Genomic DNA, 144,179 nt, shown 5'->3' with positions numbered 1-144,179 from the left:
CAGGAGATGCTTGTGGCTGGTGGGCAGGGCTGGCAACCTTATAGAAGCAAATTACATATTCTAGAGTTCCATGAGGTATTTGGGGGAGGATTTTGTTTCATTTCCTTTTTGTTTATTTTGTTGGCTGCTAGTACTCATGAGTGGAAATGAATAGTAGATGTCCAAATAGAAAACTTTACTGAATAACTTAAAATTAAGTAAAATTTTATCTGCTGCATTTGAAGGCATGGATTAGGAACCATTTCTCTCTCGTGTTTGGGTCAGCATGATGTGTACATGCCATATTGAGTTTAAGGACAAAAGCAGAAGCATCATCTTTGTAAGCCCCAGGACACAAAGAGAGCAAGGACAAAGCTGAGACTCTGGCCCCCTGCTCTTCACTGGTGTCTGCCCCTTTCATCTCTGAGGAGTCCACAAACAGAGTCTGGCTCTCTTTAGCTGCCCTTGGGGGTGCCATCTGTGGTACTTGACTCAGTGGGCTGTGCAGAAGTTTCCAATATGAAGACGGCTTGTGGGTAGTGCAAGACAAGCTTGGCTGCAGGAGGTGTGGGAATGTGGGAATGGAGCCTCTCTAGTTTGCCCATCTCTCAAGAGTGCCATGCAGGCTGGGCACCAGTAGTGGCTGAGACATGGACCATCAGTTTGCCCTCATAGGAATGCTCATAAGGGCATGGGAGTGTGGCCTGAGCACATTGAGAGACTTGTGACCTGCTACTCTAGTTGGAGCAGTGATTTGGTCAAGGATAGGAGTCTCCCTTCTGTGGCTCAGATACCTGAGTTAGAAACAAGTATGAGGGAGAAGGGCCTTAGATCACTCATATCTGAGGACATCTTCTCTCACAGTACTTAAACTATGTTACAGAACCTAAGGATGTCTGGGTAGATGAGAACACAAGGAAAGTTGGAACACTTAGAGCACAATACAACTGCCAATGTACTCCAATATTTAAATGTTGATAATCTAGAGACAGATATTCTAAACTTTTAAATTACGCGCACACACGTGCGTGTGTGCATGTGTGCGTGCGTGCGTGCGTGTGTGTGTGTGTGTGTGTGTGTGTGTAAGATATATGTGTATATGAACATTATAAACATATTCCCACATGCATGGTACATGTCTGGAGGCTAGAGGATGACTTAGGGAAATCTATTCTCTTCTTTGTCCCAGGTTTTGAACTCAGGACATCAGGATTGTTGGCAAGAGTCTCTATCTGCTGTGCTCTCATGGCTGCCCTAGAAGGGATTCTAACAGTGATTTCTATGACTGGAAATGTTTGATGTCTCCTGACCTCCCCTAGACGTCTGTATTAGTTACTTTTCTTGTTGCCAGGACAAAACATCTGGTAAGGAATTAAAGGAAGAAACAATTTATTACAGCTGACAGTTTAAGAAGATTCATCCCGTCATTGCAGGGAGGCATTTCAGGGAGGCAGGGTGGGAGAAGCCAGAGTCTAATAGGTCCCCTGTGTCCTCAGTGGGAGGCAGAGGGCAAATGGGAAGTAGAGAAGGGATATAAACTCTTCCCCCCTTTTTTAAAATTATATTTGTGTTTTAATTTTACACATCAGCCATGGGTTCCCCTGTCCTCCCCCCTCCCTCCCCCAACCCCACCTTTCCCCCCATCACCTCTCCTCCATTCCCATCTCCTTCAGGGCCAAGACTCCCCAGGGGAGTCATTTAAACTTGGTGGATTCAGTACAGGCAGGTCCAGTCCCCTCCTTCCAGGCTGAGCAAAGTGTCCCTGTGTAAGCCCAAGGTTCCAAACAGCCAGCTCATGCGCTAAGGATAGGTCCGGGTCCACTGCCTGGATGCCTCCCAAACAGTTCAAGCCACTCAACTGTCTCACTTATCCAGAGGGCCTGATCCAGAAGGGCTATAAACTCTTAAAGCCTGCTCCCAGTGACTCACTTCCTCCAACAAGGTTCCACTTATTAAAGGGTCCACAGCCTTTCAAACAAGTGCTAACAGCTGAGTGCTGAATCGGCAGTGTGAACCTGTGGGGGATATTTCACATTCAAACCACAACAATGTCCTGATGACTAATGTCAATCAGTGTCATTATTTTTAACTTTGTTAAATGTGATCGCACAGCCTTCTTAAGGAATCTGTGGTTAGAGAATATGCCTTATGTAATACTGGAATTCCTTGGGGGGGGGGGTGGGGGGAGGCGATTGCACTGTATGCTGGAAATCTCCAAAATCTGAAGTAGAACAAGGGAGTAGCTGATGCTAAGGCCAGCCCCGAGTGAAGACAGTGTGTCTTCTATGTCACCAACTGCCTTGCCATCCACTCCTGCTCTCCAGCCTCTGCTCCTCTTCCTGAGCCCTGCCTGGACACGGATTATGAGGCTGAGGCCCCTTTCTCTCACTACTGCAGTGTAATGCTGGGAGACAACATTCTTCATTTCTAATAAGCTGTAAGTCCATTATATTACTCAGGCTACCACCCCACACCTCCCTTTCCCATGTCCATTGCTGGGACCGTTGAAGTGTTTTCCTTCCGGCTGGACCATTGTTGGGAATATTCACTTCTCCCTTTCCACCCTGGGAAGAGGGCTGGATTTGTGGTCCCTTCTGTCCAAGAAGGATGCTTTTGCTAGTTGCTTCTTTTCCTCTTCGGGCTGCCTTTTCCTAGGACTCCTTGAATAAAGTGGGGTGATGAAGGCAGCTTTGGCAAGACCTAGAGAGAAACATCTCCTGGAGGAGCCTCTCTCAACTGATTATTATTATTAATTTTTTTGTAACTGCAGAAGTCTACCCCAAGGTGATTTGCTGCATTAACTTTCTATCATTGTGATGAAATACTTGAGGAAATCAGTTTATAGGAAAGAAGACTTAATTCAGAGGTTTCAGTCCATGGTCACATGGCTCCATTGTTCTGAGAAAGAGCATCATGGTGGGGAGGGTGTGGTAGAGCAAAGCTATTCACCCCTTCATGGTGGCCAGGAAAGGAGGGCAGCCTTCAAGGACATGTGCCAGTAACTTACTCCCTCCAACTGACCTGACCTCCTACAGTTTCGAGGACCTCTCAATTGCTCATCAATCTCTGGACCCTTCAGTGGATTAACCCATTAATGAGATTAGAGCCCTCACGATCAAATTACTTTCCAAAGATCCCCCTCCAAATGTGATTCTTCTGGGGCCCAAGCTTTCAATGCACCAACATTGGGATCATTTCAGATCCAAATCACAGCACTTGCTGTCTCCGAACTTCTAGGCATAATGGAGGCTGGCATGGTACAACTCGGCTCCATTAGCCACTCTCTTACAAAACAGATTCAAACAGGCCTTACCAGCCAGCAGTGACTCACTGGGGACACTCATGTAATTCTGTCATTCATTCTGCTCAGAACTTCCATGTTTTCAGGCCTGGTCTCCACCTCCTTCAACCTTTCTCTTCCAGAATGCTTTCTCCTGGATCTCCGGTTTTCCTAACCCTCAGAGGTGGCTCAGAAAGCCTCTCTTCCATGCTGCCCTTCCCATGTTCTTAACCTGAAGGCCACGAAGCAATGTGTTCTTCCTCACCATCCAGCCCTGTTCTTTGTCTCTGCTGGGTGCACCCCACTCCACTAGCTGACCTGGCTTGTCAGCTGCCTAGTGGAGCACAGTGGCTGATGGCACTGTCTTTGGACTGCTTCTGCCCCCTGGCTCATCAGTTTTGGGCTTTGTGGGACTTAACCTTAACCTCTCTGGTGCTCCACAGTAGAACGAGGATGATGTGATGTCTTGTCTTCTGTTTATTGTGATATTTACACGGGCTAACTCTTTCTGGAGATATAAAAGGTCAGCTATTCATTCTATAAATATTTATTGTGTGTCAGACCCTGAAGATCCTATGCTAAACATCCGAGTCATTGCTTTTCTATTTTAATGATGAAGAAACACAATAAACAACAAGTAAATCCTAAAACCATTATGCACTAACAGTGTCTGCCAATCACTGATCTAAGCATTTTAATGGGCTGCTAGACCTTTCCTTCACAAGACTCCTCTGAGTTATACATAGTCGTTATCTGCTTACAGTTATGAAATGAAGCAATCAGTATTTTACACCAAATCAAAAAGCTAGGAAGTGGTGTGGCAAGGACTGCTTTCTCTCTCTCTCTCTCTCTCTCTCTCTCTCTCTCTCTCTCTCTCTCTGTGTGTGTGTGTGTGTGTAGGGCACATAGCCTGGAGAGAGGAAAGGAAGCCAGGGCTGTTAGCACAGGGCCAAAGGGGATGAAGGGCTTTGAGAAGGTCACCTGCTGTTGAGGGAGGTCATGGGAAGCAGAAGGAGGAGCAAATGCAGACTGTGAATCGGGAATGAAATAGATTATACAAAACAGTGTGACTGACAGTCGACCATTAGAGGCTGCAAGATGAATCTGAAGAGCTTTGAATGTTGACTATTACAAATGCTGTTTGTTCTGGCCATTATAAACACACGTCTTGCTCTTCCTGTTAGCCTGTGAGGATTGTGTAGCTTGTTCAGTCTTGTGTGTGCCTACAGGACTTGGTAGAACACAGGCCTGCCTCTTTAAGAAACTGGTCATTCTCAAGAGACCAGATCTTGCAGCCTGAGGAGATAGAGCCATGCCCCCCATGCAATTCTTTCTGGGACAGAGTTAACACACGCTTTTACTATGGCTTAGCAGCTCATAACTTATGATGCTTAGCTCTTTGACATGCATGCTATGTTATAAAAAAAGAAATCTAGTGATGGGAAATTCCCTGCTAGTTCAGCCCCCAACTTCTAAAGATCTGATAGTTCCTTTGTTCTTGAGATTGCTCAGGGGCTTGCTCCCTGGGATTTTCTCTACAGTCTCCTCTTCCTGTGTCCTCCTCTCTCTTTGACAACTGTGTAGACCAAGTGGGACTTGAACTCACAGAGATCGACTTGCCTCTGCCTCTGGAGTGTTGGAATTAAAGGTGTGGCAATGAAGTTCTTCTCCAGGTTTTGAGAGGACACCACTCCTTTCTTTTAAAGGCCTCATTGTGTTTGCCTCCCATGTATGTTCTATAGCTTTCTGTCTGGGCTCTCCCCCTACCTGGCCTGATAATGGCCTGGGGGCCTCCTCTTCTGATCACCTCCCCTTCCTGAGGGGATGGTGTGGCAGCCTTTCCTCCCTCGGGCCGACCACTGCTGCTCTTTTCTAACACTATTATATTTAATATAACTCTGTTCTATGGCTTTGTTAGTAGAAATTTAGTCTTTCTGTTGCTTTGGAGTTAGAATTTCAGTTTAATTGGGCAAACCTTACGCTGTGGAGAACCAGCTTTTCAGCCAACTCTGCCACTTAATAGCACCTGTGGGGAGCATGCTTTTGTTTTTTGAAGCTGTTCCAACATTTGTCAACTGCAGAGAGGAACATTCCCTTCAAAGAATGTTGTCAGGGTTATGGGAGTAATGCATATAAATTAAAACACATAGCAGACATATATCATATATAGCAGACATATGTATATATTATATATAAATTAGTTGTACATATAGTATTTCTAATATGCTGTGGGATGTCTTTCTATGTGCTGTGAATATGTATGATTCCCACTAGATAATAAATAAAGCTGCTTTGGCCTATGGCAAGGTAGCTTAGAGGCAGGTAGGAAATCCAAGCAGATATACAGAGAGAAGAAGGGCACAGTTGGGGAGATGCCAACCTGTTGTCTAAGAAACAGCATGTAATGGGACACAGATAAAGCCATGGAACACGTGGCAATACATGATTAATAATAATGGGTTGAATTAAGTTATACGAGCTAGCTAGCAAGAAGCAGGAAACCATAGGCCATACCGTTTGTAATTAATATTAAGCCTCTGAATGATTATTTTAGAAGCGGTTGTAGGACTTCAGGGCCAAGTGGGACTGGAGAAACTTCTGGCTACACTAGTACTCTGGTTTCTTGCCCTTAGACTGTATAAATTGACATGACTGCTCCATAGTATGATTAAAGCGAAGGTTTTTTATTAAAGATACGAGAGAAAGAACAGCCAGAGGCATCTGGAAGAGTTCAGAGCAGAGAAAGAAAGTAGGAGACTGAACACGGCCAGCAGATTGGGCCATGACAGAAGCAGGAGCAGAAAGAAGAGGTGGGTTTGAGGGGTGGACATAGGGAGAGGGAGAGTGTGAAGAAGACAGAGAGAAAGCCTATTGAGAATAGCAGGGCTATAAGGAGGATGAGTAGCTGGTGGGGAGGGAAGTCCATGAGCTGGAGGGAGTTTAGGGCGGGGAGGAGGTGAGAAGGGCTAGGATGCTAACATAGACTCTGAAATGTGTAACAGGTACTTGTGATGCTGAGGGAGCCTGGAGTCCAGCATGAGCTTTGGTGTGCTAACAGGCACCATATAGCCATTTGTCCCATCTGTCTTTTTGGAATTTGTGGAAATGGAGTTTTCTTTGGACCTGACATAGACCTATCCACCAATAACTCCCCAGAAAATTTTATTTCCTTTTCTCAAATTCCATAGGTGATATCCACAGACAAAATGTTCTCCAGCTATGTCCAGGCCCCATGGAAGCTTACGATTAACATGCCCTTGGCCTGCAGCCACTTTAAGTGTCCTTTACAGGGGATAGCCTTGTCAATGAGCCACGATCTCAGAGCTGTACACTGTGCCACTCAGGCAAGGCCTTACCTCAGACCACAGATACCAGCTACCCTTTCAGATTTTCTTGTGTCCCCACCCCCCCTCCCACCCTCCCTCACCTTGGTTTTACTGTCAACTTGACGACACTTAGAGTCCCATGGGAAGAAAGAACTTCATTTGAAGAATTGCCTTCCTCAGCTTAGCCCATGGCCATATCTATGAGAGACTGTCTTGACTGATCACTGATATGGAAGGGCCTAGTCTACTGTGGGAGGCACCGTCCCTAGGCAGGTAGTCCTGAGCTGTATAAGAAAGCCAAGAGCAAGCCAGTAAGCAGCATTACTTCATGGTTTCTGCTCAAATTTAGTTCCTGCCCTGACTTCCCTCAGTGATGGAATGTGACCTGGAAGGTAAGACAAATAAACCCTAAACCCCTTTCTCTTCAAGTTGCTTTTGGTTAGAATGCTTCCTTTCTTTCTTTCCTCCTCTAGGGGGCACCTAGGGGCAAAACCAATAGCCTGTGATGTTTTGGAGAGTCTCTTGGACAACCTGGTCAGACTGTTCTATCATAGTAGCTGAAACCAAACTAGAACACCAGCCAACTTGGAATCACAGGGAAATTGGTAGAACCCATCAATCAAAGAAGAGCTAGGCTATGGTTTTTCCTATGCTCTGATGGAGCCCATGGGCATGCAGTGTGATTTGACATGCCCCTTCCGAGAGATTTTGGGATCCCCCTAATAGATGAATGATTATTTTAATTCTTGGTTAGTTCTTCAATGTAGCAATTCCCAGAACCTTCTCTAATAGGAGGCTCCCCAATTCTTTCACATTCGTCAGTGGTATTGTTTGAATCAGCAATGTTCGCTAACATCCCACATGTTAGAGGTTTGTTTGGTCTGTATGGTGACGTTATTGGGACCTAGAGAAATGCTTATGACCGGGCTTAGTGGAAGGTCTTTTGGTCATTGGGGTGTGTCCTTGAAAGGGAGAACAGGACCTGGCCCTCTCTTCCCTAGCCACAAGGAGAGTGGTTTTGCTTCATGATGTGCTCTTGCCATGATGGACTACTTTGTCACATACCCCAAAGCAAATGGCCATGGGTTGAAACCTCCGAAATCTTGAGTTCAGATAAGTCTTTTCTCTCCATAATCTGGTTGTCTCTGGTGTTTGTTATGGTGGTGCTAAACTGACCAACAGTCCTACTTCTAACCTCCAAAGGTACTTGGACATTTCCCTTTTTTAGATGGTGACCTAACTCCTAAAACACATCCCCTGTTCTTTCTTTCTTAACCTTGGTGATGAGTCACCTGGAGCATATGACACCCTTACTCCTCCATGCCTCAGCTAGACTTTGCTGCCCTGTGAGGAATTTCAGGGTGCATGTGATATGCAGAAGGGCAGTTTGCAGGCATAATCCAGATCTCAGAACCCAGGTTGGCCAGGCTATATGCACTCCATTCATTACCCAGCCTGGCCAGTAGGTTTGCCTTATACTAGCACTGGGGAGAAACTGAGGCAGCTCCTCTGCTGCCACTAAGTTACACTGATTCCTTCTGGATACACACTTGGAAACCTGTAATCTTTCCTCCAGCTAGACTGTTTGGGACAAGACCAGGGACAAATTTCACTGGTGTCCTGGCTTTTCCTCATTGGACTTAAAAGTCATACCTTTCCCTTGCAACGTTCTTGTGACTTCCCTCTCACTCAAAGTAAATTTACATTTAAAAACAATCATGCTCAAAAAAAACCCAAAAAACAAAAACAAAAACAAAAACAAAACATGGTCCAGTCTTTATAAAAATAGGAAACACCTACAGTATTAATGGGTCCTGAGTATTTATCTGGCTATAGAGCAGTTGCCCTGTAAACGTCTGTGGGACACAACGTTTTGTTGAACTTGTTGGGCTCTTTATTTCTCAGAGATGCAGCCCAGTCTGTCTTATGTATATCTCACAGAAGACACATGCAGACTTGCAAGTACTTCTGTGGAAAGGTAGGAGACTATTTTCAACATCCTTCAAATGGAGGTAAAGGCTGGACTCTGATTTGACCAAAGCTCAACCAGATCTGTCACCTGCCAGGTTAACTGTAATAGGATGTATGGGATTTGACGGTGCCTGCTACCAACATCTAGTATTATAATTGTGGGCTCAGGATACTGACAATTGTTCCTCTACCCAAACAGACAATTATAGCATGTTCTGGTTTGGAGGCTGCAAGGGGCAGAGGCTATGACTCGCTTAACTTTGCATCCCTGAACCTGGTCCTGATGGATAGGGGATGTTCAGTAAATATTTTCTCAATCAATGAATCTGTTAATCCAGAAATTAACCAGAAAAACCAGTTCCATCATTTCGGCTGAGTTTAAGCAAGCTTTTATTAATTTTTTCTTTTTCTTTTTTTTTCTTGAGACAGGATTTCTCTGAAGCTTTGGAGGCTGTCCTGGAACTTGCTTGGTAGACCAGGCTGGCCTCGAACTCACAGAGATCCACCTGCCTCTGCCTCCCGAGTGCTGGGATTACAGGTGTGCTCCACCACCGCTCGGCATAAAATTTTAAATAATGACCAAGATGAAATATGGTCAGGACCATCACCTGGAAACTTCCCAGGTAAGTGGCCTGGAGACACTGTACTTTCCCATGAGGCTTTGTTGTTATTTTCCAAGATCTGTAACTCCTAGAATCCCAGGAAGTTGTCTGGTCCTTGGACAGGTGTTATCTTTCAAGAACTACAATTCCCAGAATTCCAGGAAATTACCTGGTCTTTAGGCAAGTAGGGATTAAAGGTTAATTTTGGATCTAACAGAATCAAAATTATATAAGCCATATAGAAATTTCAGAGAGAAACATTATTTTTTTTCACTGTGAAGGATGGACACAAGATAGCTACATAGTGTGTTTTGAAAACCTAAAAACGTTACAGCTTGAGGAGTTATCCTTCACCATGCTTCTGAGAAGATAGTCATCTTGGGGCATCGTAAGCAAATGTAAGTCTGGGAGACAACAATAATGGAGACTTCTTTTATTTCACAACTTAGTAGGCGCTGCTTCTCCCCTTGATGTGCAGCACCTCAAAGTGTTGCGGTCCTTACTGGGTCAGGATTAGCCTTGTATCCTGTGATACAAAGTTAACGAGCAGCACTTTTTAAATGCCAGGGTAGTCATTCAGAACTTATGTACAGACGCACTCTGCAGTTCTCCAAGAGAAGGATGGACCTTATAACACCTCACTGACATGTGTGACCATGGAGCCACTGGGAAGGAGACACTGTGGGGTTGCTTTTCCACAGAAATGTCACCACAGCAATGGCAGACCAGGAGACCTTAGAACCAATAGATGATAGCAACACGTGCTCAGGAAAACCCAACCCTTCCTCTGCTACCACACTAAGAATGAGTTATGTCTTCATGATCATAAAACTTAAGGCGATTCAGAAAAAGGCCCCTTGGAAAAGGTTGCAAGCTATAATTTATAAATTTCTTGGTTTCCTTTCAGTCTTCAAGTTCTATGATGCTTGCATAATTTGGTAAATTCATCTCTAGGCATTGAACACAATTTCCCTTTGTCCCCCCTTTTCTTCAGGCACTTCCTAACACACACACACACACACACACACACACACACACACACACACACACACGCACACACACACACACCCCGTCTTTTCTGGAGTGAATTATTTAAAATAACTGACCGACTGAATCTCTGCCCACTGGATCTCCAGAATTTAAGTCTCACTTAGGCTCTGACTATACTTTTTATTTCAGTTAAAAACAAACATTTCCAACAGAGAAATGGCTTGAGGCTGCAAAGGGCAGTTTTAAACATTTTTCTTCCTCTGCAGTTAGTAACAGGGCAGACAAATGGCACAAAACAGAAGCATATACCCACTCCAGATTGGGGAGGAAAAAAGCTGCTGTTGATTGTCTTGACTTATGCTAAATTTATCATGGTTTCCACACCAAAACCACCTCAGCCTCAAAAAAGAAAAGAAAAAAAAAAGTGACAGATCTCCAGTAAGTGAGGAAGCTGATAATTATCTCCCAGGATGGTGTGACAGTTACGTGAGTCTAAAGGCTTAGCAGACAGTGGCTTTCTTATGTGAGGAAATGGATACACCTCAGCAGGTTTTTGCCCTCATGTTGCAGGGTGGTAAAACCATCCCCCGAAGAGAGCCTTGGCTCCATGGTGTGAGGGTGTCTGTGGTTAGCAGTGGCTTATTCCAAACTGGAGGTGGTGGGAGGAAATGCTTGCTCTTTGTTAGAGGGCACCCCACCCCCATGTCTGCTCCATAGCCAAGTCTCTCTGCACTGTCTCTCTACACTGGGTATTCCTTTTTTTTTTTTTCTCAAGAGTGTCATGCTGCTCAGTGTACTTGCTCAACTCAGAAACTTCCCAATTCTCTAAGATGGTTGCAGCTGAACCAAGATGGGTGCTATGTTGAAAAGCCCATCCAGGGCTAGGAAGGCCAGATCAGTGGACTTTTGATGTAGGGCAAGGACTATGTGGGTGTCTTGTTAAAGAACAGAGAGGAAGCCTGATCAATCCTAGAAAAATTAAAAATTAACGTGCTTTTGTTTGCTCGGTTATAGTCTATGAGTAAGTCAATACCCAGGGGCTGTGCCAGTAACCTGGTTTGAGGCTGGACCCAGAGTCTGCTTGAAGACCAGCATGGGCAAACAGGGCTGAGGGCAGCTGGGCAGGCCTGGGGCTAAATGCATCTAGGATATGGACACTCACAAAGTGCTTACACGATCCTTTCCGGGGCTGGCATTTGTGCTGTTGGCATGAAGGGTGTGAGAGGACCCAGGGCCTGGACAGTGTGTACTGCAGTGGTTCAAGACGACCTAGGACACCAAGGACATCTTCCTCTTACCTTTTCTCTTTTCTGTGCTTTTTTTTTCTCTCCAGGGCAATATGGCAGGTGGAGGAATAAGGAGCTGGCTAGAGATGAGAGTGATGTGTTTATAGGAGACACATGTAACTAGACAAAAATCTAAGGGTGGCTTGTTCCCACTTACACCTTTCATTTGCGCGTGTGTGTGTGTGTGTGTGTGTGTGTGTGTGTGTGTGTGTGTGAATGTACCTGGGAAGTAGACTTAAGATGTGTCTATGACCATTGTCATAGTTAGGGTTTCTATTTGCTGTGATGAAACACCATGAAAAGAATAACTTGGTGAGGGAAGGGTTTATTTCAGCCTATAGCATCCATTTATCATCCAGGAAGTACCAGTGCGAACCTACAGGCAGGAACTGAATCAGAAGCTGCGGAAGAGTGCTGCTTACTGGCTTGCTCAGTCTGTTTTCTTATGTCATCCAGGACCAGAGGTGGCACCGCCCACAGTGATCTGGGCCTTCCCACATCAATCATCAACCAAAAGAACGCCCCATAGGCTTGACCACAGGCCCATTTGGTGGGGGCTATTTTCTCAGTTGAGGTTCCCTCTTCCCGACGATTCTAGATGGAGTCAAGCTGGCATAAAACTCGCCAGTAGAGCTGTAAGCTGAAGTTCCCAGAAAAGTCACTCCGTGTTAAAAATTCTGCAAGGCCAAGTGACTGAACTTCATGATTGTGGAGAGTCAAACGTTGTAGATCAGAGGCAATTTATCTTGGTCTATTTTTAGTCTCCTTGAAAGCAGTTTATCACTTAGCCCATGTCTGACCCAACACCCTTGTAACTATCAAGGCTTTAAATGCATATTTAGCAGATCCACCGCTAGCTTTCACCAATCGAAAAGCTGAGAAGTCATCAGAGAAGACCTGAGACCTATAGCAGCTTTTTCTCCCCTTTTCTCTTCCCCATCAACCTGTGTCTCCACCAATGTATTTAGTAAATGACTTGATCTGTGGCTTTCTTTGTCAGGTAACTGAAAGACTCTCATGTAAGCACTTCTACAGGTGAACGAGTTTTTCGCAGCAACCTGAACCCATGTTCCAGGACCATGATCACCCACATTTGACTCTAGTATCAATTATTATTCCCTTTGAGGTGAAAGTTGGAGAGTTTTGTTTGTTTGTTTTTCATTGATGGCACAGTTACTAGTCTATGGTTATTCAATAAACACTTGATGACCGAAATAAAAAAATGAAATGAGTGGACAAAGCTCAGGTAAGACTAGGAACAAAAGAACTTAATTTTAATTTATAGTCAATCAATTGCATGTAGTTGTTGATGCCTGTCTCTACCATTTTCTCCTCTCTTACTTTTATTCTCTCTCTCTCTCTCTCTCTCTCTCTCTCTCTCTCTCTCTCTCTGTGTGTGTGTGTGTGTGCATGTGTGTGTTACAGTAGTTCTAAGCAAGAGTGGGTGATGTGGGTATTAAGGAGATTAAGGAGTGTGTGTGTGTGTGTGTGTGTGTGTGTGTGTGTGAGAGAGAGAGAGAGAGAGAGAGAGAGAGAGAGAGAGAGAGAGAGAGAAGGAGAGAAATTTGTCCCCTGGAGATACTTAGCAATGTTTCAAGATGTTTTGGCTCTCATGTCTTGGGGAGTGCTACTGGCATTTAGTGAATAGAGACCAGATATGTAGCTAATCATCCTACAACATTAAAATATCTTAATCAAAATGTCCATAGTGAAAGACTAAGAAATATTTGTATAAAATGCTAGTTTAAGAGAATGCTGCCAAATTGTTCATAGTGACAACTTATGCAGAGGAGGTGAAATAGAGTTTCGGAAAATCATTTACTTACTGAATTTAATCATTTATTTATTGTTGGAATTCCTTTTTGGTCAGAGTCTGTATGTGGCCTGAAACTTAAAATCTGTCTGCCTCAGCTTCTAGGGGGTTGGAATGACAAGAATGAATCATCACGCCCAGCTTCTGGAATTTATTCATTTTTATTTTATGTGCATGTGGTGGTTTAAATAGGAATGGCCCCCACAGGCTCATATATTTGAGTGTTTAGTCACCAGGGACTGGAGCTCTTTGAAAGGATTAGAAGGATCTGAAGGTGTGGCCTTGTTGGAGGAAGTGTGTCACTGGGGGGTGGGTTTTAAGGTTTCAGAACCCTGCATCAGGCTCAGTCTCTGCCTGCTGCTTACAGATCAGGATGTCGCTCTCAGTCAGTGTTCCTGCCTGAGTGGTGCCGAGCCTGCCCCCCGCCATGATGATAGTGGGCTGACGCTCTGAAACGGTAAGCAAGCCATCAATTAAATGCTTTCTTTTTAAGAACTGCCTTGGTCATGGTGTCTCTGCACAGCAACAGAACAATGACTAACGTACTATATGAGTGTTTGCCTACATGTATGTATCTGCACCACAAGTATGTAGTGTCTGCAGAGGCCAGAGAGGGTGTCAGATCTCATGGAACTGCAGGTACAGATGGTTATAAGCCATGTGGGTCCTTCAGAAGTACAGCAAGTGCTTTTAAACACTTAGTCACCTCTCTAGCTCCCAGATTTAGAGTTACAAATAAACGAACAACAAAACCCACCAGTGAATTAGAAAGATTTCAAAACACTTAAGCTGGATACTTAGTTAACAGGCATCATTAGGATCCTAGCATAGAGTAATGAAGAACCAGTGGGTGCTGCTCACAGCAGCAGAGTTGAGCAGACAAGCTCTCATTCAGCAGGGTGGAAAGCCCTCAATGTTTGCTGAAATATTACTTTTCTTTTTTAATTAAAAAGAAAAAGCACTTGGGGTAATGTAATTACTGTGTAGGTTGGTTCCGAAGCACAGTTGGCAGCACCTTGTCTTAAAAGGAGGAAGCCAGCTCTAGACAGAAGAATCTACAGTCTGTGTCTGGCCTTGAGGGCAGCCTCCCCTTCTGCCTCACCTATTTTGGCCCAGCCTCTGCCCTCAGGGAGCAGAGTCCCAGAGGAGAATGTGGTACAAGGAACAAGATACTGGTGGAACCCTGTGCTTGTGCTGAAATTGCTCTAGAAACATCCATGTTCACACCTTCACTTTATGGAAGAGGAAATGAGGCCCAGGAAGGTTAAATTCTCCTGAGACTATCCAAACAGCTAATGTCAGAGTGGAGCTGAAGCCCAGGTTTCTGCCCCGAGGTTCTGGGGTGTGCTGTTGCTCCAAGACACCCATTGTTCCTCCTCTGCCACCAGGGCAGCTATTAGATCATTTGCCAGGCAGGCCCTGGACTTGGTCCACACTCCTAGACTATAGTTTCCACCCCTGGACATTCAAATGGGGGCTGAGGAATCTCCAGCAGCAGCCCACACAGCAGCACAGCTGGGCCAAGCAGGACAAGTTTGGCCACTGTGGGGAGCAAGCCAGGGAGGTCTGGAAGCTGGTTGTGAGGGGAAACCACACAGACGTAAACTCATGTTTGGCAGGCTGCATCCATAGATGGGCACAATGCCAGAATGGATAGCCTTGGGAATAAAATGATGTGTGAGATGGTGTGAAGTATATACATACATGTCTGTATTAGTGAACATACAGGAAGGTTGCGTGTTTGTGTGTGTGACATTTCCTAGGGAGATGTGGAGCGTCATCTCTTCACTTCTGATAGGTCACCTACAGGCCAAAGGAATGATTCCATTCAAAGCCAGCTTGGTGAGCTTATTGGGTTTATTTATAGGGGCTTGGATAAGGAGTTACTAACAGGGAGTATTGGTGGCCCATGTGAACGGAAGTTCTCAGAAGTAAACTTCGCCTCTTTTGGAGAATCTACAAGGCTGCATGACTGAGTAGGACCTTGTGGTTGTGGAACCTTAGAATGTCGCTGACCCAGCAAATTATCTCAGTTTTAGTACCTTTGAAAGCCATTCATCGTCCACCTTTAAAGTGTATTCTGAAGCCTGGCAGTAGTGGTGCACACCTTCAATCCTAGCACTAGGGAGGCAGAGGCAGGCAGATCGCTGTGAGTTCAAGGCCAGCCTGGGCTACAGAGTGAGTTCCAGAACAGGCTCCAAAGTTACACAGAGAAACACTGTCTCAAAAAAAAAAAAAGAAAAAAAAAAGTGTATTCTGAGCAGACCAAAAGGCACCTGAAGCCCACAGTAGGGCTTCCTCCTCTGCTGTGACTTACCTACTTGTGGTCCCCACTAGTGTATTTGGCAAATGTCTTGATTTATGACTCTCTTTGCTCTACAATTGATAGACTCTCATGTATCCACTTCCACAGAAGAACATGTCTCTCAGAGCAACTTGAGCCCGTGTCCTCAGACCACAGTCACTCATATTTGACCCTGTTTTCTCATTCCCTTGAGATGAGAGCTGTATTTTTGTGTTGACAGTGTTGGCACCTAAATGTGGGGCCCAAGGATCCACTTGGAGCAGTCACTAGGATCAGCGTTGGATAGGCTCGTGGGCCTTTTGTGGCCAGCTGTCTCTTCCCACCTTGAGTGGAGGACGGAGAGTTCTCTGTAGAGCTCAGGTCACCCTTGGCTTGGTGGAAAGTCCACTGACAGGCTGCTTGGGTAGCCTCTTTGTTTCCAGACGTTGGTCACTTTTGCTCACTTCAGAGTGTTCATGTGTTTGCTCCCATTCCCCTTCCCCTGTCCTTCTTCAACGACTTAATTCTGTGCTTTTCTGTGACCTCTCCTGATCGTTGCAAATTTGCTTTTTTTGTTTATTGCAGACTTACCCTCCCTGCAGGGGGGAGACGTCAGGGAGAATGTCACACACAACATCATGAGAAAGTCCTGGAAAATACACTTTATTCCTGGGTTGAAGGGATTTTGTTGGGTGAACGCTGGTGCTCAGCTCACACCCCAGCCCAGGGATGGTGCCGCTCATATCAACGGTGCACTGTCTCTTGTCGATGGAAGTTTCTATCCCACGAAGTCCCACAGCTGTTCAGTCCCAAATAAACACACAGAGGCTTATATTAATTATAAAACTGTTTGGCCTATTGCTCAGGCTTATAACCAACTAGTTCTTATGCTTAAACTAACCCATAATTCTTGTCTATGTTTAGCCATGTGGCTTGGTGCCTTCTCTCAGTCCGGCATTCTCATCTCACTTCCTGTGCATCTGGCTGGTGACCTCATCTCTCCTTTCCTCTTCCCAGAAGTCTCCTAATCTGGTTGCCATGTCTATACTTCCTGCCTGGCTACTGGCCAATCAGCGTTTTATTAAACCAATAGGAGTGACAAACCTTTACAGTGTACAAGAGCATCATCCCACAGCAGACTCTCCTCAGTTAAACATTTCTCAAAGACATACCAAGCTATGTGTTTCCATGTCAAATTGACAATGAAGATGAATCATCACGGGCTACTGTCTGTCTGTCTATGCCCCCCTGCTCTCTTCCCCTTCCCTACCATTGCCTCTCTTTAAAAGCCAGGTATTCTACAGCCTTAGCCAAGCCTAGCCAAAGTCAACGCATTGAAGACTTAATTGTAAAATTTGAGACCAGAAAAACTCATTGTGTAAGGAATGGATCTCAGCCCTGTCAAAAATGCAGATATTAAAATTAAAATATTAGTTTGCTCATTTTGTAAAAATTTGATTGTGTGTGTGTGTGTGTGTGTGTGTGTGTGTGTGTGTGTGTGATTGTGTGTATGATTACTTCCACATTTGTGTGGGTCCCAGGAGAGGGCATTCAATATCCTGGAGCTGGAGTTACAGGCAGTTGTGAACTACTTGATGTGTGTCCTGGGAACCTCACTAGGGTTCTCGGAAAGAACAGTAAGAAGAAGGGAAGATTCAGTCAGGGTGCTTGCTGCTCTCACACAGGACCTGGTTCGCTTCCCAGCACCCACATGGTGGCTCACAACCATCTGTAACTCCAGTTCCAGGGAATCTGATGCCCTCTGGTCTCCATAGGTACCCATATACATACAGTACACACATATACATGCACCAAACAGCTTTACAATAAGATAATAATAATTTTAAAAAAGAGTTGTGTCTTCAGCCTTAAAATGTCAATTTTGAGCATTCTAGTGTAATGTGAGTCGTATTGGCAAATTGTCCTGTGCTGTTTGTACTAACTGAGAGCTGACTCTGTGAAGAAGAGATGAGCTTTCTTGTCTCAGACTCAAGCATGTTTGTCTCAGCATCTTGTGTTTCCTGAGGCAGGCTTGCCCCTGCCTCTGTGTCAGGGAGGAAGGAGAATAGCAGAGAGAAGGGTTGCATACACATTGCATCCCTGAGCGAGGCTAGACATTAGCTTTTTCCCTCTTTCTGGCAGAGGTTGCTGAGTATCCCAGGGAGTAAACGCCCCTGAGGGGCAGTGGGAGGGCAGAAGCTCACCCATGAGGATACTCTGCTTTGCCTGGAGCCTTCAGCCAGGAGCCCCAGCTTTCAGGACTTCCCCGGCTGGGGGTTGTGATGATGTCACTCCAGGTGTTTTTGCCAGATGTTGTAGGGGCTTGATTTGATTACATTTGCTGCCTGTCTGCACCTTCGATCAGCTGTTTGTACTCTTCTACTTCTCGCTTACATTCAATAATGTCACTCAAATGAGTGAGTGTGCCTGTTGTGGATCATTTTTCATATTTAACAATGGTTTATATTTCGCGTTTTCTAATGTTAATTCTGAAAACTAAGGCAAAAAAGCAAAGCCAAATCAAACCCCCACTTCAGGTTTATAAGACATATTGCTAACTTTTTACACTTAAAAGGTGATTAAGTTGTCCAGACATGATTTTATTAAATTCTCATCAAATGTCTAAACTGATTTTTGCTGGGAAGAATTAAAATGTAATTTTAGAAGATTAAAAAAAAATCAAAGGAGGACTGATGGGATGGTATTGTCACCAAGCCTGATGACCTGAGCATGATCCAAAGAGCCCACATTGTGGAAAGGGAGGACCAACTCCCACAAGTTGCCCTATGATCTCAATATGTGTGCCGTGGCATATGTACACACTCATGCACACACACACACACACACACACACACACACACACACACACACACACTTTTAAATTTTAATTTGAAAACCATGAAGGACTAGCCTACCTGCAGAGACAGTTCCACATGGTTTCTGGGCTTTGCCTTACAAAATATACATGCATTTTTGTCAGTGTTAAGGTTGTTATTCATGCTGTGGAAAAATAAAGTTGCAAGATTTCAGCATTAGTTCATTGTTAACAGATAGTGCATTGTTATAAATAACGCTATGAGATCAGAAATTTTAAGATCTAATTTAGCACAGAGGCACATTCTGAAGCTATTAAGGCAAACCCAGACTTGTAGATGAGACTTACAGAGTTATTGTCACCTATGCTTGTTATCTCTATAATTATGTTAGTTAGGTTATCCAGATTTATAAACACATAGGCCAGATGGACAGGTAATCTTCAAACACTTCATGGACATAGAGAATATGGCATTTAAATAATTTAGAATTCTGTTGACGTGAGACACAATTGCTCCTGGCAGCACCAATTTGATCCCGAGAGAATGTTGGGCTTCTAAGACATTTCCATTTGGAAGTTTGTCTTCTTGGCACAAAATGGCCTACTGGGCAAAGAACTGCCCTTGCCTCAACTGCTGACAGTACAAATGCTGTCCTTTCTGGACAAGTGGGACACAAGGAAAATGACCACCATACTTTGCCAAGACAGGGTAAGATGGTCTTTCAGAATTCCTGCTTCTGAAAATGGTCTGTCAGATACTCTAGGCCTGTAGCCAATTTGAATGCACCAACGATGCTGAGAAACATTAGATGACTGTCCAGGCTGCTAGCTGTCTCTGTCTACTCTTGCAAGACTTCCGAAAGTTGCTTGCATCCTTCTCCCATTTCTCAGGTATTATTATATTCCTTCTCAGGTCTTTGATGAGGTTGGAGATTAACAGTTATAGTTACAACTTAGTATATATACATATATAATATCTTAGATAGAATATATTAAGTATTAGACTCAGGTTCTTTAGGATAGTACACCTTTTGGAATGATCCTTGTAACATGCCACCTACCCATGCCCTAGACTTCCCTGGATTTTAATATGTGTTTTTTGCTTGATATTGTTTGCACTTATTGTAATTCCAACTTATCTAAGTCATTATCCCTCATTACTCCTGGACAATATTTGATAACCATCTCTTTGTATATAGTCTTGTATTAGGTTAGAACTTTCTTAATTAGACAAAAGGGGGAGATGTAGTGGATAGCCATCCCAGCATTGGCCTGGAAGTTCCAACCCCCATTGAGGCTTCAGTAATGATCACGCCCACAAGGCAGGGCAGAGGAGGGAGCAGAAGACGGAGGATCAAGAGGAGGTCGCTCTCTTGGTTCGGGGACGCTGGACGCAGGAGGTAGACGGAGCAGAGTTCTCCAGAGAACACCGCCGGACTGTGCTATACCTTTGCCAGACCCTGCAACCTACCCCTTCATTTGTAAGTTACCCTACAAAATAAACCTCCCTTTTAACTACGTGGAGTGGCCTTAATAATTTCACCAATAGACAAGATTGGATGTAGGATCTCTGTGTTCAATATTTATGCTCGTAACAGAAGGTGATCTTAAGATACATGAGTATTATTAGCTGTATAAACAAGTCTCTGGCAGACACTCAAAATTTTGTTGTCCTTTTCAGACAGGCTATCCTTTTTTTTTTTTTTTTTTTTTTTTTTTATTTTTCGAGACAGGGTTTCTCTGTGTAGCTTTGCGCCTTTGGGCTCACTTGGTAGCCCACGCTGATCTTGAACTCACAGAGATCCACCTGGCTTTGCCTCCCAAGTGCTGGGATTAAAGGCGTGCGCCACCACTGCCTGGCATAGGCTATACTTTTGTTAACAGTGAATATCTGAATGCTGTGGGTCAACCCTGTTGTCATTGGTTCTATCCAACCAGAAACACTGGATTCTCATTCTATTTCTTCATTTTTATAATTTTTATCGCACTATGTATTTACATGTGTGCATATGTGTATATGTGTGTACACAAGTGGAGGTCAGAAGACAGCATGGAGAAGTCTGTGCTCTTCTTCCACTGTGTGAGTCCTGCTCAGGTGGCCAGGCTTGACATCGAGAGTCTCCCCAGCGGAGCTGGCTCTCCAGCTCTTCTCTCGCTTCCTGGGGTTCTCAGAAAGGAGCTGCCAGCTCCTCTCATTCTTCAGAGGAGCAGTATATTTTATACTCAACACTAAATTACAGGGCTAACAGGAAGAGTTTGGGCTCTCTGTGTGTTTCTCTGGCTTCTTCTGCCTTCTTGCTTACACAAGACAGGGTGCTGCCCATGGTCACTGGAAGACCTTCTTGGATGTCATGTCATGTTCTCAGACTCTTATTAGATCAAGACCAAAAAGATCCCCTGTAGCTGTAAGTTTCTCTGGTCCCACCTGGCCCCATGGTCCAGCAGCTGCTTATAAAATAATCACTCAGAGGCTTAATATTAATTGTAAATTATATGGCCTATGGCTCAGGCTTCTTACTAGCTCTTCTAACTTAACTAATTTCTATTAATCTATAAGTTGTCATGTAACTGTGACATTACCCGTATGCTGGCATCTTGCTACTCCTTTGGTGGCAACTTGTGTTTCCTCTGCCTTTGCCTTTCTTCTTCCTCTCTCACTCTTGTGGATTTCCTGCCTGGCTATAACCTGACTTGCCATAGGCCAGAGCGCTTCTTTATTAACCAATCATAGCAACACATATTCACAACATACAGAAAGACATCCCACAGCAATCCCCTTTAACTGATCAATTTGGTTTGACAATTTAAAAATACATGTATATAATGTGTCCCAATTACATTTCCCTCCCACCCTCTCTCACCTCCTTCCCGCCCTCCCTCACCTCCTTCCCGCCCTCCCTCACCTCCCTCCCGCCCTCCCTCACCTCCCTCCCGCCCTCCCTCACTTCCCTCCCGCCCTCCCTCACTTCCCTCCCACCCTCCCTCACCTCCCTCCCACCCTCCCTCACCTCCTTCCCACCCTCCCTCACCTCCCCCACCCTCCTCACCTCCCTCCCACTCTCCCTCACCTCCTTCCCACCCTCCCTCACCTCCTTCCCCTCCCTCACCTCCTTCCCACCCTCCCTCACCTCCCTCCCACCCCCCACTTCCCTCCCGCCCTCCCTCACCTCCCTCCCGCTCTCCCTCACCTCCTTCCCACCCTTCCTCACCTCCCTCCCACCCTCCCTCACCTCCCTCCCACCCTCCCTCACCTCCCTCCCACCCTCCCTCACCTCCTTCCCACCCTCCCTCACCTCCCTCCCACCCTCCCTCACCTCCCTCCCACCCTCCCTCACCTCCTTCCCACCCTCCCTCACCTCCCTCCCACCCTCCCTCACCTCCCTCCCACTCTCATCTTCCTCTCACCTCCATCAACCTCACCTCATCCCTCAGTCCCTTTCCCAGGTTCATGATTCTTGGTTTTGTTTTATGAACCACTAGTTTAAATGCAAGTAATAATGAAGTCAAGGACCTACAAAAGGTGATAACTTTACAGATTAGCAAGATGTGGGCAGATTGCTTGCTATATCATAAATATAATTTAGATCCCATTCTCTTTCAATAAGTTGGTAAGTTTGTTTATTATGTTATTTTGTTTCATGATATTAAAGAAGGATTTTTTATGGTAAATATTTTTTCCTAAAGGATTTTTTCCAGAATGTAAAGAAAAAAAAAAAAAAGAATAAAATCAAATAACATTCCAGTATTTCTAATAATAGGTAGAAACAAGAGGTCAGGCCTGATAAAAATTAAGAGTTATAGGTTTTGTGGCCATAACCAAATATTTTGATTTTTTTTGATACAAGATCTAGCTACATAGCCCTGGCTTTCCTAGAATTCCCTATGTAGACTAGGCTAGCCTTGAACTCAGAGATCCGCCTGCCTTTGTCTTTCAAGTGCTGGGATTAAATACGTGCGCCACTACTCCCAGACATAACCAAATCTTTTTTTTCTTTTTTGGTAATCAGGAAGAGAACTCATTTTGCAATATTGTCGATTTACTTTTGATTGGCAAAATATGAATATTAAAAAAAATTTTTAAATCCCAGCTAACTTCACTGTTGAATACTTAAAATACTCATTTGATCAGGAAACATGAGATCTTCAGTTATAAAACACCACACATGTTGTTTTAACTGGAGAATGACATCTTTTGTATAATTTGAATAAGGAGAGTCTACCCAAGGAACATTCTTTTGGTTTCTTTCCAGGTTCTTGCTGTGGAAAAATTGCAAAGAATTCTGAATTTTTGTTGTAATTAAAAATTAAGTATACAACTCCTCTTAATAGAGGTGGCTCATCTAGGTTTTTACATAATTTTTATAGGCTGCTCACTACTTCTTTGTTTTGTTTTGTTTTTTGAGACAGGTTTCTCTGTGTAGCTTTGGTCTGTCCTGGATCTTGCCCTGTAGCCCAGGCTGGCCTTGAACTCACAGAGATCCCTGGCTCTGCCTCCGGAGTGCTGGGATTAAAGGTGTGCGCTGCCGCCACCGCCACCACCTGGCCTGGCTCGCTTCTTCTTTTAGAAGGAGATAATAGATGAGGAGATAATAGATGTTTCTATTATCTCTAGTAGAGACCTAGAGGAACTGTAGGGAGCATCTCAGGCTAAGGAAGCCAAAAGCTTTAGTTAGTTTTGAGAAGAGTTAGTGCCATTTGCTTAACCATTGATCCAGAGGTGAAGATCACAGGCATGACAAAAGATTTGAATCATAAGTCAAACAAATTGAAATATTTGTTCATTGACATGCTTTGTACAATTGTTTTGTAAATTAGCGGGAATGTGGCAAGTAGGAATAATTCCTTGCAATAGATTTTTAGTTTAGTTTTTTTTTTTTTTTTTTAATTTTTTTTATTCTGCTGCTCAGGTGTGGTTATCCAGCCAGTGAAGGCTTCATCCAATGGGAAAAAACAGATGCAGAATTTGGATACAATCTAATTACAGGTTTTAGACAACTCATTTAGTGAAAGAATAAAACAAAATCCTTGTTTTCTAAGCCAGTCTTTTGAAAACATTACCAAGAACAGGTCAATATTTAAGAAAACCTTATTTGTTTTAAGCTAAGCGTCAAGCGTGTGTTGTATTCAAGGGCATTGGATTTTGGCCTTAGGAATTTTAACAACCTTCAATTTCAGACAGTTTAGGTATACCCGTGTTATCTTTTAATGTTTCGCAACCTTTTTACAACATACTTAGCCTCCAAGTTTTGACCTCATTGTTCTATTTCCATTTTTGGAATAAACCTTTACTTTAGAACAAAATCTTTGTACAAAACACTTTCTCATAAAAAAACTGTTTCCTTTTTTCTTTAGCCTTCCTTATCAAAAATACATTTTATGCCTATAACCTTTCTATCTTCTTTTCTTACCTGATTTTTTTTCTAAGTTTCTTTATTAAGTTTTTAAACTGTGTTTTTTCCTCATAAAATAACTATATTCTAATGAGAACCCGGAAAACCATATCTGAAACATCAAAAATATGTACATTTCATCTTAAATATCTAACACAGATACAAGCAAAACATGTTATTGTTTTTAAAAACATTTGTCTCTCTTCTTACCAACAAATTCAAATGACCGATTCGTAAACCACGCACGTCTCATTGTAACAGGCGCCGAGACATTGCTCATGATAAAAAGGGTATTTTCTTTTCTTTCTTCTAAAATTTCTTTATTTTGGAGACAGGGTTTCTCTGTGCAGCCCTGGCTGTCCTGGGATCTCTGGATCAGGCTGGCCTCAAACTCAGAGATCCACCTGCCTCTGCCTCCTGAGCTCTGGGATTAAAGGCGTGCGCCACCACTGCCCAGACAAAAGTGACATTTTCATTTGGGTTATCAAGGGTACTAAAAGCAGGATTAAGGTGTACCATTTCCATTTTCTTTGCTTTGGAGTCGCCCATTTACCTTTGTAGTAAGGACTTCAATCATTTAACAAGTATTTTACCAAAATGACCTTAACCTTCTTTAGACCAGAGGACTCAGAGATAAGTTGCTGTCTCCTGTTGTGGGATATTTGATTGCACTGTGACACTCCGAGATTGCTAACAAAGTTAACTTTCAATCAAGGGGCAGAATCAGTGGTTAGCTACCTCAATTTAGCCATAGAGGTTTTGGAGGACCCATAATATGATAGAGAGGCACTGGAAGGCGTAGGGAGGGGCTTAGAAAGATTCAGGGGCCTTTTTCAAGCTGGGGGCTGTGGGGAGAGGGTCAACTCATAGTTTCTCCACTGCTTTCTTGATCTATCATGTTTCGAACCCAATATATGACTCTCAAGATCTTATTGATAATAGAACAATTTATATAAAAGCTTCAGACCCTAATGGGCTGTAAAATAGAAATTATGTGTGTAATATAGTGAAGCACAATGAGGATGATCTGAAATGACTTTGTCTGCTTTTAAGTTGGTTAAAAAGTTTTAAAATGACCATCTGTATTAATTTAAAATTTTTAGAATTATATCTTGGACATGGCTAAGATAATAACCTCAAAAAACCTGTTTTTCAAAAGAGGAAATAACAATAAAAATACTCCTAAAGTGTTTATATTCTCTCTCTCTCTCTCTCTCTCTCTCTCTCTCTCTCTCTCTCTCTCATGCATGTAACCATGACTTAAAGTTAAGGATATGCCAAGGATAATGTGCACTAAGGCTTTTTAAAAAAATATACATACCTAGTTGTTCTTAGGAATTTTAGGGGCAGATTGAGTTTTGCCCTTGAAAACAATTGCAGTGATAATGAACACACCAAGTATAAACACAAAGTGTTCTTAGTAAAACAAAATAGAAACCTTATATGTTTATATTTCTAAGGCCAGAAAGGCTCAGTGGAAGTATCCAAGGTTAAGTTTGCTACACCATCATTCCTGCTGAAGACTTACCCAGCAGAGACTCAAGTTATAACAGGAATTTTGATATAGTTCTGGGACTCTCTTCCATCTGGGTTTTATCCTGAAGCAGCCCAGGCAGTCTTTTCCTTTGATACAGTGTTGTTCTGCCTAAAGGAAGAGGCAGGATGGAAAAAGAGTGGATGAGAGTAGAGGGGTTGAGAACAGTCAGACTTCTCAGACTGTATCTCTAGCTCATACATAACTGCTAACATTTTAAAATTTAGTTTCCTATCCAGTATTTCCTGCTAACTTAGATCTACTTCCTAGAACTTTTATTAATACATTTTTAAAAGATAGATTTATTTATTTATTATGCACACAGTGTTCTGCCTGCATGTATGCCTGAGGATCAGAAGAGAGCACCAGATTTCATTACAGATGGTTGTGAGTCACCATGTGGGTGCTGGGAATTGAACTCAGGACCTCTGGAAGAGCAGTCAGGGCTCTTAACTGCTGAGCCGTCTCTCCCACCCCTTATTAATACATTTTAATGCATTTATTTTCTTTACTCATCTCTCTCTCTCTCTCTCTCTCTCTCTCTCTCTCTCTCTCTCCCCCCTTCTCTCTCTCTCTCTCTCTCTCTCTGAAACAGGGTCTCTGTGTGTAGCCCTGGCTGTCCTGGAACTCGGTCTGTAGACTAGACTGGCCTTGAATTCAGAGATCCACCAGCCTCTGCCTTCCAAGTGCTGGTATTAAAGGTGTGTGCCACCACACCTGGCATATTTTCTAAATTCTGTATCATAGTCAGATGTGGTGGTGCATAATCTCAAGTACTGAGAGGCAGGGGCAGGAGGATCAGGAGTTCAGCACCATCTTTAGCTACATAATGCTCATCCTGTCACTGGTATTAATTTTTCCAGATTCCTTTCTATTGTAGTCTTTCTCTTCATAGCCTTAGGGGAGGGATTTGGATAACATTCTCAGTAAGGTCCCCGTGTGACTTAGATTTCTGTTTTAATTGTGATAAAAATGTATTATCCTTGGAATGAGTCAGAAATCTATGGTTGCAAGAAACCAAAGCCCTACAGGCGCCTTGTTCTTCTGGTGAATGTAGGTGTCTGGCAGCTGCTGTTATCTTGACCCACAACAGCCTTTCTAATCCGCTTCTCCATCCGCTTCTCCATGTGACTCTGGGCAGGCAATCCTCTGACTTACGCATCCTGCATTGTGGGTGGCTTGTCCCTTTGATCTCTGGCTGGGGTTTCCACTGACCCAGAGTGGTCAGAAGGAACGAAGACGATATCACTTCATTCCGTCTCAGGCAAATTTGATAACTGAACTGTTGCCAAGCAGTAAAGCAGGGTCAGCGGCCATTGCTGGAACGTAGTCAGTGAGGTCTTGGCAAGCACAGCTCTGCATCCAGCCTGCTGGAGACAAGGTGGGATTTAGGAAGCCCACCCACTGAGGATGAAACTAGGAAGCGTTCACTATTCATCGACCATAGATTATGGAGGGCTTGCATAATGCTTTAGGTAGGCCTCTGTGAACATTCTTGAGGCTGCTCTGTGTGAACAGCACCCAAGATGCTAACTGAAAGGACCGTATATGGTGCCGTAGGAGTGGCATCTCTTAAATTCCACTTTGTCCCTAGTACTTCCGATTGTGTGACCTTGGCAATGAATCTTCATGTCTCTGTGACTCAGGAATCAAATGAAAGTGCTCACCTTGGAAGTTTGCTGTGAGCACTCTGGGGCACTTAGTAAGTCTAACATTTGTTCTATTAAATGAAAGGATTGGTGGGACACTCCTGGGAAGCTATTGGGTCTAAGGTGTGTGCTGTGGGTGTTCATATTTGTGTGTGTGCGTACTTGTGTATGTGTGTTTGTGTGTGTTTTCTTGAGCATTTTAAAGTCAAATTCCAGACAGCATGTTTTTTTTGCACCCATAAATGCTTCAGCTTATACCTGTAGTAGAAACATTAAAATGAGAATTAAAAACCCACCTCTAGGTGTACATAATTAATAATTCCTAAATGTCACTATATCCTATTCACATTCAAATTTCTCCTTTTTGATTATTTTATTGTGATTCTGGATGCTTTGGTACTGAGCATCCTTCTGGAAGCCTTGCTTTCCTCCTGCAGGCTGGCAGAGTAGGGTGGTACCACCACAGAGCTGTGATTTGCGAATGCCTGGAAGGGCTTAGTGATTCCACAGCATCCTGACATTCCCACCAGCGAGGCGGGAACCCGGGCTCTGCTGCACTGCTGCTGTGTCCCTGTCTTCTGCAGAGAGCGGAAGGAGCCTTTGGCACACATACTCTTGCTAGGCAACCATCACCACCCGGAAACTCGATTGCCCTTTCCAGCTGGTTTTCAAATCAGAATCCAAAGTTCACAAAATGTTTATTTTTATGTTTTACGTACTTTGCTTCTAATCTATGTTTGTTTCCTTGATCTCTGATCTGTTCCAAGAATCATTTATCCTAGGCATTTTCCTGACCCCTCGGTTGTCATGATTGCTCTCCATAGGGTCGACTTTTCCTCTATCCTCTACATTTTCTGGAAAATGGTCCACTAGATCCAGAATCTTGATACTTTTTAAAATATTTTAAAGTAGTGCTGAGTTATGTCAGGAGGCACATAGCGTCTGTATGCTTTGTTTTTGGTGCTGAATCAGTGGGTTCAGACATTGCCAACTTGATCACACCATTTCTCAAGTTTCTCAAAAACATTCAACCACAGAAGATCATTCCTAGATCAATCACTACTAGTTAAATGGGAATTGTGTGTGTTCCCTGCATTTATAGTTGTTTATATTTTACATGCTATTTACCTTTATTATTGTAACTTAGTTTAGTGTGCTTAATCTGATGCTGAGTGGGTAAGACGTGAGGTAACTGAAGAAAACTGCAGATTTATCTCTAGTTTGTTGGGCTGCCCTTTTGAGGCTAAGCAGCCTTGGGGTGCTGTTGGGCTGTTCCTGCTGTATCAGAAACTCTAACACCAGGGCATTCTCCCACATGTGTGCACTAAGGAAGGGCCTACATCTCATAGACAATCTGACATTATTATAATAGCACTTGCATTTTGAGTTGACATCACCTCCCCTTTGTGTGGGGATCATGGGAAGAAGTATTTTTAAAGGGAGATCTAACCCACCATGATTTGGGAATTTGAGAGAGGAAAAAGATCACCTTATCCCATAATATGTCACCTGCATCACAAATACTCATAAAAACTTCAAAATCCACAGTGCAGAATCTAGCAGGGCACCTGTCTGGGGGCAGCCCACTCTGATTTCTCTTTGGAGTGTTTGCTTAGCTTAGCTTAGTTTCATAAACGTCTGCTTAAACTGTTTTGCCACTTGACTAAATTCTTTGAGAAGGGACCTGTAACAGACCTGCATGTGTTTATAGAGTATCTTTTAATTTCCTTACAAGGGTGATGGTAAACCAATGTCTTCTTCCCCTTTTATAAGCTTCCCACTTTCTTCCCCTGGGTAATCTTAGCCAATATTATTTGCCCTGCTTTTTTTATTAGCACAGTTTCTTTATTGAATCTGGGAATTTCACATCTGTCACCCCAATTCTGCTTACCTCTTAGTCTCTCCATATCCTTCCCTCCTCCTGCAGTGCAGCCCCCCATGAAAATTAAAGAAAAATAAAACCAAACCAAAACAAGCAAACAAACAAACAAAAAAAAGAAAAACAAAAAAACTCAAAAGAACAACAACAAAAAACCAGAACAAAACAGCAAAACCAAAACCAAACAAACAAGAAAATCCCTTGCTCCTGGTCTTTCCTGCCTCTCTAACTTCTCTTCATTCATCCTGGTGGCACTGGGAACCATGGTGTGTCACATAGTGTACCCTTTTGTCCGATCAGCTTTACTAGCAAATGTTCACTGGTCCAATTCAAGGCCTTTGGTTTCTGGTACACGATCATCACTGGATCCTCATGGGAACTCCTCTCAGATATCCATGGCCTCCCCGAGTCATGGAGATCCAGTCCCTTCACAAGCTCCAGCAGGTCCTAGGTGGGGGTAGATGTTAGGGTGGGAGTTAAGCTGGTCAGTCTAGGCCACCAGGGCTGCCCTGCTAAGGCGAGGGGGCTGAGACCGCTCCTCTATGCCCATGCCATCAGAGTCAGCTCTCCCTCACCCATGGTAAGGGGTGGCACCATCTCTCTCGAGTGGGGGGTACAGCTCTCCCATGAGGGTCAGGGCCAGCTCTCTTGCATCAGCGCCCAGCAAGGTTCAGGGTCAGCTATCCCAGGGCCAGTGAGGGGCAGGGCCAGCTTAGCATGGCCCTCTGATTCTGTCACACATGGTTCCCTTGGCCCCCTGAGGCAACATAGACCTCAGCTGTCAACACAGGCCACAGCTGCAGCAGGACCATGGATCCAGACATGGCCCTCAGCAGTAGCGTGGGCCTGTATTTGCCCTACTTTTTAGTCTTGGTGTTAAGTGTATGTACTGTATTGTCACCTGACATTTAAATTACTTTGACTTGGGAGGCGGGGGCAGGCAGATTACTATGAGTTTGAGGCCAGCCTGGTCTCCAAAGCAAGTTCCAGAAAAGGTGCAAAGCTACACAGAGAAACCCTGTCTCGAAAAACAAAAACAAAAAACAAAAACAAAAACAAAAAATACTTTGTTTGAGTCTAGTTTAGTAATTTTTTTTTAAGTTACTTGATCTTCTAGCTTCCCAAAGTAACTCAATTCTAGTTGTCTGGGCCAGGTTTTCCTGCGTTACTGTGTGCCCTACATTTAGTTTTATATTGCATGGTTTCGGGAGGAAAATGACAGCTAACCATAGTCCCTTCTCACCCTGCTACATTATTCTCTAACACTTTTCTTTTTCTTCTGCCCTGAGACCAACTGCAAATCTGGCTTTCCTATGTGCTGGGTAATTTAGTTATACTATGCTATGTCTCAACAATACATTCATTTCTTTTTGTTTAATTGTAGCGTTTCTCTGTTTGCTTCTTTGCATTCCCAAGGATCTTCTCTTGTTACTTTTGTTACCCTAGACCCATCTTTTCACTTCTGTTCCTCATCTTCCTTGACAATTTTGGATGTTCCACTCAGAGACAAAGAGGGGTTCACACAGACTGTGATCTAAATCATTCAGATCTACTCACTCAGCTCTGTCCCAAGTTCTCTAGGGGTGGTGGCCTGTTCCCCGTGGCCTCTGTAGCTTGAGAGGTGTGTTTCCCCTGAGGGTTGACACACAGGTCATCATTTTCTTCAAGAAACATATAGTGCAACAGGACAAACTATGTAACCTATGTATCAGTTGCATGGATGTCCCATGTCTGTCTGCTTTCAGATACTGTCTTGACTTGTATCTATCCACAGAGTCCTCAAACTCTTTCCCATATACTGTGGGAAGTCCTGGTGACCTGAGCCTTTTTCTGAGCATTCTTACCTCTTAAGTCAGCTCCCATCTTTTAAAAGTCTCAACGGAAGCAGATCGCCTTTCCCCTTTTCACCTGGTATAGACCATGTTTAAGTTTGCACACAGCTCTCTGGACAGGCAAGCCCATGTACCCCAGGCGTGGGGTGGGGTGTGGAGGATGGGTGGAGGTGGGGGTGGTGGATGTGGGATGGGGTGGGGTGGGGGTGTGGAAGAACAGGGGTGGCACGGGAGGAGAACTCAGTCACCTGTCGAGCATGCAGCACAAAGGAACATCTAAGTTCTTAAGCACCCTTTCCCCCTGCCTAGCGTCTGAAAGCCTTTGCTTTCCCGGGAGTTCCAGCCCCTCCATGACTTGCTAGATACCACCTCCAATCTTGTGGGCCATCTCCATCTCTCAGGGTTCTCTCCTTGTTCCCTTGCAACAATGTCCCCCATGCTTCTGCTTTCTCTTTGCTCTCTTCTGGGATGGCCCATGGGAACTCCAGTGTCTCTTCACAGTGTGGGCCAGGGATCTAGTTCCTTTGTCTAACGTGTCTGCTTCTGTGCCCTGCCCTGGGACTCTCTGTGGCTGTGAAGTCTTGCTGGAATGTTTTGCTAAACAAAAGCCGAGAGTTCTTCATTTCCTGCCAACTCCCGTTCCTACCCACTCGTTCTTACCTCTGCCACTGCACCAGACTGCACCAGCGTGACGGTTGCTGGACTCTGGTGCCTCCAATAGGACGCTCTTGATCTTTCCCGGTTCTTGCTTATCCTCTACCCAGAGTGGTCTTCACAAACAATAATGTGACTACATGGTGTCTCTTCTTAAAATGCCCCGGTGGCGCCCCACTGCCCTTCAGAGAGCACCCCAGGTCTTCAGTGCTAACTGCCCCCTGGTGCCCCACTGTCCTTCAGAGAGCACCCCAGATCTTCACTGTGCTAACTGACCCCCTGGTGCCCCACTGCCCTTCAGAGAGCACCCCAGATCTTCACTGTGCTAACTGACCCCCTGGCGCCCCACTGCCCTTCAGAGAGCACCGCAGACCCCCTCTATGTTTTGGTGATTGCACAGGTCCAGCCTGGCTGCCCCTCCTCATCTCATGCTGTCCCCCCTCTCCCCGTTGGCAGTCCCCCTGGTTTCCCTCCAGTTCCTCAGAAACCCAGTTCTCCCTAGTGACCGCATGTGGTCACTTCCTTCCCCATCATTTCCTGCCATGCCTGCTTAGGGAGAACATCAGGGCCTCTTTCCTGCCCCCTTGTCATACCGTTCTTAAATGCCTTTCTCAAGTGTCCATTTCTGTGTGACTCCTAGCTGGAGTGTGCGCTAAGTGGAGGAGGAACATCACTGTATTGTTCGCTGTTCTCTCCAGCAGTGTCTGGCACAAATCCTCAATAAATAATTAGAAGCCGAACTCAACAGCCACGAGAATACTATGACCGCTTGCTGGGGGCATGGGATGGGTGCTAATTAAAAACCTCAGTAACTAAAAAATGGGATACTGACTCTTTTGAGGAAATCAGGCATGCTGTATTGAATTTATATGCAGGTGTTAGGACTCTAAAAGCAGGGGAGGAGTGTTATATTCAGAGGTACCCAGCTTTGTTTCCAGAATTATTCAGTTGCATATGAAATCCCTCAGCTCCTGCTGATGAAGTGATTTCTTCGGAAAACTGGCTGAGAGGTGAGGAAGGAAGGCCGGCCCCCTGAGATGCTTCGCAAAGAGATGAAAGGATTTCCGAAATAGCAGCTTAATGTTGTACCACATATGGGATTTTCAAATTCACAGCTGGTTGGAAAACCATTTCTGGCTTCAACTCATTGGAGTTACTGTCTTCCTGGCTTCAAGTACCCCAAATGTTAACTCCTAGTTGTCAGGGATTTTTTCCCCTCCCCCATCTGCTTCTTCCTGGTCAATACAGTATTCTGGTGTGTGAATCTAGTGTTACACTAACTATCCATGTAGGATGTAGGCTCCATGGGTTGAGGGATGTAGCTCAGTCAGCAGAGTGCTCACCTAGCATGCATAAAGTCTCTAAGTTTGGTCTCCAGGTGTGGTAATGCACACTCATAACCCAGTCAATGATATAAAGGGCTCAAGGTCATTTTCTCTACACAAAGAGAGTTCAAAGAGAGCTTAGCTTGGGTCCATGGAGGTGGGTGCTACATCTGTCCTTCGATTATTTTTCTACATAGTGTTGAATAAATGAGTCACCTATCAATCATCAATCAATATAAAGGAGAACACTGACAGCAACTCAAGCCCTCAGCTTAACTGTGCTCATCCCCGCTCATGTCACCCTCTCCTGTTGTGGGATATTTGATCACACTCCGACACTTTCGAGACTGCTGGTAAAGTTCACTTTGGATCAGAGGGCGGAGCTAGCTACTTAGCCATAGAGGTTGTGGAGGACCAAGGACATATAGAGAGACACAGGAAGTAGCAGGGTGGGGCTTAGAAAGATTTTTGGCCCTTTTGGATGGAAGAAGGGGGGAGAGAGAGGAGATCACTGGTCACTTCTCCGCTGCTTCTTTAATCATGTAGGTTCTTACCCTGGTACCTGCCTCTTGAGTTTTTATTGATAAAGAATAATTAGATAAACATTTCACACTCCCTCCCTATGTGGACACCATTGCTGCATAATGACCATCCACGATATACTTTAGAACAACATTTCCTATATGCTCAAAGACACATTTAAACAGGGAACATGGGTTGTGGCTCATCTATTCATATGACACCTGGGGCTTTTGTTGTGTGGACTCCAAGGTGAGGAGGGGTTTTGCAGGTGGGTGTAATCACGCTGCAGCTTGAGGGTTGTAATGCTTTGATTTGACCTGGGTGTGGTCACTCCATGGTTTGGGCTTCTGCACAGCATGGCAGCATCAGGGTAATTAGATTTCCTACGTGGCTGGAAGATTAATGTATCATGTATGGCAAAGTGTATTATGTGGTAGAACACTAAGGTCCACTCTAAGGGCTAGGTAGAAGCTTCCTGAAGTTACAAAAGCCAGAGTCATTTTCTGCTGTTCTTCCTGAGTAAAAGAAATGACAAGAATTCTGAGATTTGAGGGGAGAAGTCACCTTCACGATCTGATGGGACCATGAAAAAATTGCAGTTAGAGGAGAATATGGGCTGGGAGAGATTTCTGCAGCCCTCTCAATCTGGTGCACTGTCTCCATCCTCGCCTACTGAGAAGCAGGTAATGGACTTTCATTAGTGGACTCCAGAAGATGACTTTAAGTCCAAGTGATCCTGTGATCACCATGGGCCCTTTCCAGGTTTTACTGTTTCAATAATCTACCTGTCTGTCTGTCCATCTGTTCATCTATCTAACTATATATCTATCCATCCATTTCTCTTCTTTTTTTTTTTAGAACTCTCTAGAGTTTTATTCGGTGGATCTTCGGGTCTAGAAGAAGGTGTTAGGCCTCTTGGTGGCAAAGCGAGGCTTGTGCTGGCCCCGAAACACACAACGTGGCAAGGCGAACTTGATCTTGGAGTCGTGGAACTGCTTGACAGCCGGGCCGCGGCACTTGTCCACTGCAATCTCTTCCGCCTCCATGATCTGGATGGAGTGTGCGCGGGCACGGGGCCGGGCACCCGCGTCTCGGTAGCAATGTGTGACAGCACCAGCGGTAGTCAGGTCCCCGTTCTCCCGGAACAGGTTGTGTGTGCCACTGTGGGAGCACATAGCACAGCCAGATGCCGAAGTTCTTCACACGTAGTGCTGATTTCTCAAACACCTGCCCGCAGTACATCATCTCCTCCATGACTTCTTCATCTTCTACAGCTGCGACACGAAATACCGGAAGTGGGACTTGGCCACCACATGCTTGGGAGTGAAGATGTGCATTCGGTACAGTGGTGGCATGTGGCACTTCTGGGTGGGCAAGCAGCGCCCCACCACCTTGTACTCCCAAAGAGTGCCTGAGGCCTTCGTGGCAGTCAGTCAGTCACAAAAGTCCCATTTCATTTTTAAAAATTACATTTATTTACTTTTTGCATGTGTGCGCGCACACACACATATGGAGGCCAGAGACAACTTAACAGGAACTGGTTAACCTTCTACCATATGGGGACTTGGAATTAAATGAATTCAAGTCACCAGGTTTGGCAGCAAATGCCTTACCTACTGAGCCATCTGACAAGCCCTTGGTTTTGTTATGTTTTAATCATGATAGATTTTGGCTTAGGAAATTACATAGGCAAGATGAAAGTAACATTTTTTGTCTTGTTTAAAAAAAATCAAGACATTAATAAATATGCCTTGGGGGTAATAAGGACTTGGAAAAACTTGTAGGAATAATTTTCTTCTTAGAAATTAATGTGCATTATTAGCATAAAGCCCGAAGAAGTCTTGCATCAAAGAAATCTTCCACAGGGCCCATGAGAGGGGGAAAGGGAAGCTTTGCCACATGGCAGAGGAAGATAATAGAGCACATGTCATCTGAAAGTGAAGGAGAGAATATGGGTGGGGAGTGTCTAGAAAGGTTTAAGCAGGGATGTGGGGCAGGGTGATAAAGAAGAGGAAGAGTGAGGGGCAGCCCCAAACTAAATTTGTATAAAAAAATCACAAGGGAACCTGCTACTTTGTAAGCTAATTAAAAATAAAGTATAATGCAAACCTCAATTACATATATATGAGTTTTATGAGAGTAACAGACTCACTGATTCACTGATACAGGATAAGGTAAATCCAGTTGCAGTGTCCTTGGAAAGCTGGGGATAGATCCCATGCTGCTTCGTGCCACCTGATCCAATCTTCACCACCCAACAGAGCGATCACTGGAGCCTCCTCAGATATAAGCAGTTATGTAACCAGCCAAGAAGCCATGCCCAAAAGGCTGGTACTCCAAAGCTATTGGCAGAGCAAATACCCTCTACATTTTCCCTTTTTTGTCTAAATAAGAAGGTTCTAAACCTAATAAAAACTATATACAATAAGGATGGCTATCAAGTACTGTCCAGGAGAAAGAAAGGGTAATAACAAACAAAAATGGAACTACAACCAACAAGAACAACATCAAATGAGAAACACATACTAAATGTCCAGACCATGGGTAAATGGCAAAATACATAGATGACTCCAATAGCTGTCCTGTCCTGAAGAATTTAAATCTAGTACCTGATATGCTCTTAACTAAGATACCAGAGGATTGTAACTGTAACCATCTAGTCTTCAACCCCATCAATAACCTGAGAAAGAAAATAATATTGCCTGAGTGAGCAGGAAGTACAAGCAAGCAACTTCTGATAATATGCAAGAAATGACAGAGACAGCTGGCTGTCTGGATAGTCACCCAAAGTTTCCCTGTGGTGTTGGGGCATCCACTTTTGACTACAGGCCTCAAATATCTGACAGACCATTTTCAGAAGCAGGAAAATTTGAAAGCCTGTCTACCCTGTCTTGGCAAGGTTCAGCAGTCACTTTTTCTTGTGTTCTGCATGTCCAAATTGGACAGTGTGTTTACGGTCAGCAGTTGTGGCAAGGGTAGTTCTTTGCTCAACAGGCCATTTTTGCCAAGAAGAAGACAAATTTCATATGGAGTGTCTTTGATGCCTAGCATCCTTTTGGGAGTAGGTCAGTGCTGCCAGGAGCAATTGTGTTTTACATCAACAGAATTCTAAGTTATTAAAACATTTAAATGCCATATTCTCTAGGTCTATGAAGTGTTTGAAGATTACCTATCCATTTGACATATATTTCTGTATATATAGGAAACCTAACTAACATGATGATAAGTATGACAAGCATGGGTGACTATTAACCTATAATTTTTATAGTGATATTTTATTTGTATTGAAATGTGATTTTATTTGTATGTTAATAAAGTTGCCTTGAGGTCAGAGCAAGCCAGAGCAGAAGCTGGGTGGTGGTGGTGCACGCCTTTAATCCCAGCACTTGGGAGGCAGAGCTAGGTAGATCTCTGTGTGTTCAAGGACACAGCCAGCATGGCAGACACACACCTTTAAGACCTGGAGGTCTGTACAGACAGGCAGTGACGAGGAGGTCATGTGGCTGGGTTTACAACCAATGAGCAAACAGAACAGAAAGTCTACAAAAAAGACAGGACACACAGAAGTAGCTCTGGTGGAGAGAAAAGACAGCAGAAGCAGTAAAGGGTAAGGCTCTCAGCTATTGTTCTGACCTCTTAGTTTTTAACTCTGCAACTGGCTCTGTGTTTCTTATTTAATAAGATGGTTACATCTACAAATTTTTATCAACCTAAATAGCTTAAAGACTAAGGCTTCACATTATAAAATAAATAATCTGGAAACAGATGTACAGTATAAGAACAATGACCTCGAATTTGTGACAATATACAAAAATATATTAATCAGAGGTAGAAATGTATAGTGCAATATGACAACAATATCCTTAATATCTTAATATGCATCAATATATAATATATATATCCTAAACAGAGATACAACAAACATATAGCATGACAAATTAATTTTATATTTGTATCATTATACAAAAATACTTTAAACAGGAGTAGGAACATATGTACAATATGACAAATATAGTTTTGAATTTGTATCAATGTACAAGTTATCTTAAACAGGAATAGAAATATAATTTTACATTTGTATCAATATACAAGAATCCATACCAATGCAAGTTATCTAAAGCTGATAGTTACTAAATTAGTTTACAAGTAGATACAATAATCTACCTTATTATTCTATCCTATCTATTCCCCTTTTTTCTTTTCCAGAAGAGATTCCTGAGTCTAAACTTTATTGATCCACCCCCAACCCTATTACAACTTATAACCAACTCTCCAGCCCCTACATGGAAACTCATAATTGTTTTTAACTCAAGTTCTGATAAAGTTTAGATAGAGAAGCTTTAGTCAATGAAGTCTACTGCACAAAAACACAAGGACCTGAGTTTGAATCCCTGGCACTCACATAAACAGCTGAGTGTGCACATCTGTAACTCTTGTGTGGGGAGGTTGGGGAAGCAGAGACAGGAGGGTGCCTAGAACTCATTGGCTGGCCAGCCTTGTCAAATTGATGAGTTTTAGGTTCTGTGAGAATGGAGGTATTCTGAATGTGTGTGGGTAGATAAAGCTGCTCCTAGAAGCCATATGGTAATTAAATAAAAAAAAATCCCAGTGCCAGGGATGATGGCTACCTCTCTATGAGTTTTTGGCTAGGCTCCCGAGACCCCTAAAATAATACAGGCTATCGTGCCACGTAGGCCAGTGCGGGCAGAATGGTCATTTAGAAATCTTACTCGGTTGTGGACCTTATGTTCTGTACTACCAGTCTACCAGGCAAGCTGTACCCACTGGTATAGGAGTAACAAGACTACTTTGGAGGGTTATGAATTTGAAGTCCATTCCCCAGAAAGGAATTCACATCTGGTGCTGCAAACCTGCTCAGAAGCCTATGGTTGGGGTAGACATAGGAAGCCACTATGCTAAACAGACATGATAAGCCTGTCAAATAAGCCTAGACATCTGTGTTGATGCCCAAAAGATGAGTGCCACTGTCAGGTTTGATTAGTGAAGTTTCTCTTTGCAACTGGAGAATGTTAATGCAGACTCACAACTAACCTAAGTACTGAGAATGTGTGACTGGCCAGTGCTCGGCCCTAACAGGGGCCATCTATGTCATCCCTCCGAGGCTCAGGGAACATCGAAGAAGAAGGCACAGAAGGAATATGAAGTCCAGAGAAAGAGCTGGAGTGCTGTGAAAGTCTGACACAGGGTTGCACTCAAACGCCCAGCAGCCGTGACTAACTGCACAGGATTGAACCTGTCTGTGTGGGCGTGGTGGCCCATGCCTTTAGTCCTAGCACTCTAAAGCATAGGCAGGCAGACCTCTATTAGTTTGAGGCTAGCCTGGTCTAGATAGTGAGTTCTAGGTCAGCCATGATTGCATAGTGAGACCCTGTCTCAACTCAATAAACTAAATCCATGACTAAGCCTGTCAACATTCTGTCTCAGAAGAGGGAAGGGCTCACAGACCCTACTCCTCTCTGAGGATCTGAAGGTATTTAATAATTGCTGGTATAGGGGAGGATGGGGGCTACTTTCTTTATTTCTTTTTTTGTTTGTTTGTTTTTGCTTTTTGAGATACAGTTTCTCTGTGTAGTCCTGGTTATCCTAGAACTCACTCTGTAGACTAGGCTGGCCTCAAACTGAGAGATCCTCCTGGCTCTGCCTCCTGAGTGCTGGGATTAAAGGCGTACGCCACTACCACCCAGCTTGGGGGCCATTTTCTTCAGTGGTGTAGCTACTGGTAAGTTGTTTCATGCTCCTGCCAATAATTCCTCACCTATGTTTCTATAAATAACTTTGATTAAACTTACTGGAACACCAGAAAACAAAACAAAACAAAACAAGACACCAAAGTAGAAGGGGATTAGTTGGGATGAGGAGGGGATCAGGAGGATAATGGAGAGTGAATTTGATCAAAATACATTATATAAATGGATGAACATGCCATAATGAAACCCATGCTTAACAGTAAAAGAATAAAAACTTCAAATATAAAAGAAAAAAGTCTTTATGTTCTAGGGGTAGGGTTAGGAAGAAACCAACAAAAAGAAAGAACTCTCACTTTGTAAATGTGGGCACCTGTTGGACTGTTAATGACCATTATTTCTACTCCTGTTGCAATCTCTTAAAATTACATTTGTTTATTCATTTTATGTGTATGTATATGGGTGCATGTGTGTCATGGGATGTATGTATGTGGAAGTCAGAGGGCAATTTATCAGAGTCTGTGGATTTTGAGTAGTGAACTCAGGTGGTCAGGTTTGGCGGCATATCTCTCTCCTTGTTGAACCATCTTTTCATCCCCTGCTGTGATCGTTAATGAACTGGAACTTATTGGGCCTTGATGTCTTCATCTATGAGGCAGTGGTTTAAATGTGTCCTTCATAATAATATCAGCCTGTAAATGGTACCTGGCAGATGACAACTGCTATTAGCATTATTAAGCTATTCCATCTGGTTCTCACTCTTCCCTAGAGCTCTACCATGAATGGAACACTACAGTTTCCATCAGAGTGTTCTTTCCCACCATGCTTACTTCAGGGACCACACCGAGGGAGCAAGAAGCCCAGCCCCTAACTTCTGGGTGCCTGCACTAAGGGAAGGGCGTCGGAATGCTACTCCTTGAGAAAATCACTTGCTTTGGGGAATTCTCAAGTAGTTGGATCTGTTTTCACAAAGACAGGCACCTTGATGAAAGGAAATTAGAGCAGAAAGCTATAAATTCTCTCTGCTTACCCTCTCCTCTCCAGTCCTGGGTGTCTCAGAAGCTGCAGAGGGCACTGTATTATATCAACTCATTTCCTCAGCATTCACAAATCAATATGCATGTCCTTATGTCAACCACATGGGCTTAAGACCTGTGCAGAATATTGTCACAGAATCCAGTGGGATGGCACAAGTAAAGCCGAGCTTGAGGCTCGGTCTGGGACACAAGCTCTATCTTTAGGCAGGAACAGAGCTGGAGAGCATAAAAATCTGGCCTCAAAGAACCAAGGTACCTGTCCAGCTTTGTCCCACCAGGTTGCAAGGCCTGGGCAAGCCACTTGCCTTCACAGCCTTGATTTTCCTCACCTAAAATAGAGCTGAGATAGAACTCTAAATGCAGATGGGGTGAATTTGGCATTAGCTCCTAATTGTCAAAATCTGCATGCTTTATGACAGACAAGGACACAGACAAGTTCATAGATTGTTATTTCTTATAATAGCCCAGCCTGGGAATTACTTGAATGTCTACTCACAGTCAAATGGATAAACATATTATCTGAGATTCTCAGTGAAATCAATGAGGAAGGCAAGAGGTATAGTAGTACATGCAAAGACGCGGATTAATCTGCCAGACACAAGAAATATGAAAGAACAGTGGCTATCCCTAGTGTTTACGGTCTACAAAGGGCTCAAGGGCACTCTAGGGTCATGTTCTGCTTCTAGATCTGGGTGTTGGTGTCTTAAACCTTATGAAAAATGTTCCAGACAACAGGACTAGAGAGACAGCTCAGCAGTTAATAGTATGGCTGCTTTTCCAGAGGACTTGGATTCAGCTTCTAGTACCCACAACCATATGTAACTCTAGTTCTAGGGGCCTCTTCTGGCCTCTATGGGCACCAGGTACACAGGTACATACATAGACATACACACAAGTAAAACACTCATAGACAAAATTTTTAAAAATTAAAATAATAAACATTAAATAAAGCATTCTGAAAAGTTGGTGGAGGTGAGAGAATCCAATGGGACCTAGGGGAGCAGAGTCCCACTCCCAACTTTTTATTGACTATCTGTGGTAGTTTGAATGATAATGGTCCCCATAGGCTCATATGTTTGAATACTTGGTTCCCAGTTAGTAAAACTGTTTGGGAAGGATCAGAAGGGGTGGCCTTGTTGGAGGAGGTGTGCCACCAGGGATAGGCTTTGAGGTTTTAAAAGCCCATGCCAGGCCCAGTCTATGCTCTCTCTGCCTGCTCCCTGCAGATCAGGATGTAAAGCTGTCAGCTTCTGCCCCAACACCATGCCTGTCTGCTTCCTGCCATGACAATCATGGACTCACTCTCTGAAACTGTAAGCTAGCCCTAATTAAATGTTTTCCTTTATAAGCATTGCCTGGTCATGGTGTCTCTTCACACCATCCCATGCCCTTGAGCAAGTCAGTTCCCTTTTGTGATTCACATCTTCTAATACTCATAAGGCAAGTCCTTGAATGAGTTGAGAGGAAGCATGGCAGACTCTGGCACAGCTATTACCCCCCAGCCTCTGTAAAGCCTTGCCATGCACAGCACACAGCAAGACAGCCCCCTTCTTCATCACCGACCCTAAGCAACACCAGGTCAGAAGACCCCAGGTGGACACCACAAGTCTGTCTTTGTTTACCATGCTGGGACAATCTCTGAATTCAGCCTCGCAGGGCAGCTGTGAGGATCAAGACACTGTGCAGATCCAATAGAGATTACTCATGCTATTATAACACTCGAAGGCGAGACTGCAGTCCAACTGGCAGAGGGACTGAATTGAAGTGTGGACTATTGATGATAGCAGCGATTACTCAGAGCTGAGTAAGCTGTCCATCGGAGGCAAGCCTCAGACAAACAGGTTGCAATTTGCAGGGCCAACAGGTTGAGTGTTGAAATTGGTTACGTAAATGAATATCCACAGAGTTTTGGCAAAATTGGGCAGAGGAGCCTCACGAAGAAAGACCTCCCAGGAGCTTCTGGTGCTGTTTTCTTTGCAGTTCCTATGAGAGCCTTACCCTGGGCCCCAACATAGACCATCTAGGTTGGGACCAGAGAAGCCCAGGCTTCTGTGAGTGTCCTGTTAATCACACTGTAAGCTTGTTCTGTTCAGTTCTCCCAATGACCTTGTTGGTTGAGTCTAGTTAACACCCCGATGGTCTAAGTGAGGAGAGGTGACAGTGTTTGGCCAGGTGTTGTGACAATGTCTGTGCTCTTCCTGTAGTCACTGACCTCAGAGTTCTCACTGGTGCTTTTCCCGTGGGAATGAAAACAGTGTTTACTGGGCATCTGCAAGAAGGCAATCACCAAACTCACAGTCCTCAGGTGTCCCGCTGCCCTGAGCTGGGCGCCATTCTCCTTACTTTATAGGTGAGTTGATGTCTGTAGCGTTAACTTGAATCTGTCATACAGCAGGAAGAAGTTTTAAACTTGGTTGAACCAAGTTGAGCTAATCCAAGAGCTTTTATTCTACCTGTCCGCCCTCTGCTCCCCTTGAACCTCTGCTCACAGAAATGACTGCTCTCAATTCTCCTCATGGGCCATGCACATGGCCTTGAACTTTAGGTGAAGTAGTACATACAAATCCTGGTTCTCTATCCAATGGAGAGCTCTGAAAGGCCAGGACTCTGGTCGTATCTCATCTCTGTTTTCTGTGTCACCAAGCCAAGGGACCAGAGAAGGCAGAAAGAGCTAAATTAGGGGAGCTGAGTTTACCAGGGAAAGATCCTGGGAGCTTGTTGGCTGAGGGTGTGAACTGGAGCAAATATCTTAGTTGGAGAAGGATGGTAGACATTCTAATGCTTTGTACACTGTGTAGACAAGGGCTCAGGAAAGAATAGGGGAAGTCGATGAGGAAGGAAGAAACATAAGAGGCTCTGACCACTTGCTGCAAGCCAGCAGGCATGGTTTCAGATGTTTTATAGACAATCTTACATACACACACACACACACACACACACACACACACACACACACACACACTTTGCCCATTACATTGCTCTTTCATAGATGTCATGAAGATCATGGGCTCATGCCACTCCCACCTGTCTATCCCTAGGGAGGCTTGGACAGAGGCATCAAGCCAGTAAGCAGAAGCAGAAAGAGAACCATGGGGAAGGGAAGGGCAATTTCCATCCTGGTCACCCGAGGCAGTGCCAGGCTACCCTGACTGGAGTGCCAGGATGCCCAACCCTCTCACAAACTGTCTGAGACCCATAATGTCGCAACTGCATGCCTTGCTGGGAGTTGACATGGCTCCAGAAAATCTTGACAAGAGGAAGGAAGAGCAGTCTGGTAAAGGCCAACCTACCTGGGGAGCCAGTGTGGCGTCATTGTCGGCCTGGTCAGCAGTGTGATGGGCAGGCCAATGCCCTCCCCCTCCCGTACCAGGAATCCTGGAAAGCTGCATGCTGACCAGACCAATTTGATCATGAAAAAAAGCTATTTCATAGAGATTTGGAAGCTCCCCAGGTCTATAAAGAGACCAGAAGTGGGACTGCAAGCCAGAGGCAGGTGACTCTGAGCCCCTCACCCCTATTCCTAAGGAAGCATTCTGTGCCCATTGAGTTACTGTGCTGTGTGTACCACTGAAGAATGGGATGAGTGCTCTGCCTTTCTGTTCTGTCCTTCTCAGGATGGGAACCATCCTCTTTTCCAGAGTATCCACCCTGTATACACTATCTCCTCGTTATCACACAGTGGCCTCTTTGCTTACACCCATTGCTGCAGCACGAGGTGCTAGCATTCAAGTAAGCATGAGCCTGAGTTGCAAACACAGTGATGCTGACAACTTGCTCTGCCAAAGAGAAGCTCTACTGTGTTTTCTCTAAGCAGACGGGTGAAAGTTCTTGACTTTATGAAGAAAAAGCATGGTATAAAGTTGGGTACTCTATCTGAAGTTTCAGATATCCATGAGAACAGGGCTTCTTAATGTTTCCACTCATAACCCTTTTTGCCTAAGAAAGTTTTATATACCCTCAAGCATGTGAGTACATAGAATAGGTACGCAGATTAAACATTTACTGACAACAAATCATGTGCATTCGTGTGATTATTTTTTACGTAAGAATTAAGCCCTGACTGAATATTTGGTACTGTGGGATATAGAACATCTTCAGTAGTTTTCAGCAGTATTTTTTATTTGTAATAGTCAATGCTGAGAATTCTACCTCATATAATATAGTAATAAAACAGTGGGAGAAGTATGTTTAGGGCCATTTCAGAAAGTGTTGAAAATGTTATCCTTAGCCGGGCGGTGGTGGCACACGCCTTTAATCCCAGCACTCGGGAAGCAGAGCCAGGCAGATCTCTGTGAGTTCAAGGCCAGCCTGGGCTACCAAGTGAGTTCCAGGAAAGGCGCAAAGCTACACAGAGAAACCCTGTCTCGAAAAACCAAAAAAGAAAATGCTATCCTAATCTGAAGGTAAAATTCATTAATAATTTTTAAATGAAAATTAAGTCAGCAACTCAAACAGCAACTCAAAATCAAACATCATCTATTCATTGTTTTTAAGCAGAAAGGGGGCTCTAGAGGGAGCAGGGGACCAGCAAGAAAAGCAGGGTTGGGAAAGAGGGCGAACAAGAACCAAGTATGTGTGAAAATGCCCCAATAAAGTCCTGTACTTCATAAGCTAACTTAACAAAAAAAAAAAAGTAAAAATATTACAGGGTGCTATCTGAGAAAACACTGCTAAAAGTGTGTGTGTGTGTGTGTGTGTGTGTGTGTGTGTGTGTGTGTGTGTAAATAAGCATTTAGTGTGTGTCTGTGTGAATGTATGTGTCTCTGTGTATATGGGTCCACACACAACAGGTGTGGAAATCAGTTCTCTCCTTCCACCAGATGGGTTCTGGGAGTCAAATGAAGGTCCCCAGGTTTGGTGGCAAGCACCTTCACCCAGTGAGCTGGTCCAGTAAAAAGCTGTAGCGCTAGGCAATCCAAAGAGATGCTAACCTGACACCTGTAGGGGAATGATGGTTGAAAATACTAAAAGCCTTTGTTTTCTGTAATTAAACTACTATGTTTCTGTAAGAGCAGAAAACCTGCCACATGCAGTAAAAACACCGCAGTTCATGACATGCAGTAATCTCACATCTGAGCCCAGGTGTCACACACTCTGTGGTGTGACAGTATGTCCCACCTTGTTTGCTCAGAAGCCAGCCTGCAGTGAAGTCATGGGATGCAACATGTGTGAGGGCTTCCGGAAACATTTAAGACTCAGCGCACATTTGATTTTGAATGTTTGGCCACTGTGTTCTCAGAAAGCTTTTAATAATGCTTATTTTCAGCCTGCCCCCGCCCAGTCAGTGACATGGCCCCATATGGGATGGTGACCTACAGTTTAAGAAGCTGGGCACTCGATACCTTGCATATTTCCCACGGATAAGTTCAGACTGCAGGCATTAAAAACCCAGACTTCAAAAAGGAACCTTCTTAGTGTTGGCCTCCAGCCCTCCATCCAGATGCCCTGTTTGAGAGCAGCTCTATTGACCAGCTCTGCCCAGCACTCTGGGTTGCCCCCGGTGAACTAACCATGCAGGCTTTTCTGGCTCCTTCTCCCCCATCACATACATACCCCTTTGTACTCCTACCTAGAGTCTGGGTCTAGTTTAGCTCTCCTATGCTCCACTCCCTCTATGGGTAGTCCTAAAGCAGGTAAGAGCAGGACAGCATAGGCGTGTAGTGTGATGACTGGAGTTTGAATGCCTGACCCCCAACTCGAGTGTTGGAGGCTTGATGCCCAATACAATGCTTCAAAATCGGGATTCAAAGGAAGTGATTGAATCATGAAGGCTCAGACTCGTGGATTTGTTTGTTGATGGATTCATACCTTGATTGTACAATGGAGAGATGGTACGAACTTGGAGGTGTACCCTGACGTACTTTGTTTCTGGTGCCTCCCTGTCTCTCTACTTCCTGGATGCAGTGAGGAGAGCAGCTTTCTTCTCCCATGCTCTTCTGCCATGATGTTTCTGCCTTGACCCAGGCTTAAAAGCAATGGAACCAGCTGGCCATGGTCTGAAACTCTAAAACCTCAAGTCCAAATCAGCCCTTTCTCCCTGTAGTTGGTTTGTTCAGGTAGTTTGAAACAACAATGAGAAGTGACTGGCCTGACACCCTGTGGCTGGCGACCTGAAAATAATCTAGTAAATTCAGTCATTCTCCCAAGAAGCCAACCAGAGAGTTTTGGATCTTGGTGGCCACGAGATCACCTTTCTCCTTTGTGATCTTCTAGGAAGTCCTTGATGCTCATAGGAACTGATTAGCGACAAAACTCAATGACTTCTGGCCTCAGGCTTCGCTTATAAGTCTGTGCTTGTCAAATGGGCTCAAGGTGCAACCAAGCAGCACATTGCATTGCTCACCAGCGCTATGCTCCTCATTCTCCTCAGCTGGATGCCTTGTCCTGGCTGGATGAGGGTATGATGGCCACAGCAACTCCAATGGGGTCCAGATAGAAAAGGCCAGTTAGTGCCTACAGTCTCCAGCCGGGCTGAGCTGCCTTTCTGGGCATACTTCTGGTCTCTGGTAAGCACTGGGGCAAAAACTGAATCTTCCTGTCCTGAGCTGTGTGGACCTCAGGCTTCTCTGCATGTGTGTTTCTGCATGGTGGGTGAGGGGACCACTCCTGGTGATTTTGGGAGATGTGCTGACATTCTCTCTGGGGTTCACGAGTCATATCACCTTTTGCTGAAAAAATAATTTGGTTGTATAAGGCTGCACTGAAGGCTATCTAACAAATTTCCGAGGAGACTGGTAACACAGATGGTATGGCTTCGTAGTAGGCAAGCCCAATGGTCACCAATGTCCCAGGCCAAAATGAAGTGAGGCATCCGTGTGGCTATTATTGTTTATCTGGGCCCTGGTGCTCTCTCAGGAGCCTAAGTCAGGATCTCAGGGATAACAACCACAATTCTGTCCTTGGCCATGGGCAGTTGAGTAGAAGGTACAGCTTTGGGAATCCCACCCTGGTTTCAATGGCAATCCTGTTTAGTTTGGTGACCCAGTTCTGGGCCTGAGGAAATCAGAGTGGGGAGGGGCTTATTTGCTTTTCTCTTTTGAAACGTCTAGATTCAGCCTTGAGAAGTGGGAACTGTCCTATTTTTTTTTTTAATGTACCGAGGCTTTCCCAAAGTAAACAAATGCTGGTTACTGATTACCTGACCTATATTTCTCAGGACTGCAGTGGCAGGTGTCACCTCTGCAGAGGAGGGGCTGGGAAACAGTGGAGGGGAGAATCCTGATCCCTCAGTGGAAGCCAGAGTTCAGGATACCCACCCCATCCTGTCTTTAACACAAACAACAGCCAGCCTAAGTACATAGAGATTGTCTTCTCTTCTCAGCATTATTTCTGCTCTACCTGGGAACAGCAGAACATCTGAAACTAATTTTCAGGTACATCAGATACACTTAATAAAAAAGCTACCACAGGTATAATAGCTGGACTACTGTAGGAAAGCTGAGGACAGATTGAAAAGATCCAGTATGGCACTAAGAGCATCCTCATTACCACGCCCACTGGAACTTCAAGTGGGCCTGTGTGGGATAAAAATGCTTCTGGGGGAGGGCACAACAGTGACTCCCAAATATGTCCAAAGGCCTATGGATTCTGTGACTGCTACATGGCAACTGAGACTTTCTGCATGTAACTGAGTTTAGGGTGATTGAGAAACTCTCTTGAATCATCGGGGTGCTGCTTCACAGTGTTAGCCTCTCTTACAAACAAGACAGGAAGCAGAAGAGTCCATTCTATACTTTGAGTTTGAAGGTGAAGGAAGGGGCCATGAGCCAAGGAATGTGGGCAACTTTTGGGACCTAAGAAAGGAAAGGAATTAGAGTCTCTGTGGAACTTCCAAAAGGAAGGCAGCCCTTTTAAGACCTTGATTTTTGCTCCATAAGACACATTTTGCCTAGCTCTCCAGAGCTCTAGGCCAAGAAATGGGTGTTGTTTTAAGCCCCCATAGTGATTTGTTAGAGTGGCAATGGGAAAATGATACACCTTCATTCATTGATTTTGCATGTGGAGCTATCCTTTGATTTGCCCTTCCCCAAGCCCAGATCTGAATTCATGTAGTTTTACAGATAAAGGAATGAGGATTGCCCACATAGCATATTTTGAACTTCGTAATAAGTGATTATTCTTGTCTACTACCCTCTACCCTCTGAAATTCACTTGGAATCCTTTAGGTCAGCCCCTTTGAAATTTATTTGGATAAACAATGATGACAAAAAACAATTGTCTTGCCTCATAGTCGATAAAAATGACACGTAGAGCTTAGAGCCATGGCACGTTGTGGTTCTTGAAGACAAGGAACTAGACTAGCACTCTTGGTAATGCCTTCTCCATGAACCAATCACCCTGTGGAAATCTTGGTAGGTTCTCAGAATTGGGAAGAAAAGTGACAGGCACACACCCCCTCCTGACCTCAGAAGTGTGCGCAAAGACCAGGGGCACATAGACTCCAGGCTTTTCCAAGATGCCAGGGAGGTTGGTGGAGGTGATGTTCTTGTCTCCATGGTTGACTCTTGAAGGCTCTGGAAGTAACTGCCTAAGCCCATGGAGTAGGCTAGGACCTGAGCAAGGATGAGATGGCCTTTCTTCCTTGTTGCAGCTTAGTGGCTGCACCTGAATCTACCTCCTTCTGGATAGTCTATGAGACACAGGCATTTCAGCTTGTCAGAGGACACGTCTGAAAGGCGACATTGGCTTTGTCAGGACTAGCCATGTTGATTGCTGCCTCAGTCTATTGTCACCTTCTTTTCACAAGCCTTGGTTCCTAATAACGTTGTGTCTCCCTAGACCAATGGCAGCCTCTTTGCCTGAGCGTTCAGCCTGGGATCCTGAGGGACAGTTGGCTCCAGTCAGTGTAAATGCAAGTGGTACACACTGTTGTGGGTTTGGCCTCTGAAATCTCCTGGGCAGGTGCGTTATACCTCCTTTAGCTGCCTAGATATGGTCTTCAGTGATACCCCATAGCAGTGGTTCTCAACCTTCCTAATGCTGAGACTCTTTAATACAGTTCCTGCCGTTGTGCTGACCCCCAACCATAAACTTATTTCATTGCTACTTCATAACTCTAATTTTGCTACTTTTATGAATTGTAATGTAAATATCCAATACATAGAATGGTCTTAGGCTACCCCTGTGAAAGGGTTGTTTGACCCCAAAAGGGTTACAACCCACAGGTTGAGAAACACTGCCCTACAGCATGGTAGGCCCACAGGACAGAAGTACCTAGGGATCAGGAAGAGGAGATGCCTTGTAACCTGAGCATCCTTGCAGAACTCTAATATGAGTTACAAATGAGCTGGTTTGTACACGGCTGTGTGTTTGCTAGGTCAGCTGATCTACCCTGACTTATCCTCTCATCTCATCTGCCTCTTTAGATACAAATGGAGGAGTTAGAGAAAGAAGTGTCCCTAAATATGAACGATTATTGCCAGGGATGAGTGGACACCTGAGTGCTTACTATGGCTAGACTTAGGCTTAAGTCAGAGGTCCTCAGACCAGGTGATTACACAGAAGGACAAGCCTAGGACAGCTTATTGTATCGAGAGCTAAACTCAGTTAAAATGTAGTCCAATGCTACCAAGTTTTTATCAATTAAAAAAAGCAGCAGCCCCCTCCCTGGGGGTGGGCAACAATCAAAGAACAGGGAAAGAAAGTTCTCATTCTAACAAAGAGGAGAATAAAAACATCCCTCCCCTTCTTAGTAGGTCAAGTTTGGAACATACATAGTTAATTCTCTTGACTATGGAATCATCCATTCCCTTCAACAATTCACAATGGTAGATGGAAGACACATGGTATATAGTTGTATACATCGTAGGTAGTGGAGATCAAAGATAGGCAAGGGATGGTAGACATGTAGATAGAGAATACATTACTGTCTTGGATGTCTAGTGTGTAGTTATAGAAGACATGGAAGCTAGAGACATTGGGGTCTGTTCTCAGGTATGTAACTAGTACCTTGGGGTGGAGATGGGTATTCAGCTATAGTTAGATATGGGACTCAAAACCCACCTGCACATTCTAGCCCAATAGAGGACAGCTATCAGGCAAAGGATGTTCTATTTGTCCCAGAAAGTTCCCTTTGTCTTGCCACAGTTTTGTTTTTCTTTAACTTTATTATGTTTAGAGTTTATCTTCTCAAAATTGTCATCTAGTGGGGTAGAGGGAGGGGGACACATGTAACGGCGTCATTCCCTGAGTTCTAGCATGCTCAGACATGGTTCTTCTACCCTTTGTTGTAACACAAGTTGGATTAGGGCACAGCTGTAAATAAGCCTTCCTTTTGGGATTCTTCATATTTTTTAATTTGTGTTTATTCCACATATTGGGTGTCCATGGAGACCAGAAGGCATCTGATCCCTTGGAATTTACAGGGGGTTGTGAGCCACCTGACATGGGTGCTGGGTTACTGGCAACAGAACCGTTGAAGGGTTCTGAGCAATGCAGTGGTAGGTTCCATGAACAGACAAGATGGTTGTCACAGAGATCAGCCAAATGTGTCAGCCAGTGATTGAAGGCATTCCACTGTTCAGTCCAACTTGTCCAACCATGGCTCCTATGAACCTCCTTAAGATAGGCTACAATCCTCTTATATAACACCAAAACTTATCATAAAGCCACACTAAGAGCTTCAAGATGAGCTGGAGAGATGACTTGGTGGTTAAGAAAGTCTGTTGTCCTACAGAGGACCCAAGCTCCATTCCCAGTACCCACATCAGCCTGGGGTTATGTTGTCAAGGCCTGGACTGAGGCAGTGGCAGTGTAAACACGTACACAGTGGATGCAGAATTGCTGGGCTCTGGTAAGGTTACCAATGGGACAGGCCAATGGAGAAGGAACTATTAAGTAGAATGCTTCGGATTAAGATAAGCTATTGGGGAGACTTCCATTTATTTAGCCAAATGGGGAAGGAAGTAGGGGGAGGAAGAGACAATGAGAAACAAGAAGTAAACACAGAATTGTCTAAGTTAGACAGCCAGTGTCAGATGAACGGCTAGAACTCAGGTTGACTGATACCTGGTTTTACCTGTGAAGTTATGCTGTGGCTACATCTAATGGAATCATTCAAAGTTGCATGATGTTGAAAAAGCCTATGAAATGGACATTTTGGAGTTAGATGGACATTAATTCAGGTTCTGTCTTGGCTCCTTGATAGCTGTGTGAGATGGAGCAAATTTCTAGGCCATTCTGAGTTTTAGAAAATAACACCAATTTTGTGGTAATTTTAAAAAGATGTACTGAAACAGAAAATTGCATATATAAATGTCTCATATACTATAAGTGCATGTAAAGATTTTTTTTATTGAAAATAAATATTTTTCATACAACATATTATGATCATGGTTCCCCTCCCCTAGTGATTCATAAGAAATTATCTCTGTTCCTTTTTGTTAGTGTCTTGTAAACTCAAGGTACTAGATTTTGCGTTCATGCATGCGTGTGTGTGTGTGTGTGTGTGTGTGTGTGTGTGTGTGTGTGTAAGACATCAAGTGTCCTGCTCTATTCTTGTCTGTCATATTCCCTTGAGACAGGGTCTCTCACTGAACCTGGAGTTCACCATTTGGGCTAAACTAGCTAGCTGCAATCCCGTCGCTGCCTTCTATGGCGGGTAGGGCCATGAGTGGGTGGCCTGGCTTTTTGTGTCGTGGTGCTCATGTCCTCATGCTTGCACAGCAAGCTCTCTTCTTCTGCCATCCCACCAGCCCCAGGATACACGACTTAAACAACTAAAAGATTATGCCAGGGTCAAAGCTAATCACACCTTTGGCTTAGTGTGTTTCCTAGATCATCCCATTTGAAATTCAATTGAGAAGAAACTTACAGCTTCTGAGTATCCATGAGTTGAAACAGATCCCTAAAGACATAAGCAAGATGGCAGAGACTGAATTGCCAGAGTTGAACCTTCCTGAGAGCTTTTGCTTGAGAGTGATTTTAGACTTCAGATGCTCCTTTCACCGTGACCCGCCACCAGATGCTATTGAACTAGAAAGTCTGGAGTTTCTGCAGCCCAGACAGGCAGAGACTTCCGAGTTCTCTAGAACTCAGCTGGACTTCCTTGTAAGGCAGAGACTCTGAAGTGTTCCCCTCCTGGTGGCAGCTGGGAAGTCAGAGCAAAGATGACACCGTTTCTCAAATGGTCCTGGGGAAGTTAATTAGTGGACACAGCAGAGACGAGTCCACTTTGAAAGAGAAGTGTGGATCAGGTGCAGAAACTTGAGGAATTAATGAACGATCTGATCAACAATTGCACAAAGTCTGTGCTGGTTAGTTTCATCAACTTGACACAAGCCAGTCACTTGGCAAGAGGGAACCACAACTGAGAAAATTCCACTACCAGATTGACCTGTAGGCAAGTCTGCAGGGCATTTTCTTCTTGATGATTGATTTGGGAGGGTCCAGCTCACTGTAGGCAGTGCCAGGCCTGGGCAGGAGGCCCTGGATAATATAAGAATGCAGGCTTATCAAGCCATGGAGAAAAAGCCAGTAAACAGTACTCCTTCATGGCTCTTCCCCCAGGCTCCTGCCCTGACTTCCCTGGATGATGGACTGTGTGATATGGAAGTGTAAGTGAAATAAACCCTTTCCTCTTCAGGTTGCTTTGGTCATGGTGTTTCACCTCAGCAACCGAAACTCAAGCTAAAACAGAACAGGTACCAGGCTGTGGGATATTGCTGTGACAGACCTGACCAGGTGCCTTGGGGAGCATTGTGGAAGGACTTTGGAGCTTTGGGTTAGAAAAGCCATTGAGTGTTGAGTCTAATGAACTGTTGTGGGAACTGAGAAGCATGCGAAGAAGAGTGCAGACAATGGCAGCCTGGCATGTCAAGATTCAGAAAGAAGTTCTGATAGTTTCTTAGAGACTCTATCAGGGCTGTTGACATTTTGGATTAAGAACCACTAAGTGAAACCTTGGTTCTACTGGGACAATGGGACTGGCTGGCTGGAGCTGAGAAAGTAGTGGTGGTTAAGAAAAGATCAGCCTCACAAGGACTACCTGGCCCACAGCTCCTTGGACTTTTGAGCCATCTTTCTTCCCTCTTCTCCCTAAGCGGCAGCATCAGTCACAAGACTCTAGCCAATGCATATACCAGCCCTCAAGACGAGAAGCCAGCCCCCAAGGAATGCTCAATCATACCACAAAGATACATGCTCAACTATGTTCATAGCAGCATTATTCGTAATAGCCAGAACCTGGAAAAACTTAGACGCCCATCAACTGAAGAATGGATTAAGAAAACGTGGTGCATATACACAGTGGAGTACTACTCAGCAGAGAAAAACAATGACATCATAAAATTTTCAGGCAAATGGATGAAACTAGAAAATATCATCCTGAGTGAAATAACCCAGACTCAGAAGGACAAACATGGTAAGTACTCACTCATAAGTGGATAATAGACATAAAGCAAAGGACAATCAGACTGCAACCCACAGATCCAGGGAGGCTACTTAACAGAGGGGACCCTAGGATGACTGTGTCTTATAAGTTTTGGTTTTGCCCAATCACTGGGCAAGCTTTAGTGAATCATTTCACTATTAGGATAAGAATTTGTACCATATCAAGCTGATGAAAGAATATGCTAGCTGTACTTTCAGGAGGGGAGGCTAAAATCTTTTCAGATTATGGATTAGCCTATAGAAAAATGTCTGCTGTAAATCAAACGGTTAATGGGGAGATGAATAGGAACCTTACTTACACAACTTAAGTAAAACATAGCTCTCTGAACAGATGAAGATAGGTTTCTGTATCCCAGAATCTAATCAAGATTTATATATATAATTCAGCTATTATTTGGCTTAAAGGGGCTTATTAGAAAATGTTATCTTTTTTTTTTTTTGAGCTGGGGATCGAACCTAGGGTCTTGCGCTTGCTAGGCAAGCGCTCTACCACTGAGCTAAATCCCCAACCCAGAAATGTTATCATTTTTACTATTTTCTACAGAGAAAATATTTTCCTGCTTCAAATAACCCTGGACTTTTGAATGATAACCTGTTTTTATGTTCAAACTATCTATGTATTATTCTCCTGCATTTGTACATAAAATGTTTTTACATTAAAAAACAAATACTATATAATTATATTACATGAAATATATAGAATATACAAATTCATAGAGACAGAAAGATTAGATGTTATCTCAATATGGAGAAGAAAGAAATATAGAGCAATGATCTCCTAAGTACAGAGTTTCTGTTTTGTGTGATGGAAAAACCCACAAACAGACAGTAGTATCAGGACATAATATCATGAATGTAATAAATCAATACAATTAATGTAATTATTGAATATCATAAATATAGTTATTGAATGAATACTGTGAATGTAATCAATGAATACCACAAATGTAATTAATATCATGAGTGTAATTAATGAATATCATGAGTGTAATTTAAAAATTTTTTTTTTAAGCATTGGAAAATTTCAATCATTTAATATAACAACATATAAAAACATGTTAATTGGGAGTTATTCATTACATGGCCATGGTGTTTTATCACAGCAACAGAACCCCTAAGATAAAGCCTTATTCTGTAGTCCATACCTGTGTGTAGGGGACAAGAAGGCATCTTTTCTGTGAACATGTCCTTAAGAAAATTTATTATTTCATCTTACAGTTGTTAGCAGAAACTCTGTTGTTTAAATCTTAGATGACCTTTTAATAAAAACCCAGAGCCAGATATTGGGGTAAAAGCTGAAAGATCAGAGAAGCAGAGCAAGCCACAACTACCCTCACCTCACCAACTCCACAAATCCTCTAACTGAAATCCTGAGACTTCACTCAAAAAGGTCTCAGCTGAACTGCCTTAGTTCCTGTTTCCTTATGCCTTATATACCTTTCTCCGCCCTCTGCCATCGCTTCCTGGGATTAAAGATGTGTGCCACTGCTGCCTGGCTCTGTTTCCAGTGTGGCCTTGAACTCACAGAGATCCAAACGGATCTCTGCCTCCCAAGTGATGGATTAAGGGTGTGTGCTACCATGGCTTGACCTCTATGTCTAATCTAGTGGCTGGCTCTGTCCTCTGATCCTCAGGCAAGTTTATTAGGGTACACAACATATCACCATAAAACCCAAAGAGAGGAGTCTAACACCCTTCTGGATACCCCTGAATACTCTCTTGGGAATGGATGAAGGTACAGAGGTGGCTACAACAGCTGGAGCACTGCTGAAGAAATAGCAGTGTGGTCATCATGGAAATCAGACAGCTTCTCTTTTCATCCAACAGGAAAAGGATGAAGATAGGCCCAGAGATGGGGGCATCCTATGAAGACCCACACAACTCCAGGAGAGCAAGGCTAAGCATCCCCAGATCCCAGGAAGGGTTCCTGAAGGGACCTTCTTTCCATGTCCTCACTAGGAATTCCCTCTAGCCCATACAGTCCTCTCCTGAGCCTCTCACCATTGCACCAGAGCATTGAGGGAAATTCCATGTGAGGGCCACTGGGAAAGACTTCACAAAGCTCTTGGACTACACAAATGAGCGAGGTGTCCCTAATCTTTAGTAATTTCTGTCACATTTTAGCCTTCCGGAGTAGACACAGGAACAAGAGGTCATTTGCTTATGCTGAGTATAACAAAGGCATCTCTGGGCCTTGTAGTACCTGCAAAGAATTCTTTTTTTTTTTTTTTTTTTTTTTTTTGTTTTTTGAAACAGGGTTTCTCTGTGTAGCTTTGCGTCTTTCCTGGAACTCGCTTTGGAGATCCACCTGCCTCTGCCTCCTGAGTGCTGGGATTACAGGTGTGAGCCACCACCACCTGGCTCTTTTCCTTTTCTCTGAGACAGGGTCTCTCTATGTAGTCCTGCCTGTCCTGGAACCTGCTCCGTAGACCAGGCTGGCCTTGAACTCAGAGAGATCTGCCTCCCTCTTCCTCCCAAGTGCTGGGGTTAAAGGCGTGCACCACCACAGCCCAGCAAGCATAGTTCTTTAGCCACAAAACCAACCTGTTGGCAGGATGATTCCCATGGGGGAGTGGCGCCATACACACACTCCCGCCGTCACCAAAGCTTCCAATCATTCACGTAACATCACACCTGAGGGCTCAATAGAAAAATGTGATGAAAAAGCCTTCCACACCCAAGCTTCTACAGCTACTGTCTCCACATAGTGGGTGTAAATATACTATGCATATATGCTGCTATGGTACTTATTCGTTAAGAATATGCCTGTAATTTCCCAACTATGCTTTTTATTGTCTCACCCCACTGAAATCTAAGGCTAAATACGGCAAACACCTAGAAAGTAGTGGACAATTTACACTTGACATTTATTAAATAAACATTTTAAAAAGAGAAAGGATGCATAACCCCAGTGGTTACTATTAATGAAGTGTGACACAGTCTTTTGGAACATGCAGATGTACATGCACACACATATTTATACACACTCATACACATATGAACACTTAAAACTTGGGTCATACCACTTACTTTTACTTTCTTTTTGAAGTGTGGGATGGCCACCTCCACTCATTGTTTGGTTTGCAGAATGAGCTACAAGGTAATTGAAGGCAGGCTAAGGCTCTGTGTAGTCTGGAGAGGGGAGGCAGACCTATGTTGATGGCAGCTGGGACGAGGGCTTTGGAAGGTATTTCTTTGTTAAGACTAATTTTTAATTACGTATCCACGTCTGTATTTGAGTGGGTTTGTGCATGAATACAGTGCTTATGGAGGCCAGAAGCGGGTGGTATATCCCTGGAGCTAGAGTTACAGGAGGTTGTGATCTGTCGAATGTGGGTGCTGAGAAATAAACTTGGGTCCTGCAAAGCTAAGTGTTCTTAGCTGCTGAGCCATCTCTCTCTCCAGTCCCCAGAAAGGTATTTTCTTGAAGCTCTACACTGAAGTCCTGAGGTCAGGATAGGCACACATTTGTGAGTCAGTGCAGTAGGGTAATATTTTGAAAGAAGCTACTTAGCCACGTGGGTTTCTAGTTAATGTCATTGATTTATAAATTGCACCTGTGGAGTCAAGACGTTGGATCAGAGTTGATGTGACTTTCCTGACCCCACACCGTGTAAGGTGTTTAGTGGGGACACAGGAAACACCCGTTTTTGAGCTTGATGCGCACATACCTAACCACATCCATCTGAAAGCACTAATACAGCCTGAGAAATGAGGACTGACACGGGGCGGGAAGACAGCATGTGCCTTCTGGCTAGGCACTTTGTTGGTGGGGTGGTGGTGAGTCAGGCTTAGCAGCGGGGAGAGAATTCCGGTTTGGGGAGATTTTACAGAAGAGACTAGAGTGGACAGACTGACTGGTTAGAAAGGAACAAAGACACCTGAGAAGGCAGTAGGCTGAGCAGGCAACTGGAGAGTCGAGCGAGCACGAGATACCTCAGATTCTTCACAGGGAGGTGAACAATGAAAACAGAGTTTTACCATGGCTAACTGTAGAGTCTCGGGATAAAGAGAAGAGAAAGCCTAGAGGGAAGCCTATGAATGGTTGAATGTCCATCTAAACCAAGGAAGAGGCTGTTCTATGAAGAGTCAAGGCTGAGAGACAACACAAAGACGAAGCTTGTTGACACCAAGGTCAAAGAAAAGGAAAAGACAAAATAAGAGCAATGTTTATAAGCCACCAGAACCTGGACAAGATTGCTTGAGAGAGAAATAATCAAGCAAAAAAAAGCACACTGACAGTCTTTTGAGTTCCCTATATTCAAGGGGAAAACGGCATAAGGTTGTCTTTTATACAGGAGCATCAACAGCAATGTTAATATTAGCGATACTAGGGAACACTTACCAGTCAGAAACAACAACAAAAAACTAATCTTGGCTGAAATCAGCTCAAAGACAAGCCTTGGGGTGGGCCTGAGAGGGTGTTTACTGGGGTGATTAACAGAGGAGGGAAGACCCTCCTTCAGGAGTGGGCAGCAGCTTCCAGTGGCAGCCTAGGTATGAAGGAGTTCCAGGGGGAAAGCAGTGGCTTCTCCCTGCCCACCTGGCTCCTTGCAGAGTGCATCCACTCTGCTGCTGTCACTGCTGCCCTCCTTACCATCTCCTGGGCCTCCCAGTGTGGACCAGAGACCAGCAGCTCTTCAGGAATTCTCCAGGTCTTCAGCACCAGAATGGGACTGTTGAGTCATCTGGCCTTGTGGATGGGTTATCAGTCTCTCCAGAGTACAGTCATTGTTGGACTACCCAGCCTGCATTGTGAAAGCCAATCTGATGACCCCACTTTGTAATATATATTCATACTATCAGTTTGTTCTTTTAGAGAACCCTAATACATCAGTCATAAGGATATACTTGTATTATGTATCTATCTGATACATTAATACTTATGCAGTTTGTTCAAGTTATACTTTACACGTTGATATTGTGTACTAAATGTGTAAACATACACATGCATATTTATTCATAAACTATTTAACAATTATATGGGCTGAACATTTTAATTTACAGATGAGTAAACTGAAGCTGTAACTCCTGTTAACAAAGGGTTAATAATATCTAGAATAAGCAACTCCTAAAAAACAATGAATAAAAATTGGCAAGGAATCTGAGTAGCTTGTAGATGTGTAAATGGTGTTCAGAGTTGTTAACAACTGTGAAAATGCAGATTTAAACACAGTAGTCACATAAGCTAAAACAAAAAACAAAAAACCACAAAACAACAGCCCTCCCCTCCCCCCGCCCAACCAAGTGCTGGGAATGTGGAGAAAAGACAAGTCTCTTCTCTTGCAACGCTGCTGGAAAGGAATGCTGCAGCCGCTGGTCTGCGAGGAGCAAGACTCTGCTGAGGCTGAAGACAGGCGTTTGCACTTAGCAGTTCCACCTGTGGAGTATGCTCTGGGGAGACTCAGGCTGTTCAGTTGCACACCTCAGAGTCTGGCTCACACATCTGTCATTACCACGCAGGAAGATCAACAAACTAGTGGCCCATTTAAGAAGACTATTCTATGCATTAAGGTGGATGGATGATATTTAAATGAATTATTAGGGAAAAGTCTAGAAAAGACAGTATTGAGTTAAAAAAAAGTTGTAGAGAGACACAGTATCAGGTGACTATGATGACTGTATACTGTATAGACACATACATTACAGCCGTAAAGATGATATAGGAAGGATTCACACGAACTAGAGGTTAAGGAGGCAACAAAGATTAAGAATACTGTATACTAGGGCATTCAGGGGCTTCAGGGGCTGGCAAAGAGGTAACCTGAGTTTGATGCCTGGAGCCCATATAAAGGTGGAAGAGGAGAATTTACTTATAAAGTTGTTGTCTGACCTCCACATGTGTTCTGTAGGCATATTTGACCACACACGTACCCCCCCACACACACACCTACAATAATAATAAACAAGCATAAAAGGGAGCTTCAATTTCACCTGTAATTTTTTTATTTATCTTATACTTGGTGAAATATAAGAGCACCTTGACAGGAGTGTTGTGGAATATTAGTTGAAGATGTGTTACATTTGTTTATGCTGTGGAACATTTGTTTAGTGATGCAAAGATGTGTTGCATTTGTTTAACCCTGTGAAGTTGTGTTACTGTGCCTGTGAAACACCTGATTGGTCCAGTAAAGAGTGGAACAACCAATAGCCAGAGAAGAGAGAGAAACAGGCAGGGCTGGCAGGCAGAGAGAATAAATAGAAGGAGAAAAAGTGAAGAGGAGAGCAAGGCAAGGAGGAGGAGGAGAGGACACCAGGGGGCCAGGCACCCAGCTACACAGCAAGCCATGGAGTAAAGAAAGGGATAGAGAATAGAGAAAGATAAAAGCCCAAAGGCAAAAGGTAGATGGAATAATTTAAGAAAAGCTCACTAGAAATAAGCCGAGCTAAAGCCAGGCATTCATAAGAAAGAATAAGTCTCCATGTGTTGATTTGGGAGCTGGGTGGTGGCCTCCCAACAAGAGTAAAAACAACCAGCCACACAGGAACATAGAGATGAGGTGTTTTAGTAAAACTCTTAAATCTTTGCAGATTTTTTCTATATTTTAAATTATTCACTAAAGTGCTTAGTTTTCAATTTTAAAAAATACCTTGTTATACTTGAACAGAGCGTTAAAACCCTTGCGTAGTACAACATCAGTATAAATTCTTAGGCCTTGTGTGTAGAATAAGATTCTCCTTATACATTTTTATGCTTCGAGAGCTCCTGCGTTCTTTAAACTCTGGTTGGAACTTGTGTATGAGGACGAAACTGCTAGTACGAGAGCAAGACGGCTGAGGGGCTGAGGGCAAAGGTGTGATCACCTCAGCATCATGTCACACCCTTTCTAGTCGTTACCATATGCCGCTCACTGTGTGTTCACACATTAGCCCACTTAATCTTCCCTAAAACCTGCAGGTAGACTGCATATCTCCATCTTACAAGTTATTTCTATTTTGCAACTAAGACACTGCAGTTAAACATGAGGTGAAGCTGTCTCCCTTCACAGTCAAATACTGCAGTCTTGAGAATGAATGGCTAGCTGGGTTGACTGACCCATGTCCTCCTAAGAAAACCCACCTCTCTCTTTCTTCAAAGGTCATCCGGTCTTTGTCAGATCTAGGCTCAAAATGTAGCAACACAGTAACTTGACAGAATCTACAGGAGGATGGGAGAAGGCTCAACAGGGAGCAGGCACCAAGACTGGAGTCTGAGTCCCAGCAAACACACCTGAGTGGCAGTGCATCTGTAACCCAGCCCTGGGAGATGGGGATCCCAGAGACTCACGGGCAGCCAGTCTACTGGAAGTGGTGAGTTCCAGGTTCAGTGAGGGACTCTTGTCTCTAAAACAAGGTGGAGCTTGATAAAGACACCGGGCATGGATGCCTGCCTCAAAATGTGCACCCCTTCTGTCTCTCTGTCTCACTCTCCCCTCACCCCAATAAATAACTCCTAAAGTTATTCATAAGGAACCAAAGCCCTAAATGTTAGAAGAGATTTTTGTACATATTGACTATCCACAGCATGCTCTCCTCACTTGCACTCTCTTCTCTTTCTTAAGCTTAGGCAATATGGGTAGGAGAGAAAAGATCAAAGGAATGGTTCTAAGGAAGAACGCTAAAGATAAGAAGTTGCCTATGTGCAGTCAATAAAATGTCCTAGGATGTCCACTCTGGGTGTACTTCATTGCTACTACGTATTCATTTGGTAAGACATCTTATTTATGTGACCATTCAGATATACAGTTTCACACTAAGAATATGTTAAGGCAGTTGACTCTACTGCATGTTGACTACGTAGCTCTTGAAGCTATATGTTTTAGCAATTTTCCTCATCACAACATCTTGTAAAGAGCAGTATGATTTATGTTTTAAATCTATTGTTTTAATTAATCATCCAGTATTTAAAAAATAAACAGAAGCCTGACTGACTGTATAATTTTAATATTTGAAAATGTTTGTACACAAATTAATACAATACAGATTTGTACAAAAGGACTGCTAAAAACTTATACAGAAAAAATAAATAGGTTTTTTAAAAAAGGACAAGACATTTTATAAATACTAATAAATACTTTTCAATGCTTTAATTTACTATGGCGGATACAAAACTCAAGAAATCATTAACAGATTGTATATTTAAAAAGCTACATGAATTTTCTAGCTGATTAAATTAAAATGTAACAGTAGTGGTTTTTACTTTTAAAATGAGGTATTATTACACTGTAAACCAAAACAGAGCATAAATATGTGACTAAGTAATTCATGGTTCTAAATTTCAACTTAATAAAAGACAACAAAAATCCCCAATATTTATGGAATTTGCAACTTGAATCTGGCTTGCTTGTGTACTTACTAAAGTGACATGACTATCATTACACACACATCATTGGACATGCAGACCAAGCCAACACTGTTTCCTTGAGTCATCTCTAACAAATGAGAACTTGGTTTACATTTTACTTAAAACACTTAAGTCTGGTTTCATATACGAGTCTTTGTGCTTGTTAGTAGTAACTTACATTAAACATCGTACTTTCTAGTTTAAGCAGTGCAAGAGAGAAGCAGTTTTATTTGCATATGAACCAAACCAAATGTGCCTTTAGGTGTCTTAGGCTTTCTGAGACTTGAAGAAGAACTATCTGTTTGGTACGCTGCAATGGAAAAGCAGTCATTTGAAGTCTCAAGCAGTACAGGGAGGGAAGTTTGGTCGGAGCAGGTGTAAGCAGGTTTCAGAACTGTGGGCGACTTGATGAGTCCCTGTCCCCTTGAGTTCTGCTGGTTGGGTGCCGGAAGCCTAGCAACAGGGAAATGCCTTGCTCAGAGAAGACTTGGGCCAAGTAGTAGTTGCATGTGGATCATCTGCTGGTACTAAATGCTGGTTTCATTCTTATTGCAAATTTTAACTTCAGAGTTTTCTGAAGAAAAGCTATCAGAGAATGAGAGAAGTCTTGAGATGTTGTAACGTGCTAATAAAACTGCTTCATTCGCTATCAATTGAAAAAAAAAAAAACCCTGGGACTTAAAAATGCAGATTTTACATGCTACTTTATTAGAAATAAAAAACAAGGGTACTTTCGAATTTACTATATTTAGAATCCAGTGAAAAACAAACATTTTAGTCAAAATGTCAAACTTCTCTTTTATACCAAGCTAGATCATTTTGACACAAATGTTTTTATTGTATTTCACTTTTGTCAAATACCTTATCCTACATTTTCCAAAAATTAGTTTCCATGTAACTGGTGATCAAAAATGTAGATAAGTTGTACACCAAAATATATAAAATGGCAGTTTTTTTGTGCTTGTAATTAACTTAAGTAGTCAATGACTAGTTCGGTCTAATTTGCTGTATCTTGATTTTTAAGAAGAAATGACCATTATACAAACATTACAGAATACTCAAGTAACCGATTTACTGCCAGTGAGCATGCAGACTAACAATACTTAAAAGAATATAACCTTGAATCCAATTGGTCTGAAAATACTCTTGTACAATCATCTTTATTGATTTGTAAAAGCTGTATACTCATCTAAAACCCTAAATTTACTTTGTAAAAATAAATCTTTAGCAATAAATGGCACTATCAAAATCCCATGATTCTTAGAGGCTGTTATGTAGTTATTTACATGCTTTTCAGCAACAGTTGAAAAGATCTTATAGGACCCCAAACCAATATATCAAAAGACCCTGTAAACTGCACTTGTGATTATACTGTTGTTTACCTTTGTATGAAAATACGGCTACATGCTTTATGGTAAAGATAATGTAGCTATCTCTCTGCTACAGTGTGCTGCCAGCACACATCTGCCACTGGGTTCCATCATGTCTGATGCACTCTTTACGGCACGTGGCTTTCCCAGTGGACACCTGTGACTCACTACATATGGAAAACAACAAAATGATATAAAAAAGAGCACTGGACCCAGGCTTGTTTCTGCCATATGCTCTTTTCCTGACTCTATTAATAAATTTCTCTGTTTTTTTTTAAATCATGCCTTCACTACACATATTTCGCATTTGAGTAAAAAAAAAAAACCCTCATTATTTTAAAAGTGGTGATCTTTGTGAAAGTGTTTTGAAATGAAAACATGAAAATGTTAAAGGCACAGTAAGAGGGAAGTGAATGCTACATATAAAATACTGTATTTCAAGTCTTCTAGGTTACTCAAGTCCAAAACCTTCTGAGTTTGAGATTCCAATGATCAGTTTCTGTTTCAGATCTTTTTTGCTCTTGTATGGGGGAAGGCAGAGTTGATTGAAGCAAGTGTGTGCCACGGGCAACCTAGGGAAAAGAAGTTTTTAAGGGATACTGTCTTAAAACACACACAAAGTGACCAAGAAACGTTTAAAAAACACTGCATATATTCATATCTATTTGACTGTTATGTGATGACTCATCTCTTCTTTACTGGACAAACACTTATTGAATACTTAAGTATCAAGTGCCAGTCTAGACAGCAGGAACTTGTGCTATACTGATTGTGACAAGGCAATCAGTATGCCGGCCTTCATTAAACTCTAATTTGAAAAGCATTTTGTTTGGAGTCAGATCTGAATTTATACTGTTTCCCTCACTTACCAGCTGTGGGACTTTGTTTGAAGTGCTTAATACATCTCCACATCTGTTTCCTCATCAGTATGGTAAACTATGCACTTACATTACAAGAATAAGACCGTGACCTATGCAAAACACCTAGCAAAGTAGTAGATACTGTATTGTTATAGTTCAGTCTTGATTCTCAGAAAGTTATGAAAAACCATTTGGGTCCTTCTTTTAAAGCTGTTGTCCTCTGCACATGAAGCATTCAGTTCTTGAAATCTCTTGATCAGCTCCTGCAACATTTTTCCTGGATGACACTGTTATTTTTATTCAAGCTTCTAGAGGCATCTCAGATCCTTCTCTTTGGTTTTTATGATTCCACAGCACCATAACAGCTTTCAGCAAAGTCAGTATGTAAAATGGAGAATAAGCCAGAGAACACTTAAAAAGAATTTTGTATGATCAGAACTTACACTGCAAGACCATACAAAAAGACAGTCCTAGGTTGGTCTGGCTCATGCTAAGCACAGAGCATATGTCTGCTAGGCACTGCTTCATGTCAGCCCCAAAGCAACCTAAAATGGTGGTTATCCCAGTGTAGGGATGAGGAAACTTAGACATGGGAATATACAGATCGAGTATTCAAAGCTGCAGAGCTGGAAGGGTAAGCTTGAGGTTCAGACCCAGTCTAGTCTGACTCCAAAACCAGAGCTGTTTGCTAAGATGGAAAGCTTTCCCGCCCCACTCAACATCGGCCCATCCATCTCCAACAGTGGGCCTTGCAGAAGGGATGAAAGTCTTACTTCAGATGGAATACTGTCCTTGCCTTTGACGACCACTGACACGGATAGAAACCTCATGCATTTTTGACAGTCAGTTACATTTAATCAATGAGAGGTTCCTGCTGGGAAGCTAGAGTCATTCCAGGGTCAGAACTAAGCCATGTTAGTTCCTAAAATAATCTCTGAAGTAAGACATTTATATGTTGCCTGTATATTAAAATATGCTATTCATATTAACCTTTAAATTGATCATTTTTGCTGCTACAAATATTCCAAAAAATTTTTGTTGAACAAATAAGTCTTCAAATGCAAAACCTTCTCTTGAAGTTTTCTCATTTTAGATCTTTTAATTATGACTCATACAGAAATTTAATTGTATATAAATATTCACTAATGTTCTTTAATCTTTTTTCTTTTTGTTTATTTTTGTTGTGGGGCATGCTCATGTGCATGTGTGGCAGTACACACTCATATGCACACACGCAGGGCAGAGGAGGATGCTGGCTGTCTCTTCTTCCACTCTTTGCCTTCATTTCACTGAAACAGGCTCTTTGACCCTAAAACGTGTCTTCTCTTTGGTTAGGCTGGCTGTTACACAAGCCCCAGCGACCCTCATGTGCCCTAGTCTTCCTCCAGCTCACAGCTGTAAGCTAATGGGCCACACCTGGCTTTTACTTGGGTGCTAGGAACCTAACTCAGATGTTTGTGCTTAACCACAGAGCAACATTCTGAGCTGTCAGGTACAATCAACATAGGTTTTAAGTATTCATTCAATAACCACTTCCTACCTGTATGCCTACGCGGAGAATAAGATACACAGGGCTACCTTCTCTGCCGTAAGAGCTAAATGACTTCAATCTAAGGTCACACGTGAAAAAGGAATTTAATAAGGGAATGATGACTCTTTGGTGTTACAGGAGAAGACAACATTAAGAGGATCTTCATGAGAGGTAACAAGCACATATCACATGCAAAGGGAACAGATCAAAGGATGGGGGAAAGGCAGGCAGTGTGTTTGAAGGATGACACAAAACAGTGTGTGGGTGTAAGTAGAAAGATGGACTCTAGGAATGGGACTGATGGGGTAAAGCCACAATAAACAACTAGTGCCCAGTGTCAGGGCCAGAGCAGGGTCACGACAAAGGAGCTGTAGAGGAAGCTGGGCAGGAAGGAGGAGCTGTAGAACTCAGCTAGGAATGAGGTGACCAGTAACAGCACCAGGGGGGTGGCACCTGGGAAGCACAGGGCCAACTCCAGTTCTAAAACGAAAGCACTGAGACAGGATTTGAGAAGTGTCCCATGTGTGAGCTGCAGGGCAAGGGGGGTTATAATGAAAGCTGTGTCTTTTGAAGGACTCTTTGAAGCCACAGAATACTGGACGAGGAGTAAAGAAGACCAGCATTAATTGCCCATTACACCATTAGAAAGCTGTTTAAAGTCATGGTCTTTATCACTTCACATGTGAGGAGCATGAGATTTAGAAGATGCTAGTACCAGAAGAACTTCAAGTACTAACACACAGTTACCTATGCCCCTTCCAAGAGCCTCAGCATCATATAGTTCCTAATTACAAAAATCATTTATACAAAAATGAGCGCTAGACAACATGCTACTACTAAAAGAAACCCCAGAGCAACCCTTGACCCAGGCATGTAAGAAGCAAATGGAATGTGTCAACACTGCCCAGGAACTTTCAGCCACAGTCTCTTCCACTTCAAGGTCACGTTGACCCTGAAGAATTTTACATGACAATGACTTCAGACTAAAAGACTCTTTTGATTCCAAAATTAGTAATAAGTTATATATTAAAAATAAAGTTATAATACAGGGTTTACCAGTTAGTAGAAGTTTCATTCTTTGAAATTTTAAAGTTCAAATCAGCCATCCCACCCACAGGCACTCTGTCACTTCCTGTAGTAAAATGTAGCAACTTCTTCTGAAGATCAAGAGGAAATCCAAGCACAACATCCCAGAAGTATCTACAGAAGGAGATTGACACAATGAGGCAATCCTAATTAACTAGAGACTCTCAGGAAGGAAGTTCTGAGAAAGTTTCTCTAACACACGTGTTTGATAACAGTATAAAACAATATTTTATAACATTATTTAACTAGTCTAACAATGATAGCATAGAGCTTGTTTTTTTTTTTGTTCTCTATATAACCCAAAAGTCTTATTTTTCAACACAGTGCCAGTAAAATTCTATTTATAAATTTAGCATATTTGAAAAAAAACTCTATACTTTGATAGAAAGTTATATAATTTTCTCCCAAGGATATTGCTAAATGCATTCATATTTAGTACACTCTTATTTTTAGAAATGAACTAAGACAGGGTGGACTGCAGAACACTTAACTGATTGAAGAATTCTAAGTTACACAAACAACCAATCTCCTCGGACACAGCACGTGAGCTGGTACTGGCATCTTCTAAATCTCATGCTCCTCACATGTGAAGAAGATGAAGGAGCTCACCGGATAGTTGGGTCTGTTTTCGCATAGCCATCATACTGAGTACTCCTCTGCAGAGCATGCATATCCAGTTCAGGACTTCCACAAACCAGAATTTCAACTTCTTCTGGGCGAAGCAGCTGTCAATAATCATAAAAGCCATAATTAAAAATGAAATTGGAATTTAGTTGAATAATCAAATCATAGAAATCATGACATTTTTAAGTAAATCAAATAATTTTTGTTGAAGAAAATGCTTTTCATTCATATTTTCCTACTATAGTAAGGTATTTTGTTTCAAAGGTTTACCTCTTATAAAACAGTAATTAGTAGTTTGCTAGGAAAGCAAGGGAACAGCTCACAAACTCACTCTTCTGGCCCTCAGCAGGGAGCACCACTGTGCACTGCTCTCTGCCCGCCCTGCAGCTCAGCAGCCCCCGTGCACTGCAGGGTGCCTACTGAGTCTGCTCTGTGTGCCCACCAGCTGTCCACCTTTTAGGAGAGTTTGTCCTCACTTAGAGATTAGATCTGAGAGATAGACAGTGCTATGCCATTTAATTTGTGTTTTCCCCTTCTCTATCCTCCCATTACCAGAGAGTCATAAACTTAGTTACTGCTCAACAGCACTTCTTTTTCAAAGGTACTTTGAGCCAACACGTTACAGAGGTTACTTTAAAGCAGTGGTTCTCAACCTTCCTAATGCTGTGACCCTTTAATACAGTTCTTCATGTTGTAGTGACACCCAACCATAAAATTATTTCATTGCTACTTTTTAACTGTAATTTTGCTACTGTTATGAATTGTAATGTAAATATCTGGTATGCAGGATATCTGATATTCAACCCCGTGAAAGGGTTGTTGGATCCCTAAAGGGCTTGCAATGCTTAGGTTGAGAATCACTGCTCTAAAACAAGCTGAAAAGAACTAGGCTATGCCCCCAAAATCACCTAGATAGTCCGTTTCTTTCTTCTTTACAAACAACTCAAATGAAGGGCCACTCCAATCTCTCATGATAGAACAGAAGGGACATGTGAGAGGCATGATGGCATGTGCCTGGGTATTTAAGGGGAAGGAATCCTATGATATTTACAATATTGCATTCTAACTCCAGTTACCACCATGAGTCCACCATGCTTCTGGAGATGAACTAAAGACCCAAGGTTGCTAACAGACCCTTGAGCAGGCAGGGAATATGCTCCTTACTGAGTGAGAAGTGGCTTTTCCCCTGGAGCGAGGCATTTACTCTCCTTCTGGGCTTTGCTCCTGAGTTTTAACATCCACTTACAGCTTTTAAAGTCCTAATTTAAGGCATAGCAGAAGGAAAAAAGATCTGAAGTCACGTCTCTCTCTCAGAAAGGCTGGAACAGGAGCACTACTGTTATCTAACTATTTTTTTTTTTTTTTAAGTAGAAAATGTTTTCTAATTTTAAAAGCTCACCTACCAAGATACGTAAGGAATTATCTGTTATACCATTACAAAACCTAATTGAAAGCTTAAAAATGTAAACTCACCATTAGGGCATTTGAAGCACACACACTATGAAATCCATAATAAAATGCAGCAAATTGCTTATAGATAGATTTGTTCAGAAGGAAGTCTGTATAAAGTTGCACGTATTCTGGAAAGGAATTTCACATCGGTTACATAGTCATAGTCAATGGAAAGCACTAACTCACGCAAGTAGAAATAGCATCTAACTTACCTTTTCTATTCTGATTGGTAACTGGAATCTTATCACCCCCTGGCTTTAAGTTATAGGACTTAATTATTCCAAATTCTTCTTGAAAAACCTGATGGGCGATACCATGATATGTTTATTGGTACTGTTGATAGAACACTGGGCTTCAGTGAGCAGGTCTGTACAACAGTTCTGTCCCTTCCTGTAAACACACAACTGCTGAAAGGCTCAACTTTTTGTGACATTTACATGTATGTATGTATGTTTGTATGTATGTATGTATGTATGTATGTATGTATAGATGAAGGAAGGAAGAGGTGTCATTCTGAGGTAAAAAGCAGGTTCTTAATCCCTCCTGTTCAATACAGTTAAATACTTTCACAAAGCCTACAAAATTTGTGTGGCAAGTGAGAGAGATGGAAATGAGGGTTTTGGTTTGGCTCATTAGCAACTTTGGTAAAAAGGCCAACCAGTCACAAGAATATGCACCTGCCCAGCAGAGTACCATGCTGCGATGAACTCATTTCCACATGCTTACCTGCAAGGGTCTGCTGTACTTTCTCTATGACATTATAGCTTTGATCCTTTTTTTAAAAATTAATTAATTTATTTTTTTGGTTTTTCAAGACAGGGTTTCTCTGTGTAGCTTTGCGCCTTTCCTGGAACTCACTTGGTAGCCCAGGCTGGCCTTGAACTCACAGAATTCCGCCTGGCTCTGCTTCCCGAGTGCTGGGATTAAAGGTGTGCACTATCACTGCCTGGCTAGCTTTGATCCTTTTAAAATGAACTGAGATAGGGTCTTTTCTGTGTAGCCCAGGCTGACCTCAAAATCCCAGTTCTGCCTCAAACTCCTGAGTGCCAGGACTCCTGCTGCACTGTTATATGAGACGTAAGATCCTTGTCTTAAGATTCTGTGTTCATTAGTCCTTGTTCATCCAACATCAAGCGTTTAGTAACAAATGGCATTTTCATATTAAGATGTATAGCTGACAGACAGTATGCATGCTCTCATCAGTACCTGGAATGTTGAGTAGAAATCTTCTTCAACATTGCCTTCATATGATAAGAGTTCCTTTAAACCATGGGCCAATTCCTGTGAAAATAAATCTGTCATCTGTCTTTTACAGTCAACTAGCATTCCTTGAGAGTGTGGGGAGATAGGCTGTGAGTCCCTTATCCATGAGACTGCAGAGTAAACCCATAGTTTAAGACAAATAGTTAAGATATGATACTTGTTCATGATTTCTATCATCCACAGTTTGGAAATTGAAGTCAACCAGGAGGGAGTATCTAGTTCATACTGGAGATCTAGCCCTATGGCTCCACTCTCCAGTAAGCAGGTGCTGAGCTCCCTGATTTCCAGTGTAATTCCTGGCTCTCTGCCACAGAACTGCTGGTGGGTCTGCAGTGCTTCTCACTTTCAACTTATATATATATTCTTAAAAATGTGCTGCTATTTTAGGATGCATTGTTTAGACACTAGACATAGAGTTCACATATGTTAAGGGCTTACACATTTTGGGAATCATGTGCTCCTCTCTCAAGAAAAGCCTGAGAATGCTGGAAGAAATATTTTCTTACAACTTCAGTTATTTAACAAGAACGTAAAAGCAGAACTGGCTCAATGCTTCATTTTTTTTTCAAGCCTCATGAAAAATTAGTTTTAATTTATATTAAATTATTTGAAAAGATAAGTAATGTCATGGGTTGCAATAATATACTTATATACTTTACATAATGAATTTCTATTCCACTAAGAGCATAGGAGTGAGGGCCTGAGATTTGGCAGGGTGGCGAGGATTTTATCATGACTACTGCAATATGTATTTACCCATGACCACCAACTATAAGAAAGACACATTGCAGTGGCTGGATACACAAAGAGAATGGGAAAGTCTACCACCAGAGATGGATGGAAGATTATAGTGCGAATTCTAATTGGTCTTAATAATAAAATCCCGGAGCCAGATATTGGGGTAAATACTGAAAGGTCAGAGAGACAAATGAGCAAGCCACAGCCTGAAAGAGGGAGTGAGTTCCTGCCTCCTCCCACCTTATATTCCTTTCTCTGCCCAGCCACTTCACTTCCTGTCTCCAGGAATTCTTAGTGCTGGGATTAAAGGCGTGTGTGCCTCCCAAGTATTGGGATCAAAGGCATGAGATTCCAAGTGCTGGGATTAAAGGTTTGAGCCACCACTGCTTGGCTCTGTGTTAACTAGTGGCTAGCTCCACATTCTAATCTCCACGAAAGCTTTATTTGTTAGAGCACACACACGCCACACATTTAGGACAGCCATTTATTCTTTGTCCTCAGAAGAGCAGGCCTAGAACCTGACAAAACAATGGCTGTGTTTCAACAAGGAATGATACCTCCAGCTCCACCCTCTGCTCCTCCCACTGCGAGGAAATAATCCCAATTCTCCTCAGTCTCCTGTGTCCTCCTCATTTGCATGATGCCCGCACCCCACATAGGAGGTTCTCCTATCACACCAATGATGGGCCCTTCTCCTGGGATGATGTTTATGGGACATGCTCTTGGAATGAGGCCACCCATGGGAGGCCACATGCCCATGATGGCCAAGTCTCCAGTGATGAGACTGCCTGCTTGCCCCATGATGGTGCCCACTCATCCTGGCATGACTTGATCAGACAGATAACAGCAGAGGGGCTTTATCCGTTTTGTGGTACTTGTTTTGCCAGAAGATCATGGTGCTGCATCTGAGCGTTTTCTAGTGGCGAGACAAAGGAGACATCTCCCCACTCCTATCAAAGAGAATAGCCTTGGATGGGAGAAGTGGAATTAAAAAGAAGTATAGTTTTTACTTATATTATGAAATGTGAAAATAAAATTGTCAGGTTCTTTTTGAAAGTACATATTTTTATACAAATATAGCCTTGTAGAGACTTGATATGCCTATCACCATTAAGAAAGATTTATTCTAAATTATGTGTATTTGTGTAAGTCTATGTATGAGTATGTGCACATATGTGCTAGTGTCTCCAGAGACCAGAGGTGTTGGATCCCCTGGAGCTGGCATTACAGGTGTTGTTAGCATCCTGATATGGGCACCAGGACTGAACCTGGGTACTCTGCAAGAGCAGTAAGTGCTCTTACCTAGTAAGCCATCTTTCCAGCCCATCGTCTGTTTTTCATTATTAATTTTAAAAAGTCCTATTATTCCCATAAGGACATTAGTGTTCAGAGAGGTTAAATAACTCACCCAAGTTCACAAAGCCAATAGGTGGCATGGTCTGGATTCAAATCAATGCCCATCAGACTTATAAATCTGTTCTGTTCTATAACAGCTTAAGTACATGGCAAAACAGGTGAGTGTCTATACAGATGTGGTGGTGGGGGTTAGAGCAAGATAGAAAAGAGGTCTACAAGGGATGCCCTCTTTAAAGTGAGATAGCATTAGAAGACGGTACAAACCGAGAGGCATTTATCATTACAGGACTACGACATGTTAATAACATACTTACAGGCATAATCTGACACAAGTCATCAATGGTAACACTGCAGATGCCTACTGGTGTATTCTGATCACTGGGGATGATGGGAGGGCTCAGTAACTTCCTGTAACAGCAGGGAGGAAAACGAATATCCAAGGTGATGCTGTTATAAACAGCTAGTCCCATGAGCTATGCATACTAAATGTTAAGTATTAACATAAAATCCATGAAAACAAATGAGGTTTGAATTATGCATCAGTCTACTTCTTACATACTTCCTTTAGATCTAATGCTGACTTTCTAATTAGTCCAAAACACCTTTCTTCTTTAATTTCCCTTTACTTACATACTATAATTCTTGATTAACAAAAGTTATGGAAAAACGTGTTGTTTTAATAGGATTTAATGATTTCAGGCATTCCTATAAATTATTTAAGATATAAAAATTACTAAATTTAAGCAAGCATGTTGGTGGTTTTATAAGCAGCACCAAGCGTTTTATACACTGAAGAATACAGCACTGATTTTAGAAATTGCCATATTTAGCTATTTAAAGCTTAAATAAGACTGTGGTAAAGGAGCTGGAATGAAAAAGCATATGGATATATAATATTTTTAATGAGATAATAGTGTAAGTAGACTCATAAAACTTGAAGGAGGGCTCTAGTTTAGATATCTTATTTATTGTAAAATTTGTCTACTTATTTAGCAGAAGGTCACATCCATTTGCTGAAAGAGGGGGTTTAAATCAAATGTCTGAGTATTTAAATGGTCAGTTATCATATTAAAGTTACTTAAAAAGTAATTCATGTTACTGATTTAAAAGGAAACTAAACACACGGGCCTAGCAAATTACTGTAAACAATTTGGAGTACTGTCAGTTCAATCTGCAAAGGCCAAGTGAGGGCTGGTGATGTAAAAATGGCTGTACTGTTTTCTAAGGAACCATGTAGGCTGGCTAGTGTGTGGAAGGAGCCTCCTGAAAATATGTTCAAATATACTTACATGATCGGGATAGTAGCAATAATGATGATAATCATAATACTATAGCATTATAACTATAATTTATAATTCTCTACTATGGTGATAACTTCTAAACATTTTTCATTAAAAAAATTTAAATGCTAGATTCCTAAAACCTAATCTACAGTAAGGAAACGGGCTAAGAGGCTTTGCTACAGAGCCCTCTCAATACTAAAATACTTTACACTAAGTCAACCTATTCTGGTTGAGACAGGGATGGGGTCATCTTTCTGTCAGCATCACTGAAGTCTCTGTGCTGTGAACACTCTGAAAACCTGCACTGTGCTATACAGTTGCTACTCTGTTTCAATGTCCTTTTTGGTATAGGCAATTCCACTTTTAAAATGTCATTGTATTAATGCTCTTGATACAATCTTTACAATATTTTATCATTATTTTGTTCTTTATTGCTCTATTTCTTGTAAACACTAAGACTTTACCAGATTTAAGAATAACTGCAATCAAATACTAAATAATTGTGTGAGTATAACTTTAGACACATTTGTTCAACATGAAATATATACATAAGGACATGCTTACTATGGTCTTTTGGGTAGTGACTGAGTAAAACCACCAATATTGTGAAGGAAGGTGACTGAAATTCACAATTTTATGAACAGCTGTCTTTACTAAAAACATTAGGAAGTTAAACTACAACTCTGAGCTGTGACCTAAGAACTGCAAAGCATGATAACCACATGCACCAAGAAGTTCAAATAGGTGAAGTTAGTTAGTCAAAAGTGCTAGAGAAGTGGAACCCCCCCCTCCTCCCCTCCCGTGAGAACCGTAAGATCCATGCACTGTTCAGCATTCTTGGTCACTGTGGAACTGGTGCTCTGGACCTTAGATATGACAACCTATAAAACATCTCAAATTAACTTCCTATTCAATGTGCCGGTTTGTTTCCTGTTACTTTTTGTTTCATTTAATCTTTTATCTTCAAATATATTCTCAGGATTTAATCACAATAAACAGCACAGGATTTATATGGGTAGATGCTCAGTATTTCCTGTACAGCCTAGTGTGATGCTTCTGTACTGCAAGTCCAAAACTACTCAGCCTTTTATTTCCCTCATTATTCTCTCCATTTAAATTCCTACCTTTTCTGAGAAGAATATAATGCCACATCTTTCCCACCTTGGGATCCCACCACCCTTGTTCCATGCTAATCTTGGTTTTAATGTTGTCACAAAGCCCTTAGAACTTATTAATGCCATGCTGCATGGTCCTCTGGCTGAGAATAAAGGACCCTGCACTGAAGGTCATCTTTTTGTTTACATGCTACACTTCTCAAAGTCGGAATTTTTTCTCTTTTAACCCACACATCTTCAGCACTTGCTCATCTATTTCCTCTTCCTGTATTTTCCAGACAATTATATTTTTTGGAATTTAAAAAGCTAATGTACAAGGCATCTTGTCTAATATCTAACATCTCTTTAACTCTACCAATGTAGGAATAAATTACACAACACACCTGAGACAGAGGTGAGAGGACAGTAAATGGATTCATAAAATTAAAAAGTTGTAAAATAATTAAGTATGTTTTAAATATTCCCCACTGTATTTACTTTTAAATTTTTTAGGGTTATCTCCTTCATGTCTCAGGATTTCAGGGTACATTTAAAAAAAACCCTTGGTTTAATTCTTGCAATTTCAATTTAGTAAACTGAGTAACTGAGCACAAAAAAAAAGAACAGAAAATACTTTATTAAAAATGGAAAATACTCTAGATTTTAAAAATGTTTTAAATTTTTAATAATTTTGATATTTAAATAATCATTTTGAGGTAAGAGGGAAAAATTTAAAACTCAGGCATTTTCTTTAACATACTGAGACTATGGCTATGAAGGTGTGATATTACATATTATACAGATTAGAGAAAATCTAATTACTAAATTTGATAATGTTTAATTTTCTAAACCAACATTTTTCTAAAATACAGATTGAAAAACAAACAAACTTAAAAGAAATCCCTAGTCTAGGAGCTCCTCCTAGTGGAAAGTTTAAAGGATACAATTCCAACCAATCGGAATTCAGAACAGTTATCACACTTAAAGCTGCTAAACCAATGGCAGTTCGAATCCTTGTGGTATGTAAACATGCCTGCAAAGAGGAAACAACAAGCACTGTTAAAATACATATCCATATGATATCTACTGAAAGCAAAGCACTCTAACAACAGTTCTGTTACAAGTCATCTTTCATGTTAAAAATTTCACAGAAAACATTTGTACATCTTAGTAAAATATATTAGAAGGCATTTTATTTTTCTTTGATATCTTGAGTTGAGGATAAAAGTTATAAATTAATCAGATAACTTCATAAAAACTATAGTGTTATAGCTTATGAACAAACTAAATTTTGAGCATTATCTGCACACTTCAGTCCATCTTTGCCAACCATATGTCATATCACCAGAAAAAGTTTTACACATACACCTATGTTATCTATAATATGTATGATATATGTACTGTATAGAATATAGATTTTCTCCTTTGAAGGAAAACATTCAATAGACACTAATGATTATGTAGGCAGTTCCTCTAAATAAAATAAAATAAAATAAAATAAAAATTGAAGACTTCTGTCCTTAAAAAAAATTAACTTGTGAATTACTATTTCTTTTTATCTGTCTGTCCTATATACATGTGTTTATACATGTTTGTATGTGTGTACTGTGTGTTCACATGGTCACATGTGTGTGCATGCCACAGGTTAATAATGCAGGCGTCTTCCTAAGTCACATTCCACCTTATTTTTGAAACAGAGTCTTCCACTGAATTTGGAGTTCACCAATTAAGCTAGACTAGTTATCTAGCAAGCTCTGGGGACCTACCCATCTCTGTCTCCCCAATGCTGGGATTGCAGAGGAGTGATCCAATACCTTGCTTTTCACATGGGTGCTGGGGAGCTATGAGGAGACCCTCAGGCTCACAAAGCCAATGCTTAACTGACTAAACTATCTCCCAAGAACACAGACTTCTATTTCTTAAAATAACTCACTAGTTAATGAAAGAAGTTTCACAAATAAGTATAGAAAAAAACTATGGGCTTGCTTTTGAATTTTGAATATTCTTTATTTCATCAGTACACTTTCATGCATTTGGTTTATTCAAGAGATATAAGGTTATCTCTGCACAAATTATTCATTTATAGCTGATGAGAATGTCAGGGCTGCTACTGAACTCTAACAAGCCTGGGGAGACACTGGTCACAAACATTACATACTCACCATAATCTGGGTGGAAAATCTGGCGAATTAGAAGAAGGAACCATTCTTTAGTCAAGCCACCCATATCCAAACCAGCTTCACCTACAAATGTAACCTTCAACTTCTTCTTCAAGTCTGCTCTTTTTCGGGTTAACTATTTGAAGAAGTTTAGTAAGTGAGAACAAGGGCAATGAAAATGGAATTCATTTATTTTTTAATTTTGGGAACAATATTAAGCACACTTTAGCTTATTTTTACTTCCATAAACATCCATCCATCCATCCATCCATCCATCCATCATCCATGTTGCCAGACATGATAAGCTAGGTATTAATATATTTGTTTTATAGATTAGAAAAAAGAATTAGAGGTCAGATGCTTAACAAATGTTACAGTCCCCAAGAATCAGTGCATCCAAAATTTTAATTTCACAGACAATAATATAAAATAACTTCTTATGCCCTTTTTCTCTTCCAACACTAGATTTAAAAAAGATAAGGATATGATAGTCATTATCTTTGTCTTATCTCCATGACAGTCTGACTGGAGTATGTACATGCAGGAAACTGCAATATACATACATGGATCAATGTTTGTGTGACTCTAAACAGGCCCAATGTACACCTAAAGGTCAGACCTGTAAGTTTATAGATGAGCAATCTGAGGTTTGGAGAATTTAAGATGATTTTTTACACACCTAATCAGAAAGAGAGATGGGTGGGTCTAGAATCCAGGTAGCATACTAAGAAGCATGAATTAGGCATTTAAGTATTCTACATCAACTCCTCTAAGGAATTAATCAACTATTAATAAACATTAAAATAAAATAAAGCTTATTTATACAAAATTTATCTTAACTGTATCAGAATTTTGGAAGCATATATATTGGCACATAGAAATAATAACTTAATAAAATTTTAGTAGTAAGTCACATAGTTGAATTTATTTTAATCATTGACATTTTGGAATAAATTATACCTCATCAAGTGAGTCGCTAACCAGATGTGTCCGCCTTACTTTCATATTTAGGAATAACATATTCATGTCAGGTCTTTGTCTTCGAGATACTTTATCCACCAGACTTTGCTAATTAAATAAGAAAGCAAACATTTTCACTTTTACTTAAACTATAATTTCATTTAAAACACTTTAGTCAAAATAGCTTAACTCTTGTTTATGCTATCTCTCATGTAAATAATTTCATAAAGCAGTCACATAAATTTTAGCTTATGAAACATTATTGTTTTATTTTAGAACAATGGTACTAAACTCTCGCTCAACTTTTATAGTGAGAAGCCTGCACTGTAATTTCCACAGGCTCAGTCCTTCAAAAACAAAGTTTTCTGTGTAATAAAAGGGGGACATTTAGCCAGGCCATGTGGCACACACCTTTAATCCCAGCACTCTGGGAGGCAGAGGCAGGTGGATCTCTGTGAGTTCAAGGCTAGCCTGCAATACAAAGTGAGTTCCAGGACAGCCAAAGCTTCACAAAGAAACCTTGTCTCAGGAAAATAAAAAACCAGAAAAAAGGGGGGGAGGGGAGCATTTAAACCAATTTAGGTATTTCTAACAATAAACTCAGGCTTAATCTATTTTAGATGGTGAATTTATTCTGAAAGAATAGCCAACTTCTAGGAAGTAAATTAATGTATCTATAGGTGCCAGAGTCTTTAGCAATGTTCAGACCTTTCACTCTAATAGTTCTACTTTTGGGAATTTTAAAGATTAGAAAAAAAAATTATTCCACAAGATATTCATAAAAATATTATCCATAAAAGCAAAGCTTTAGAACTATCCTAAGTAGATCTAATCAATGGAATATAATGCAGATACTAAACCTGAGTAGGAAAACTATGTTCAAACAGGGATCAAAATTACGTATATAACACTGCTTTATAACTGTTAAGGACTACCAAAAGAAAATTTACCAAAATGTTAACAACAGATATATTGAGTGATACAGATATGAAAGATCTGAAAAACACACTTTCATGTTCTTCAAAATATAAGCTATATAAGCACTGAGTATATAAAAACCAACATATTAAAATGTGTAAGAAATATATAAATGTCATTTGCTATACAAAATCAACATGTGTGTATATTTACTTATCTAGATAATGATTACTGGACTATTTCATTGTCTTTGGTGACAATGAAGATGAATTCTGTGCAGATAAGGATGAATATTTCAGACATCTGAAGTGTAGTAATCTGTATGCCCCAAATCTATAGAATTTGAGACTTCTTCCAGGCCTCCAATCTCCAATGTTAAGACTTAGTAGCTTTTTGCTTTTCTGGGCCCTATCTTACCAAGAAGTCTGTGTTTCTGGACAGTGTCTATGTAACGGGTCTTTTGTTTTACCCTTCTCTTCCTGCTCTTGTCCCTAAGAAGCTGTCACATGTTGACACTAACTGCATTTACCCTGACGCTAATGAAGACAAGTTTACTGGTTCTTTCCACTGCAAATGTGTATTTGCCATAAAAGTGCTCCAAATGACAGAGATCAAGGAAGGTAGAATTTGACAGTCTTATAGAACTTATTTATTTTTACAATTTCAGACTATAGCATAAGCTGTGTCAAAAGAGTCACCAGCCATTAATTCGAGTGGCATGACAGTTAGGAAGAACCTTCGAGAACTAACAATGCCTCTGGAGTCTCAGTCTCTACTCCCTCCCTCTCATCTTCAGCTGCTCTCCTTTCCAGTAGAGGAAATGCAGCCCAGCAGACGGCTGACTCCTTAAGCATGAGTGGCAGGGATTACTAGAGAAATCTGGATAAACTAGCCTTCTCTATTTTACTTAAAACTATAACAAACCACATAGCCAAAGTGAAAAAAAAAAAAAAAACTTAAAAAAAGACATATGACACAGAAATGCAACTAAGCCAAAATGTCAGATGACTAGTTACACAGATTAACCCTTGAGCCAGGATCTGGTGCTGAACACACCCAGTTAAACTCATTCTTCAGAGGCAGTGTGGCTTTGGAATTCTCTTTGAAGCCATAGGCAATACAATTTCTTCTAACATTCTCATACTCAATGCAAGCTATTTTTAGAGTTTATCAAGCACCAAAACCTTTCTCCTTGTCTGTGACAGAAAAAAAAAAAAAATCTGGGAACTAAATTGCTGAATAAACTATTCTTATTTTTATATTTTGAAATATCATAATTTATAGTTTGTTTTTAAACTCTGGAACAAAACATAGAATTCATTTCTATCTACTCTGTTTTTCTTTCTATTTTAAGAAGACCACAGCTAAGCTTTTCTTTCATTTTAAAAGTGTATATAATCTTGTTACACAGTAGGATCTTGAGATGTACAAGTTTGTAGGTGAGCAATCTGGGCTCTTCCTGGGCCATATTGAACACAGTGGTAGGCTCTACAATTTTTCGAGAGTCTGTCCTACTTTTTGTGGGTTTCTCATGTACTGAGAAGCAATTTTCTCCAAGACATATATACTTAGCTTTATATCATCTAATGTCTTGGTTGTTTCTGATTTTCACGAACTCCAGAGAATGCTATAGTGTGAGTGATTTGGGTTAAGGCCCTCCTGGTCTCACCAAGGTTTTCACTGATACTTCTCTGGCTATGTGGAATAGGAGCTCTGTAGAAAATGGATTCCAATAAGCTCCTCAAATTTGTGTCTATCAGAAACATTCCTGCTGTAGTTATAATATCGTCAGAAACTGACTAGATGAGTGTTCTATTTCTCACATTGTGAACAGGATTACCTTGTAATAACAAATTATATTTTTAACAATTCCTGATTACACTAAAACAATCACAAAACATTTAACTTATTTATTATTTACTATATTGATTACAGTCAGCAGAAATAGGTTTCATAGCTGGCTTACCCTTGCGATGCTTATCATCTGTTGTTCTGAGTCTCTCTGAATAATGATTTGTTTTGCAGCTATAGAAATAACGAATGGGTACTGACAGAAGGAAAACCTGCTCAACAAGTGAAAACAGAAAAAGCAAAATGGTGCATTTTTAGCAAAATTACACTAAGGGAATCTAAGTACCCTTCTTGTAATATAAAACATTATTTTTGTATTGTGTTTTACCATTTACAAAAGACTTTATGCGCATGACTTTATATCCACAAATCTATGAAAAATGTACCATTCCTAGAAGTGCAGCACCTTAATTCTCCATAGGAAGCCACAGCTAACTTTCTAAATATGTGCTCATCATTTTCATTATTCACACAAATCATTTCCATTTTCATAGTCACCTACATTAGCATCTGTGAAAAACATGGCCAACAGCATGATCAGGAGCAAGAGTGTTGATGGTAGAGAAGCAGGACAGAATATTGACATGTTCAAATGAGTATCAAATATTCAAGGACTATTTCTGATGTGTACACATCAGAAATGAGGAAAAGTAGCAATAATTATAGCATACAAAAAGCAGCCATAAATTTAACAGCAACATAATAATAAGTTAGAAAAATGTCAGTAGTACTATATTTATGGTATAAAATATGAAATGCATGCACTTATAAAGATATAACACTGTTATCAAAGTGTATGGAAATAACTTGGCTCCCAGATCAGAGTTAAGTCTCACACTGTATGAAAGCCACAATGTACACAGACAGAAATGATGTGGAAAGAATGAACACAGCAGCAGTGACACTTTGGGGGTCAGACTCCCATCAGAAGGGGCTGCAGTGTGGGACAGGGTAGCTCAGTGGGAGAAGTAGCTACAAGGAATTCATCAATTTTATCTGCACGCCATCTGAACAGAGGAGGTGGTACATTTGTGGCCACTGGTTGCAAAGAAGACACGAGAAAGAAGAGATCGACTGATGTGCTGAACATTAGACAGCTTCTACTCTGATTCAAAACTGATAATGAACACAACTTGCTCAATACTAGTAATAATAATAGTAATAAGTGAGTGACTAATCTAACTCAAAGTCTTTTATTTGGAAATAAAAAATGCAATGAACTTAAAAAGGATATATGTTGGTTTCATTATATACTTTAAAACAGTGCTTCTCAGCCTTTGTCATTTTGGTACATTAAAAATAAATACCATGTGCATGGAGTACCCAGATAAACACCCAATGGTCAGTAGTGTCTTGCCCTGAGGTCCAGATCCCATTCTAGATTCCAGTTGACTGCCAGTGGCAGATGGGATCAACTGGATCCCCTGTGGAGCACACTGTTGGTATGCTGCCCTGCCACTGGAAGAAGCTCTGTATTAAAAGCTGTCAATGAAAAAGTGCAACTCTAATTGTTTCATGGCCACAGTTATATTAAAATAGAAAGGCAAGTATCTTTGTAAAGAAACTACCAAGAAAAGATTCCTCAGACTGACTACAGTCTTTAGAAAAATGGTTTTTCAGTTTGATTATTCATTATAAATTTTAGGTCAATTCTGGTAGAAGTCCTGGAAAGTTTAACCAATCCATGTGTTTATCTGGGTTCTCTGGGCTATTTATATCTATAATTACATCTCTTCAGCTCCTTAAGAAAAAAGAAATCTTCTGGACATCTCATGTTTGGAGAATACATTTTTGGGATAGGATAATTTAATCTTTTGAAAATATGTTGCATTAAATAAATTCAATCATTTTGAAAATCTGTTGCATTAAATAAACTGTGAAATTCCTTTCTCTGGAATATCTATTCTTTCTGTAAATAATTCACAACACTATTTGGGTGCGGACTAAGGAGTAGGAATGCACGTATATTAAGTGGCCATATGAGTGTGACCGTGAATTAAATTAAGCACTGGTACACTATGGCCTCTAGACAAGATGGCTTATCACCAGTCCTTGTGAAGTAGTCTGGAATATTCATAGCCATTCATTTACATATTGTTTAGGGCTTTTTTCATGCTAAAATAGCAATATGTATCGTTGGCAGACTGAAAATATTTATTTTCTCGTCCCTTAGAGAAAACAATATGCAAGTTGCCCTTGTGGTGGACAGTGCACAAAAAAAAAAAAGCTCCAGAAAAACCACGTACCTAGGGAAGAACCCTGTTGTTCTTGAAAACAAGTTATTAACTAAAACAAAACTATATTAACATGTGTATAAACTCAAAATGTAGCAAAAGTAAAACCTTTTGATAGACACAATGACATTTTAAAACTATGTATCTAAATAATATATATTTCTATGTACAGGAATTATATTATTTGTAATATAAACCTAAAATCCAGTTATTATTTTAAATAACATTTTATTAGGTAGATAAGCTGTTGATCATACCTGTGAGAATTCCCAAAGCTCTGCCAAGTATGATACTCTTCCATGAGATCAATGTGATCCAAGGTAGAATTATAGAAATCAGTGTAAGGAATAAGGGGAGGCTGAATCAAATTGTTGGCAGTATCTGTGAAGATAAATTCTCATTTCTCATATAGTGCTCTTTTCCAACATGTCTGTAATTCATTCTAATAATAAACACACTATTTAGTATCTACTGGCTATCTTTAACCCAAACTCCTGTTTTAAATAACTGCAGTTCCAATGAAAAAGGCCATTTTTAACACTGGTCAAATGCAGCTTTACTTAAAACAACAAAAACAACAACAACAACAACAAAAAACCTGTGATGAGGATCATAAAAATATTTAGAGAAGAGTGCAGATGGTCATCCCCTCACCTCTCCTCCCTAATGTTGTCTCTTGTAGGGTGCCTCTGTAATTAGTGGAGTTCATGTTTTCTCAGGAGTTAGTTAGTACTTAGTGGGTCATATGTACTTAAGACCATAATATACTGCAGAAACAAGGATTTTCCCGGCTTTATAAAAAAATTATATACTGTAAAATTCATAAACAAAACAGAAAATGAATTTTCTTCTTCAAAATAATGCTTTAAAAGTTAAAGCTCCCTCTTTAGTGCTCAGAGATCCTTAAGGTCTGACTCTGCTACTTCTCAAGAGACAAGTGAGAGTGTGAGAAGGCCTGAAACCTACTGAGTAAAGCCAGTACTTTGGAGGCTGATGGGATCCACCAGGAACACTTCGTCAGAGGTGGAAACTCTTCAGGTTTTGCTGGAAACAGGCGTAAAGACACAAACTGCAACAATCTCTCTACCAGTTGCTTAAATTTCTTCTGGGATAATCTGGCAAAGATTTTGAAATAATTCCAATCAAAATTTTCATTTCTTATTTTGTCAAAACATTTGTTAGAGATCAAACTATATCCGATACACACAGAATATAGACTATTCATTCTCTCAAACTATATTTAGTAAGTTGACAACATTTCAAAAGATATGAAACTCTACCATGAATACTGCTTCTCATGTAAGAAATAAACACCAAAATTATTGTAGTGTCATGAATATAATTGTAAGGCTTTCAGTGTTTAGTCAGTTTCATTATTCACAGACCCTGTACTTGCAGACTAACCCATATGCTAACGCGTATTCCTTACCCCACAGGTCAGCACTGTGCTTTCATGGCTGTTTGTGGACATAAACAAAGGTGAGAACGCTGAGCCGTTCGGCATACGCGAATGAGCGTCAGCAAGGCAGCGCCTTAACGCTTCTGTCAGTTCTCACACCAGAAGCAAGTGTCCCTTTTACAGTCTAATAACATGCTCTCCTTATTTTCGTGCTTTTTTTTTTTTTTTTTTTTTTAATGATTCTGTTATTTCAAAAAATGGCCCTCCAAGCAGGCATGGCAGTATACCTGTAATCCCTAGGATTGGGAGGCTGAGACAGAAGGATTGTTGAGTTAGAGGTCCATTGGGATACATGGTAAGCTCTAGGCCAGCCTGAGGTACAGAGTGAGAGACTGGGTCGAAAACCAAAAGCAAAACTCCAAGTCCTACACTGTAATAATGAAGTGCTGAGCAGTTCCAATGAACAAGAAGGATGTGGTGTGCTGTATAAAGAAATGTGTGTGTCACAGCCATACTGGCATGGTTTATAGTGCAAATGTCACGATCTCAACTTAACCAGCTTGCACGGAATGAAGTCAAGTATTAGCACTCACAAAGCGGGTGCTTGGTGAGCAGACAGGACTGTCTCAGAGGCTCCTAACAAACCATCCATGAGCAAAGGCTCAGTGACATTGGCTAGTTCATCACTGATGGGGACTTTGTAAAGACAACTAGTGTGAATTATGAGAACTGACAGCAGCTAATTTTTTTTGTTGTTTGTTTTTTTGAGACAGGGTTCCTCTGTGCAGCAACAGCATCTAAATTTTATTTTGGAAATGTTTTGCTCTTGTAGTTTTACCCGTCATGCAGAAAAGTCTGTTAACTATGAATCTGGTTCTGGGGGAAGGAGCTATGTGCTTTTTAATCTGGTGTTTGTAATGAGGCAAAGAGAAAGTGACACATGTATAATAAGATGTGTGAATAAACAGAGAGGAAATAAAAAGATACACAATAAAACAATGGCTGAGCAATGTGCTATATAAAAATTATAAGTGATAGATATTTTCAACAATTTTCACAATAACATGGTTACTTAGATTAAAAATAGATTTTTATGTGTATCTTTTATGTATTACTAGAGTATACATTTTATAACTGGCTTTTGAAGCATTTCAAAGTATAAACATCATTCCTAAAAATCTTTAAAACATTCAAATATGATAAAGGTTTACAGTAGTTTATCATAAAATTAATAATATCACATTTAAAACTGAGAGACTATGAAACTTCTTAGTATTGCAGAACGGTTTACTTTTTAAGCCAGTGAACTAGGAAGTGATGGTCAGCTTCCACTAAGGTAGCTATCTGTCGTAGCAAATGGGCATAGATGACGTATGTAGATGTGATATTAAATTGAGGATTCTGAAAAAGACATTAAAGATAACCGTGTTAAAATTGTGTTGACAAGGAAAACCATAAAGCTTAATGAGTTTGAAGTGGCAAATTCAGGAAGCTACATTTGAGCTCCTGCAGTTCTTACTATTTATTAAGCGAGGCTTCTGCCACAGTACAACGCACAGGCTTTGGCGTTACAGCAGCTCTGGGTCTGAGGGCCGGCCCTACCATACCTTAGCTGTGTGCTATCAGGCCTGGCTGTGAAACTTGAACTCTCAATCTCCTCAGCTATAAGATGGACAGAATATTTACCGAGGAGTTGTTTTGAGTTTAAAAAAGAAAACATATATAAAGCACTTAGGTTCATCTTTCATAAATTCTGGTAATCACTATTCTCCAATTAAATAACAAGAAAATAATATGGGTTTTCTGGATTGAAAAAAGGAAAAACAGGTAAATGCTAGTTGTAAAACTTTGCATTTGGAAATGAATCAGCTGTATATGTCACAAAGAATAAGTCTTAATGTTAAAGGACTGAAAAAATACTCACAACTAAGCAAAACCCATACTTATCTTTCAAAAGGCTGATGCCCTATGACAATGTACATCTCAGAAATGTTTCAAAGTCACTATTATTAAAAATCAGGTGCTGGATGGAGACGTGGCCTGGTGGTTTAGAGCACCTGCTACCCTTCCAGAGAACTTGAGTTTGGTTTTAGAACCCAGAACTGTGTGCAATGCTAGTTTTAGGGCATGTGACTAGCCTTCATGGGCACTCCACACACGTAGTTCACGCGTGCATGCGTGCGCGCGCGCACACACACACACACACACACACACACTAAAAAGTAAAAGTAAATGCTAAAAACTAATCCAATTGTGATAATGATCAAAAAGAGAACACTGTTTTTCACAACTAACTGACAAGCAGCAGTGAAATCAGGGCGCTGAGCATTTATTGCAGCCACAGCTCTGGGAAAGGGGATGAGTGAGCAGAGCTCACAGCTGACTATGATGTCCTCTAAGACAGCCAGCTTCATGGTGTCATTTTGTAGCCTTCCTCTTTCTGCATGTTTCTGTTCTTCTTCTAGTTTTGACTCTTTTTCTCATTTGTTTCCTTTATCTTTCTTGGTCATTCTCCCCCTTTACACTTTTTTGTTTTTTCTTTTGTTTCCCATGTTTCTTTTATTGAACATGATACTGGTAATATCACAATACTGAAATTAAATGCTATATGAAATTAAATTAATTTATATACATGAACAACTTGGTAAATTATAAAGAATGATGCAAATGTGTTAAATAAGATAATATAGTTTTTCAGAAATAATTAAAAATGAAAATTTGCTCTTTATATTTTTGAATCTGTATCTCTCTCATGAGGAAGCAAGTATCATTTTGCTTTATAACAAATAGTAACAACTTTTATGTTTCTATCAGAATTCTAATGAACATTGCTGAAAACTATGGACAAGTTAGAAACGGAGCACAAGGGAAATTCTGTAGCCTGTCCCAGTTAGTTCAAGGAAAGCTTTTGAGTGGAGAGGGACGTATATCCATTCTGTTTGTTCCCAAACATTGTGGAAGGTAGGCAAGAAGTCACTTATAATTTAATCCCTCACATATTTAGCTTCTGAGTGATTGTTACAACGTTAGTCTTTGGGTTACAAGTAACTATTACTCTAAAGAGCATTAATATGATTGCCAAGTAACAGTTATCTGCTATTATTTAATTTGCACATGCAGACTGACATATAAATTCAACAGTTCTAACTTACCTGTAACAGTATAAAATATGCTCTAAGATCATCTTTTGTTCGTGGGCTGAAAAATGAACATGCATGATTGATTACAGATAAGTGTCTAATTTCATAGTATCTAACAAAGACATGATCATTACATGTGTTTGTAAGAACTGAGAAGCCAAAATGAACTTCAATTTACATGCATTATTTTTATTGAGATAGTAGCACGTCTCCAGTATACAGGGAAAACAGTTGGCTGGTTCTGAGTACCACTTAAAGCCCAAGTTCCTCAGGAAAGCTATAGCATTTTAAGGTGAAAGACTAACTTCAAAAATGGTTAAAATTCTAATAAATAATCAGCAATTAAAAAATATATTTTGTGTAACATGGATTATTTTTACTTAATATCAATCTATACATTAAAGAAAGAAAACGTGCTTCTGCTTATAGTCCACTCTGGAAGTGACAGAAATGTCTGTAAATTGCAACAAGCAGGCTGATGGTGGGTCCACACCTCTCTTGCTCCTCCAGACCCAATCCCCCCAGTCTCATTTTGAGCTCTGTAGCAGAGAACCTCCCTTTCCTTTCGGACCCCACCCCCAATGAATCACAATCTCCTCCAACTCCCCTTCCCCCAACTCATCCCAGTATCCCAGCCTCTAACACCAGCAGGCATTCCCTGGGAACACACCAGCTGAGCAGGCCAGGAAAACAGGTCCACAGAAACTTTCCTACTAGGCAGTACAGTCATCACACTCTCTACCTGTAGGCTGTGACCCCTTTTGGGGGTCAAATGATCATTTCACTGGGATTGCATAACATATCCTGCATATAAGATATTTAGTTATGATTCATAACAGTAGCAAAATTACAGTTATAAACTAGCAATGAAAATAATTTTATAGTTGAGGGTCACCACAATGTGAGGAACTGTATTAAAGGGTCACAGCATTAGGAAGGTTGAGAATCACTGACCTAGATGACCTTTAATCATCCCAATCCTAGATGCCTAGATGTCAACATAAAAATACCATCAATAATAACCAGGGCAATATGTCTCAACTAGAGCTCAGCTATCCCACCATATCAGGCCCTGAATTTGCCAACACAGCTGAAACATAAGAAAAAGATCCCAAAACTGTCTATACAAAGATGATAGGGTTCTTTAAAGAGGAAATTAATAAATCCATAAAAGAAATCCAGGAAAACACAAATGAACTGTAAGGAAATGAATCAATTATTTAAAGAAATCTATGAAAACACAAACAGTGGAAGGAAATGAATATAATTCTTAAATATCTGTAAACAGAAATAGAATCAATAAAGAAAACCCAAACTGAGGGAATTCTGGAAGTGAAAAAATTTGGGAATTCAAATAGGAACTACAGAGGCAAGCTTCACCAAAAGAATGTAAGAGATGGAAGAAAGGATCTTAGGTATTTAAGATACAATAGAAAAAAATGAAAACATCAGTCGAAGAAAATGTTAAATCTAAAAAACAAAACAAAACAAAACATAATTCCTGACACAAAACATCCAGGAAGTCTGTGACATTATGAAAAGACAAAACATAAGAATAATAGTAATAAAGGAAGGAGAAGAATTCCAGCTCAAAGGCCCAGAAATTATTTTTTGAACAAAATCATAGATGAAAAATTTCCTAACCTGAAGAAGGAGATGCCTATAAAGGAACAAGAAGCATACAGAACACCAAATAGATTGGACCAGAAAAGAAAGTCCCATCAGCACATAATAATCAAAACATTAAATGCACAGAACAAAGAAAGAACATTAAAAGCAAGGGGGGAAAGACCAAGTAACACACAGGGGCAAACCTACTAGAATTACACCCGATTTCCCAATGGGATCTCTAAAAGCCAGAAGGGCCAGGACAGATGTGCTGCAGACTCTAAGAGACCACGGATGCCAGCCCAGACTACTGTACCCAGTAAAACTTTCAGTCACCATAGATGGGAAAATAAGATATTTCATGACAAAGTAAAATTTAAGCAACATTTACCTACAAATCCAGTTCTACAGAGGGTGCTAGAAGGAAAACTCCAACCTAAGGCAGTTAACCACACCCATGAAAACACGGGGATTAAATAATCCCAGACAACCAAAATCAAAAGAAAGGATGTGTGCGTGCGTGCATGTGTGCGCACGCGCGCGCGCACACATACAACACACCAACAATAATAACAAAAAAACCCAGAAATCAACAATCACTAATCATAGATATCTGTCAATATCAATGGTCCACAATCCCTCAGTAAAAACACAGACTAACAGAATGGATGGAAAAATAGGATCCATCCTTTTGCTGCATCTGAGAAACATACCTCAACATCAAAGGTAGACATTACTTCAGATAGAGTTGAAAAAAGATATTCCAAGAAAATGGACCTAAGGAACAAGTTGATGTAGCCATTCTAATATCTAACAAAACAGACTCCAGACTGTGGTGGTATTGTGTTCCCCAAAATATTGTGCACCCTAATAAACTTATCTGGGGTCAGAGACAGAACAGCCACAATATTAAACAAAGAGGTTAGGCAGTGGTAGCACACACCTTTAATCCTAGCTTCTGCTATGGCTTGCTATTAGCTCTGACCCCCCAGGCAACTTTATTTATTAACATACAAATAAAATCACATTTCAGTATAAATAAAATATCATCAAAAATAATTAGAAGAGACAAAGAAAGACATTACATAGTCATTAAAGGAAAAAGCCAACAAGATGATATTTTAGTTCTTGACATCTATGCCCCAAACACAAGGACACACATTTGTAAAATAAACACCAAAGCTTAAATCACATGTTGACTCACACACTGATAGTAGGAGACTTCAACTCACTACTCTCACCAATAGACAGATCATCTAGACAAAAACTAAACAGAAAAATGCTGGAGTTAACAAATGTTATCAACCAAATGGACACAACATTATAGAACATTTCTCCCCCACACAAAAGAATACACCTTCTTCTCAGTACTTCACAGAACCTTTACCAAAATTGACCACATACTCAACAAATACAAAAAAATTGAAAATAGAGCTGGATTTCAACAACAACAGAAGCAACAGAAAGCTTACAAACTCATGGAAACTGAACAACTCTCTGCTGAATGAAAAAATAGATCAAGACAGAAATCAAGAAGGAAATTAAAGACTTTTTAGAACTGAATGAAAATGCATACATATCATATCAAATGAAACGGAAACAATGAAAGTAGTTCTAACAGGCAAGTTCATAGAACTAAGTGCCTACATAAAACCAAAACTTCAGCGATCTCAAACTAGCAACTTAATAGCACACCTGAAAGCTCTTGATCAAATATAAGAAATCACACCCAAAAGGAGTAGATGGCAAGAAAGAATCAAACTCAGAAACAAAGAGAACAATATAAAGAATCAATGAAATAAAGAATTGCTTCTTTGAGAAAATTAGTAAGATTGACAAACCCTTATTCGAATTAACTAAAATGTGGAGAGAAAAGATTCAAACTAACAAGATCAGAAATGAAATGGGGATATAACATCAGATGCCAAGGAAATCTAGAGAATCATAAGGACATACTTTAAAAACTTGTACTCCATCAAATTGGAAAATTTAAAAGAAATGGACAATTTTCTCAATAGGAACCACTTACCAAGGTTAAATAATGATCAGATAAGCAATTTAAACAGAACTATAAACCCTAGTGAAATAGAAGCAGTCATTAAGTCTTCCAACCAAAAAAAGCTCAGGGCCAGATTGTTTTAGTGCAGAATTTTACCAGACATTCAAAGAAGAGTTAACGCCAATACCCTCAAATTATTTCACAAAACAGAAACAGAAGGAACATTTCTCAGTTCATTCTATGAGGTCAAAGTCACCCTGATACCCAAAACACACAAAGACCCAACAAAGAAAGAAAATTACAGACCAATTTCCCTTATGAACATAGATTCAAAAATACTCAATCCAGGAACACATCAAAAAGACCATTCACCATGATCAAGTAGGCTTCATCCCAGAGATGCAAGAATGGTTCAACATATGAAAATCTGTCAATGAAATCTACCACATAAACAAACTGAAAGACAAAAAACACATGATCATCTTAGATGCTAAGAAAGCCTCTAACAAAGCCCAACACACCTCTCATGATAAAAGTTCTGGAGAGATTAGGGATACAAGGGACATACCTAGACACAATAAAGGCAGTTTACATCAAGCCCATAGCCAACACTGACTTAAGTGGGGAGAAACTCAAATCCACTAAACTCAGCAACAAGACAAGTTTGTCCACTCTCTCTGTACCTACAGTACTTGATATCTTAACTAGAGCAATAAGATAACTGAAGGAGATCAAGGGGATACAAACTGGAAAGGAGAACTCAAAATATCTTTATTTGCAGGTGATATCATAGTATACATAAGTGATCCTAAAAGTTCCACCGGGGAACTCCTACAGCTAATAAACACTTTCAGCAAAGTAGCTGGAGACAAAATTAATGCACAAAAGTCAGCAGCCTTCCTATATGCAAATGACAAACAGTTTGAGAAAGAAATCAGGGAAACAACACTTTTCACAATAGCCTCAAATAATATAAAATATCTTGGGGGTAACTCTACCCAAGTAAGTGAAAGACTCGTATGATAAAAATCTTCAAGTCTTTGAAGAAAGAAATTGAAGAAGACATCAGAAGATGGAAAGATGTCTCATGGTTATAGATTGGTAAGTAAAAAATGGCCATTCTACCAAAAGCAATATACAGATTCAAATCAATACCCATCAAAATTCCAGTACAATTCTTCATGAAAGCACAATTCTCTACTTCATAAGGAAACAAAAGAAACCCAAGGATAGTTTTAACAATCCCAAACAATAAAAGAACTGCAGGAGGTCTCACCATTCCTGATCTCAAGTTATACTACAAAGCTATAGTAATAAAAACCTCATGGAATTAGCATTAAAAAGAGACATGTTAATCAATGGAATCAAATTTGAAGACCTAGACATAAACCTACACACCTATGGACATCTAATATTTGATAAAGAAGCCTGAAATACACACTGGAAAAAAGAGCATCTTCACCAAATAGTGCTGGTCAAACTCTTTGGATGCATGTAGAAGAATGGAAATAGACCCACACTTAGTACCCTCCACAAAACACAACTCCAAATGTATCAAAGACCTCAACATAAAATCAGGTACACTGAACCTAACAGAATTTAAAAAACAAAAACAAAAACAAAAACAGAAAAGAAAGAAAGTGTCAACTCCCCAAGGGAGGTCCTACCCTCTCTGAGGAATGGATAGGGGGGTGAGATTAGGAGAGGTGGAGGAGGAAGGAGAAGAGGAGGGAGGGGGAACTGGGATTGGTATGTAAAATGAAAAAAAAATCTTTTTAAAATAAACAAATATTTAAAAAACAGAAAAAAAATGAATAGAAAGTGGGGAATGACCTTGAACTCCCTGGTACAACAGAAGACTTCCTGAACAAAACACTGATCGCACAGGCATTAAGATCAATGACTAATAAATAGGATCTCATGAAACTGAAAAGTTTCTATATGGCAAAGGACATCGCCATTGAGATAAAGTGGTAGTCTACAGAATGGGAAAAAATTTTTACTAACTCCACTTTCAATAGAGGTCTAATATCCAAAATATATAAAGAGCCAAAGAAAACTGATATATAAAAACCAATGACCCCATTAAAAATGGGGTACAGATCTGAACAGAATTATTGATAGAGGAAACTCAAGTGGCTGAGAAATACTTAAAGAAATGCTCAATATCCTTAGTCATTAGGGAAAAAAAAATGAAAACGCCTTTGAGATTTCATCTTACACCTGTCAGGATGGCTAATATTAATAAAAGAAGTGACAGTTCATGCTGGTAAGGATGTGGAGTAAGGAGGACACTCCTCCATTGCTGGTGGGATTGCAAACCTGTACAGCCACTATGGAAATCAGTGTGACTGATGGGAATTGATCAACCTCAAGACCCAGCTATACCACTCTTGGGCTTATAACCAAAGGATGCTTCATCCTATCACAGGGACACTTGCTCAACCATGGTCAGTGCTGCTCTATTGATAATAGCCAGAACCTGGAAACAACTTAGATGCTCCTCAGCAGAAGAATAGATAAAGAAAATGTGGTATAGTTAGTTACACAATGGAATATTACTCGGCTATTTAAAAAAATGACATCATGAAATTTGCAGGCAAATGGATAGAACTGGAAAAAAAAAATCAGCCTGAGTGAGGTAACCCCAACCCAGAAAAATAAGTATGGCTTGTATTAGCTTATATCTGGATATTATCCATTAAATAAATGACAACCAAGCTACAATCCATAGACTCAGAGAGGCTAGGTATAGAGGAAAGGACTAGGGGGCAGTCAATCTCTCTGGGAGGGGAAAATAGGATTTAGGTGGACTGGATTGAGGGGAGGGAACGAGAACAGGAGGATCAGGTGGGGAGGAGGAGGGGTGATAAGACTGAGAAAGGAAGAAGAGGAGAGACAGCTAGAATTGAAGGGCATTTGAGGGGTAGTATCAGTGGGAACTCCCTGTAATATGAAGGTGATCTCAATGAAGTCTCTAAATAATGAGGGAGATGGAACTGCTACTGGCCATCTCCTGTCACTACAAAAGCTTCCAGTGCCAGGATGGGGGTTCATTTAATTGAACTGTCAGCTGAAAGGGTTCCATAGAAATTCCTAAACAACCCAAACTATTTCCAGGACAATAGGTTGTTCTCCACAAACTGACAGCAAGACCCTATTGCTGAAGAAGATAACACCCACACAACTCATTGAACATTGAGAGACAGAGCGGGTGCCTACAGAGAACTGTCACCTCCATGTTCTAGTGTCTGTGACACTAGAAGGTACTCTGCAGGCCACCAAAAGAGAGACATAAACACCAAGTCAACCACAAAGCCTTTAATCTACACTCTGTCCTGCCTACAAAATCTGCTAGGGCAATGTGACACAAACCTTGTGGGAGTGACCACCTGATGTCGGATTTGACTTGAGGCCCACTCTATGAGATAGAACCCATACCTGACACTGGATAGGCAATCAAGAACCAGAGACCTAGACTAAAACCAAATACTATTGGTCTTTAAAAAAAAAACAAAAAAACAAACAAAACAAAACAAAACAAAAAACAATAAAACGATTCTTAATGATATTCTGTTATACTCATATGTTGGCCTTATTCAGCCATCTTCAGAGAAGCTTCCTTCTGCAGCAGATGGGAATAAATACAAAGACCCAGAGCCAGACACTACACACAGTGGGAGAGACCTTGGAACACAGTTCTAAACAAGATATTTCCATCAAACACCTCCCTTCAGAGTTCAGAGAACCCCATGGAAGAGGAGGCAGAAGGAGTGGAGGAGACAGAGTGGATGGAGGACACCAGAGGAACAAGGCCCTGTAAAACAACTGAGCAAAGCTCAAAAGAATTCAGACTGAAGCAGCAATCACAGGACCCACACGTTTCTGCGCCAAGTCCTCTGCATACATACTACAGCTTTCAGTTTAGTGCTCTCATGATTGAGTCCTGATGTGGAAAGGAGTGGGTCTCTGATTCTTGTGCCTTCTCTTGGGCTCTTTGTTTTTCTATGGGTTTGCTTGGTCCAACCTTATATGATAGGTTTTGCTTTATCTAGAATTATCTATAATAATATAATAATTTTAGTTTGTTATATTTTGTTGTTATCTCCTAGAAGCCTATTCTTTTCTCATGAGAGACAGAAAGGGTGTGGATCTGGATGGGAGAGGAGGTGGGGAGGAACTGAGAGGACTTGGGAAGGGGAAATTGTATTCAGATTATACTGTATGAGAAAAGAATCTATGTTTAATAAAAAGGGGAAATTCACATCTACCTGCTAACTAAAAGAATTTTAGTTTGGGCATCCTGAAAAATAGTATTTTTTTTCCCAGTGTTAATCTTGATTTTAACATTATCAGTTTTGTAGGAAATTTTTAGTCTCAAATCTAACCAATGTTTCTCACATGTTCTAGGTCTACAGTGCACTGTCACAGATGCACAGCAGGAGCCTCTGGACATGAAATCCTATGTAATCCAAGATCCTGAACTGGACCCCAGGTTAAAGGCAGCACTTAGCTGTCAAGGCTTCTGACGAGCGACTGCTGTAGGCTCAGGACTTGGGTTTTATCTGCTGCTTTTGTCTCAAGTCCTTACCATTCCTGGCGGACTCCATCCAACTAGCAGTGTCGTTTATGTTTACATGAATTAGTTGGCACAGGAAACAGAGCATCTATGAGCTTGTCTTCTGTTCTTGAGGATGTTTTTGTTGGCATGCTCAGGAAGTAGCCAAGGCCATTTGGCCTGAGGTGCTCACCTGAGTTTTCTTCTAAGTAAGACAAGTTTTCTTTAAGACTAGTAATTTATTTTCTGAGAAAATTGTATTGGCTACCCAGAAGGTTACTGATTAGTACTCATCCTATATCTGCATAGCACATATGCCTGCACACAGAAATATTTACATACAGTTCTAAAAGATTCATTGATTTTGTTATGCTTATTTACAGATCCTAAGAAATCACAAATCTCTGTAAACTAAACAGCTTTGTTTCAAGTATTCTATGATCCTTTCTGATCCATGTCAATATTAAAGCTCATCTAAGATACTTCCTAAGAGTAAAACATATATATGTTAAGGATACATGAGATATGTATCTATGTCATCTATACAGATTAAATACAAGTTACAATTACCCTTTCCATTCTCGTAACAGGCTGTTAATGATTCCCTTCAATACTGATTTCTGAATATCTTGAGGCTGGAGGCAAAAGAAAATAATAAGATATAATAATGGCTAAGATATTTTGTGATTTTACATTCATTTTATTTACAGATTTATCTGAATAATTACAAGCAGACTTAATGACTGTAGAATAGTACTAAGAGGAGTATCCATTTCACACCTGAGAACTCCAGGGAGCACTAATGATGTAGATTATTATGAGTTTGCTCTCTGGGATACGTAGAGTACAATCTTCAGAAATATATATGGTGATCCTTTAATGACCAGCAACAGTTTTATGTAACTGAAAAACAATTTAATTTTCTTTTCCTAAGGACAAAATCATGAACAGTATCGTGTTTACTAATTTAAAATGGCAGGCATATATTTTGGATATATATACATAGAATCAAATATACGTTTTTTGTGCCAAAGGTTTCATTCAATATGTAATCCAGGCTGGCCCTGAATTAAGTGCTGGGATTACAAGTATGCACAATTATACCTGGCTATTTGTGATGCACTTAATCCTAACAAGTTATGCTTGGTAATTTAGCAAGTGCAACCAAGTTATGTTCTATTAACATTGCATTTCCTTTTGAGATTATAATGTAATTATATCATTCCCTCTTCCCTTTCCTTTCTCCAAATTCTCCTCTACAGCCCTCCTTACTCTCTTTCAAATTCATGGTTTCTTTTTCACTAGTTGTTACATGTGTATATGTATATGAAACACACACACACACACAAACACACACACACACACACACACACACACACACACACACACACACACACACACACACCCCTAAGTATAACCTGCTCAGTCTGTAGAATGTTATGTGTACATATGTTTTCAGGGATGACCTTTGGAATTGAATAGCCAAATAAAAGAAAAAAAAATTACCTAATGCTCCTAACAAAAAAATCGTAAGAAAAGTATAGATCAGTCGTAATCAACCTGTGGGCCATGATCGCTTTGGCAAACCTCTATCTCCAAAAATATTTACATGATTCATAACAGTAGCAAAATTACAGTTATGAAGTAATGATGAAAATAATTTTATGGTTGGGGGTCACCACAACATGAGGAACTGTGGGATCATAGAATTAGGAAAGTTGAAAACGATTGGTATAGACCAATCTCTCTCCTAAGCATAGATGTAAACACTCAATAAAATATTACAAATTGATGGCTTACACAGGGACACTTTGCTCAGCCTGGAAGGAGGGGACTGGACCTGCCTGTACTGAATCCACCAGGTTTAAATGAATCCCCAGGGGAGTCTTGGCCCTGGAGGAGATGGGAATGGAGGGGGAGGGGCTGGGGGGAAGGTGGGGTTTGGGGCGGGAGGGGGGAGGACAGGGGAACCCATGGCTGATATGTAAAATTAAAACACAAATATAATAAATAAAAATAAAGCCAATATGCCTCATGGGCATGGGGCGGGTGGGGGGGATGTACTACTAAAGTTCTATAAGTAAAGTGACTGCACCACGAAAAAGGAATAAGAGGAAATGTAAAAGGAGGTGATGGTTTGTTTCAGATGTTAGGTAATTGGTGAGCAATTATTCAAGAAAGATATTGAATGACTCTAACATTAAATAGGGCTGTGTGTTTTCTTTCTTTACATTTCAGTTATTATTTTTAAATAAACGTGTATGTGTTGAATGAAAAAAATATTACAAATTGAGCCAAAAACATAAAAAAGATTATACATTATGGCCATGTAGGATTTATTCCAACTTTTCAAGGCTGGTTTGACCTTTGAAAATAAAAGTATATGATTAGTTACATTAACAAACTAAAGAAAATTCTTAATTTCTACTCAAGACCTACTGACTTGGAGACAGTGTTAACAGCACTTCCTGTGACTGACTCAGAACTAAACTTTGAGAATCATACAAGTTGATTTGGATGAGTTTAAAAAGTCTTTCTAAATACAGACTAGATACAGAAGTATTTTGTTTCATTCTCAGTTAATTAGGAAAAGAATGACTCAATTTTCTGGAAATTCCAATTCTATTTATCATAAAATTGTATCTGAATTTCTACTGAATTTATGTTACAAAGTGGCTGCACTTGAAATAGAGCAGCTGAAGAGACGGCTCAGTGGTCAAGAACACTTGCTCCTTTTCCAAAAGACCTGAGTTCAATTCCCAGCACCCACACAGGAAGCTCATAACCTTCTCTAATTCCAGCTCTAGGGGATTAGGTGTGTTCTTTGGTCTCTGTGAGTACCTTTAGACACACAGCATACATTTACACAAACATACATATGAATTAAAAATCAAAATAAATCTTTTTTTTTAAAAAAAATAAAAGATTTGTGCAATAAAGGATATAGAATTATCCTACAGGGGTATGTCCATTAACAATACTTACAGTGTTAAGTAAGGCATCAAATACAGCATTCACTAAAGCAGTGTTAACCCCAGAGTCCTCAATTGTATTAAATGAAGAAGTGGCATCTTTCTGCAAATTCAATTAAAGAATTAAATGTTTGGCAAATCATGTATTATTCTCAATAACATCTGAACCATACTTTTTTTTAAATCTCAACTAATCTTATTGTCTGATGAACCCCAAAGAGTAAATGAGTGCATAAGAGGTTTTAATAATGTTTTTAAAACAGAAAGAAATCAGACATTAATAATGGTGAAATAAATAAAATATTTACTAAATCACAAATAATATTTTGATACATATGGTAATTTGAATGTGGTTGGCCTCCATAAGCTTATAGGGAGTGGCACTATTAGGAGGTGTGGTCTTGTTGGAGAAGGCTGGATGACTCATGCCTTTAATCCAGACCTTGAGGCTGGAAGGCACACCTTTAATCTGGACCACACTTTCTGTTGGAATTTTGTCACTGTAGGGGTGGGCTTTGAGGTCCTTTTTTCAAGCTTCACTTAGTGTGACAGTCAGTGACTTCCGTTGCCTGCAAGATGTAGGACACTCAGCTATTTCTCCAACAACATGCCCACCTGCATGCTGCCACGCTCCCCGCCATGATGAACTGAACCTCTGAACTGTAAGCAAGCCCCCTCAATTAAATGTTTTCTTTATAAGAGTCTCCTCACAGCAATAAAAACCTAAGACAATACATATAATTAAAAACCACACTCTGTTTAAGTCAATACTAACTATAAAATGAAGAAATTTTTTATTTAAGATTATAAGCAAATGGAAAGTATCTTTTATATATTATTTAGTACCTTAAATGCAGCATTTAATTCTGGAAAGGAATCAAACGCTGTTATATAAAATGCATGTACTGCTTTCCAATTTCCTGTTGACTCAGCTTTTTCTAAATCTTCCCTAAAAAACAAAGCAAAACAAACAAAACCATATATTAACCATAAATGGAGAGAAACATCATTCAGAAAAAACAGCATTTCTTTTTTTAAAAAATGAGTGTCATTATATAATTTTAAGTAATGAAAACAACACAAATTTGTTATAGTTGATATAAAAATAGTATATAAGTCTATAGTTAATTATATTAAAATATTAATTTAGCTTTACCTTTTTTCATTTATCTATTTTTTTCAAAAGTTTTTTTTCCCCAAGAAAGTCTTGTTCTGTAGTCCACGTTGGACTCAAATTTGGGGTGTTCCTGCCTCAGGCTTCTGAATGCTAGAATCACTGACATGTACTATCATGCCCAGCTAATACAGCTCACCCTTGACATGCTCCTTTCTCACTTCTTGAGTCTCTACCTTCCCCGTTCCCGCTTTAGTGTTTCAAATTATGCATTTTGACTTTCTGACAACTTTTATAGTATGCTACATAGTAGATGAATTTGTGTGTGTGTGTGTGTGTGTGTGTGTGTGTGTGTGTGTTGAATGTTAGAATTCACTTTTATTGACACACCCTTTTAGGCCAATCCTAACTCAAGATTCTACTATTCACACATTTATTTATAACTTCAACTTGAGATAAGTTGTCAGGATGTCTTCTGTGTCTTCACTTTGTCTGACATCTCAGAATCATCTATAAGTTCAGCTAATTTTTCAGGTAAAGATGTTAAGCCAGGTACAGCACTGAGATGCAGATCACTATCAGTGTACACAAAAGAGTGAGTTGGAACTTACTCAAAGTCTTTCACACTTTTGGGCTGGCTAGGAAGAGTAGGTTCTGGAAGGGCTGGGACCTTCAATTCAGATGGTAATGCATCCATAGACATACGCTGTTTTTGTCTAACATCAAGACAAATTGGTGGTAGGTCTCTCACTGTGAAGTGTAAGAGAATGTAATGAAATGAATCAATACTCTTCCAAATTAGCAAATATTAGGGTAACCCAACACGAACAGAAAACAGAGTATTTTATAAGGTATTCACTTTGGGATCATGTAACAAAAACCCCATGCCAGTGAATGGCACTCCCCGGCATTTCACTTCTAACAGCTATTAGGCTGTGCCTTCCATAAATTCAGAGCCTTTAACAGCTATACCTAGCTATATCTGGCTATACCTTACATAAATACAGTTACTACCTATCTCCATTTCTCCCCAAAGCCATTTTATCAATGAAATGTATAGCTCTTTCTCTCTCTCCTTCCTTTTTAAAGGTGTCTTTCAAGGAGTGTTTCAGTGCAACTTAATATTATTAATGCTTACTAACTTTTTAGAAACATGCAAATCACTTATACATATCCTCTATCATTTGTAAGTCTTGGCATTTTCTTATCAGTGTACATCATAAGTAAGAGCTTATTCCCCTGTCCCCTTATTTGAGTTTTGTTCTGACTTATATTTGTTCTTTCAAGTGCTCTATCATTTTCTTCAAGTAGTTACATACAGGTAAGATCTTACTTATTGTAGACATGCATTTCTCATGTGTTTTCACTGTCTTCAAGGCTGTTCCTTAGTTCCTTGTTATAATAAAGATTTGTAATTGAAACTTAAAAATTTGACTATGATCCTTTTTGTTGCTAATTTTTACTTGAATTCTTTTTTTTTTTTAACTCTCAGAACCTTGTATACCTGTCATCTCTGTTTCCGTGTAGAGTCTAAACAAATGCAAGTCTGTTTTCTGAGATCTGTTATCCGCGCCCCTCTTCTACTTGTACTCACGTGGTACTTTTCTTAGTCACTATGCTGCTCATTTCTGTTATGAGCTCAGTTTGCATGCCCTGGGCTGGGAAGGGCCATCAGTTATCAAAGACATTTCTCAGGGAGCACATTGCTTCCCATAGACCTACTAATGAGACTGACAGTCACCTGCTCCTGACAAAATCCTTCCAGTGTGTCAGCCTTTGTTTAGAACCTGCCTCTGGAGCTTAGCAGTGGATTCCTACTGTTTTGAAACTATTATTCTGAATCTTTTATTCCCAGGTCCACCAGACAGCTTTGCTTCGTTCTCCTGACTCCTTCTGCCCAGCAGCTAATACCAGGGAGAATTTATTTTGGTTCTTTGTTCTGCTTATCTTTAGGGGTTTAAGTAGTCATTTTGTGTTAATTTTATTGTAACTTATGTTCATGTTCTAAACACTGATACACAGTTAACCTATGTTTTATGTAGGGATTTGGAGAGACTGAAAAGCTGTACTATTTATGCTGCTATAATCATAGAATCTGGCACTTAACTTTTAATTTTTATTTTACTGGTGATCAGATGGCCAAACACCCTAACTGTCGTGCTAGAACTCTCATGCAATAACTGATGGAAGCGGATGCAGAGATCCACGGCCAGGTCCCAGGTGGAGCTCCAGAAGTCCAATTGGCGAGAAAGAGGAGGGACTGTAAGAGCGTGAATTGTTGAGACCAAGATTGGAAAAGCACAGGGACAAATAGCCAAACTAATGGAAACACATGAACTATGAACCAAAAGCTGAGGAGCCCCCAACTGGATCAGGCCCTTTGGAAAAGTGAGACAATTGAATAGCTTGAACTGTTTGGGAGGCACCCAGGCAGTGGGACCCGGACCTGTGCTTAGTGCATGAGCTGGCTGTTTGGAACCTGGGGCTTATGTGGGGACACTTTGCTCAGCCTGGAAGAAGGGGTCTGGACTTGCCTGTACTGAATCCACCAGGTTGAGCTGAAACCCCAGGGGAGTCTTTGCCCTGGAGGAGATGGGAATGGGGGGTGGGCTGGGGGGAAGATGGGAGTTGGGGGGGGCAGAAGGGGGAAGACAGGGGAACCCATGGCTGATATATAAAATTAAAACACAAATATAATAATAATAAAAAAGAAAACAGAAAATTCTCCCATAACTGCATTAGCTGATTGTATCTACTTTTCCTTTTAGTATTTTATATCTTTTTGATTAACAAAATTGGAATCTAAGTCTCTTCTAATGTGTTTTTCTTCCCTGAAGTATATTTACCACTAAGAACAATGTTCAGTAAGTAGTAAATGGCCATCAGGTGCTGATGTCATCAGTGGGTTAGTCTACTGATGAGAAAGGAGTTGAATGGACTGTTAGGAGGTGGGGCCTAACTAGAGCAAGAAGGTTAATAACTCTTTTAGGCAGTGTTCTTTGCTGTTAAGAGACACCTGACCAGGGCGTGTCTTATAAAGGAAAGCATTTAATTAGGGCTTGCAAACAGTTTCAGAAGTTCAGTCCACTATAATGGGGGAGCATGGTGGCATGCAGATAGCCATGGTGCTGGAGAAGCGCCAGGAGCGCCACATTTAGATTTACAGGCGTCAGGAAGAGAGAGCCACCGGCCTGGCTTTTGGGCTTTTGAAACCTCAAAGCCCACCCCCAGTGACACACTTGCTCCAACAAGGCCACACCTCCTAGCCCTATTAAATAGTGCCATTGCCTGGTGACCAAGCATTCAAATCCATGAGCCCATGGAGGTCATTTTCACTCAGACCACCACATTTACTTATTAGAAGTGTGTGCCTTCAAAGGGGTTTTCTTATCCTCAGGCTCATTCTCTGTCTCTCTCACTTTCCAGCTGCCTTGAGATGAGCAACTGTTCATCTCCATCTCTGTCCCATGCATAATGGGCTAAGTGACAATGGACTGAAACAGTGACTCCAAAGAAATCTTTCCTCCCTTTAAATGGATTTTCTCAGGTTATTTTGTCCTAGTTACAAAAGCTAACTAAGACAGTCTATTTTCAAATAAACTTTCATATTAGAAGATAGTAGGGTTTTCAATTTTTCATACTCTAGAGAGTATGGCTTTCAAGCTTTACTAAGCAAGCTTGGAAGACTGATGGCTGAGCCCCCTGTGGAGTGTGCAATGAAGCAGGTTGGGGTAGACTTGAGACTTTGATTCCTAACAGGCTCAGGGGATGCTGATGCTACCTGTCTAGGAGTTACACTGTGATGTACTACTCAGTGATGTGAGTGGGAAGACAGTGATTCGACACCACAGTAGATGATTGCATTTCTTTGTCTCTATGATTATTTTATGTCTCTTACCAAGTATATAAACATTAAAGATCTAGTGATTTTTAATGTAGAAAAAGATATGATAAAGGCTTGATTTATTAGCAAGAAAAATTAAATATTTCCATAAATTACTTAAGTTTAGAAATTTTTATTAATAGGAAAAGGCATTTTAGCAGAAAAGAAATAAAGCCTAGTCTTGTTACAATGATTTTTTTCGGGTGCTTCTAGTTTTCTCTCACTCTTAACTAGGCTTACTCTTCCCTATCCCTTCCCACACACTTTTCCCAACCTGGCTATAAACACCCACTATTAAACACCAACAGACTCATTCAACTGTAAATTAACTTATTTACAAACTAAGCCTATATGCATGTACATTTTTATACCCACTCACTTTTATTAATACCATGCTGAGGTAGAGGAGCAGTGAAATCAAGTTAGCAAGAGAACTTGATTTTGGCAGAGTTGGAGAATGGGAGGTGGGGATCTTACATAAGAGAACTGGTAATGCTAAGGCCAGTGAGGCAATGAGAGGCCAATCAGGGGTTCTATTTTTAGTTCTAAAAGGTAACTTGCCTGAAAAAAACCTGCAGAATGTTAACGCACATGTTAATGAAATCTAATTCTGAAAGGAGCTGAATCCTTTGCTCATATCAGTGAATGAAAGCCAAATTACAGGATGTGACATTCAGCTATTAAGGGAAGAAAAGCAACAACTCACAGCTGCTCTTGTGTCCCCAAATATCAAGGCATTGTTTCTAGAGATAGGCTTTCTGCCTTTTCTCACAGATGGTTTATTAAAATCTAATTCAAAAGAAAAAACCAATAACTGGTGATTAATTAAACCTCATATCAATATCATAAATAAACAGGAAAATCTTCATCCTGACATATGCAACTGCAATATCGGAGGATATTGTAATACAGTAAAATAACAAAATTACATTTGTGAAACCTGTCATTTAGGTTTCATTCAGCCAAAACTCGGGAACACTCTGTGCTAAATTGATAAGCAGTAATCATTTTCCTTCCTTTTAATAAACTGCTGCCAATTTTAGTTGGTTGCTTAGAAACATTAAGTAAAACACTTGAAGCCAATGTAAGGAGAACATGACTGTGGTGAGGGCTAGTAGTATATTAAAATATGTGTGGACTATAATACAGTTATGTAGAAGAGTGTGAGATAATCAGCAATATTTTGCCATCTCACGGTGTCTATTGGTTGACTCTGGTTGATAATGGTGTATATAGCTTTCCACATCTGCAGCAATCAAAATGAAAACTGACATTTTGGTTGGCCCTATAAAGACTGTTCCTGCATAACCATCACATATGACAAAAGTAGCTCAGAGATAAACAAGAGTGTCTATGTAGATTGTGTGCTCAAGAGAAGGGACCTGGGTCTGTGTGCTGCCGATGAAGTGATGGCATACAAAGAGTTGCTGCTTTTAATACACAACAGCAAAATAGTATACCCTAAGTTTCAAAAGTAACTGAAAAGGACAAGCCTTGGAAATAAGGGGCTGGCTCTGTTGCTTCCCGAGTTACTCTGTTAACCTTAGAGAGTCCCTGAAACTCTTGGGACGCCAGCTCTGATAGAAAATGAATGAAACGGTCAGTCATTCCCAAGGTTGGGGACAACCTGAAAGGCCGACTTGGGCGTGTAACTGAATGGATTGCTTGACTGGGAGGAGCTCACCCTTTCTTTGCTTAAGATGTCAGCCCTTCAGGATTCTTTATATTGTAACTCTTTGTTTACTGCTCTAGCTGGAGGCATGAACCTGGGAGAGTAGAACCTAAAAATGCAGCAGACTAAAGTCTCAAGCAAAAGCCAGCTTTCTTCAGAGCCTCAGATCATTCATACTCTGAGGGCTGAGAAGAGTCACCGAGTAAAGTGCACAATCACAAGGACAAGCTGCAGGTGGTAAAAACATGTTTTTCCACAGATCATGGAATATGAATGAGAACAACATATGAGGCATATGAATGACAACAGCTGAAGTAAACTCACTCCTATGTGCTACACAAGACAAATACCAAGATCAATTCTGAGTTTTGAAGAAACTGAGGTTACAAGACTCATGTCTTGTTTTCTTGGAGTTTCCTCACAAGCACTCACAATCCTCACATGACTCCATGCTTGGACTGTGTTCATACAACTATTCAAAAACAAAACGGACAGGACGTACAAAACAAATATTTAAAAAGTCTCTTACCAATATGATTAATATCACGATCTCAAAGGAAAGGAAAATGTACACACCACCTAAAAACCTCATTTCAGGGATAAGGTTCTGCTCTACAGCATGCTTTAAGGACAGTTTGGGAAGAATCAAAAGCCCTGCCTTCTTTTCTCAGGTCTACATATTATATCCACAGATGTGGCAGTTTAAAATATGCCCACAGATTCTTTGATATTCCTTCAATCAAAAGATGGGGTCTATCCAGTGGAGGGAGTGGGACACCAAACAAGCCACATAACCTTCGACTTACAGTCTTTCCTGCCTATGGGATACACTGGGGTAAGGATGGTGCAGAGATTGTGGCCAACCTGTGACTGTTCTAGCCTCTGACCCATGCCAGGAGAGTAAGGCCACCTGACACTGCCTGGAGCACCAGGATCCAGAGGCTGGACAGACCAGAGACCTAGGACAAAACCAAACATGATGGGAAAAAGTACCAACATAATGATGCCTAATGATATTTTGCTATACTCATAGGTTGGTGCCTAGGTCAACTGTCATCAGAGAGGCTTCATCCAGCAACTAATGGAAACAGATGCAGAGACCCACAGCCAAACTTTAGGCTGAGCCCAGAGATCCTGTTGAAGAGAGGGAGGAAGGATTGGAGGAGCTAGAGAGGTCAAGGGAATCACAACAAAACCCTCAGAATCAACTAACTAATCAAAGGAGCTCACAGAGACTGAACTAACAACCAGGGAGCCTGCATGGGACTGACCTAGGCCCTCTGTATATATGTTATGATTGTGTAGCTGGGTCCTCTGTGGGACTCCTAACTGTGGGAGCAGGGGCTGTCTTTGACTCTTTGGTTGGCTTTTGGGACCCTACTCCTCATACTGTGTTATCTTGCTCAGCCTTAACACAAGGAAAGATGCTTAGTCTTACTGCAACTTGATATGCCATGTTTTGTTGATATCCTTGGGAGGCCTGCCCTTTTCTGAATAGAAATGGAGGGGGAGGGACTTGGAGGAGAGGAGAAAGGGGAAACTGTGGTTGGGATGTAAAATAAATAAATAAAATTTAAAAATTAAAATAAAACAGATGGAGTCTTGTTGCCATCTCTTTGAATATGGGCCAATCTTACAGAATCCCTGTTAATAAAATGTGGTACAAATCATGACTTGATTATAAAAGGCCTTGCAAGTTTTGTTTGCCTTTCTCTTCAGGGATATTCAGTCTTGTAATTCAGTCATGATGCTGTACAGAAGCTAGGAAGCCACATACAAAGGCCACATGTAGGTGCCTAGTCCTAGGCCAATCTACAGTCCAAGAATCCAGCCACATTAATGTTCAGCAAGCTATCAGGTGACTTTAGGTCTCTCATTTTTCAAGCCAACTCAGGTGATGCTCAAAAAAAAAAAAGATCTCCTTCCAAATTACACATTTATGATATTAAATAAATATTGCTATTGTTTTAATTACTAAGTTTTGAGGTGGTTGTTATAATGCAAATAGATAATGGAAAATATGACTTTGTGTGAATCAAGTAATCTCTCAGAATTTCATGTCTCATCTTTTAAAAAAATAAAGGGTGCTGAAGGAATGACTCAGCATTAAAGATAATTTAATGATCTTTGCAGAAGACCTGGGTTTAGTTCCCAACACTCACATCTGGCAATCATAACTTCCTGAGATGGTTCAAGGAGATCTGATGCCCTCTTCTGGTCTCTGAGGGAACTTGCATGTATATGGTGTACATATACTATATGTATATACATATAAACATACATGGGTATATACACATACACAATAAATGTTTTTTTAAAGGAACAAATGGAGGCTTTTCAAGATAAATGGCCAATTGAGTAGACTTTTAATTCCTGTCAAAATGCCATTAAAACTACAACAAAAGTTTTCTGTTACCTTCACAACATAAATCCGTAGATTCAAAAAGAATACACAAAAGGCTATACAGCCTCAAAGGAAAAAAGAACATGTGGACACTAACTCAGAAGATACAAGACAGCTGAACACCAAGGCTAATGAAGTAAGATAAAATGGAACTTGACTTACACTACCGCATTCCTGAAGGAGACGGCCTCTGGACATGGCCACTGAAACAGTAGTCTACAGTGGGAAGAACTCAAGTGAAAACTGAAGACAAACTCGGTCCCTAGTTGGTCTCTGTCCCTAGACCAGCACCCCTCCTCCACTCCTACTCCAACAGAAGTCTAGAGACGTATGTTCTTTAGAGAGAATACAGCAGCGGCTCTCAGAACCGCGATATGTCACACGGAGAGCAAGAACAGCAAGAATAAGGGCAGTAAATAATTGACTACTAACTTCTGAAAATGATCAGTCAGACAACACCTGCACTCCTGTCCTCCCAACAAATCACACGCTCAACTGAGCTTCACTCCACAATGGCCTCCCTCTCCCCATACCCCAGGAGATTACAGATTTCTTGGGGGAATTTGACATGCTTCAAAAGAAATAGTGATGTTAATTAACCAGATTGCCCTAAACAGAAGCCCACCCACATCACCTTATGATAAAGCTTAAGGTCAATAAACCTTACCCATACCTCAGATTTCAATTATTTGGTTCCCTCCTGAAAATGATAAGCAGAAAACTAAATATAAGCTTCTGATTGAATGCCTCCAATGTGGAAGATAAGAGATAAAAACAAAGAATTGAATTAATCAAAATCCATGAAAGAAACCTATATTAGAAACCTCTCAGGGTTTTTCTTCTGATGGATTAAAAAATCATGACATAAGGAAATTCTGTAAAAAATATTCAGAGTGTGACAAAGGATTCTTAATAACTAAAGATACAACTAAAGAAATTAAGTACTCATAGAAAGGGCCTTTATGCTCCTGAACATGGAGCAGCATGCCTATAATCCCAGCCATGCATGAGGCTGAAGGAGAAGAATCATAAATTTGGGTTAGTCTAGACCACTGCTGCACAGTGTTTGCCTAGTATGCTCAAAACTCTGCATTCCATCCTCAGTGATGGTGCAAGGGAGAGAAAGGGAGACAGGGAAAGGAAAGAAAAGAAAGAATGGAAATCTCCCAAAATACAGAACAACAAAAGTCAGGGGAGGGAAGAGAAAGGTGAGGGAAGAGAAGAGAAGAAAAAGTAAAAACAGGAGCTCAGAAGGTCTGGCCTTTCAACTACAGGAGACCTAGAGTCAGAGGACAGAAAAAGCAGAGGAAGGAAATAACTGAAAGTTTCTTCTAGAATTTAGAAACAGGAGCTGGTAAAAAGAGTCTACCAAGCACATATCATAAGATGCTGTGGATATCGCTCTGTGTAAATAAAGTTCTGATTGGCCAGTGGTCAGGCTGGAAGTATAGGCGGGACAAGAGAGAAGAGAATTCTGGGAAGTAGAAGGCTGGGGGGAGACACCACCAGCCGCTGCCATGAAAAGCAACGTGTAAAGACACTGGTAAGCCGCGAGCCATGTGGCAAAGTATAGACTAACAGAAATGGGTTAATTTAAGATAGAAAAAGTAGATAACAAGAAGCCTGCCCCAGCCATACAGTTTGTAAACAATGTAAGTTTCTGTATGCTTTCTTGGTTGGGTCTGAGCGACTGTGGGACTGGCGGGTAAGAGAGATTTGTCCTGACTGGGCCAGGCAGGAAAACTCTAACTACAAATGGCGTCCAACGTGTTGGCAAGAATTTCCACCTAAAACCTGAGCAAAAAGATTCTAAAACGGAGCTAAAAACAGCTTCCTAGTTGTCTTTCTCAAGGTAGCGGCAGCCTGCCGGTTTGAGCTACTCTGGCGGGTTCCTGGCGTGTATGTCTGACTTGCAATGTGGCGGGAATGAGGAATCTACAAGCAGCACTTTACTCTGCTGCGTGGTGGATTTAGCCTTTGGTAGTTTAAAAAAAAAAAAGTTTTTGGGCTATGCGCTGCTTTGATAGAACTGCTTCTGATAGTTGATGGTACACATGGCTCCAGACCCAGAGCTGGCGGTAAACAGTGCCACCGCCATGTTGGGAAGCTGATGTGGGCGGAGCCAGCAGCCACAGTGGTGTTTCAATCTTACAAAGATGGATATTACACAGAGAATCTGGTTTGTCTTGTCTTTGGGATTTTTAACTACAGGAAAAGATTTGATCATAAAAGCTGTTGAGTTAAACAAGTATGTAAATTTTAAAGGTACCTTGACTTCAAAATTTGGATATAAGGATATGTTGCTTTGGAAAGGAGTCTCTGCTTTTGTTTCCACAGAAAGCCAGAGGCTATGATTTGTTCCAGATTAAGATACATCAGGTTTGATCAGCCAAGACCACCTGAAAGGTCTCTGATGACACCATGGCCCAGATGATCCAACATCCAGAATGGTTTCAAGGCAACTGGCTCAAAGGTTCACCCTAATGGACTACTCCATAATCCTAAAATTATCTTTGTGTCCCCATAAGATACAGCGCCCCCCTCCAGCAGGAAGTAGTAAGAAGAACTACGCCCACATTCCCAAAATTATCAAGCTGGCTTTGGAGATGGAATTGGCTCACTCCTTCTCTAAACCCAGACGTATTGTTAAAAGAAAAGGTTAAGAGATTCTTATGTCCCAAATCAGAAGAGCCCTCTGGTGTGGGACAAGAAAAAACAATATTTTTCTTCAAAGCAGGTTGATTATAAATGCAATCTCTTTCTAAAGAAGAAAAGGGGATATGATATAGATATAATAGGATGAAAGGGTAGATTAAGGAAGGAACTTACTTCTAAAGAGCAACAACTTGTTTAAAATGTTTTACATTGCTATAGATTTTAGTCTATTGATACAAAGTTAAAGTTAATTTTGTTATACTATGTATATATTTCTACTGTGTTTAAGGTATTGTGTTTGTATAGCTCATTTAAAATTGTAATGGATAATTAAAAATAGATTAATAATTAATCATCTGTGATAATCATACTCATAGCCATGTTAGTTAAGTCTTCTAGGTATACAAAGAGATATTTCAGATAGATAGGTAATCTTCAAATACTTCAAAGACCTTCAGAATATGGCATTTAAAATATTTTTAAAATTTAGACTTTCTGGACAGTGAGACATGTCTGCTCCTGGCAGCACTGATTTACTTCAGAGAGGAGGATGGGCATTGAAGACACTTCATATGGAGTTTATCTTCACCTTGGCAAAAATAGCCATTTGGGCAAGAAACTGTTCTTGTCTGGACTGCTTGATCGACTGGACATGCAGGACCCATAGAAAGGTGACCACTGTACTTTGCTTGACAAAATGGTCCTTCGGGTTCCTGCTTCGCAGAGAAAACTGCCAGACATTCTACAGGACACTGAGAGAAGTGACTGAGAGACTCTAGCCCTGTGGGCTGAAGACAAATGCCCCAACTTTGCAAAGGAACATTAGGTGACTGTCCAGGCTGCCAGCTGTCTCTATCTACTCTTGCAAGACTCCTGAATAATGCTTACATCGTTCTCCCGGTTCTCAGGTAATATTATATCCTTCTGAGGTCTTTGATGTGGTTGAAGACTAGATAGTTATAATTTCCTCAGTTATGATAAAAGATACATTAGATATAAAACCTTAGACTCATAAATATAAGATAGATATCTTCTTTAATATTGTAACTGTAATTCTTGCTTGATAATTGTTTTGTTATATGTAATTGTACTATGTAAAAGTTAAAACCTTCCTTAAAAAAAAAAGAAAAGGGGAAGTGCTGTGGATATCGCTCTGTGTAAATAAAGTTCTGATTGGCCAGTGGTCAGGCTGGAAGTATAGGCGGGACAAGAGAGAAGAGAATTCTGGGAAGTAGAAGGCTGGGGGGAGACACCACCAGCCGCTGCCATGAAAAGCAACGTGTAAAGACACTGGTAAGCCACAAGCCATGTGGCAAAGTATAGATAAGCAGAAATGGGTTAATTTAAGATAGAAAAAGTAGATAACAAGAAGCCTGCCCCAGCCATACAGTTTGTAAACAATGTAAGTTTCTGTATGCTTTCTTGGTTGGGTCTGAGCGACTGTGGGACTGGCGGGTAAGAGAGATTTGTCCTGACTGGGCCAGGCAGGAAAACTCTAACTACAATAAGAGATTTAAAAGGATTCAAAACTGCAGTTTCAAACCCTGAGAGACAGACACGGTTCTGTAAGTTCAATGTAGTCAAAGGCAGAACTACAGAGATAGCTGTCTTACAAACAGGGCCAGAAATCACAGTAGCCCAGATGAGAGCTTTATTCTGCACAATGGACAGTATGCTGAGAATTAGACATTTTTGACACTTGTCATTACCAAGATCTTGACTGCCTTTATGTTCTTTTGCAACTGAGAGATTGAACAGGAGAATCCTGCACAGACTCAGTTATTCTTGGTTGGCCTGCCAGTGTTCTGGTAAGTTCTTGCATTCCTCATCTGGCTCTATCATCTGAATGAGTGGGTACTCAGGTTACCTTATACTTTTGTGGAAAGTACTCTGGGCAACTGTGAAGGCCATGTGTCTGCTAGACATCAAAGGCATTGATCAAACAGCCCTCCATCAGATGTTTGAGTGTAACTATAGACAAGGAGACAATAGTGATCTCTGAGAAGAAGGGCAATGCAACTGGAGTGGGCTCATCGAGCCCTGCTGCTACTGTTCTGTTCTTGACTTAAGTGCTGGGCTTCAATTTAACCACTATTATATTCAGAACTTGAGATATATTTGAATTAAAAAATTGTGCTCTTGGTTGCTCATGAAGTTTCATGGGGTAATAGAAACTCCACTTTACCATAATCCCTTCTACAATTTTGTACCATCCAGATTACGGATAGACATAAACATGTTGTGATATGTAAAGTAAAGCCCTTATGTCTGGCTGTAAGTGAAATGTATACTAAAGACTTTGTGTCTGGCTTTGAGTGAAATGTTTTAGCACAGCCTTTGCTATGTTTGGTTTAATCAGTGGAGGCTGAGAAATTGTTTTGAGACTGTTTGAACCTTGAAGAAATGTCTCTCTGGAGAATCTGCACTTGGTACTATGTAAGAGCTTGCAGCTACACTGACCTTGGTCCTAAGACACTCCTGGCAGACCTGGAGTTCTTAGTTTTGATTATGGTAGTCATAATCAAAAGAGACTGAGATTTGTGTAGACTGTCTGCTCTCATGGGCAGCAAGAGCAAGATGACTTTGGTAGTTGGAACCTTACCCAGTCCCAATTAACCTTGTGTATGTTTGAAACTGGAGTGAGCTAGCTGGGTGACAGTCTTTTCCAAGAAGGTAGAAGCCCTCTGCTCCTTCAGAAAATGAAGGCTTAGCATCTTGGTGAGCTTCTCTCTCTACTGTGGCACCTATGACTATCATCAAACAATAAAAACATAAAAATTGACTCATCACTTACATTTGCTGAACTTTATGAAGCATAGAACTGAATATGTTTTAAGTGCTTTCTTTCCTTGTATTCTTGTAACTTTGTAGGACAGCTTTTTATCACCTCATTTTTACAGATGGGGAAATAAATAGAATGAGATTAAGTAACTTTTGTAGAATGACAGATTGTACATTACAGAGCCTGAATTCAAACCTAGACTTACAAGCTATAAAACCTGTATTATTTCCAGTATTGAACAGTGGCCAATTCTATCATGAATCAAGCCAAGTAGTAGAAGAGAGACCTACTTGGAAACAGGAGCTAATAAACTGTAAATGTATTAAAAATATCATGTCAACAAAAACAAAAACATCCTTCAAAGGTCAATCAAAACCAATTTACTGGCAAATTCCTCTTAAATACAATTTACATTACAAAACTTAAGTGCAGAAGACAGCTTACAGCTCACCGCCCACAACCGCCCCACTCCACGATCATTAAACAAAGGTCTATGAGGGTTAGATGGGTAAGAGTGGACGGACAGTTGCAGGCAGTCAGCTGACAGTGAGCACCAGGCAAAGCATAAAGGAATAATTTGAAAGTTCCTTCTCTCAGCTCAGTGTGCTACTTTTGACTACTTCAGTTTTGGCATGAAGCAGAAACAGGGAAAGACCGGAGCAGATTAGTCGTAACAGGTGGTGTTTATACCACTGTCTATAAGAGTACTTTTCTAATCATTTAGCAAAAATAGAGCCAAGGGTGGGAGAAAGGAGGAGGAGTGTGTGTGGGAATGGTTAAGTCACAGAACTTGAGCCATCAGAACCAAATAAAGCGATGCATTCACTAGCTTTTGGAATGGACCTTTACCAAGTGCAGTGAAGTGTATGTCAAATGCAAGTATGAATGAAATGTTCTTCTAAGGACTTCGTCATAGAAATTAATACAAGTTATCTCTGTAGAAGCTCCTCTTTAACAAAATAAATGCTTCATACCAGACTGTCTTACAGAAAAGACTAGAGAAGGCTTTGATACCCCCAGGAGGGCAAAGAGGCCAACCTAGAAAAAGTGCTTCCCATTTCTTTCTTCATTCAGTAAATTATCCACCAAGTACAGACTACATGGGTCATGACTCTAGGCCTTAGAGACAGCTGGACTAAAAACTCAAGAATATTAGAAATACGTACATGCCCAGATCTGACAGTCCCAGTTCCAGGAATATCTTACAAATATTTTGCAGATGAACAAAATGGCATATGTATGTATAAAGTCACTCATTGTGGCACTGTTTCTGCTAAGAAGAAAAAAGTGGATACAACTCATTTTTTAAAATGGAGTCTGAATGAAGGTGTACATTTAATATAAGGTAATATAGTTGTAAAAAACAAGAAAGATAACTTAAATGAAACAACTGAAAATAACAACCCAAACTGCTAGACAATGTATTTGTAGTTGTCTTTTTAGGTAGGGAAATAAGAATACACACACACACACACACACACACACACACAGAGGACAGAACAAAACAATGTGATAGCGACATACATGAAGGTACTTATTTTTATAGCTTTTTAAAAATTCTTGGACAATTTTACTAACATTTAAAAGAAAAGCCCCAGGGCAGACAAACTATAAATCTCAGCCGCTGTCCAAAGGAGGACAGAGGAGAAAAAGAAAACAGCTGAGCTATATGAGTTCAGATGGCAGGGAGGTCAGCTGTGTGTTGGTAGGCAGCTGTGTGTTGGTAGGCAGCTGTGTGGGTAGGCAGCTGTGTGTTGGTAGGCAGCTGTGTGGTGGAAGGCAGTTGTGTGTTGGTAGGCAGCTGTGAGTTGGTAGGCAGCTGTGAGTTGGTAGGCAGCTGTGTTGGTAGGCAGCTGTGTGGGTAGGCAGCTGTGTGTTGGTAGGCAGCTGTGTTGGTAGGCAGCTGTGTGGGTAGGCAGCTGTGTGGTAGGCAGCTGTGTGGGTAGGCAGCTGTGTGGTGGTAGGCAGCTGTGTGTTGGTAGGCAGCTGTGTGTTGGTAGGCAGCTGTGTGTTGGTAGGCAGCTGTGTGGGTAGGCAGCTGTGGTGGTAGGCAGCTGTGTGGGTAGGCAGCTGTGTTGGTAGGCAGCTGTGTGGTGGTAGGCAGCTGTGTGTGGGTAGGCAGCTGTGTGGTGGTAGGCAGCTGTGTGTGGGTAGGCAGCTGTGTGGGTAGGCAGCTGTGTGTTGGTAGGCAGCTGTGTGTTGGTAGGCAGCGGTGGTAGGCAGCTGTGCGGTGGTAGGCAGCTGTGTGGGTAGGCAGCTGTGTGTTGGTAGGCAGCTGTGTGTTGGTAGGCAGCTGTGTGGTGGTAGGCAGCTGTGAGTTGGTAGGCAGCTGTGTGTGGGTAGGCAGCTGTGGTGGTAGGCAGCTGTGATGGTAGGCAGCTGTGTGGTGGTAGGCAGCTGTGGTGGTTGGCAGCTGTGTGGTGGTAGGCAGCTGTGGTGGTAGGTAGCTGTGTGGTGGTAGGCAGCTGTGTGGGTAGGCAGCTGTGTGTTGGTAGTAGAGATTTAGCTCAAGATCAGTTCATGTTCAAAGGAAACCTGGAGCACCGGGTCACTTGAGGCCTTGGAGATACTCCCAAGGTAGAAATCCTCAAGTGGCAAATCCTTTGCTCTCACCAGACAGAAAGCCCTGCACTGGGTTTCCTCTAACTGCTTATTTTGGTCTCTCCTTCAAACTGTTCCTAAATGGAAACTGTACTAACCCTGCAAATACATCACAGGACCCTCATGCAGGTCTAATCACTGAGTTAGGCCCACCTTTTCCTTTGACTGTTTCAGAGTGACGAAGATGCACTTCTCAAGTAAGAACTAAAGAGCTCCATCAAGAATAAACTCATGAAATCAGCTGAGCTGGGAATGAAACACTGGCCTCCAGGTAACTAGGAGTCATATCCACTCATTCCTGAAATACTAAGAAAGAAGAATCTTTCAAAAGGCTTGAAGAACTTCTTTTAAAGGTGTTTTAAGCTTTTTTTTAAAAAACATGTTTTAAATAAGTCTAAAGGGGAAAGAAAAATACACACAAAAAAGTAAAGACTGTACCATTACCCACACAACTCCACTCCTACTTTACTTATCTTCTAGGTCATTTTTTTTTTTTTTTTTTTGAAGATGCATCATCTCCAGCAGCTGTTATAGTAGGTAAAACGCCTACACTTCTCAGCTTTTCAAAGGACAACCAACTTGACAGGCTTACCTAGTCACATGATCTAGAGGGAGGAAAGGATCCCTCAGCTGTTAGGGAACCCACGCAGGGCTTCCTCAGCTTCTCTAACACCACTTGGAGATCAGAAGGGAGATAAGCTGTTAAGAGAATACCTGGCCACAGGTCCTGCTTATAGGACAGGAAGCAAAGGATAAAACTGCTAAGAATCAAACTTCAGAAGAAATAACCTCACAGACAAGCGAGAGAGGCTTCTCACAAAACCAAGGATTTATAAGAATACTTCCATAAAGGTGACTATTAAATTTCAGTCAATAGAAGAACTCTTTCTGTAGCAACTGTGACATGTGCAAACACCAGAACAAAGGACACATTGAGACAGAACGGCTAAGTTGTTCTAGTAAGGTAAAGAAGTCTGCTGAAAGACCTATCTATCTAGAGTGGCATGTGCAAAACTTCCAAGGGGAGTTAGTTATTCCACAAGACTGGCTCCTATGAGAGAAAACCAGGCAAGAAGTGGGAGTTTGGGAAGGTAGAATATATTTAGTCAAGGAATCTACTTAAAAACCTGTAGGCACTTGAGGTGACAAGCCTAGTTCACAAATCAAGTGTGGTGATATTTGTAATTTAAAAAATAAAGCTTGCCTGAAGATCAGAGGACAGAGCCAACACAGAGTTAAACATAGAGGTCAGGCAGTAGTGGTACACACCTTTAATCCTAGCATTCGGGAGGCAGAGATCAGTCTGGTTCTTTGTGAGTTCAAGGCCACACTGGGTTACATGAGATTGATCCAGTCTAGAAGAGAAACAGAGTCAGGCAGTAGTGGCACACACCTTTAATTCTAGTACTTGGGAGTCATACGCCTTTAAACCCAGAACTAGGAAGGCTGACACAGGAAGTGATATGGCCAAGCAGAGAAAGGAATAGAAGATGGGAGGAGACAAGAACTAAGCCCTTTTGGCTGAGGACTCAGAGGCATTCAGCCAGAGGATTCATGGAGATAGGGTTTTGTCTTCCATTCAGCCTGAGGATTTGGTAGTGGTGAGAAGTTTCTCTAGTGGCTTGTTCCTTTGTTTCTCTGATCTTTCAGCATTTACCCCAATATTGGGCTCTAGGTTTTCATTATAAGACCATTTAGGATTTGTGCAACAATCAAGGTATCTGTGCAGATAGTATGGCAAAAGACAGGTATGCACACAGTATGCATGCACACGGTACACAGACACACATGCAGGCTACACACCCATGCATAAAATAAACACCCATAAATAAAATAAAAAAGAAAGGGTTAGGTAGAATCAGAATGGAGAAATCAGAGGCTAAGCAACTTAAACAAAAAGTCCAAATGAAGGTTATTGCTATCTATCACATTTTGACTTGTTATCATCCTCCATAGCCCACATTTCAGTTTTCTTAAGGTTTACAGGTCCTTGTTGTGCCGAATTGTATCCCTGTATCCTCTTAAATGATATGTTAAAGTCCTAAACATCAAGCCTGCAGATGTGGCCTTAAAATAGGAAGACTATTCAGATTCTAAGTATAAAACCTAGTGACATCCATCCAGACTTCTGACCTACAGAGCTGCTGGGTGCTGTTTTAAAACCACTGGATCACAACAATTCATTATGTAGCAATAGAAAACAATATGATGAGATTATACTTGACTATTGTGAAGGTCCAATAAAAAATACTTTCTAAATTATGAAAATAAATGTTATTATGCAGTTGATATGTCTAAATAGAAATCATTATCCATAACTCATCTAATTCATCTAATTGTCTTTATTTCTCTATTTCTCTAATGCTACCACAATTATAGCTTTGTTTAACTGTGTTGTGGAACTGTGTAAAACACATACCTCTGGGATATGACCCATGTATGATGGAACATATATGTGAGGGCGAGGGTGTAAATAAATCAGAGGAAGGAAGATGGTAATAGGCAAAGGTTAAGAAATGAAGTGCTATGGATCTAACTTCTAAGATTGTACAGTAGGTCTCATGTCAGCATGCACTGCCAAAATGAAAATTTTTGTAAGAATAATTTATCACATATGTAGTTATTTTGTTTGGCTGGAGCATGAGGGGCATCCAAACTTCAAATATTTGTTTTGTGTTTTTACAGGGTAAGGGACATTGAAGAAAATGTAAATAATTTTTATTTTCTATGATAAAAGAAGTTGTATAAAGCTGGGTGGTGGTGGCACATGTCTTTAGTCCCAGCACTCAGGAGGCAGAAGCAGGTTGGTCTCCATGAGTTCGAGGCTAGCCTGGTCTACAGAACTAGTTGCAGGACAGCCAGGGCTAACATAAACAAATCCTGTCTCAAAAAAAAAAAAAAGTTATATAAAGAAACACTAATAACATATATCTAATCCTCCTGATGGAAACTATTAACAGATTTGTGAAAAGCCTTATAGAAGAATCAAAATATATACTCAAAGTATAAAAGATTTGATCCACTTAAAATATTGAAGTCAGAGGTTGGGGATTTAGCTCAGTGGTAGAGCACTTGCCTAGCAAGCGCAAGGCCCTGGGTTCGAGCTTCAGCTCCACAAAAAAAAAAAAAAAAATTGAAGTCAAAACCTACCTTTATTTTATAATTGCTTCTTTTAATTTTATAATATACTATAGGCATTTCCCCCAGTTATTTTATATCCTTATCACATTCTTTTTAATAGAAGCACAGCATTTACACTACAAATTGATGTAGTTTAGTTGCCCAATCTCCTGTTCCAGATCCTACTAAACACAATGTACACCCTTCCCTCCTGTCTTTGCACACAGACAATGCTACTCCCTTTGACTAAACTCCTACAAGTAGTGTTTCTAGGTTGGTGAGTCTATCTGCATTTTTGTTTGTTTGTTTTGGTTTTTCGAGACAGGGTTTCTCTGTGTAGCTTTGTGCCTGTCCTGGACCTCACTCTGTAGACCAGGCTGGCTTCGAACTCACAGAGATCTGCCTGGCTCTGCCTCCTGAGTGCTGGGATTAAAGGCTTCCATCACCACAGCCCGGCTCGTCTATGTGCATATTTAAAAATCTCCTGCAAAGTCTTTCAGTACTTTTATAATTACATAGTTCTAACTACTATCTTTGAGAGGTCTGCCAGTTGTTCTAATTATGCTTTTTGAGTAACTTAATACCACTCATGGCACTCTGAGGGCACGGGTCCTCCTATGTCCTCTTGGATATTTATCCTTATAAATCAAGTATGGAATGATTTTGCCAAGTTTTCCCAAAAAACTGTTGAAATTATTAAATATGTAGAATAAATTGGATGATGCTTCTATGGTTTTTCCATTCAAACTTTTTGTCTTTTGATAGTTTCCTATTTTCTCTATATAACTTTTGCCTGTTTCCTTTTGGGGTTTATTTCTAGTATTTCATATATTTTCTATCATGTTTTCTAATAATCTGCTGCTTAAATATTGGCACTATATTAAATATTTGTATCATATTTATATGCTGTCATGAAGGTCAGAATATGAATTGCCCCACAAAAGGCCCATGTGTTGAAGGTGGCGTTAATATTGAGAGTGAATAGATCGTGAATGTGTAAGTGTCATCAATCTACTAAATCCACCCACGGGTTTATACTAAAGGGATTATTAGAAGGTAGGGTAGAAAGCCGGTCACTGGGGGCATGACTTCTAAGGGCTATCTTATGCCCGGTCTCTTCTTGCCTCTTTCTCTCTGCTTCCCAGTTGCCATCAAGTAATCAATATTGTCTCACATGCCCTCCCCACTGTATGTTCTATCCCACCACAGGCACTGAATCATAGAGCCAAGTAGCCCTAAAGCAAAACCATGAGCCAAAATATAAATCCTTATTCATTGAGGTTGTTCTCTCAGGTATTTTGTTACAGTGGTAGAAAGGTTAATGCAAATGTATCATACAAAGATACACAAAATATACTTTACATATGTATCATATTCTACATATATCACAGCTCTCACTTAATCAAACTTTACTATTCACTACTTTTTATTTTATCCTTACTCTAGATAACACCCAAGACTTTTAGGTTAAAAGTAGTGATTCTGGATCTTTTTGTAAATATTTACATAGCTTACTTCTCTTTTTTCGTAAAACTAAACTTTGAAAAAAGTGCTAACTAATTAAAAGTGCATTTTAAGTAGTTTACTACTCTAACAACTTTCAGCCAGGACACACAGACCATTACCATTCCTGATGTTCGGGAGAGCCAGATGGGTAGGTGAGCTTCTGGTTTCCGCGGCCTCTTTCTTCTGGGTCACTGTGGAGACAAAGCTGCTGAAGGAGGAGGTCTGGCCCTTGGGTGCTCTGTCCAAGCCCTAAAAACAAAACAGTCAACATTTTAATGAAATTTCTCCTGACGGTAGGTAGCTAAGTAATTTTATTGTAGAAATCCAAGTGTTATCATAGAGATTTCGCTTTTATGACAGAAAGACGATGAAACTGTTATATGTGCAACTGACCAAACCTCTTAGTATAACAGAGCCATGTCAGTCATCTAGCTATGTACAACCGGTAAGGTTTAGAAAGGGGGTGGTGGTAATAGGCCTATTTCACAGTTATGGCAGTTAACAAGTTCTGCTTACAGAATAGTTAGCGCCACTCCTTGTACACAATATATATTCCATAAATGTTAACTATTTTGATGATGTATTTGGATTACACTGTTTTGATGAGCTCTAAATCTGTAAGTTTTAATACTGTATGAATTACATTACAGGTTGATTTACTAAATAAATCTTTTAATAATCATTTGATCCAACTTTAAAAATTCAAATAAAATGATAAATCCTTTAGTGTGATTTTTTTCCAAAGCATTATAATTAGATTGTGGGTATACAAGGATTAAGAAAAATGTTCTAACCATGTAGGGATCCTTAGGTATAGACCACAGAGCTCTCTAAACAAGAAATTATCCATTAACACATTTTCTACTGCAACAACTCCAAACATTTTTAAAATATTCAATTAACCTGTACTTTGTAAATAATAAACATAAGTGGAGCACAACTGGGTTGCAGTGCTGACCGATACCTTTTCTTAGTTCTTCAATCTTTATGAACTCACGTTCCAGATCTTAGGTTCTGTTTTGTTTGAGACAAGGCCTCACTATGTACCCCTGCTTGCCTGAAACTTGATATACAGCTTACACTAGCCTTGGACTCCTGTCTCCCTTCTCCAATGCTGAGATCATAGATATATACCACCACACCCTACTTTCCAGCTCCCAGAATCTTGAGAATAGTAGTTAACCTCTTAACATACTTTTTTCACATTTCATGTGTGTTTGTGTGTGTCAAGGAGGTTGTGTGTGCATGTGTGTGTGTGTGTACATGTGCATGTGTCCATGTAAATGTGTGCTGTGCTGCCCGAGGGGAGGCCAGAGGGCTATCTCAGGGTATCTGCTCTCTCTTTCCACCATGTAGATTCTAGTGATTGAACTCAGGTCAGCAATCTCAGGGGCAAGCACCTTTACCCACTGAGCCATCTTGCCAGCCCAACATCTACTTCTTAACTAAAGGCAGTTTTATTTTCATAGTAGTAAAATGAAGAGTTTCTTTATTCACTCACCAGATTGATTCCCTTTCGGAACCAATTCATACATAATATAGCAAAAACGTTTATGCTCACCAAATCTTCATGTGTTCTCACCAAACGTCCTGCCCTTTTACAGAGCCATCATTACCTCTGATAGGCTATGAACAGAAATACCATCTATCAGTTCTGGAGAGAAGTGCTGACACATTTAAGATTGGTGGGGAAACCCAGCTCTGCTGTTCTCCAGCTCCCGGACAATGGCGGAGGCTAAGAGCTGAGGTGCTGGATTATTCACGAGCTTAGGTCTTGAGTGATGGATTCTATGAAGTAGAGCCACTTCTGACCCACAGGGTATCCACTAGCAACATTAAAACTTAGTTTTTTTGTTTATTGTAGAAAACACTGAAATTAGAGCTATGTAACTGAAACAACAGCTTAGAACTAGTCTGTGAAGTTCTTTCTGTAAAAGCAATCACACTTGTTAATTCTTGTAATGTATTAAATTACCCCAGAGAATTAACTTGGTCCATGATGCTGCACTAGAGTCCTTATTCATCACAGGGTTTGACGTAACTTGGGCACAGGCCCTAAGTCTACTGGTTTTCTTTTTAAAAAGATTATTAGAATTAAAAGAGCCCAAAGAAAATAAATTTCAGGTACTACACACATAGTGTTTAAATTTCTGGATTTAAGAGACTTTGGAAAGCCTATTTCATGGATATGGACACTGGAGACTTCTGAGAGTCACCAAAGTCAGTAGGCTAACAAGTAACAGAAATGTGATAGCTGGACTGAAAAAATGGCTCAGCCAGTAGAATAGACTTCATCGATCCTCAGAAGCCAGACAAGAACTCTGGTAGAAGCCACCTGCTTTACCAGAGGCCACACTGGAATCCAGAACCCCAGATAAGCCTCCTACCCACAGACCACCAACACTCCCTGAGTGCCTGCCCAGCCTATCCCCCCACACACACACACAACCACCCCTCCTCCCCTGTCACCCTGTCCCAGCCTACAACTCTGGTGGAAGCCCCCTGCCCCACCAGATGCCAGCAGAGGCCCAGGTAGGCCAGTTGCCCACTGACTGCTCCCACTCTCTTAGTGCTTGCCCAGCCTACCCACCAGCCCTCCTCTCCTCAACACCACATCCTGTCCCCCAACTCCAGCTGAGGCACCCTGCTCGACCAGAGGACACACAGGCCAGCCACCAGAACCCCAGCACTGTCCTCACTCAGTGTCTGTCCAGCCTACCTCCAAACCCCCCACCCCTCCCCATCATCATATCCTGGCACCCAACTCCTGTGGACCCCAGACTGGACCAGAGGCCATGCTGGCCAATAGAACTCCAGCCCCCAACTCAGATAGAGACCCTCTACTCAACCACAGGCCACTCAAGCCAGAAGACCAGAGAGGAAACAGAAACACCCATCCAACAAAGACACACTCAGAAATTGGCACCTAGACCTATAATTACCCCAAACCCAGATGTCTAGATGCCAGTGTAAGAACACAATCAATAACAGCCAGGGTAACATGTCACCACCAGAGTCCAGCTGTCCTACCACAGCAAGTCCTGAGTATTCAAACACAGCCGCAGCACAAGAAAATGACCTCAAAACCAAATTCATGAAGATGCTAGAGATCATTAAAGAGGAAATGAACATATCCTTTAAATTGAGGTAAAGAAACAAAAAATTGGAGGAAATAAATAAATCCCTTAAAGTAAGCCAAAAAAGAAAAGAAAAAATATTGGAGGAAATGACAAAACTGTTTAAGACCTGAAAATGGAAATAGAGGCAATAAGAGAACACAAACTGAGGGAATCCTGGAGGCAGAAAATCTAGGAAAGGGAACCACAAACACAAGCATTACCAACAGAATACAAGCGATAGAACAAAGAATCTCAAGTGTTGAAGACATAATAGAAGAAATATATACACCGGCCAAAGAAAATTAAGATCTAAAAAATTCCTGACACAAAACAGCCAGGAAATCTGGGATACTATGAAAAGACCAAACATAAGAATAATAGGAATAGATGAAGGAGAACTCCAGCACAAAGTCCAGAAAATATTTTTTAACAAAATCATAGAAGAAAAATTTCCTAATCTAAAGAAGGACAGCCTATAAAGGTATAAGAAGCTTAAAGAACACCAAATAGACTAGACCAGAAAAGAAAGTCCCCTCACCACATATTAATCAAAACATTAAACATACAGATCAAAGAAAGAATATTAAAAGCTACAAGGGAAAAGACCAAGTAACATATAAAGGCAGACCTATCAGAATTATACCCAGCTTCTCAATGGAGACTCTAAGAGACAAATGGGCCTGGACAGATGTGCTGCAGACTCAAAAGACTACAGATGCCAGTCCAAACTACTATACCCAGTAAAACTCCCAATCACCATAGATGGAGAAAATAAGATATTCTATGATAAAGTCAAATTTAAACAACATTTATCTACAAAGATTCAACCAAGAAAGAGAATTACAGACCAATTTTCCCCATGAACATCGATGCAAAAATACTCAATAAAATACTTGCAAACCAAATCCAAGAACACATCAAGAAGATCATCCACTATAATCAAGTAGGCTTCATCCTAGAGATGTAGGAATGGTTCAACATATGAAAATCTGCTGATGTAATCCACCATATAAACAAACTGAAAAACAAAAACCACATGATCATCTCATTAGATGCTGAAAAAGCCTCTGACAAAACCTAACCCCCCTTCATGACAAAAGTCCTGGAATGGAACACATCTGAATTAATAAAGGCAATTTACAGCAAGCCTGTAAGAACATCAAATTAAATGGAAAGAATCTCAAATCAATCCCACCAAAACTTAGGAACAAGACAAGGTGGTCCATTCTCTCCATATCTATTCAATATAGTACTTGAAGTTCTAGCTGGAGCATAAGACAACTGAAGGAGATCAAGGGGATATAAACTGGAAAGGAAGAAGTCAATGTATCATTATTTGCAGATGATATGATAGTATATATAAGCAACCCAAAAAATTCTACCAGGGAACTCCTGATAAACACCTTTAGTGACTTGGCTAAATACAAGATTAACTCAAAAAAATCAGTAGCCCTCTTAAACACAGATGACAAACAGGCTGAGAAAGAAATCAGGGAAATAACACCCTTCATAATATCCACAAATAAAACATCTTGGGATAAACTCTAACCAAGCAATTGAAAAGGACAAGAACTTCAGGTTTTTGAAGAAAGAAATTGGAGACAATATCAGAAGATGAAAAGGTCTCCCTTGCTCATGGATCAGTAGGATTAACATAATAAAAATGGCCATTCTACAAAAGCAATCTATGGATTCAATGTAATCCCCATCAAATTCCAACACAATTCTTTACAGACCTTGAAAGGACAATACTCAACTTTACATAGAAAAACAAAAAGAAATCTAGGATAGCTAAAACAATCCTGTACAATAAAAGAACTACCAGAGGAATCGACATTTGATTTCAAACTGTATCACTAAGTTATAGTAACAAAAACTGCATGGAACTGGCATATAAACAGACAGGTGTATCAATGAAATTGAATCAAAAACACAGACATAAATCCACACACATATGGACACCTGAATTTTGGTAAAGAAGCCAGAAATATACAACAGAAAAAAGAAAGCATGGTCAACAAATGGCGCTGGTCAAGCTGGATGTCAGCATGTAGAAGAATGCAAATAGATCCATACTCATCACCCTGCACAAAACTCAAGTCCAAGTAGATCAAAGATTCAGAAAAAACCAGATATACTGAAACTAATAGAAGAGAAAATGGGGAATAGCCTTGAACACATTGGCACAGGAGACAACTTCCTGAACAGAACACTGATAGCACAAGTACTAAGAATAACTGTTGTGTGATATTTTGTTTGTGTTCTGACAAAGCTCCCCTGGAGATCAGAGGGCAGAGCTAGCCACTAGTTAACCATAGAGGTCAGGTGGTAGTGGCTCACACCTTTAATCCCAGCATGACTTACATAAGGCGGGTGGAGACAGGATCCTGTTCCTCCATTCAGTCTGTTTGTTGATGATTCATGGAGGTAAGAAGTCTCTAGTGGTTGCTGCTCTGTTTCTCTGATCTTTCAGCTTTACCCTGATATGTGACTCCTGGTTTTTATTGTTGAGGCTAATTAGGATTGTGCTTCAAGTAACAATCAATAAATGAGACCTCATAAAACTGAAAAGCTTCTGTAAGGCAAAGCCCACTGTCAACAGGAAGAATGACAACCTAGAGAATGGGAAATTTTTTACCAACTCCACAACTGACATAGGGCTAATATCCAAAATATATAAAGAACTCAAGAAACTAGACATCAACAACCAAATAATTCAACTAAAAAATGGAGTACAGATCTAAACAGAATTCTCAACAGAAGAATCTCAAATGGCTAAGAAATACTTAAAGAAATGTTTAATATCCTTAGCCATCAGGGAAATACAAATCAGAATTACTTTCAAGATTCCTTCTCACACCTGTCAGAATGGCTAAGATCAAAAACACAAACACTCCTACATTGCTTGTGGGAGTGCAAACTTATACATCCACTTTGGAAATCAATACAGCAGTTCCTCAGAAAACTGGAAATTGATTTACCTCAAGATCCAGCTATACCAACTCTTGGGCATATGCCCAAAGAACACTCCATCCTACCACAAGGACACTTGCTCAACTATGATCATTGCTGCTTTATTCATAATATCCAGAAACTGGAAACAACCTAGATGTCCCTTATCTGAAGAATGGATAAAGAAAATGTATTACTCAGCTGTTAAGAACAATGATAACATGAAATTTGCAGGTAAATGGATGGAACTAGAAAAGATCATCCTGAGTGAGTGCTGTGGATATCACTCTGTATAAATAAAACTCTGATTGGCCAGTAGCCAGGCAGGAAGTATAGGCGGGACAAACAGAGAAGAGAATTGTGGGAGGTAGAAGGCTGGGGAGGAGACACTGCCAGCCCCTGCCATGGCAAGAAGGATGTAAGGTAATGGTAAGCCACAAGTCACGTGGCAAAGTATAGATTAATAGAAATGGGTTAATTTAAGACAGAAGAAGTAGATAGCAAGAAGCCTGCCACGGCCATACAGTTTGTAAGCAATATAAGTTTCTGTGTGTTTACTTGGTTGGTTCTGAGCATCTACGGGCCTGGCAGGTGAGAGAGATTAGTCCTGACTGTGGGCCAGGCAGAAAAACTCCAACTACAAGTGAGGTAACCCAGATCCAGAAAGACAAACATGGTATGTACTCACTTTTAAGTGGACATTAGCTGTTAAGTAAAAGATAACCATTATTTTTATGGCTACAATCCACAGAGCCAGTAAGGCTAAGTAACAAGGATGGCTTAAAGGGGGACACATGGATCTCCATGGAAAGGGGAAATAAAATAGATTTTAAGGATGGACTATGTGTGGATGGGGATGAAGGGATCAGGTGGAGGGGAATGGAGGGAAAGAGTACTAGGAGAGATGACTGGAATTGGGGGACATTTCAGGGGCAATGTAGAAACCTAGTGCAATGGAAACTCCCTGGAATCTACAGGGGGATGGTATCAAAGACTCTTAGTAAATTGGGAGGATATGGAGCCTGAACTAGCCATCTTCTAGTAACCAGGCAAGGCTCCTAGCAGTGGGACTGGGACATTAACCCAGCCACAAAACCTTTGACCTACAATCTGTCCTGCCTACAAGATTTTGTGGGTAGTGGGTAAAGGTGGCACAAAACTTGTGGGAGTGGCCAACCAATGACTGGTCCCACTTAAGGCCCATGCTCCAAAAGGGAGCCATGTCTGACACTGCCTAATGGCTAGGAACCAGGGGCTAGACAGCCCAGAGACCAGGATAGAACCAAACACAACTGACCAAAAAAAAAAAAAAAAGTCAAAATTAAATGATTCCTAATGATATCCTACTATACTCATAGACTGGAGCCTAGCCCAATTGGCATCAGAGGGGCATCATCCAGCAATTGATGGGAACAGATTCAGAGAATCACAGCTAAACACTAGGTAGAGCCAGGGGAACCCCATAGTAGAGGGGGAATGTTGTGGAATATTATTTTAAGATAGTTTAAGATTTATTTATGCTGTGGAACATCTGTTTAGTGATGTAAAGATGTATTGCATTCTTTCATGTTGCATTTGTTTAACTCTGTGAAGTTGTGTGACCTTGCCTATTTAAAATACCTGATTGGTCTAATAAAGAGCTGAAAGGTCAATAGCAAGGCAGGAGAAAGGATGGCGGGGCTGTCAGGCAGAGAGAATAAATAGGAGAAGAAATCTGAGGAGGGAGGAATGAGAAAAGGAGAGGACCCTAGGAGCCTGACACTCAGCTATACAGCAAGCCATGGAATAAGAAGTAAAGAAAGGTATAGAGAATAGAGAAAGCTAAAAGCCCAGAGACAAAAGGTAGTTGGGATAATTTAAGTTTTAAAAAGCTAGCTAGAAAGAAGCCAAGCTAAGGCCGGGCATTCTTAAGTAAGACTAAGCCTCTGTGTGATTTATTTGGGAGTTGGGTGGCGGGGCCCCCAAAGACTAAAGAGCCAAAGAGTAAGAGTAAAAACAACCAAATATAGGGAAGGAAGGACTGTAGGAGCCAGAGGCATCAAGGACACCACAAGAACATGGCCCACAGAATCAACTAATCAGGGCTCATAGGGGCTCACAGAGAATGAAGTAACAAACATGGACCCCTATAAGTCTAAGCTAGGTCCTTTGTATATACTTTATGATTGTGTAGCTTAGTGTTCTCATATGACTCACAACAGTGAAACAGGGGTGTCTCTAACTCTTTTGGGACCCCCTTTCCTCTTACTGGGTTACCTCATGCAGCCTTGAAATGAGGGTTTGTGCCCAGTCTTATTGTATCTTGTTAGGGCATGTTTGGTGGCTATCTCTGGGAAGCCTGCTCTTTTTTTTTTTGAAGGTAAACACAGGAGGAGTGGATGTGTGAGGAAGGGAGTTGAGGGAGGTACTGGAAGATTAGATGGTGGCTGTTCACTAGATTATGTATTTGTGAGTGTATCTTCCCCTTTATTACTTTCATAAATCCTTGTCACTCCCTTAAACAGACTCATGTGGATGTCTCATAATAGGAAACTATAGTCAGGATATAATGTATGACAGAAAAATAAAAATAAAAATAAAACAGGCATGGTGGTACATGCTTGTAATGCTAGCACTGAGGAGGTGGACATGGGCAGATCCTTGGAGTTTGTGGGCCAGACTCCAGGTTGGTTGAGAAAGACCTTGCCTTAAAATCATGAAGGTGGAAGTGCCTGTTGAAGGTTCAAAAGTTGTCTACTGATTCCCATTGCACATGTATATATGTGCACACTTGTATACACTTGAACTTACACACACATGTAATTGAACACATAAAAATATGTACACATATACATGTGCTCCACCCAAAATGTGATAAGACATTGAGAATCTGAAGCATGTATTTCCACAAGAACATAGATGCTTTTTTTTTTTTTTTAAATTTTTCGAGACCAGGTTTCTCTGTGTAGTTTTGGTGCCTCTCCTGGTTCTTGCTCTGTAGATCAGGCTGGCCTTGAACTCACAGAGATCTTCCTGGCTCTGCCTCCCGAGTGCTGAGGTTAAAGGCGTGAGCCACCAGCGCCCAGCTAGATGCATTTTTTAAAAAAATGTGTGATCTCTTTGGCTGCTCACAGACTTTGCTATTGCTATTTGCTTATGCAGCTCAGTGAATCCCAAGTTAATTATTTCTGTGTTAGAGTTAGAGGACACAACACTATCTATAAAAGTACAACGTACCTGGGCTGGGAAGATGCCTCAGTTGGTAAAGTGCTTCCTCCACAAGCATGAGGACCTGAGTTTGGATCCAAACACCCAGGTAATTGGCCAGGGTAGCTAAGTGGTGAGGGGAGTCCTTGTCTTAAAAAATAATGTGGAGAACAACTGAAGAAGATGCCCGGCCCTGACTTTCACACATGTGTGCACACACGTATGAACATCAACATATATATAGAAAAGTTGAACATATTATCTAACTGAAAATATAGTCTTTTAATAGATATGGGAAAGGAATCACAAGTCTTGGAATCATAGACACATATGTCAAAGATCTTATTAGAACTACAATATAGTAAGTACTCAAGAAATGATTATTACTGTTATAACACCACACTGGAACAAATCATTCATTGGATGTTTACTATACCCCCTACTGCTATATTTGATGCTTTAACCCATTAAAGCATTCTTATGATACAGGTACTTGTGTGGCTCATCTTGGTTGTCAACTTGACACACGTGAAAAGAGAGGACCTCAACTGAAGAATTGCCTCCATCAGATTGACCTATGAGCATGTCTGTGAGGCATTTTCTTGACTGCTAATTGATGCAGGAGGGCTCAGTCTACTGTGGGGAGTATCATCCCTAGGCAGGTGGACCTGAGCTCAACAGGAGCCTGGGGACAAGCCAGTAAGCCATGTTCCTCCATAGTTTCTGCTCCAGGTCCCTGCCCTGTGTTCCTACTCTGGTTCCCCTTGATGATGGACAGTAATCTGTAAGGTAAAACAAACCCTCTCCTCCCCCAACTTGTTTTGGTTGTGGAGTTTATCACAGCAATAGCAAAGCAGACTAGAACAGTACTTACACTTCATTGTACAGATGAGGAATTTGAAATGTCATCCATGCTCAAGTTCACAGACCATGGGAACCAGAGTTCAAATTCCAGTATTCTGACTACCAAGTCTACACTTTTAAATGACCATATCACAGAACCTCTGGCTTGTGGGGGCCCACAAGGGCTCCCTAGTAAGACCTCACTCACAAGAAAATCTGAGCTTGCTTTACCCAGCAGTGCTGCATGATGGGATAATCTGGCCACAGGCGTGGTTACCAGGTATTTTGAAGGGGCTACACTTGGCTGTACAGTGTGCTTTGATCTTGAAAGGGGGAGGTCTTTTGCCTCCCCCTTTGACATTGTACTCTAGGCAACCGCGTATTGACCCAGGATCCTCCTGAAGCTATCCTGTGTTTGTCTATCTTATCATCTCTTTCTATTTTCTATTTATCATTTCTCCATTCCTCTCTCCTCCCCGCAAGAACCCTTCAACAAGTCAGAGCTGGACTCAGATGGATTCCCACACTAGCTACAGTAGCCATCGCTAGTAAGGGCTCGACATGTGGAAATAAAAAATGTTAAATATAATATACTGCCAATTTTCCTAACTACTCTTTGTGCTTATACTTTTATTGATGTTGAATGATATTTAATAACTTTAGGAGCAACTCAACTAGCCAGAGGAAAACATACATACAAAATTAAGTGTACTTTAGGGAGACCTCTAATGCCCTAATGATTTAGGAAAGACTTGCAGTTTTTCCCTCTCCCTTCCTTCACCTTGTATCAATAAAGATGAAGCCTCCAGGAACACTGCTTAGTTCACTTGTGAGATTTTGAAACACTAATAAAATAATTAATTTAGTTAACAACTATATAACCACAATAGTCCTAATCTCTCTTACATTTGTAATGTTGATTCCCAAAGGTAAGAGAGAAAACTGAAAAGAGATACATAGTATTGGGAGATAAATCAACCCAATTTCAAAAAATGAAACCTGAACTGATAGAGTTGAAACAGTGACTAACAGATAGCAGCCTGGCCAACCAAGAACAAAATGGCAAGAACTATTTATAGTCTAAGTTTGAAGCAGTGAGGATGAGAAACTGCTGAATAAGTTATATGAGAAACGAACAACATACAATGCTTTGAAATTTCAAGAGAAAACATATTTTGGCATCTCATTGCAATGAAGAGGGCTAATTGGAGGAACATCTTAGGGTGACGTAGGCATACATACAGTTTGTGAGTAACTAGACAAGGAGCCAAGGCTCAGTAGCAAACATGGTTTTACATGATAAATTAACTGACATTTTCTAAGAAGGCTTTGTATACAGGAACAAACAATATAAGGGTAAAACTGTTTGATGTGAGATCATATAGGAAGTAAGAGTAAGTGATGAAAGAGAGGAAATCCAGAAGAAAGCAATGTGTTAAAAAACTAAGAAAGGGGGCTGGAGAGATGGATCAGTGGTTAAGAGCACTGACTGTTCTTCCAAAGAACCAGTATTTGATTCCCAGCAATCACATGGCAGCTTACAACCATCTGTACCTCCAGGGAATCCAATGCCCTCTTCTGGCCACTAAGGGCACCAGGCAAACACATGGTGTGCACAGATAACATGCAGGCATAAAACACATATACATAAAATAATTTAAAAGAAAGCTGGGTGGTGGTGGCGGCATATGCCTTTAATCCTAGCACTTGGGAGACAGAAGCAAGAGGATCTCTGTGAGTTTGAGGTCAACTTTGTCTACAAAGTAAGTTCCAGGACAGCCGGGGCTGTTACACAGAAAAACCCTGTTTTGAAAAACTGATAATAACAATAACAATAATAATATCAACCAAATATAATAATAATAGCTATTATTATTATTGGGTTATTATTATACTATTATTAGGGTGCATCTATCCCAATGAATAACTACAAAATCTTAAGAGACAGCACAGACAAACAGATTCAGTGTGATGGAATGGCAGAAATCATGTGAATGAACTGACCATGAATGGGAAGCTAGAGAATGAAGGCAACGACAAGGACTGACAAGAAAACTCTGATGAAGCTGTAGGGACTGAAATGCTGAAGAACATTACGCTGCTTAAGCTTAGACCTGCCACACACACTATAACTGACTTTCAGGGTTTTCAGTCTTGTCTGGAGTTCTACAGAAGAATACTAGAGATGAAGTCTTGGAATATGGCCAGCCTGCAAACAGTGGGCTGTATGTGTTGAAGAATAGACAGTAGGAGGATACTCAACCAGCTGTTACAGATTGAAACACAAAGAGCCGAGGGTGGGAGGGGCAGGGAGTTGAACTTCAAAAATCCATTGAGAGAAAAATATACTCAAAATACTTCAACCTAGTAATAAGTAATAGATTTCTTTCTCTGAGCAGAGATGATCCATGAATTTATCAAATAAGTTCATATTTGAAGCAGCAGAAGTGTCTAATTATAATAATTTTTATTTTGCTAGTGCCTAACATGGGCCTCCACAGTTTTCTGACTATATACACGCAGGTTATATGTAATATTACAATATTAAATAATATTTAAAAAATAAATACACAAATACTTAGAATACCTGCTCTGCTCTATTAACACATAATGATGTATTTCAACCTTCTTTTCTTTGAATATTTGAGTCCAACTTTCAAAATCTACTGAGGAATAATATCTGAGTCAAATATCTAATTTCTTAAATCATATTTTCTATTAGATGCCCAAAGGGAAGGTATTCAGTTTTCATTGATCACTTTTAAGTACCAATTTCTGTTGTGAATATGATTTTAGTACAATCTACTTTGATCATCCTCCAAAAACTGCCTTAGAAGATAAACATTTTTGTTTACATTCCAACACAATACTTGATAAAGATATAACTGCCTCTGTTCTATCACACAATGCTATAAAATGGTAATCTCTCCCCCTATCTTACAGTCTCTGAAATACTTTAAATTGAATTTCTATATCTACAAAACCCATCCTTCAGTCTCAAGGAATGCAGGGTAGACTAGCTATGATGGATATAAAAACTACTTTTTACAAAAGAGTAAATGGTTTCCTGAGGTCATTATGTCAAATGAGTAGCAGGCGAATACATCTGTATGTTTTAAGTTAAAATAAGCAATACTTAAGATCTCTTGCTTTGTCAGTTTCTAAAACAAACTCTCCTAGCTACCAATCAGGAGCATATCAGATATAAGGCCTCAAGTGTATTTAGAATCCATAAAAGAACTATTTCAGGAAAGATATGTTCTCTTTTATATTTTTTCCCTACAGTTAAGATGCTGGATTACAAAATCCAAAATACTAATTCTATATTCTGAAATTGTGAATTTTCAGGTACTCTTAAGTTGTAAACTTTTTTCTAAACTAAATAATAGCAGTACCCAAGCAGAATTTTTATATGAACTGTATCCTTTAAAGGATATTAATAAAGATAAAGATTTTGAAATAATTTTATTATTGCTTAATTGACACAAGGCTCACCAAAGATAGTTTACTTTTTTTTTTTTTAAACAAGACTCTAAGCTTGAACTAACATTATTTTCCATTATAGAAGTCACATTGCAGAGGTGGATCTGTGATTGGTATGTAAAATGAATAAAAATTTCTTAATAAAAAAATGCATATGGGAGATGCTTGGGAAATGTAGTCATTTCCTGGCCACAGAGGTTCTGCTCTTTCTGAGACATAGGGCAGAACCATAGATTCCCCAGAAGAGCTGTTTTATATTACTGGCTGAAACAGACCCTCTTAGTACCATTATACATGCACAGCAGGTTGATAATCCTACCCGTAACAGACTAAAATAAACCAATACACTTTAATCAAAAAAAAAAAGAAAAAGAAAAAGTCGCAATGCAATTAATCTTAACGACAGGTGACAATTGACAGTTACAGGCATTAGCACTTAAGCACTGAACTTCAATGCTCACTTACCATCAGGAGGCAAGGTGGCCTCTGAGATGTTTTCATTTGCTTCAGAGAGCGCACGCGCGCACACACACGCACACACACACACACACACACACACACACACAGTAAAGCCCTTACACAGCAAAATACTTTTAGGCTTTATTTTTATCTGTGTGTATGCCTGGCTGTGTCTGTGTAGGTATGTGCATATGTGTGCAGGTGTGCAGAGGCAAGAAGAGGTTATCAGATCCCATGGAGCTGGAGTCAGAGGTAGTTGTGAACCATCCAACACGGGTGCTGGGAACTGAATTTCAGTCCTCTGGAAGAGCAATAAGTGCTCTTAACCTCTGAGGCATCTCTCCAGACCCAAATACTATTTTAGAATAAGGTCATAATTCTACCACTAATTAATAAGAATCTTGCTGTTCTTCAGTAAAAAACATCTGAATTAACACCAAGTTAATTTTATTGTACCTTTGATAACTAAACTTCAGAATAACTTTTCAATTCAACCTAATTAGTAAAATTTCAATAAATTTTATATTTAAACCATGCATTCAACTATATTCATTCTAGTCTTTGATCCCCACCTCTGGGGCTGGGGATGGAGCGTGACTTTGTGCATGCTGGGAAAGTGCTCTGCTCTACCACTGGGCTGCACCCCAGTCCAACTATATTCATTCTTAACAATAGTTTAACTGCTATCTAAAATGACACAGATCCCTCTTACGGTAGGAATATCAACTTAAGAACAACTAGTTATTCATATAAGGATCAACATAAAACATTTTACCTATACATTTAACTTAATGCTAGAAAAAGTAGGTGAAAAATCAGATCTCAAAGCTCCTCCAGGCCTTTTCAGCTCCACCCACTTCCTCATTCAGCCACTGTGGGTCTTTTTTTCTTCAACTCTAAAACCAAGGAAGCTAATTTTAAAACAATGCCAAAAGCAGTTGCTAATTGTTGTAACACTAAGCTAATACCCCTTTTGCAGCTATTTTTTCTTCTTCAAAAAGAAATTCATACAAATTCTCACATATACCAGTCTTGAAGCAGTCAGAGTTCAGGGCATCTCTTAATTCTGTGAGGCCTGGAAGAAGGATGGATAGATACAGAGCTTACACTTGATACAGAGGGCTGAGAAGAAAAGTACCAAAATAAGAGGAACAGCAAGGGCTGACTGACTTACAATTCCTCAGTACAGATGTAGATTTTTGTGTATTACTTTAGATTCATATCTACTATGATGTGATGCAGGTGCTATTATTATTTTCCTCACTTCACAGACCAAGAATTACAAATAGCAAAGTGGTCTGACACTTGACATTCTGGGGGCATTTTCTGGTTCACAATTTATAAACACAGATTTTCCAGTTGTTAAATATAGTCAAATTATTTTTGTTCCAAATCCTGGATTAAGCAAGAATGGGGAGGATAAGCAGATGTGCATTCTGGTTTTGCAGCCAAAAAAAAAGCTGAGAGACTTTACAATCCACTCAAAATTAGATACCCAGGATATGTATTTATATAGCTACCATCCCTCTTTTCTTAACTGAAAACTCTGTAAGGACTATTTTAATCTCTCTGGGAGGTTATTTTTACTTTATCAGATTCCTTTGTTTTATATAGAATTTAATTACATATTCATACCATAACATTAAAACCAAATGATCAGATATTCTGGAATATATTTTTTCCATAATATTCCTATCTTTGGAAACAAGTTTAAACAAATATGTTGCTGGACAACATCCTCTTTTCCAAATTGGAATTACTGCTTTAAGTGGAGGCTCTTTGGGTTACATGTTGCCACCAGAAAGGGACACAGAGAGTTTAGAATAGAGGAAAGCATATTTTTGAAACAACCATTGTACCATTGTAAAAAAAAGTATCATTTTAAGGTATAAGGTATAAGAAATCTGACTTAGCTGGGTCTTGGGGGAGATGGATTCCCAATTTTCTAAGGAAACGCCATATTGATTTCCAAAGTGGCTGTACAAGCTTGCATTCCCACCAGCAGTGGAGGAGAGTTCCCCTTGCTCCACATCCTCTCCAGCATAAGGTGTCTTCAGTGTTTTTGATCTTAGCCATTCTGACAGGTGTAAGGTGGTATCTCAGAGTTGTTTTGATTTGCATTTCCCAGATAATTAGGGATGTTGAGCAATTCCTTAAACACCTTTCAGCCATTTGAACTTCCTCCGTTGAGAATTCTCTGTTTAATTCCATAGCCCATTTCTTAATTGGACTGTTGGGCATTTTGATGTCTAATTTCTTGAATTCTTTATATATTCTGGGTATCAGCCCTCTGTCAGATGTGGGGTTGGTGAAGACCCTTTCCCATTCTGTAGGCTGTTGCTTTGTCTTGTTGACCATGTCCTTTGCTCTACAAAAGCTTCTCAGTTTCAACAGGTCCCATTGATTGATTGTTTCTCTCAGTGTCTGTGCTACTGGTGTTATATTTAGAAAGTGATCACCAGTGCCAATGTGTTCAAGACTACTTCCTACTTTCTCTTCTATCAGGTTCAGAGTAACTGGATTTATGTTGAGGTCTTTGATCCACTTGGACTTAAGTTTTGTGCACAGTGACAGATAAGGATCTATTTGCAGCCTTCTACACATTGACATCCAGTTATGCCAGCACCATTTGTTGAAGATGCTTTCTTTTTTTCATTGAACATGTTTGGCTTCTTGGTCAAAAATTATATGTTCATAGGTGTGCAGGTTAATGTCAGGATCTTCAATTCACTTCAATAGCACTCTTGAACATATACCCAAGGAATACTCAATCATACCACAAGGGCATTTGCTCAGCTATGTTCATATCAGCATTGTTTGTAATAGCCAGAACCTGGAAACAACCTAGATGCCCTTCAACTAAAGAATGGATAAAGAAAATATGGTACATATACACAATGGAGTACTACTCAGCAGAGAAAAACAATGGCATCATGAGGATTGCAGGCAAATGGATGGATCTAGAAAAAAATCATCCTGAGTGAGGTAACCCAGACTCAGAAAGACAAACATGGTATGTACTCACTCATAGTAGGATACTAGATGTAAAACAAAGATGAGTAGACTGCTACACAACTCCAGGGAGGCTACCTAGAAAATGGGACCCAGGAAAGACACAGGGATCACCCAATGAAGAGAAATGGATGAGATCTACATAAACAACCTGGATGACAGTGGAAGTAATGAAGGACAAGGTTCGAGGGAAAGAGAACTCAGGGGAGCAGGAGATCCCAGCTGGATCAAGAACAGAAAGGGAGAACAAGGAATAACAGACCATGATAAATGAAGACCACATGAGAACAGGAAGACACAAAGTGCTAGAGAGGTCCCCAGAAATCCACAATGATACATCCACTGTAGACTACTGGCAATGGTCAAAAGAAAAGCCTGATCTGACCTAGTCTGGTGATCAGATGGCCAAACACCCTAACGGTCGTGCTGGAACTCTCATCTAATAACTGATGGAAGTGGATGCAGAGATCCTCAGCCAGGCCCGAGGTGGAGCTCCAGGAGTCCAATTGTCAAGAAAGAGGAGGGACTGTAAGAGTGTGAATTGTTGAAACCAAGATTGGAAAAGCACAAGGACAAATAGCCAAAGTAATGGAAACATATGAATTATGAACCAAAAGCTGTGGAGCCCCCAACTGGATCAGGCCCTCTGGATAAGTGAGACAAATGAATAGCTTGAACTGTTTGGGAGGACCCCAGGCAGTGGGACCCAGACCTGTCCTTAGTGCATGAGCTGGCTGTTTGGAACCTTGGGCTTACACAGGGACACTTTGCTCAGCCTGGAAGGAGGGGACTGGACCTGCCTGTACTGAATCCACCAGGTTGAATTGAGTCCCCAGGGGAGTCTTGGCCTTAAAGGAGATGGGAATGGAGGGGAGGGGCTGGGGGGAAGGTGGGGGCGGGACAGGGGAGGACAGGGGAACCCATGGCTGATGTGTAAAATTAAAACACAAATATAATAAATAAAAAAGGAGGAAACAAAAAAAGAAATCTGACTTAAATTTCTGTCCTGAAAAATGGGATAATCACATACACTGGGTTGTTGTGTGATTGTTGCTGGTTGTATTAACTGACTAAATGACACAGGACACATGAAAAAATGGATAGCGCAGAGTATGTACTCAACAGTTATTATTTATTATATACATTTTGAGAGAGAGAGACAGAGACAGAGAGAGAGAGAGACAGAGACTTGCTATGTAGTCCTGACTCTCTTGGAACTCAAGATAAAACATGTACCACCACATTAGGTCACATATATTTTTTTAAATCTGTAGTTTATTAAATTATGTAAGATATAGTCACCATCATTTAGAATACATCAGACAAAAGGCACAAGAGTTTCCATATATAAGACTGTTCCAAATTATAAGTTGGGCAGCATTTAGATAAGTTTACACTTATATACACCCCCCCACACACACATTTTTTTTTTTTTTTTGAATGTTACTGGCTGGACTGCTTTTTTTGATATGCCTTTTTTTTCCTTCTGAGAATGTTCTCTGGAAAGCTGTTTGTTTTTGTTTTCCATATATTGATCTTTCTTCTCTTCCATTCCTGCACCTAGGTTCCACACTGTGGGGACTCTTCCACTCTGTCCACTTGGTGGACACCACTGTGGTCTGTGGTCACCACTCCAATGGATGTGCTCATCATCTCAAGCATGGGCCACAGCCCTCCTTCCTCACTTTCTTCCTACCTCCTCCAGTCTAACTATACACTACCAGGAATTTCATTATGTTGTTCTTCTATTCAAAGAATTCCAAAGGCTTCCTTCCCATTAGCCACAGGGGAAACATCCAAACTTCTCCAGCCCCCATCCATTCTTACTTCCCTCCCACAAGTCCCCAGCATGCTTCCATTGGGCTTGTTTTATTGCTCCTAACTTTTCCCTTGAAGGCTTGCTCATGTTATTTTCCCCACTGTTTACTTTGCATATTTCTTTTGCTCATCCAGATCCTACCATTCCTTGAATGGCCAGCAAGCTTAAATATTACTTTTACTTCAAGGTCTTTGTTCACATTTCTGAGCACACTGATCTCCTATATTACAAACTATTTCTGTAGCTTATTGTGATATTTACATACTGATTTGCTCTTTATTCATTAGCCCCCAATCACCTGAGGCAGGACCTGTAGATAAACTTTATCTGTGGTTTCTACAGCATTTAGTGCAAAGCTAAGCATAACACATGTTCAGTGACTGGTAGCTCCATCTTGGTCCAGGGGTTCCATCAATCCCATTTATACACAACACAAACTGTTCACTCTTGCCCTCTAGATACACCTTGTGTTTTCCCTCAAACTCTTCTCCTACCTGTTTGATAGTTCTGAGTCTTCTATTTGTGGACAAAGTTCCCTTTGAAATTCTAAACTAGGGATAGATATCTAACTCAGTGCTAGAATGTATGTGCATAAAGCCCTGAGTGCTTGATCCTTTACAAAACATACACACACACACACACACACACACACACACACACACACACGGGGGGGGGGGGGGGGGGGGGGGGGGGGCGGGAAGGCAGGCAGACAGAGTTTAAATTGATTTCTCTTCACCTCCCCAGTTTATATAAAATTCAGATTTCTTGAACCCATTGTATTCCTTGGTATATCCCATTCCACGAAGAATCTCTCCGTCCTGTTCGGCTCATTAAATATTAAATATTAAAGCAATCAAACTTATTCTCACTTGCCTCAGTTAATTCTGCCTCTCCTTTTTTGCCATGTTTTTCTAACGTTTGTATTAAACCAGTAATTAATTTATGATAGACGTCTCCACTTCAGTCTGTCAACCTGAGTGACTCAGTACTTCCATCCGCAGCCAGTCACATGCACGCACACATGCACACACTACTCAAATTCTTTACCACCCTCAGCTCTGGACTCACCCATCTACAGCACAAGTCTCAAACGCTGATAGTGCTCGGAGGGCTCTATCTGGGGCTTCGTGAGCATCTCTCACAGGGCTACTTTATCAGCCATTCCTAAGTAGACTTGGGATGAGGGCAGGTGTAATTTAAAAACGCAGGTTCTTGGGCTGAGCTCATGGATCTCCTAATTCACTATATACAGCATCAGTTTTCACTCTCAGCTACACCAAGGAGTTAAAGGAAAAATATAATGTCCCCGCTTCCTTCTCTGAACTTCTGACCGAAAGAGCTTGTTTCCCAGGTGATTTTACTGTTGTTTCATCAAAGGATGAAAGCTAGGGTGGGAGTCAGGACCTCAACGTGCTCCCCCAGTAACTACATGGCCCATCTTGTTTGAGGCCTGTGTCAGGCATCGTCTGAGCGGAACTGCACTTGGCATTGAGGGAATGTCGGGATTTATCAGTTTCTAGCCTTCTCTCCCATCCTAGGGGGAGGTCTCATCCCCTCTTTAATCCTTCAGAATACAGCTTCACCTTTGTAGCCTTGTTTCAGATCACCATGACCTGGCCTCTGCTTTAGCTGTCACTCTTGCCCGCGTCCACACTGGCCAGTGTGGCACACCAATTCTCTGAAAAAGCCATGGCTACAGGGCCACTTGGACTGAAACATAAGCTCAACTTGGAAAGACAGAGCTACTAATTTGGGCAAAAAGGAAGAATCACTAAAATGCCCCCCAAAGTTACAGATGCCAATTAGCTTGCTAAACAAACCTGAGTCTGCTTAACTAATAAGGACTTCGACAACAGCCCAAGGGGCAGCAAACTGTCCTTCCCTGTCCACCATATTCCATCAAGCCTTGTCCACTCCACTGGAGAAGTCAGCCATCCCAGTTGCCGGCTTTCCTGACTTTCAGGTCAGCATATTCTTTCTTAGGCCTTTTATTGTGATACCTCAAAAATTTCAGCTCTGAAAATGCCCTTGACAAATACACAATACACATATTGTTCCCTTAAAGTGCCATTTAAAATCCTAACAGCAGTACCAGTGTTGAAAGACCCTTCAAGGCACCACCAGAAACTGCCTTCAGGGGCTGGAGAGATGGCTCAGCTGTTAAAGGCTAGGCTCACAACCAAAAATATAAGAAACTGCCTTCAGAGTCCCAAGTTTTTTATTCCAAACTGTTTTCTCCCCCAATGCTTACTTACAAGATTTAAAATATTCTTAAACTATAGTCTTTTTGACCAGTTCACAATTCTGAAATAAATGTCTTTGCAATTCATTTGGTGGCAAAAACATGAATCTGTCTTGAAATGACATGAGGCAAGTAAGTTTTTTAACCTTATTCTATTTAGCATAATCAGACAATATATTTTCTATAGTTTTAAAAATAATTGATTCTGGGAAATTGGCTGGGACTTCACTGTAGATATTACATGTAGTATATGTACTTAGTTACCTTCTCAAAAATCTGAAAAAACTTGAAATTACAAAGACCTATGGGCTTCAGATATTACACATTAGACTTACATCCACACTGTATCAACTTCAGTATTTTTTTTTTATTACAAACCTTTCTTTCAGTTACACTGACATAAATATAGATTTGGGGAAAGATACTTGACTTTAGAAACTAAATCATTCATATAATTGCTTCTAAAAACAGATATATCTTTCCCCCTTAATAACTACCTCAGGAAAAAATTGCTGGGAGGCTGGGGAGATGGCTCAGCAGGGAAAATCATTTGCCCCTTGTAGTGTAGTGGGTAGCCATCCCAGCCTTGGCCTGGAAGTTCCAACCCCCATTGAGGCTTCGGTAATGGTCACGCCCACAAGGCAGGGCTGAGGGAGGAGGCTGAAGACCCAGGATGGAGAGGAGAGGTCTCTCTTGGCTCTGGGACCCTGGACACTGGAGGAAGACTGAACAATTCTCCAGAGAACACCGCCAGACTGCGCCATACATACCTTTGCCAGACCCTACAACCTATCCCTTCATTTGTAAGTTACCCCACAAAATCAACCTCCCTTTTAACTACGTGGAGTGGCCTTAATAATTTCACCAATAGCCCCTAGGTGTGGGGATCTGAGTTCACATCCTCAGAACCCACGTAAAGATGGGTTCAGTGGTGTGTGGCTGTAATCCCAACACTCATATAGATGGATAGAAGACAGAGATAAAGAGAATCCTGGAAAGCTGGTTTATGAAGACTCAGAATCAAGAGACTTTGTCTCAAGTAAGTTCAAAGATGAGGACTGACACCAGAGGTTTCCCCGACCTCCACACATGTACACTCACACTAAGACATACACACACACCAGACACACGCACACAAATTTGAAAGGCAAAACAAACAAACAAAACACACTAGGGTTAAGAAATCCTACATAATAAGCTCTGAAAACCCAGAGTACCACCAGCAGGAACCAGGACTTCAGTTTAATGACAAATTGCTTCGAAGCATTTCCCGAGGAAATCCCTAACCACAGCTGCAATTTACCAATCAGCTATAGTTACGCTTAAATGTGTCACTGCTGTCCACGATTTGCGCACTGCCTTAGGATAAAAGAGCTGTCTTTAACAATTCTCAGTTATTACAGGCTTTAGACATTTTTAAGAAACCTACCAAATCATACCATTATTCCAATACTAATATTTTATAAAGAGGAGTGAGCTATTTTAGTAAGTTCTTAGTCATATAAGAGGGCGGCTTCAAGAAACTAATTGCAAGTAGAAAATTTAAAATTTATAATATTCCCTAAACTTTTACTATTTTGTCACGTACAGATGCGTGACAAGTCATAATCTTTAAATACATGAAAGCAAACTTATCCAAAGTATTTAAATAGTATGTCAAATAAAAATGTCAGAATCAGAGGTTAATTATAAGCAGCCAGACTCACAACCACAAGTACAAACAGGGGGAAGGGAAGAAGGGATGATGATGTCCCATGACATCATTTGGCAGTATGTAGTTTGAAGGCTGAGAGCGCCTTCCAAATAACCCTTGAAAATCCAGCTGGCACATTACCCCTGGTAAGCTTAGATAACTGAGTTTTAAAAGAAGATAAAGCCCCTCTCCTTTAAGTCACATGTCTGTACCACATGAGAAAAATAAAAGCAAGAGGGGTGCATCTACCTCCCACTCCCCAGAGAGCCGCGGAAAGGTCAGAATTAGGTGGAAACTCGCCTCGGAGTCTGTTCCATCTGAAGGAAGGGCAGACAGAGCGGAGAGGAGAGAAACGCTGCCTCGGCGCCCTCCAGGCAGGTTTTCCATCCCGGGGGGAACCCACGGCCGCCCGCCCTCCTGACCTCTCTGCTCATCCAGCAGATGCTGCCGACCCTTTGGAGAAAGTAGGGGAGCCAGACCCCCGAAAACAAGCAGACGCCCAGCGTCGGGCAGCGGACCACACTCCCGGAGTGTGGACGGCAGGGCTCCCAAGTGTCCGCGCTCGCCCTCGAGGCGCGACTTCCCCGGGGTCCCCTCGCCAGGCCGTCCTCACCCGCCGCCCCCCGACCCCCGCCGCACCTACCGCGGCTGCGCCGGCCGCCACGATGGGCGGCAGCTTCTCCCGCTCGGGCTCTTTCCCCTTTCTCTCCTCCGAGGCGGCCGCGGCCACGGCCGGCGGCGCTCCGGGCGACGGGTCCCGAGCCGCCTCACTCATGTCGGGCCGGGCGGCTGGGGCGCGAGGCGGCGGCGGCGGCGGCGGCCGGACTGCAGCCGTGGCGGGCGCTGCTGCTGCTGCTGCTGCCGCGGCCGCGAGAGGGCTCTGGGCCGCAGCTTCCCACCGCCGCCGCCGCTCCGCCCCCGGCCCGCGCGCGGCCCCGCGAGCCCGGATGTCGGCGCGCGCGCCCGCGCGCCCGCGCGCTCCCTGGGCCGACCGCCGGGCTCCGGCGCCCCTGCGCGCGGCCCGCTCGCACCCTCGGCCGCGCGCCTCTCCCGCGGGTCCTCTAGGGCTCCGGGCCGCGGCCTGGCGTCACCATCACCAGCGAAGGGACGTGCGGAGGGGGCGGCGCCGGTGCGGGGTTGGGGGTTGGGGGGGGGGTGAACGGGGAGCGGGGCGCCCGGCCGCCATGTTGTTTGCGAGCGAGCTGTGGGCTGGGGAGCCGAGGGTCTGGGGTCCGCGCGGTGGGGCTTCCGTGGGGAGGGTCTGCACTCGGGAGGGCGAGCGGCCTGCAGAGGGTCGGGCACGGACATCGACCCCGGCTTTCCTTCCACCCAGAGCGGCGGGCGAGCCCGGGACCTCTGACCTGGCCTTGCGAAGCCGGCTCGGGGTCACGGCTGCCTCTTGACCTCCCCCTGTCTGCGGGTCCTCCAGTCCCCGGGAGGCTGCGTGTCTGAGCACCCTGAGGACTAACCCTGTCCCTGTGCGTCCTGTCACGGCCTCATCCTACAGGAGAAGAGCCCAGGGTCGGGAGAGGACAATGCGACACCGTGCTCCCCTCCCACACACACGACGGGGCAGGACGGCCAGGCCACACTT

General features: G+C 41.1%; 1 protein-coding gene and 1 pseudogene across 4 annotated transcripts; both read right to left on the bottom strand.

Annotated features, from left to right (window-relative positions):
- Nucleotides 1–34,024: 34,024 nt before the first annotated feature.
- Nucleotides 34,025–43,262, bottom strand: LOC118578233 (annotated as a pseudogene).
- A 17,901-nt stretch (nucleotides 43,263–61,163) lies between these two features.
- Nucleotides 61,164–143,517, bottom strand: Hectd2 (HECT domain E3 ubiquitin protein ligase 2). 4 transcript variants are annotated; one of them, XM_036167489.1, is made up of 21 exons: nucleotides 143,229–143,517; nucleotides 119,897–120,026; nucleotides 99,766–99,904; nucleotides 98,887–98,989; nucleotides 98,054–98,143; nucleotides 95,639–95,703; nucleotides 86,916–86,961; nucleotides 85,055–85,164; nucleotides 83,331–83,479; nucleotides 82,622–82,745; nucleotides 80,246–80,342; nucleotides 77,362–77,469; nucleotides 76,405–76,537; nucleotides 75,187–75,275; nucleotides 72,180–72,338; nucleotides 69,715–69,789; nucleotides 68,721–68,808; nucleotides 68,530–68,636; nucleotides 67,042–67,157; nucleotides 66,403–66,546; nucleotides 61,164–63,527 (listed from the first exon to the last, which is right to left on the bottom strand). In XM_036167489.1, exons 1-21 carry the CDS (start codon nucleotides 143,358–143,360, stop codon nucleotides 63,407–63,409), a joined length of 2,325 nt encoding a protein of 774 aa, XP_036023382.1. In that variant the 5' UTR covers nucleotides 143,361–143,517; the 3' UTR covers nucleotides 61,164–63,406. The 4 variants fall into 4 exon arrangements, with proteins under 4 accessions (XP_036023382.1, XP_036023392.1, XP_036023401.1 ...); XM_036167499.1 differs by lacking the exons at nucleotides 61,164–63,527; nucleotides 66,403–66,546; nucleotides 67,042–67,157; ... (1 more) ...; nucleotides 68,721–68,808; nucleotides 69,715–69,789 and having other exon boundaries at nucleotides 72,286–72,347; XM_036167508.1 differs by lacking the exons at nucleotides 61,164–63,527; nucleotides 66,403–66,546; nucleotides 67,042–67,157; ... (5 more) ...; nucleotides 76,405–76,537; nucleotides 80,246–80,342 and having other exon boundaries at nucleotides 77,368–77,469.
- Between the last annotated feature and the right edge of the window lie 662 nt (nucleotides 143,518–144,179).

The sequence above is a fragment of the Onychomys torridus genome, chromosome 1, assembly GCF_903995425.1.
Source record: "Onychomys torridus chromosome 1, mOncTor1.1, whole genome shotgun sequence".
In the NCBI taxonomy this organism is placed as follows: domain Eukaryota; kingdom Metazoa; phylum Chordata; class Mammalia; order Rodentia; family Cricetidae; genus Onychomys; species Onychomys torridus.
Note: the sequence above shows the minus strand (reverse complement) of the source record. Positions and strands in the feature narration are given on the sequence as shown.

Coding starts and splice junctions, on each gene's coding strand:
- Hectd2 (XM_036167489.1), bottom strand. CDS start 143,360: ATGAGTGAGGCGGCTCGGGACCCGTCGCCCGGAGCGCCGCCGGCCGTG. Junction 120,027..143,228: donor TGGCGGCCGGCGCAGCCGCG/GTAGGTGCGGCG, acceptor TTTTGTTTTTAG/GGCTTGGACAGAGCACCCAA. Junction 98,990..99,765: donor AAAAGTGTGAAAGACTTTGA/GTAAGTTCCAAC, acceptor TTTGTTTTTTAG/GGAAGATTTAGAAAAAGCTG.